Below are 101,419 nucleotides of genomic sequence, written 5' to 3'. Positions count from 1 at the left end.
AGATCTGAAGATCATGGTTCAAAACCAGCTGGACAGGAAACTCCCTGAGACTCTTTTGTCTCCAGCAAACCACCAGAAAACTGGAAGGGATGCTGTGGCTCAAAGTGGTAGAGCGCTTGCCTTGAGTGAAAAAGTGAAGGACATTGCCCTAATCACTCTGGTTAAAAAAAAGTCTCAGGCCGGGCGCTGGTGGCTCACGCCTGTAATCCTAGCTACTCAGGAAGCTGAGATCTGAGGATCGTGGTTCAAAGCCAGCCCGGGCAGGAGAGACCGTGAGACTCCTATCTCCAATAAACCACCAGAAAAACCAGAAGTGGCGCTGTGGCTCAAGTGGTAGAGCGCTCGCCTTGAGCTGAAGAGCTGAGGGACAGCGCCCAGGCCCAGAGTTCAAGCCCCACGACCGACAAAAAAAAAAAGTCTCAGGGACTTTCTTTGAACCGTATCTCAGGGCTCAGCTCCCGAGTAGCTAGTATTACAGGCACGGGCCACTGCTGTCTGGCTACCATTTAGCTTTCCAACCTGGGAAGAGGGATCACTTCACTTTCACTCCTTTTTTCCATACACAGAGATAACATCCACTCTAGAATCCAACTGGACTTTATTTGACACAGAACGCAGTATCATTGCAGGAACAGCAAAATGAAAAGACAAAGGAGAAAAGACACCGTTCTAGCTAACGTATAATTAAGTAAAGAGGGGCTAGTCACTAAATGAATAACAAAACAGTTAAGCTTGATGGAAGAATTCTTTTTCTAGTGGCCATACCTGAAAGACAAAGTAAATGACTTTATCAATTCCATGTAATTTCCTACTTCAGGCCATAAACACATGTTTAAACATACAGAGAACTTGAGTTAGAACTTTGGAAAGATGTAAATAATCATGTGTGCAAGTGTGCTTCAAGGGGGGTGACTGCTGATTCCTCCCTCTCCAACACCCCATACCTCATGGCTCTCCCTGTGCCCAACCAAACTCCACCTGACCACCTGACACCCTGGCAGAGTCAGGTTGAGATTAGCAGGTGAGAGGGAAAGTAGTTATTAGGGGTTGGGGAAAGGAGCTTCGCCTGTTGGTTCCAATTAGCAGCCCAGATGCCATGAGTAGCCTTTGACCTACGATGGCTTCTTTCACCTCCCCTCAGTTATCAGGAGGGTTTAGGTTTAAGGTTTAGGAAAATCCTGAGGACAACAAACAGCTCTCAGTTTCAAAATCTAGCAAGCTGTCCTCAGATCCAAGTGTAGCTCCGATTCCATTCCATATTCCAGAGAGAACTGGCAAAACGAGGCTTGCAGTTCAGGGGGCTCTGATTGTCTCAGAGCTAAAAGTTGGTCCTAACAAGATGATAAAAGTTGCTAGGAGCCAAGCTCCAGTGGCTTATGCCTGTAATCCTAGTGACTCAGGAGGCTGAGATCTGAGGCTCTGCTCTGAGAATTATGGTTGGAAGCAAGTCCCAGTAGGAAAGTCCACGAGACTCATCTCCAACTAATCAGCAAAAAAAGCACAAAGTGGAGGTATGGCTCCAGAGGTGGAGCACTAGCCTTGAGCAAAATAGCCCAGGAACAACCACCAGATTGAATCCAAGAAAAAAAACAAAAAAACCAAGAAAATAAAAAAACAAGGAGCAGCTGGGCGCCGGTGGCTCACGCCTGTCATCCTAGCTACTCAGCAGGCTGAGATCTGAGGATCACAGTTCAAAATCAGTGTGGGCAGTAAAGTCCATGAGAATCTCATCTCCAATAAACTACTCAGAAAAAGTTGAAGCCGGGAGCTGGTGGATCACGCTTGTAATCCTAGTTATTAAAGAGGCTGAGATCTGAGGATTGTGGTTCAAAGCCAGCCTGGGCAGAAAAAGTCCATGAGACTCTTATCTGCAATTAACCACCAGAAAACCAGAAGTGGTGGGTGTTATGGCTCGTGGTAGAGCGCTAGCCTTGAGCTGAAGAGCTGAGGGATAGTGCCCAGGCCCAGAGTTCAAGCCCTGAGACCAACAGGAAAAAAAAAAAAGAAAAAGCCAAAAAGTGGCTTGTTAGAGCGCTAGCCTGAAGTACAAAAAGGCTCAAGGACAGCGCCCAGCTGTGAGTTCAAACTGTAGAACTGGCAAAAAAAAAAAAAAAAATTAATCAGGTATCATAAAGCTCTGTCACAAGTAATCAACATGAGATAGACCAATAAAATGTTATAGGTGGTTATCAGTTTAGCCCAAAGCAAAGACTAACCTCAGGGAGCCCATGGGGCCTTATTAGCATTGTGATATTGGAAATATTTAATAGTTTGTTGATTCCTGGATTTGCTATTTTCATAAATCCTAGAAGGCTGGAAAACCTGTGTGTCAACTTTGAATTGCTGATCCTGTGTACATTAACCAGAACTCATCTTAAGAAGCAAGGCATGTTCCACAAGGGTACCTTCTTTTCAGCTAGAAGGGTCAGAGAAGGGTGCTGACCTCAAAGCCCAGACTTACAACACAGAGACAGGCAGACACGTACTTTTGGAATTCCCACTCTCTGTTGTCCAAAGGGCACACCTGCCGTGTTTTGAGCCAGCGAGAGATGCAATGGAAGTGAAAGGCATGCTGAAAGAAAAGACACATTTGTGAAGAGTAAGTTTGTGGGGGACCTGTCACTAGACACCACCTCACAGCCAGTGTAGTAGACACGAGGTGCTGGAGCATGGCACTAGATGAGGGGCAGAACCCCCAATAAGGTTTACTTGAGACCCACCCTCTCTGGAGACAAGAATATTGCCAATGAAAGTGTGATAAAAATGTTTTTCTACTAAGGAAAAGGATGGTTTGGGGAGCAAAGAACTTCTAGTATGAGCTTTTCCTCTCCTTAAGGGAATAAGTGGCTTCCACTCTCATTTACCTACTAAGAGGATGCTTCTATTTATCCAGAGAAAGGAGGCCATAATCACATTCAGATTCCAAGCTTTCACATTTTTTTGTATTTATTATTGTAAAAATACTATACAGAGGGCTTACAGTTACATGAATGAGATAATGAGAACTATCACTCCCATTCTTAATTAGAAGCTTTCTTCCCACCTTCTCTGTCCTTGTCCTTTTTTTTTTGTCATGGGGCTTGAACTCTGAGCTAGAGCACTGTCCCTCAGCTTAAGGCTAGCACTCTACCACTTGAGCCACAGTACTACTTCCGGTTTTCTGGAGATAAAAGAGTTTCATGGCTTTTCCTGCCTAGGCTGAGATCTTCAGATCTGTCTCCTGAGTAGCTAGGATTGCCTGGCCTCCTCCTGTCCTTGAAGAATGAGGACCACTCAGAATAGGGCCTCTCACCCACCAAAGGATGAAACAGGCATCCCCAAATTCTTTCTGCTCAGCTCAACTCTGATCAAAGGGATTTACTTTCCACTTTATAGATTTATAAGAGCCCAGTACTTAATAACCCTTTAATGGTTGATTTTTGTAAAAAGTAGTTTTTTTTTGTTTTTGTTTTGTTTTGTTTTGGGTCCTCATGCATGCAAGGCAAGCGCTCTACCACTGAGCCACCTTCCCAGCCCCAAGTAGTTTTTTTTTAAAAGAAATAAAAGAAAGTATCCTGAGAGGTATCAAAATTTATTTTATGATCAATAAGGAATTAAAAAGAACAGGGGGCCGGGTGCTGGTGGCTCATGCCTGTAATCCTAGCTACTCAGGAGGCTGAGATCTGAGGATCACGGTTCAAAGCCAGCCTGGGCAGGAGACTCTTATCTCCAATAAACCACTAGAAAACTGGAAGTGGCGCTGTGGCTCAAGTGGTAGAGTGCTTGCCTTGAGCTGAAGAGCGCAGGGACAGCGCCCAGGCCCAGAGTTCAAGGCCCACGACCGACCAAAAAAAAAAAATCCTATTCCTGCTTCTACTGACTCACACTGCCCTCCAGGTCTGGAGACATGCTCCCCCACAGGTATGCAAGACACTAACCTCCACCTCCTATTGCTCCTGTGTCCCCCAGACTTACCTTTAGGACAGGCTATGAAAGAAGTTTCAGGGCAGCTGACAGCACTTCTTTTAACTTGTTTTTTTTTTTTTTTTGCCTGTAATGGGGCTCAAACTCAGAGCCTTGGCACTGTCTCTGAGCTTCTCTGGCTCAACGCTAGTGCTCTATCACTTGAGCCACAGTGCCACTTCAGGTTTTTTCTTTTAATGTGGTACTGAGGAATTGAACCTGGAGCTTCATGCATGCTAGGCAAGCACTCTATCACTGAGCCACATTCCCAGTCTGCTGACAGCTTTTTTTTTTTTTGTCGGTCTCAGGGCTTGAACTCTGGGCCTGAGTGCTGTCCTTCAGCTATAGCACCACTTCTGGTTTTCTGGTGGTTTATTGGAGATAAGAGTTTCATGGACTTTCCTGCCCGGGCTGGCTTTGAACCGTGATCCTCAGATCTCAGCCTCCTGATTAGCTAGGATTATACAGGAGTGAGCTACCGGCGCCCTGCTGCTGACAGCATATTTTTTTTTTTTGGGTCCGGTCGTGGGGCCTGAACTCTGGGCCTGGGCGCTGTCCCTCAGCTCTTCAACTCAAGGCTAGCGCTCTACCACTTGAGCCACAGCGCCACTTCTGGCTTTTTTCTTTTTGCTTATGTGGTGCTGAGGAATCGAACCCAGGGCCTCAGGCATGCAAGGCAAGCGCTCTACTACTGAGCCACCTTCCCAGCCCCCTGACAGCATTTTTGATCCAGCTCTTCCAATTTGTGTCGAACGGACAATGTTCTGTGTTAGAGAGGATACATTTATAGCAGCTCGTGGTTTTCAGACCAGGTTCACATGTTCAACCTCATCTAAGCTCATGGAGCAGGCTAGATAGATTTTTTTTTTTTGGTTGGTCGTGGCGCTATCCCTCAGCTCTTCAGCTCAAGGTGAGTGCTCTACCGCTTGAGCCACAGCACCATTTCCGGTTTTCTAGTGGTTTATTGGAGATACGAGTCTCAAAGACTTTCCTAGATAGATACTATTATCTGCACTTTACAGACAGGAAATTGCAACCCAGACAAGTGACTTGCCTAGCTCACAGAGAGGCAGAATTAGCACTCAAGTCTAGACCAGGGCTGCTGACACATTCTGCCTTCTTTCCTTCATGATAGGCTAGTCTGAGTGAGGTGCTCCTTAACCACACTTAGTGGAGCTCACCCTCTTTTCCTTCTCACAAAGGAACACGGTTCTTAGCTTATGCCTCACTGTCAAGGACAGCAAAATATCCAGTCTGACTTTCTTATCCTCATGTATAAGGCCACACAGAGTCCTGTGACCCTGAAGGAGACGCTCTGCACTGGGCAACAGTGGTTCATGCTTGTAATCCTAGCTACTCAGGAGGCTGAGATCTGAGGATCGTGGTTCAAAGCCAGCCAGGGCAATAGAGTAAATTGGGAAATGGCACTGTAGCTCAAGTGGTAGACAACCAGCTTTGAGCACAAACAGGCTCAGGGACAGCACCCAGGCCCTGAGTTCAAGCCCTGGGACTGGCAAGAAAAAAAAAGAAAGCACTGTGCAGGAATGGAAGGGAGAGAGCTCTAGAACATGGGGACATGGGAAGAAGTACAAAGAGGCCTCCACACAAATCTGCATTAATTCAGATATTTACACAAACATGTTTATTATGTACTGGGAGCAGGTCTAAGCCCTCTTTAACATTAAATCATTTGATCCTAACTAAAATGGTCTAGTATTAGCCACATTTTACATGAGGGAATCCAGGATTAGAAATGTAAAAACCTAGGCCCAAAGTAACTTAGCAACTAAGAGAGAGGGAAAGGGTGGTCCTATCCCAGAACCTATGACTCCCTGTGTCAGGCCAGGAGCTGTAGGTCCTCTGTCCCCTACGAGGACACAGGAGGCTTGGGCAGGGCAATTTTAGTTCTTATGACTGGGACTCTATGGATGTACAGACACATTGTTAACGTGGGCTACAATGTTTATCCTCCATAGCTGTCAGGCTCTGCCAGCCCGAACACTGAATCCAAGGCTGCACCGCATCTTGGGCACAAACCATATTAAAAAGAAAAATTATAATTTACCTAAATGTCGTGTTTAAAACACATACACAGGGGCAGCTTAGCGGCAGAGTGCTTGCCTAGCATGCATGAAGCCTTGAGTTGGATTCCTCAGCACCACATAAGCAGAAAAAGCCGGAAGTGGTACTGTGGCTCAAGTGGTAGAGCGCTAGCTTTGAGCAAAAGTAGCTCAAGCCCCAAGACTGGCGAAAACAACAATAACAAACAAAAAACAAACCCAAACAACAAAACAAACAAAAAAACACATATATTCGATGCTTATTCTTCAAAATTAGTTTCACAGACACATGCCCTTAAAACCTGCTCAGATGATACATAAGCTGGATATTGGTGGCTCATACCAGTAATCCTGGCTTCTCTGGAGGCTGAGGTCTGAGGACTGCTTTCTAAGCCAGCCTGGGAAGGAAAGTCTGTGAGACTTTTTTCTTAATTTTTTTTTTATTTTTGGGTCAAGTCAAGGGGCCTGAACTCTGGGCCTGGGCGCTGTCCCTCAGTTCTTCAGCTCAAGGCTAGTGCTCTACCACTTGAGCCACAGCACCACTTCTGGCTTTTTTCTTATGTGGTGCTGAGGAATCGAACCCAGGGCCTCAGGCATGTAAGGCAAGCACTCTACCACTGAACCACCTTCCCAGCCCAAGACTTTTTTCTTTTCCAGTCATGGGGCTTGAAGGACCTGGGTGCTGACCCTTAGCTCTTCAGCTCAACGCTAGTTCTCTACCACTTGAGCCACTTCTGGCTTTTCCTGTTTACATGTAGGTGCTGAGGAATTGAACTGAGGGCCTCATGCATGAGAGGCAAGCACTCTACCATGGAGCCACCTTCCCAGCCTCTCTCTCTTTTTTGGTTGGTCATGGGGCTTGAACTCTGAGCCTGGGTGCTGTCCCTCAGCTCTTCAGCTCAAAGTGAATGCTCTACCACTTAAGCCACAGACCACTTCCTTCTCCTATGCTGGGGATTGGACCTAGTGTCTTGCCTGTGCTAGGCAAGTGCTTTACCACTAAGCTATAGTCCTAGTGGCCTACGGTATAGTTAAGATGAAATAGTCCCTTTTCCTCATTAACTAATAGTTACTGTAAGGTCCACTCATGGATGGTGAGCAGACTCCACCCTCCTCGCAGCAAAGTCTCCGCCCAGTACCAGCGTTACCTAGGCAACTGGCATACCTGGAAAAGGTCACATATGTATCTGCTGAGATCACATCTGAATTTGATGTGGCCATACCTTTCTCCGCCAATAGCCTAGATAAGGCCTAGCCCAGGCCCAGACGCTCTCTTTTTGTAGCTCTTTCCCAGCTCTCTCTCCCAGGCCTTTCCCAGCCGCATGGAGGGCCAACATGGCCTGGTGCCAGCCAGAACGATGAATAAACCTACCCCTTACCTCAATACCACGTGCGTGGTGCTGTTCTTACTCAACTACCTCTTTTTAAAAACCTAACAGTTACCCTGTTAAAAATGAATAGTACGAGTATTTGGAATTATTTTTTTGTCTACCTCATGGGAGAGATAGTGGGCTTTTTTTTTTTTTTTTTTTTTTAAGAAAGTTTAACAATTGACAAAGAAGTGGATAACGTGTTTATAAGCAATGTTGATAGGTGAAAACATTTGCTTACATTACAGACTCCCCACGCAACCGTACACTCTTCGGAAGTCGCAGATGCCTGGTTAGCCTGACATTCTATGCCTGTGGGAACAAGAGCAATGGCATCACTGACAGCAGCAAAACTTCACATCCTGCAGCAGCATCGCCATCCTCAATTACCCATTATTATTATTTTTTTTTTGGGTCCGGTCGTTGGGCCTGAACTCTGGGCCTGGGCGCTGTCCCTCAGCTCTTCAGCTCAAGGCTAGTGCTCTACCACTTGAGCCACAGCACCTCTTCCGGCTTTTTTCTTTTTGCTTATATGGTGCTGAGGAATCGAACCCAGGGCCTCAGGCATGCAAGGCAAGCGCTCTACCACTGAGCCACCTTCCCAGCCCTACCCATTATTTTTTGGTTTGTTTTTAGCCAGCCTGGGCAGAAAACTTGAGACTCATATCTCCAACTGATCAGCAAAAAGCCAGAACTGGATGCATGGATGCATGTTGTGGAGTACTAGTCATGAATGAAAAGTCAAGCCAAAGAGGCCAGAATTCAAGTCCCAGTGTGGTATATTTCACACACACCCCTCCCCTGCCATGGCATTAGGGTTTGAACCGAAGCAGAAGCTGTAACACTAAATAGGGTTAAGTGTTTGTACCCAGGTTGGCTGAACTACAATTATCCTATTTTGGTTTTCTGTGTATCTGAGAGGCACAAGCTGCCATGCCTAGCTGTTGGGGGAGATAAGTTCTTGATAAATTTTTGTTTTGCGTGGGCTGTCTCAAAATGTGCTCCTCTTGATCTGCTTCCTTTGTAGCTGAAGTGTGAGCCACTACATACAGTAAAAGGGTGTGCTGCTGCTGCTGCTGCTTTTTTTCTTTTTTTTTGGTCGGTCCTGGGACTTGAACTCTGGGCTTGGGCACTGTCCCTGCACTCTTCAGCTCAAGGCGAGTGCTCTACCACTTGAGCCACAGCACTACTTCTGGTTTTCTAGTGGTTTATTGGAGATAAGAGTCTCATGGACTTTCCTGCCTGGGCTGGCTTTGAACCTCGATCCTCAGATCTCAGCCTCCTGAGTAGCTAGGATTTCAGGCGTGAGCCACCAGCACCCAGCTTTCTTTCTTTTTTTTTTTCTTGTCATGGGGCTTGAACTCTGGGCCTGGGCACTATCCCTCAGCTCTTCAGCTCAAGGTGAGTACTCTACTACTGAGCCACAGAGCCACTTCCAGTCTTGCGGAAGTTCCTGCCAGGGCTAACTCCAACTGCAATCCTCAGTTCTCAGCCTCCTGAGTAGCTAGGATTACAGGTGTGAGCCCCTGGTGCCCCGCTAAGGGCAATGCTTTTTCTTCTTCTTTTTTTTTGCGGGTTGTGGAGGCTGAACTTCGCCTGGGTGCTGTCTCTCAGTTTCTTCAGCTCAAGGCACACTACCATTAGAGCCACAGTGCCACTTCCGGCTTTTTTCTGCTTATGTGGTGCTGAGGAAAGGAACCCAGGGCCTCAGGCATGTGAGGGAAGCACTCTACCTCTGAGCCAACTTCCCAGCCCAAGGGCATGCTTCTTAAGGGTAAAATTTCTTCCTCCTGTTACAATGCTATAAATGAAGAGAATAGCCAGGTGGTGGTGGCTCACACTTGTAATCCTAGCTACTCAGGAGGCTGAGATCTGTGGATCACGGTTCAAAGCCAGCCGGGGCAGAAAAGCCCATGAGACTTTTATCTCCAATTAACCACCAGAAAACCAGAAGTGGTGCTATGGTTCAAGCGGTAGAGTGCTGGCCTTGAGCTGAAGAGCCCAGGGAAAGCCGCCAGGCCCAGAGTTCAAGCCCCACGACTGACAAAAAAAAAAAAGAGAGAGAGAATAACTTAAACTGGGTGGTAGTGACTGATATCTCTAACTCTAGCCACTTGAGAGGCTCCACGACTGGACCCTCCCAAAAAATAAATAAATAAAATAAAAAGACAAACTAAAAAGAAAATACGAAGCCAACACCAGTAGCTCATGCCTGTAATCATAACTACTCAGGAGGTTGAGATTTGAGAATTGCTGTTCAAAGCCAGCCAGGGCACCAAGTCTGTGAGACCCCTATCTATACTAAACTACCCCAAAAGACTGAAGTAGAGTTGTGGTTTAAATGGTAGAGGCACTACCCTTGAGCAAAAACAAGCTCAGGGACAGTGTCCAGGTCCTGAGTTCAAACCTCAGGATCAGCACACACACAGAAAAGCACAACAAGGGCTGGGAAGGTGGCTCAATGGTAGAGCGGCATGCATGAGGCCCTGGGTTCGATTCCTCAGCACCACATAAGCAAAAAGAAAAAAGCTGGAAGTAGTGCTGTGGCTCAAGTAGTAGAACACTAGCCTTGAGCTGAAGAGCTGAGGGACAATGCCCAGGCCCAGAGTTCAGGCCCGATGACCGGACCCAGAAAAAAAAAAAGAAAGAAAGAAAAGAAAAACACAACAAAAGAAAAGAAAAAAAATTAAAAAGGAGAAAATATTAAGAATTTTAAAATATTTTAACATAGGAGTTCAATATTAAACTTTAGTTAATCTTCAAGGCATACTATGAGACCAAATAGCTGTAACTTGTAAGAGTTCAAGGCATGGATAGAAATGGACAAGCTCATAATCAAAGACTCCATCCAAATACTTTTGAAACTTTGCTTGTATTTTTCTTTGATAGGTTTCTTCCAGCCCTCTTAAACACCATGGTGGCTGCTAATCTTTGGACTATGAAAAGGAAAACAGAGTTAAAGCTTAAAGGCATAGAGAGATCAAGTGCCATGATTGCCTTCTTACACAACATTTGATTTGTACTTTCTAAGTTGCAATGATCACACTTTATTCCTCTAATTGGGTTTGATACTCATCAGGCAAATAATTAATGAGAAATTATGTACTGAATACCATGCTAGACATATAGTAATAAATAGAATTAAACGACCAATACAAAAGGAAATGACAGAGTATGTTGATAATATTTAAGAGAACCGCTATCGCCTATGTGTGTGTCAGTATGATCTCTGAGCAAGTTTAAGTGGAGAGCTGAGGATTTTCCAAGGGTTAGTCTTACATGGAACAATAAAGCAGCCATTAGCCACATGTGGTGCTTGAACATTTACAATGTTGCTAGTCTGAATTTAGACCCTAGATTTAAAGACCTAAAAAAAAAAGGGGGGGGGGGAAGGATATAAACAGTATTTCTTTTGCTTTTGGCAATGGAGATCAAACCCAGAGCTTGTACAAACAAGGCAAGTGCTCCATCACTAGACTATACTCTTAGCCATGTTTATATTGATTTACAATGATTTTATGTTTAGAATATTTTTTAGCTAAAAAGCTAAAGCAAGAGAATGAGGCCCTGACTTCAGGCCCCAGTATCAGAATAAACAAAATGTTTTTTTTTTTCCTCTTGGATACTGTAGGCTAAATATTAAAACCAACTTCACTTGTTTCTTTTTATTTTATTAATGTGACATTAGAAAATTTTAAATTTTGTATATGCTCCCATTTGTGGCACCTACCTACCTAATGATGTGCTGGTCCTGGGGCTAGAACTTAGGGCCTGGGTGCTATCCCTGAACTTTTGAACTTATGCTCAAGGCTAGTGTTTATTGGAGATTATAACAGTCTCAGGAGATAAAATCTCACAGGCTTTCTTGCTGGAGCTGGCAAATCCTCAGATTTGAGCCTCCTGAATAGCTAGGATTACAGATACAGATGTGAGCTACCAGTTTAAACCCACCTATGGACTACATGCAGAATACCCCAAGTGCTTTTGAAGAAATTTTACCATATCAGGATAGCTATAGTCTCTGTTACCTTCTCACTTTCCTCCCATCCTCCTACAATTACTTACAAAGATCCATAATATGGTTCCTGCAGATGGCACAGTTATCAACCACAATATCCCAGGCCCACAGGGCTACTGCATTCCACTGCAAAGAGAAAAAAGAGGAACAATGCACTATTCTTTTAATATACTCACACACAATATCTCCTACTGCAGATATAGTTAACATTTCTTTGGTCACAGGGACTACCAAAAGTACTTATTGAATATTATTCATATTTCAGAGGACAATAGGAGGCTTCATCTATGCTCTCTCATTTACCAATCAAAGGTTGCAGATACAAACACAGAAATTAATGTCATACTTGAACTTTTTGTCTATAGTAAGCAAACTAGAATTTTGAAGCACCTGTTTTTTATTTAATACATACAAAGTACTCTGCTAGCTTCCCAGTTTTAGAATAGATAAAAATCTGAATAATATCTGTTCTTCAAGGCAGTCCTGGAAGCTTGAGTTTGGAAAGGTGAAAGCTTGGAACAGAATGGATTAAGATGAAGGTTGGATCATAAGGTGGGTAATCCTGGGCTAAGCTGGATAACTAGTTACCCAGGTCAGTAAACAGAACAAGGTCATCTCTTAAATCATAGAAGAGTGAGGATGTAGGGGCTGGGAAGGTAGCTCAGCGGTAGAGTGCATGCCTTGCAAGCATGAGGCCCTGGGTTCGATTCCTCAGCACCACATAAACAGAAAAAGCCGGAAGTGGCGCTGTGGCTATATATATATATATATATATATATATATATATATATATATATATATATATATATATACATATATTTTTTTTTTTGTGGGGCCTGAACTCTGGGTCTGAGCACTGTCCCTCAGCTCTTCAGCTCAAGGCTAGCGCTCTACCACTTGAGCCACAGCGCCACTTCTGGCTTTTTTTTTTTTTTTTTTGCTTATGTGGTGCTGAGGAATCAAACCCAGGGCCTCAGGCATGCAAGGCAAGTGCTCTACCACTAAGCCACCTTCCCAGCCCTATATATATTTTTTACTTTATTTTTTTGGTCCGGTTGTGGGGCCTGAACTCTGGGCCTGGGTGCTGTCCTTCAGCTCTTCAGCTCAAGGCTAGCGCTCTACCACTTGAGCCACAGTGCCACTTTCGGCTTTTTTGTTTTTGCTTATGTGGTGCTGAGGAATTGAACCCAGGGCCTCATGCATTCAAGGCAAGTGCTCTACCACTGAGCCACCTTCCCAGCCCCACAAGTGTATATATATATATTTTTTGGTCGGTCGTGGGGCTTGAACTCTGGGCCTGGGCGCTGTCCCTCAGCTCTTCAGCTCAAAGCGAGCGCTCTACCACTTGAGCTACAGCGCCACTTCCGGTTTTCTGGTGGTTTATTGGAGACAGGAGTCTCACGGTCTCTCCTGCCTGGGCTGGCTTTGAACCACGATTCTCAGATCTCAGCCTCCTGAGTAGCTAGGATTACAGGCGTGAGCCACCAGCGCCCAGTATATTTTTTAAAAGCCCCTTTCGTACACTAATGTGGTGCGACTTCCCAAACTTCCATCTTTTTTTTTTCAAGCACAATTCTTAGCGTCTAGGTAACTTCTTCAGCACGTCTCATACTTCAGCCTGCACTTGGAAGAAAACCCTCACTTCCATTATTCTTCAATATGGCTACTTGGTTCTGAGCAGCAGTGGCCACAAAACAAACAAACAAAAAACCAAAACAAGTAAATAAAAGTCAAAAGACATGTACAGCCAGATGTTCCAGGAACACCAACTTTGCCCATTTCAGGGTCTTCATTTTGAGTAACGGGTTGATTTCACCTGAGGTGGCAACCAACACTTTGGGAAATCACGAAGAGCCATTTCATGCGAAAAGACATTCTTGCTTTCCCATTCTTTACCAGGTCAACTCGTCCTCAACCCTCCCTAAAAGCCAGCGGACTCGAGTCTCGAATATTCTTTTAATGAAGTCCACCAAGCATTAAAAAAAAAAAAAAATGTAGTAGCATAGGGGCATCCGGACGTGACAGAGAGCCATGGGACGAGGGAGGCCGTGGGGCAATCCAAGACCCAAGTGACGCCCTCCAAACTAACTGGGAGAGCCGAGAGGGACCTAAAGGAGGCCTCCGCTCCGCGAGGCCCAAGTCGGGGTCTCTCAGTCAGGAGGCCCCAAGCTCCAGAAAGGGGCGGGTGAGGGAGATGGCCGGCCGCGCTCCTGCAGGGCCCCCGCGACGGCACGACCTGGGGTCCCCGGCCTTCTCCGCACGGCCCCATCCTCCCCGCTCCGCATCCCGGCGACCCCCACGCCCACCCTGCCGAGTCCTCCCCCCCACCCCGCAGTCACTCCACTGACAGATCAGCCGCTAGGCTCCGGCAGCCAAATCGCAACCGGGCTTCTCAATAAACCCCTCCGTGATTGGTTACTCAGCTTCCGAGCGAAACCAGCATGGCCCTACGCAGTGGGCTGTTGTCCCGTCGATCAACCCTAAGGCCCACCCCCCCGACTTCCTTCCGTGGTGGCAGGTCCCAGGAACGCCCTGAAATGAAGCCCTTTCCACAGCGCCACGGGTCGCCCTCGGGCCTGCCAGCCAGATATGCTCCTCTCTAGCTTTCCCCAGAAAGGTGCTGACGAGACCCAACCTTTTTCACTTCAAAGCGCTTCTTGCCCGCGCCGCTGTTGGTGCCGCTCGGGGTGTCTACATCCATCGCCGCCGCCATTTTGGAAACACACGGTCTGTCGTTCGGTCACCGCGCCTGCGCAGCAGCGCACGCCTCGCTTTTCTTTCCCCGCCCCACGCCTGGGCTCCTCCTCCCGGTATTGGTATTAGGGGGCGGATCCTGTAGCCACGCCCCTTAAAGGCGCTGGAGCAGGCTTCCGCCCCCTTGGGGTAGGATGGGGAGGAGGCGGCGGCCGGAGGGGCTTGGGCGGGGCCGGGCGGGGCCGGGCGGGGCCGGGCGACGTGCACGAGCCTGGTGGAAACGTTCGACGAGGCTCGTGCTCGTCGTCCTCCCTGGGAAGCCCCCGGGGCCGCACTTTTTCCTGGGGCGGTGGCTGCTTCCTCCTTGGTCAGACCTCACCCAGACCGGGTCCCCAATTTGTCCCCCAGTAGGGGTGGGCCCGCCTCCAGCTGCCGGGAGCCGAGACCCGGCTTGGGCCTTGCGCAGACCCGGCCTGGCTCAGGAGCCTGGCCGGGAACGGTCACCTCGGGAGGCCTGCGTCCGCGCCAGCCCGGCCCCAGCCCCCATGTGGTTTCCGGGTTTCAGTTCGGGAGATGACTCCCGGGAAGAGACCCGGAATGTCCTCCCCGTGGCCAAAGTCGGTCTCCAGTCCTGCCTCCTCCCACCAGAAACGGACGGAGGCTCAGCCGGGAGAGCTGTCTCCTTGCCCACATCGCCATTCGGTCTTCGTCTTTCTTCCACTGGCCCCCCATAGTGTCCATTCTCCCTAATTTCTCCCGCATTTTCGCTCATGGCCCTAATCAAACTGTCCTAAATTTTGATCCTTTGTTACTTCTTTTTCCCTGGGGATCGAACCCAGGGTCTTGCTAGCTTAGTTGTACTGAGTTATGCAGGTACTGGCCCTTGAACTCAAGGACTGGGGGCTGTTCCCCCCCCCCCTTTTTTTTTTCTTCCTGTTTGATGCTCTACCACTTGAGCAGTAGCTCCACTTCTAGCATTTTTGCTAGTTAATTGGAAATAAGTCTTAAGGAATTTCCTGTCCTGGCTGGCTTCTAACTTCCATTCTCAGAGCTCATCTTTCTGTGTAGCTAGGATTCCAGATGGGATCCAACGGCTCCTGTCAGGGCATCTTATATTTAAATATTTGGTATGATGTCCTTTCATTATCGTCAGTAGTAGCAGATAGATAACAGCCAATCATAAGTCCAATGAATTTTAGGAAAGGGGAAGTACAGGGTTTTTTGAAGCAGAGGGAGCCTTGTCTATCAGTGGAAAAAAAGTCCTTTTAGAGGAAATGGTTTTAGGATGGAAGGATAAGCCAGTGAGAAGTGGGTATAGTGGTATGCAGATAAATATTTCAAAACCAAAAAGTCCTGATTTGTAGCCCTACAAATGTAAAATTACTGAAAATTTAACTATTGTTTTAAATTTTATTAGCATGCATTACTTATAGAGACTTATATTACATTCTCATATACACCATTTATTCCAATCAATCTCCTTAAATTTTTTCCCCACTTTTTTTTTTTTTTGCTAGTCCTGGGCCTTGAACTCAGGGCCTGGGCACTGTCACTGAACTCCTTATGCTCAAGGCTAGTGCTCTACCACTTGAGCCACAGTGCCACTTTGAGCTTTTTCTGCTTAGGTGGTACTGAGGAATTGAATCCAGGACTTCATGCATGCTAGGCAAGCCACATTCCTAGTCCTGACTTTTGTTTTTAATGCCAGTCCTAGGGCTTGAACCTAGGGCATGAGCCATTGGTGTTCAGCTTGGAACAAGGTTTGTGGACCATAACTTTATTATGTGTACACTCACAAAAATTGCGAAATCTGAGAAGCAGTCCTCTTAGATTGCCTCTTCCCCAGCAGCCTCCCTGTGGTGCAGCAGGACCTTTGTTGGCCTGTTGTGCAGCTGATGTAGGTTCCTGGACTTCCTTCTTTTGTATTCAGCCTGGGGCTGGCAGAGGCTTTGCTGCTGGTCACCTTTAGGATACCTCACCATCCCATCTGACTGCTCTTTCAGCAACTGTGAAATGAATTCCTTAACACTTGTTTTAAATATTTAGAATGGCTTCTGTTTTCCTGACTGGACTCCTACTACAAGACTTCAGAGGTTAAGTATTCTGAGAATAAATGTTTTTTGCTACTCTGGTTGGATTTTGATACTCTTGGTTAGGATTGCAGTAATTCCCTTAAGAGGACTGGGAATGTGGCTTAGTGATAGACTGCTTGCCTAGCATGCATGAAGCCCTGGGTTTGATTCCTCAGTACCTCAGCTAGAAGTGGTGCTGTGGCTCAAGTGGTAGAGTGCTAGCCTTGAGCAAAAAGGTGGTCAGGGACAGTGCCCAGACCCTGAATACAAGCCCTAGTACTGGCAAAAAAAAAACCAAAAAACAAAGAGAAATGTGACTACAAAAGCCAGGTGTGGTAGTACAAAACAGCTATCCCAGTACTTGGGAGGCAGAGGGCAGGAGGAAAGTGAGTTCAAGGTTTATCTGGGCTATATAGTGAGACCCTATCAAAAAACAAACAAGGAGTTAACTAAATAGGACTAGGTTTATTGGGAGAGGTGTGGATCTTTAAAGGCTAAAGAAATGATCTTGGAGGAAAGGAGGAAAAGCATTATGGAGGAGGAAAGATGTGGGGAAAGGAAAATTGGAGAGTAGCGAGGGCATAGACAAGAGAATCAAGAGCTGAAACAAAATGAACCAGCACATTATCCTCTGAGAATAGGGGAAGCTTGCTCCGAGTTAGTTTTCACTAAAAACAGAGAAGATAGAGGTGTTTGAAGTCTTGAAGAGAGTAGTTTGGAAGAGGCTGGGGATCCATATATTGCTATGAAAAGCCCTCTGGTTAGCTGGGTGCTGGTGGCTCAGTCCTATAATCCTAGTTACTCTGGAGGCTGAGATCTCAGACTTTGAAGCTGGCATATGCAGAAAAGCTCATGAGACTTCTATCTCCAACTAATCAGCAAAAAGCTAGAAATGAAGACTTGATTTAAGTGGCACCAGCCTTGATTGAAAATGATAGGCAAGAGCTTGAGGCTGAGTTCAAACTGCAGGGCCAACCCCCCAAACACCACCACCTGGCCTTGGAGCAAGGAAATGTGTGAGCAGACCTCACTAACCAGCTGTAGGATCAAGTGTGGTGCTAGTGATCAACCCAGAACCAACAGCTTTGTGCGCTGGGAAAGCTACCATACCTCAGCCCCATTTTATCTTTCCAGCTTCAAGGTGCAAAGTCATTAATGTCCCCTTTGTCTCTGAAAACCTGATGCCATGAGAGTTGCACCCACAAGTTCTGGTTCTGCCCAACAGAGCAGCATAGAATGAATGTTTCATGAAGAGCCTTTTGGCCACTATGCTTCCCTTCTTCCACCTCACCTGAAACAGTCTCTAGGGCTTGAACCCAGAGACTGGGTGCTGTCTCAGCTTTTTTGCTCAAAGCTAGTGCTTTACCACTTTCAGCCATACCCCTACTTCAGAGACAAGTCTCAAGAACATAATGCCAGGGCTGGCTTTGAACCCCAATCCTCAGATCTCAGCCTTTGAAGTGGATATGATTACAGGCTTGAGTCACTAGTGCCTGGCTTTTTCTTGTTGTTGGTAGTGGGTACTGTCCCTGAGCTTTTTTGCTTAAAGCTAGTGCTTTAAGCTAGTGCCACAGCGCCATTTCTGGTTTTCTGGTGGTTAACTGGAGAAGAGTCTCATAGATTTTTCCTGCACCAGCTGGCTTTGAAATGAGATCCTCTAATCTCAGCCTTATGAGCAGCTAGGGTTACAGGAGTGAGATTTTTGTTGCTAGTCCTAGGGCTTGAACTCAGGACCTGGGTACTGTCTCTGAGCTTCTTTTGTTCAAGGCTAGCACTCTACCACTTGAGCTACAGCATCACTTCTGGCTTTTTCTGTTTATGTGGTAGTGAGGAATTGTTTTTTTTGTTGTTCTTGGTTGTGGGGCTTGAACTCTGGGCCTAGGCACTGTCCCTGCGCTCTTCAGCTCAAGGTGAGCACTCTACCTCTTGAGCCACAGCGCCACTTCTGGTGCTGAGGAATTGAACCCAGGGCTTCATGTATGCAAGGCAAGCACTCTACCACTAAGCCACAATCCCAGCCCCAGGTTTTTGTTTTTTAAATTGTATTTTTTTGTTGGTTGTAGGGCTGGAGCTCAGGGCCTGGGCGCTGTCCCTGCGCTCTTTTGCTCAAGGCTAGCGCTCCATCACTTGAGCCACAGCTCTTATTTCTGGTTTGCTAGTGATTAATTAATCTCTCAGACGTTCCTTCTCAGGCTGGCTTTGAACCACAATGCTCAGAGCCTCCTCAGTAGCTAGGATTACAGGCTTGAGCCACCAATGCCTGGCAGTTTATTTTTTATTTTTTGGTTGGTTATGAGTCTTGATCTCTGGGCCTGGGCTGCCACTGAGCTCTTTTGCTCAAGGCTAATGCTGTAGCAGTTTGAGCCACAGCTCTACTTCTGGTTTTTGAGTGGTTAATTGGAGATAAAGACTCTTTTTTTTTTTCTTTTGGTCGGCCGTGGGGCTTGAACTCTGGGCCTGGGCGCTGTCCCTCAGCTCTTCAGCTCAAGGCTAGCACTCTACCACTTGAGCCACAATGCCACTTCCAGCTTTTTTTCTTTTTGCTTATGTGGTGCTGAGGAATCGAACCCAGGGCCTCATGCATGCAAGACAAGCGCTCTACCACTGAGCCACCTTCCCAGCCCGAACTATAGATTCTAAAAGAACACACACAAGCAGTAACACCAATTTATCATATATTTAAAAAATAACAGTAACAATTTTTTTCCCTTGTTGGGGATTGGTATTATCTATTTTCAGTGAAGAGCCCTAAAAAGTAACAGCATTTTGCCCAAATTGAATTTACATAATTGCACAGAAAGTATACAAGGTATCAAGAAACTCCAATAAAGACTGCAGCTTCCTTAGAATTTTGGGGAGCATGTACACAAGGGCTTTGTGTTCAGTGGAGACCCTGACCCAAGCAATACTGATGTTCATGTAACGTTCCTCATGAAAGACAAGAACAAACAGAAACCACATGGTTTGTGTCTGTGGAGTTCTGTTATAATGTTATAGATGTATTCCAATTCTCATCACTCCAGGAACATTAAAGACCAGCTTGCAGCACATTTGCCCAGACTTAAAACTTATCTGCTTAAGTTGTGGCTGTGGATCTCATTTTGGGAAACAGAAAAAAAAGGTGTGGCTCAGGTGGTAGAGCTTGGATGCTAAGTCCCAGTCCTGGTCTGGGTTGGGCAACCACACTGTAAACACTTCTTTCACACAGTCCTTTCTAGTGCCCCCACCTTGGTTCTTACTTAATTTCTCACACAAAGTTACACTATCACCTATCATATGACCCTGACATGGAATAGTGTTCTGAGCTTCATTTGATATCTGACATAGCACAGGAGAGGGGAAAGCAGCACCCATCCCCTCTCCTGGAAAAAAAAAAAAAAAAGGAGGCAGGAGAAAGCAGAAAGGGGAGAGGAAGGAGGGAGGAAAGGGAAAGAATAGTAGGGAGGAAGGTTATACCTATGAATAATCTGAAAAGATTCTTTTTGTTTTGTTTTGCTGAGACAGTCTTGCTGTGTAAGCGCAGGCTGGCCTACATGATCCTCTTGCCTCTCTGAGTGCTGGGATTATAGAGGTACACCACCCATCAGGCCCAACTATACACTGAGTATTTTATAGCACCTTCCTAATTGGAAGGCTAAAACTATGGGAAGGGGTAAATTCTTATTCAGTATTTCCACTGTTGTGTTGCCAACTAAAAATACATTCTCAATTTCCTGAATGGGAGGAAAAGAGCAACTTATGAAATTATGTACACACACATTGGCTATCTTTCATTTAATCCCAGCTCTTGGGAGGCTGAGGCCAACCTAGTGAGACCCTGTTTAATAAACAAAATAAACAAATCCTGGATTTATCAGGCAGCTGTACAATATGTAATCTGGATGGTTCTACTAGTTTGGCTCAATTGCTTAGCTGCTATGGTTAATCAGGACAACAAACCCTGAACTAAAATGACCAGAAGAATTCTATCACAGCCATTCTAACTAACAGTATGATCTGTAGAACTTGACTGGAAGTTAACCAGAAATCTGTTTCATGACCTTGGTATGCTCCTATACATAACAGCCACCTAGGTTTTTAGCTACAAAGGTGAGACCACAGAAGATGACTTCTAGGAAGAAATGGAGAGTCCTTATTCCAGGAGTAAAAGAGAACAAAGGAAACCCAATTCTGTGGGATCGCTGAGACACAAAGGCTGGGAAATAAGAAAGCAGGGTTGTGGATTTTTTTTTTTTTGTCAGTCATGGGCTTGAACTCTGGGCCTGGGCGCTGTCCCTCAGCTCTTCAGCTCAAGGAGAGCACTCTACCACTTGAGCCACAGCACTACTTCCAGTTTTCTGGTGGTTTATTGGAGGTAAGAGTCTCACGGATTTTTTCTGCCCAGGCTGGCTTTGAACAATGATCTGCAGATCTCAGCCTCCTGAGTAGCTAGGATTACAGGCTTGAGCCACCGGTGCTCAGCTTTTTTTGTTTTTGTTTTTTAATTGGTTCTGGGGATTCAACCTGGAGTATTGGCACCTGTTAGGCAAGTACTTTGCCACTGATCTATACCCCAGTCCTGGATTTATCTTCTTTTATTTTTTATTTTATTTTTTTCGGTTGTGGGCCTTGAACTCTGTGAGTGTTGTCCCTCAGCTCTTCAGCTCAAGGTGAGCGCTCTACTACTTGAGCTACAGCGCCACTTCCGGTTTTCTGGTGGTTTACTGGAGATAAGAGTTTCACGGACTTTCCTGCCTGGGCTGGCTTTGAACCGCGATTCTCAGATCTCAGCCTCCTGAGTAGCTAGGATTACAAGGTGTGAGCCACCGGTCCGGCTATCTTCTTTTAGAAAGTAGCACAGAACTGAGAATTGCAGGGACATTTTGATGGTGGACAGAAGAGACAGAACACAGCCAGAAAGCATCCACTCCTGCAAGCCCTTAAATAAGGTTAATAAATCCAATCCTTAGGATGAGCAGACAGGCTGTTACATCCCTGTTCTAACATCACCTATTTCCTGCCTGCTTTTAGACCTGTACTGTAGGTTTCCCTAAGAGGGGAACACTTCCAGCACTGTAGAGATCACTCATCTTCTAGCTTGTGCTTCCCTAACACAAATAGGGGGGAAACTCTAGCAAATCCTTCTAACATTTATTGTTGAACAATCAGCATTCTTGTGTATCTTCATCCCATATTCAATTTTTTTTTTTTGTTGTTGGCCGTGGGGCTTGAACTCTGGGCCTGGGCGCTGTTCCTCAGCTCTTCAGCTCAAGGGAGCGCTCTACCACTTGAGCTACAGCGCCACTTCCGGTTTTCTGGTGGTTTATTGGAGATAGGAGTCTCACGGTCTCTCCTGCCCGGGCTGGCTTTGAACCGTAATCCTCAGATCTCAGCCTCCTGAGTAGCTAGGATTACAGGCATGAGTCACCAGCGCCCGGCTCCCATATTCAATTTTAAGGGAGGTAAATACAGTGGTTCTTAGGGATTCCCCTTACATAAAAGCTTCTGAACAAACTACTGTAATAATCTAGCTCTGTTTGCCATGCAAATTGAGTTTTACATAATCCCATCTGATGCAGTGCTTACAGAAACATGACTGCCACTGCCCTTCCAGAGCTAACCTAAGAGAAAGGGTAAGATGTTTATAGGTACTTGGGGACTTCTATATTTTGTTTTTATTAGGAAGTCCCAGAGCTGGGGGATGGTGGCTCATGCCTATAATCCTAACTACTGAGGAGGCTGAGAGCTGAGGACTGTGGTTTGAATCTAGCCTGAACAGAAAATTTCAAAAGAAATGGAGGGTGGCTTAAGTGGTAAAGCACCAGTGTATGTGTGAGGCTCTGAGTTCAAGTGCCTTAGTGCTAGCACAAAAAAAAGAAAAAAAAATCACAGAACTGGGGTTTTTCTATGAAAATTGAGTGTTACTACTCTGACTATAACAAGGTAAACAGATGTGCTCTGGGCCAAAGAAGTAGCGTTAAGGATGACCTGGAAGCGTCAGTGCATTAAAGAACTGGTGAAGGAATCGGGTACAGAGGTAAACACTGTAGTCCCAGTTGCTCAGAGGCTGAGGTGGGTGGGAGGATCACTTTAGCCCATGAGTTCAAGACTAGCCTGGGAAACATAGCAAGACCCTGTCTCAAACAAAAGAAAAAAAGTGGGAAAAGAAAGTAAAGTAAAAAGGAAAGAAGGGAACTCATCAACATAGTAACCTCAACACTTGAGAAGTGGAGGTAGGAAGATTGAGTTTGAGGCTAGCCTGGGATACAGAGAGTTCAAAGCCAGCCTAAGCAACATACCAAGACTCTCAAAAAAAAAAAAAAAAAAATCAAGGGTTGAGGTCTAGTTCAGTGGGGGAACAGTGGTAGAACACAGGGAAGGCCCTGAATCTGATCCCTAACACTGCAAAAACTAAAATCAAATGAAAATCAATGCACCCCTCCCCCATAACAAACAAAAAAATGAAGGAAGCATGGATGTGTGGGAAAGGCACCATCTTTATACCAGAGAGAACAGATGGCTGGAGGTCTAGACTTAGAGTAGTAGATACATATATATTTTAAAAAATCTTTTATTTCTTCCTTTTGAACAATCAACACTATCCAAGTCCCAGGTAACCAAGGGCAAGAAAGGCTCAAATCTGCTTTGCTGGAAAGCTAGGCTGCTGCAATTTGGACTGTGGCTGAATGGTAGGACTGAGTGATGTCAGTTATCCAGATGACTACGTGGTCCTGGTAGATATGCAGAATCTTGTGGAGGCAGGAAGAAGTAAAGGAAGGTATGTAAGTGAAAATCCACTGACATAGTTTTTAGCATGGCATAGCAAAGACGCTGGTGATTAGTTCCAAAATATAGGCATCAAACAAACATCTAAGTGGATTTCAGAAAAGTGATATTAAGTACAAAAAGAAAGACTCAAAAGAGAATTTTCCATGTTTAAAGTGTCAGTTGGAATGCATGGACAAATGTAATTGAGACCTTATTTTCTGTTTAAAAATTAAACTCACTTAGATCATTAATTCTACAGAATTAATGTTGGTAGCTGCAGTAACAAATCGTTCCAAAGTTTGCTTTCCCAGATTTCTAGCTACTGAAAATGAAAAAGCCAGGTGTGCTGCTACCCTCCCACAGGGAGCATGTATAGACAAATACAGCAACTCAATGCACATGCAGCGGCGCCAGGACACCCCTCTTGAACCTGAGATGCTTTCGGGCTGCTGTGGGAGTCAAGAGGTCTTGCTGAAGATCTGTTCAATGTCACTTATCTCTTTGGGACAATCTGCAGAAAGGATGAGAGGTGAGTCCTGAGTCACCACTACATCATCTTCAATTCGGACACCAAGTCCCCGGAACTTCTCTGGTGCATCTCTGTCATCCTCTGGAATATAAATACCTGAGAACCAGAGAAGAGAGGGTGGTTCAGCAATGATGGTATCAGCAGCGGGGTCAATCTTGATGGGTGACAATTCCTTTACCTGCAGATTGGGTCCTCAATATGGCTACCTGAGGGCTGGGAATGTGGCTCACTGGTAGAGTGCTTGCCAGCATGTATGAAGTCCTGGGTTCAATTCCTTAGTACCACATAAACACAAACGAAGTAGCACTGTGGCTCAACTGGTAGAGTGCTAGCCTTGAGCAAAAGAAGCTCAGGGACAGTGCCTAGGATCTGAGTTCAGGGCCCAGGACTGGGGGAAAAAAAAAAAAAAAAAGGCGGGGCTGGGAAGGTGGCTCAGTGGTAGAGTGCTTGCCTTGTATGCATGAGGCCCTGGGTTCGATTCCTCAGCACCACATAAGCAAAAAGAAAAAAGCCCAAAGTGGTGCTGTGGCTCAAGTGGTAGAGCGCTAGCCTTGAGCTGAAGAGTTGAGGGACAGCGCCCAGGCCCAGAGTTTAGGCCCCACAACCGGACTCAAAAACAACAAAACAAAACAAAACAAAACAAAACAAAAAAGGCTACCTGACAGAGTTGTTAGGTTTAAACACTTGTTCCCCTCTCCTTCCCCGCCCTGCTGGTCCTGGGGCTTCAATTCAAGGCCTGGGCACTGTCCTTGAGTTTTTATGCTCAAGACTAGTGCTCTAATATTTTGAGCCACAGCTCCATTTCCAACTTTTTGGTAGTTAATTGGAGATGAGTCTCATGGACTTTCTTGCCTGGAGCTGGCTTTGAATTACAATCCTCAGATCTCATTTTCCTGAGTAACTAGGGCCGCAGGTGTGAACCACTGGTGCCCGGCCTAAATGACATGCTTCTAACAAAGCCTGGTACATAATGATCAACAAAGTTGGCTATGGTTACTAGAATTAATAATTTTTTTTTTTTTGTCAGTCGTGGGGGCTTGAACTTGGCCTGGGCACTGTCCCTCAGCTCTTCAGTTCAAGGCAAGTGCTCTACCCCTTGAGCCACAGTACCACTTCCTGTTTTCTAGTGGTTTATTGGAGATGAGAGTCTCACGGACTTTTCTGCCCAGGCTGGCTTTGAACTGTGATCCTCAGATCTCAGCCTCCTGAATAGCTAGGATTACAGATGTGAGCCACCAGCGCTTGACTTAGAATTAATACTATTATGGTCATTTTATACACTAAACCACAGGCTCCATACAACAACAGATAACGTTAATCATGACTGTCATATTCTAGTGTTCAAGCAGGCTACTAAAGTTACTTGATTTATGGCTATGTCTATTCAGGGAAGCAAGTCACAGTAAGCCCGCTTTATTTGTGGATTTATTACAGTGTTGAAATCAATAATCAAAAGATAAAAAAAGGACAAGGTTTAGAGGTCTGTAGAGTTGATACAATACCAGCCAATGAGTGAAAGCAAGTCCTGCTCTCAAATGGAAAAAAACAAAACAAAACAAAACAAAACAAAACAAGATGGTTATAAACCAATCTCTGGGCTGGGAAAGTGGCTGAGTGGTAGAGCGCTTGCCTTGCATGCCTGAGGCCCTGGGTTCGATTCTTCAGCACCACATAAGCAAAAAGAAAAAAGCCGGAAGTGGTGCTGTGGTTCAAGTGGTAGAGTGCTAGCCTTGAGCTGAACAGCTGGACAACGCCCAAGCCCAGAGTTCAGGCCCCATGACCGGACCCCCCCCAAAAAAAAAAATCTGATAAAACATAGATGTAAAAAATCCCTAATAAAATACCTGATAAGTAAATTCAACAGCTAAGTGCCAGTAGCTCATATCTGTAATTCTAGTTACTCAGAAGGTTGAGATCTGAGGATCATGGTTTGAAGCCAGCCCAGGCTTTAAAAAGTCTGTGAGACTCATCTCAAATTAACTACTCAAAAAAATCCAGAAGTGGAGCTGTGGCTCAAATGATAGAGAACTAGACTTAAACAAAAAAGCTCAGGTACCGGGGCTGGGAAGTTGGCTTAGTGGTAGAGCACTTGCCTTGCATGCCTGAGGCCCTGGGTTCGATTCCTCAGCACCACATAAGCAAAAAGAAAAAAGCCGGAAGTGGCGCTGTGGCTCAAGTGGTAGAGTGCTAGCCTTGAGCTAAGAGCTGAGGGACAGCGCCCAGCCCAGAGTTCAGGCCCCATGACCAGACGCCCCCCCCAAAAAAAAAAGAACGTCCAAGAGACTCTCATCTCCAATAAACCACTCGAAAATGGGAGGGGTGCTGTAGCTCAGCCTTGAGCTGAAGAGCGCAGGGACAACGCCCAAGCCCAGAGTTCAAGCCCCATGATCAAAAAAAAAAAAAAAACAACTTAGTGGGGCTGGGAAGTTGGGACAGTGGTAGAGTGCTTGCCTCACATGCATGAAGCCCTGGGTTCAATTCCTCAGCACCTCATAAATAGAAAAAGCTGGAAGTGGCTATGGCTCAAGTGGCAAAGCACTAGCCTCGAGCTGAAGAGTTGAGGGTCAGTGCCCAGGCCCAGAGTTCAAGCCCCATGACCACCACCACCACCACCACCACCAACAACAAAAAAGAACTTTTCTAGGTGTCAGTAGCTAGGAGCTACTGAGATTTGAGGATTGAGGTTTGAAACCAGCCTGGGTAGACTCTTATTCCAATTAAACCACCACCACAACAAAAAACCATACCCGGAGCTCAAGCAGTAGACTGTTGGCCTTGAGCAAAAAAGCTCAGGGACAGCACCTAGGCCCCAGGATTGGAGCACACATACAAAAAAAAAAATCAGGGGCTGGGAAGGTGGCTCAGTGGTAGAGCACATGCCTTGCATGCCAGAGGCCCTGGGTTCGATTCCTCAGCACCACATAAGCAAAAAAAAAGAAAAAAAAAAGCTGAAAGTGGTGCTATGGCTCAAATGGTAGAGCGCTAGCCTTGAGCTGAAGAGCTGAGGGACAGCGCCCAGGCCCAGAGTTCAGGCCCCATGACCGGACCCCCCCAAAAAAAAAAAAAAAAAATCAACTCTCATGGCATCTATCTTTGTAGCTCACTGTTGCCACCAAGTTGGCTTTGGCATTCTTCCCCAAAGCTAGCCTTACTCCAGTGAGATGACCTATTCAATTACCAGGTTTTTTGATGCTTATGAGAGAGGACTTGGTAGAGCTGGGTATGATAGTGTATAGCTATAATCCTAGTATGCAGAGGAGGCTGAGCAGGAGGATGGAGAGTTCATGGGCAGCCTGGCTACACAAGGAAGACCCTATTTCAGAAAAAAAGGATAGGACAATGCTGAAGTTGGCAGGGATGTTGCACTGGACACACAGTGAGTTTTTGTTGCCTCTTGTCTACACACACTTGCCTCTGGAAGTTCAAGAAACCTCTACTACTAACTGGGAGATTAATACAAATGGACCTTGGCAAAGGCAGGATTATAAACTTACTTTTTAATATCTACTTATAGAAAATATTCACCATCTGGGATTTATTGGAATCAATGAAAACAAACTGTCTGATGTTAAGTCCAAAACAAAGTTCTCTTCTAACATTGAAGAGACTTTTCTTGGTGTTTCTTTCTTTTTTTTTTTGTCAGTCATGGGGCCTGACTCTGGGCTGGAGCACTGTCCCTCAGCTCTTCAGCTCAAGGCAAGCACTCTACCACTTTAGCCACAACGCCACTTCTAGCTTTTTCTGCTTATGTGTTGCTGAGGAATCAAACCCAGGGCCTCATGCATATAAGGCAAGCACTCTACCACTGAACCACCTTCCTAGCCCTTGGTGTTTTTTTTGGTCAGTCATGGGGCTTGAACTCTGGGCCTGGGTGCTGTCCCTCAGCTCTTCAGCTCAAGGCACGTGCTCTACTGCTAGAGCCATAGTGCCACTTCCGGTTTTCTAGAACCTTTATTGAAGATAAGAGTCTCACGGACTTTCTTGCCCGGGCTGGCTTTGAACCATGATCCTCAGATCTTGCCTCCTGAGTAGCTAGGAATACGGGCGTGAGCCTCTGGTGCCTGGCTGGTGTTTCTTTTAATTATGTTAGTTCTAGTTAAAACCACTTGATAGTATTCCCTGTGCCCAGGTCAGATCTGCTAAGACCCCTCCTTACCTGGCTCAACTGTGATCACCATACCAGGTTTCAGTGGGAGGGAACGGGGCATATCTGGAGTGTCATGCACATCCATCCCAAGGTAATGGCCAACATGGTGAGGGCAGTATTTTCGAGCAACCTGGAAGAATTATACAGCATTTTTAGAACAATGATGTCTTATGGGAAAGTAAGGCATGAATAAGTCAGTGAGAAATGTGTTAATCTCTCCCCCATAGTCTTGCCACTTTTTTTTTTTGGTCAGTCGTGGGGCTTGAACTAGGGGCTTGGGCGCTGTCCCTGTGCTCTTCAGCTTAAGGCGAGCGCTCTACTGCTCAAGACACAGCGCCACTTCTGGTTTTCTAGTGGTTTATTGGAGATAAGAGTCTCATGGACTTTCTTGCCTGGACTGGCTTTGAACTGTGACCCTCTGATTCTGAGTAGCTAGGATTATAGGCATGAGCCACTGCAGCAGAAAATAGTTCTTGAGACTGGTGCAGGTGGCTTACGCCTATAATACTAGCTACTAGCTACTCAGAAGGCTGAGATCATGGTTTGAAGCCAGACTAGGGAGAAAAGTCCCTGTGGGACTCTGATTTCCAAATAATCACTCAAAATACTGGAACTGGGGCTGGGAAGGTGGCTCAGTGGTAGAGCGCTTGCCTTGCATTCATGAGACCCTGGGTTCGATTCCTCAGCACCATATAAGCAAAAAGAAAAAAGCCGGAAGTGGCACTGCGGCTCAAGTGGTAGAGCACTAGCCTTGAGCTGAAGAGCTGAGGGACAGCGCTCAGGCCCAGAGTTAAGGCCCCACGACCGGACCCCCCCCCCCCCCAAAATAAATAAATAAAAAAAAAATAAAACAAGACAAAACAAAAAAGCTTCTATCAGTTAATGAAGGATTTCTTGGATTGAATAACAGGGAATTTTCAGCTTTTTTTTTTTTTGGTCAGTCACAGCTGAACTTGGCCTGGGCACTGTCCCTCAGCTCTTCATCTCAAGGCTAGTGCTCTCCCACTTGAGTCACAGCACCACTTCTGGCTTTTTCTCCTTATGTGGTACTAAGGAAATGAACCCAGGACCTCATGCATGCAAGGCAAGTGCTCTATCACTGAGACACCTTCTCATCCTTTCAGCTTCTTTTCCATTGCTAATAGGAGTCTGAGAGACTGAGCTTGAAGGCAGAAGATGCTAAATGGTCTGTTTGGCTAGCACTTGGCATCTTAACTTTATTATTATTATTTTGTGCCAGTTCTGGGGCTTTAATTCAGTGCCTAGGTGCTGTCCCTGAGCTTTTGTGTTCAAGATTAGTGCTCTACCACTTGAGCCAGAGATCCACATCTGGCTTTTTGTTGTTTAATTGGAGATAAGAGTCTCATGGTGCCAGGCGATGGTGGCTCACTCTAGTAGTCTTAGCTACTCAGGAGGCTAAGATCTGAGGATCACGGTTCAAAGCCAGCCCAAGCAGAAAAGTCTATGAGACTCTTATCTCCAGTTAACCACAAAATGCCAGAAGTGGAGTTGTAGCTCACACGGTAGAGCACTAGCCTTAAAGCACAAAAACTCAGTGACAGCACCTAGACCCAGAGTTCAAGCCCTTGGACTGGGGGGAAAAAAATCTCATGGGCTTTGCTTCCCTGGGTTGGCTTCAAACCTAGATCCTCAGATCTTAGCCTGGAGAAGTTAGTGTTATAGGTGTGAGCCACCAACCTTTGGCCATTACATATAGAATGCAAATAAAATGGTCTTTGATCATACTAAGCACTGTTACTAAAACAATAATCGTCTTCCTGTGGCCTCTAGAATCACATGAGATTGTTAACCTTTTTTGTGTCCTTAGCATCCTACCTTGTCTGTACTAGACTTCATTTCATGTTTTCTGAATATTGAGCTGGCTGGCTATGCTATAGGCAAGAATCACAATGTGCTGCCATCTTCTGGGAGAAATAAGTAACTACTTCCTTTGTTTTAATCCATGTTAAACCAAGTCCCTCATAAAGAATTGCAGACTATTTTAAATCTACTTAGCTTTGTGATACAGGGTAATAACTTGGCAGTGTACTAGGTGTTCTTGAGAACTGGAATCAAGAATAGTGAAGCACCTTGAATGCATTTTCCATACTGCTCTTCACAATGCCCAGCTCTCTTAGCTTCTGACTCATCAGTGTCAGCATCAAGCTGTTGATGTTCTCCAAGCTTGTCCCAGGCATGCAGAGGCTCAGACAGCCTCGCTGGATCTCTAGAACAGCTTCATAGAGTTCTGCCTGAGGTGAGGTGAATCTGAGGACAAGAAAAAAAAAAATGAGTTCAGAATAGTCTTATATTATATAAATTTGTTTCTGTTTGATTAGAACAATTTCAGGCTCATGACAATAGAGCACTGTTGTCATTTTAACTAAAAAAAAAAAATTTAATGTACAAAAATGTTCAAGCAGGGGCTGGGAAGGTGGCTTAGTGGTGGAGCGCTTGCTTTGCATGCATGAGGCCCTGGGTTTGATTCCTCAGCACCACATAAGCAAAAAAAAAAAAAAAAAAAAAAAAAAAAGAAAAAAGAAAAAAAAAAGCTGGAAGTGGCTGTGGCTCAAGTGGTAGAGCACTAGCCTTGAGCTTAAGAGCTGAGGGACAGCGCCCAGGCCCAGAGTTCAGGCCCCACAACTAAACCCCCTCCCCCCAAAAAATGTTCAAGTGGCTCATGCCTATAATCTCAGGTACTCAGGAGGCTGAGATATGAGGATCTTGGTTCAAAGCCAGCCCAGGCAGGAAACTCAGACTTTTTTTTTTGGGTCCGGTCACGGGGCCTGAACTCTGGGCCTGGGCGCTGTCCCTCAGCTCTTCAGCTCAAGGCTAGCACTCTACCACTTGAGCCACAGCACCACTTCCGGCTTTTTCCTTTTTGCTTATGTGGTGCTAAGGAATCGAACCCAGGGCCTCAGGCATGCAAGGCAAGCACTCTACCACTGAGCCACCTTCCCAGCCCAGGAAACTCAGACTCTTATCCGTAATAAACTACCAGAAAACCAGAAGTGGTGCTGTGACTCATGTAGTAGAGCATTGACTTTGAGCTGAAGAGCTAAGGGACAGTGCCCAGGCCCAGGCTTCAAGTCCCACCAAAAAAAAAAAAATCACCAAAAAAAAAAAATCACCATGATGGCTTCTTTTTTTTGGGTGCTGATTCTGGGGCTTGAACTCGGGGCCTGGGCAAAGCTCCTGAGCTTTACCAGGTGAGCCACAGCTCCATTTCTGGGTTCGTTTTCTTTTTTTTGCACTTAATTGGAGATAAGTCTTATAGTTTGTTGCTCAGGCTAGCTGCAAACCACAATTCTCATATCTCAGTCTCTTTGAGTAGTAGGTTTATAGGTAAGAGTCACCAGTGCCTGGCCATGATTTTTTTTTTTGGCTGGTCCTGGGGTTTGAACTCAGGACCTAGAATCTGTCCCTGAGCATCTCTGTGCTCAAAGTTAGCCTCTACCACTCTGCTTCACTTCTGGCTGTTTATGTAGTACTGAGGAATCGAACCCAGGGCTTCATGGATGCTAGGCAAACCCTCTACCACTAAGCTACATTCCCAGCCCTGCTGTTCTTTTTATAATTTGAAAAAAAATTTTTTTTTCTACTAGTCCTGGGGCTTGAACTCAGAGCCGAGGTGCTATGCCTGAGCCTCTTTGTGCTATAGGCTGATGCTCTACTACTTGAGCCACAGCGCCACTTCTGGCATTTTCTGATTATGTGGTGCTGAGGAATCGAACCGAGGACCTCATGCATGCAAGGCAAGCATTCCACCACTGAGCTACCTTCCCAGCCCTCCAGCTTTTTCTGAGTAGTTTATTAGAGATGAGTCTCACAGACTTTCTTACCTAGGCTGGCTTTGAACTGTGATTCTCAGATCTCAGCTTCCTGAGTAGTTATGATTATAGGTGTGAGCTGCTGGTACTTAGCTTATAATTTGAAAATTTTAGACAGGTGGTTAAGTGTCCTCCAAAAATATAACCATTAAATATTATAACAATATAAACAAAAGCTGGGCATGGTAGTATGTATCTATAATCTATACCTGGATATGTACACATAGATAGATTATATTTATATAGGAAGATGTTTGAGATAGGGTTGGACTTGCTTCAGGAATCTCTATTGCAATCTTATTGTTTGCTTCCCAGAGTAGCTGGGATGACAAGTGTTGAACATCACACTCAGCTTCTTTCCATGGAGATGGAGCCCGGCATATTTTTCTACCTGAAAAGTCAGTTCTGATTTCAGCCTTCTATATAGTTAGGATGACAGCTGAGTGAAAATTGTTCTTTTTTTTTTTTTTTTTGGTACTGGTACTGGAGCTTGAATTTAGGGCTTCAATACTGTCTCTAGGCTTTTTTTTTTTTTTTGCCAGTATTACAAATGTGAGCTATCAGTACCTCCCTGCCTGGATTCAAACTATGTACTCTGCTCTCAATGGAAGCAATAAAAATCTCTGTTCAGGTTTATTCAGCTTCCAGATGCTGGTATTGTTTTCAGTCTCCTGAGGACTCTCCAACCAATTAGAAATCACTAAAGGATTTCTGGCTGTACTATATAGTTTTTGGGACTCAGATTCTTTAGTGGTTCCTTATCTTCCAAGGATTTCTCTCCCATCTTTCTGATTCTTCCAGTATTTAAATCTATCAGGCTTAATTCAACCAAAGAGTTTTTTTTTGGTACTGGTACCGGGGTTTGAACTCAGGCCCTGGGGCGCTGTCCTTGAGTTTTTTGGGTTTCTTATTGGTCAGTAATGGGGCTTGAACTCTGGGCCTGAGTGCTGTCCTTCAGCTCTTCAGCTCAAGGCTAGTGCTCTACCACTTGAGCTACAGTGTCCACTTCCAGTTTTCTGGTGGTTTTTATTGGAGATAAGAGTTTCATGGACTTTCCTGCCCGGGCTGTCTTTGAACCATGATCCTCAGATCTTAGCCTCCTGAGTAGCTAGGATTATAGGCATCAGCCACTGGCACCCGGCTCCTTGAACTTCTTTTGCTCAAGGCTAGCACTTTACCACCTGAGCCACAGATCCATTTGTTTTTTTTTTTTTTTTGGTAGTTTAGTGGAAATGAGAGTCTCACAAATTTTCCTGCCCAGTTTGGCTTGGAACTTTGATCCTCAGATCTCAGCCTCCTGAGAAACCAGGATTACAGGTGTAATCCTCCAGCGCCTGCCCTAACCAAAAAATTCTACCATTCTGTAAATATTACCTTTGTAATCATAAGAGAAAAAAGTACTTCATAGTTAACTTAAAAAATGTGTGAGGGCTGGGAAGGTGGCTCAGTAGTAGAGCGCTTGCCTTGCATGCATGAGGCCCTGGGTTTGATTCCTCAGCACCACATAAGCAAAAAGAAAAAAAGCTGGAAGTGGTGCTATGGCTCAAGTGGTTACAGCGCTAGCCTTGAGCTGAAGAGCTGAGGGACAGCGCCCAGGCCCCGAGTTCAGACCCTACAACCGGACCCCCACCTCCCCCCCCCCCAAAATGTGTGAGTGTTTAGTGTTTCTAGGTACCTAACAGTTTTATGATAAGCAGTTTGGAATGTAATCTGGATCTTTGCAGAGAGGGTTAATCTGACCTATAAATAGCCTAGTTGGTTTTTTTAGTAATTTATTCTGTATATATCCATATTCTAACACCAACCCAGAAAGAGCAGTACAAGTGTTACTCTGTAGTAGAAGTCCTACCTGCCATTGACAGGCCAGGTGCGTGTGATGTCACTTACATAGCAGGAAGACTCACAACCTCCATCCAGAAGCACCATTTCACCATCCTAGAGAAAATTATGAAAGGTGGAAGTGGGTGATCTCACCATTCTACATTATTTCTTCTAGTCTAAAATATGATTTTGTTTGCAAAAGTTCTAATTTTTTTTAAAAAACACTATTAGAGTTTGAACTCAGAGCCTTGCATTTGCTACCACTTGACCCACACCCCCAAACTTTTTTTTTTTGTCGGTCGTGGGGTTTGAACTCTGGGTGCTGTCCCTCAGCTCTTCAGCTCAAGGCTAGCGCTTTCCTACTTGAGCTACAACGCCACTTCCAGTTTTCTGGTGGTTAAAACTGTTAGATTCGGGGCTGGGAAGGTGGCTCAGTGGTAGAGCACTTGCCTTGCATGCATGAGGCCCTGGGTTAGATTCCTCAGCACCACATAAGCAGAAAAAAAAAAAAAAAAGCTGCAAGTGGCGCTGTGGCTCAAGTGGTAAAGTGCTAGTCTTAAGCTGAAGAGCTGAGGGACAGCGCCCAAGCCCAGAGTTCAGACCCCACAACTGACCAAAAAAAAAAAAAAAAGTTGGATTACAGGCATGAGCCACCAGTGCCTGGCTTTTTTTTGGCGCGCGTGCATGTGCGTGTGTGTGTGCGTGCGTGTGTGTGCGCTGTTCCCGGGACTTGAACTCAGCAACTAGATACTGTCCCTGAGCTTTTTTGCCCAAGGCTAGTACTCTACTACATGAGCTACAATTCCACTTCTGGCTTTTTGGTGGTTAATTGGAGATAAAGAGTCTCATGGACTTTACTGCCTGACTGGGCTGACTGAACTGGGATCCTTACGTCTCATCCTCCTGTGTAGCTAGGATTACAGGCATGATCAGCTGGCGGAAGTGTTTTTTAAATGGTGGTTCATTTGTAGAAGCTAGTTTCTCTTAGGGCATTTGGACCTTTTGGAAGCAGCAAAGCAGGGCATTTTTTATACCTTGATGAGTTGATTATTTTTCACGTAATGCAAAGTGTTTGAGCGGTTACCACCAGCAACCACAGGTGGGTAGGCCAGGATGTCTGCGCCTCGAGTCCGGCATTCAAATTCAAACTGAAAAACAAAAAGGTCTGAGACAATTTTGGATTTCTGTGGGGCTGCTCAGCCCAGGCTGTCTTGCCTGGCCTGTCCCTGACACTAGAGCTTACTGTTAGTCATCACTGCAGTCAGTCATCACATTTCCCAAACTCGTCATTCTGCAACTTCATCCCATTTTCTACAACTCTAACCTATGTACTACAATCTATTCTATGCATACTATTCTATTACCAGTTAGCCTTATCATTAAATCCTTTTTCTTTTGAGTTCTCTGTATTTCCTGCTTAAGCTAAATATGGCTTATATTTACTTTTGGAAAGGGGGTAGAAGTGGGTTTGGACTCAGGGCCTCATGCTTGTTCAGTAGGCACTCTACCACTTGACCCATTCTAGTATATATATTTTTTTTAATTAAAAAATTTTTTATTTTTTTGGGTTCGGTGGTGGGGCCTGAACTCTGTGCCTGGGTGCTGTCCCTCAGCTCTTCAGCTCAAAGCTACCACTCTACCACTTGAGCCACAGTTCTACTTCCAGCTTTTTCTGCTTATGTGGTGCTGAGGAATTGAACCCAGGACCTCATGCATGCAAGGCAAGCGCTCTACCACTGAGCCACCTTCCCAGCCCTGTCTATTATACTTTTTTTTGTTATATTATTTTCTGTTGGTTGTGGGACTTGAACTCAGAGCCTGGATCCTGTCTATGAGCTTTTTCACTTAAGGCTAGCATTCTGGGCCATGGAGCCACTTCCAGTTTTCTAGTGGTTTACTGGAGGTAAGAGTCTCATGGACTTTCCTGCCTGGCTTTGAACCTTGATATTCAGATCTTAGCCTCTTGAGTAGCTAGGATTATAGGTATGAGCTACTGGCTCACAATATGCTTTTAATAACAGTACAAACCTGAGGAAATCAAGCAAGGCTGCATAGGGGATTATCATATAAAATAACATACTAATTACTCCAGAATCATTGGTTATTTTTCTTTCTTTTTTTTTTTTGGTTGGTCATGGGGCTTGAACGCTGGGCTTGGGTGCTGTTCCTGTGCTCTTCAGCTCAAGGCGAGCACTCTACCGCTTGAGCCATAGCACCACTTCTGGTTTTCTAGTGGTTTATTGGAGATAAGAGTCTCACGGACTTTCCTGCCTGGGCTGGCTTTGAACCGTGATCCTCAGATCTCAGCCTCCTGCGTAGCTAGGATGACAGGCGTGAGCCATCGGTGTCCGGCTCATTGGTTATTTTTGAGGTGAGATTTCGCTTCATGCACAGGCCAGCCAGCATTGTGGTCCTGTTGTGCTTCCCTTTGTCACTGGAGTTACAGGTATGATTCACCCGGCCCAGCCCCTTATCTTGGGATGACAACTATTGGCTGAAATGTAATATTGTGAACGTTGTGTCTGGGCCTGATCTCAAATCAAGATCTGTTGATGTCTACTTCCTAAATTAGCTTTTCAAATAGCTAAATTCACTGTGCTCCAGTAACAGTTCCACTGCTAGTACCCATGCACGACCTTTATATTAAATGAAAGTTTCAGTTTTATTATTTCACACATTGAATCTTTCCTTCTTCATCAGCTGCCCTTCATGGTTTTCTTCCTCTAACTCTAATTCTGCATGTTTTAGATTCATCTAATAAGTGCCAGTAACCTCTGAGACCTGAATCCTCTAATAGAATGAAAACCTGATTGTTCAAAATATGCTGTAAACCAATGAAATCACATTCTTCCCCAGCAAGACCCTCTCCATGATCTGAGGCTCACCTTAGCATAAAGAAAGGCTTCCTCCACAGGGGCTTTGCTGGCAAACATGGTCTCTATGAAAGCCTGAAGAGAAAGGGAGGACCAAATATTCATTTTAACTATGTTGCATACTCCAACATTCAACTAATACTGGAATTCAAATAATAAACACTTCCACCCAGCTTTGTTAACCTGAAGTTGTAACTAAATGAGCATAATACAAATTATTTTGTCTGGAAGGAGGGACAGAATATTGTTCTCCAGAATATTTGACTGACGATAGAATTCACATCTCATTTTTCCACTCAAAATACACGTCATACTAGAATAAAGCACCTGGGAAGTGCTATGCTATGGCTGAAACTGTTTCATGTTCCATGCAAACCTCCTGTTCAAACTTTATCTCCACTGTAGTCTAGGCCTGTTGGGAACAAATTCAGGAGTGAGGTCTATGCCCTCATGGATGGGATAAGCAACTTTTAAAAAGTACTGGAGATAGCTAGGTGTTGGTGGCTCACGCCTGTACTTCTAGTTATTCAGAAGGCTGAGACCTGAGGACTGTGGTTTGAAGGAAAGTCCCTGAGACTCTGATCTCTAATTATCCACCAAAAAGCCAGAAGTGGTGTTATGGCTCAAAGTGGCAGAGCACTAGTCTTGAGCAAAAAAAGCTGATTTCAAGCCCCAGGGCTAGTGAGCACGATGTGTGTGAACCTCCCCACCCCCCCCCAAGGGCTGGAGAAAGTGAGGTCAGCCCTTTCCAGCCAACAGGGAACAGCATTCCTTCTTACCATCCCTCCTGCCATTTAAGACCCTAGATGACACCATCCACCTGCCACCTTTATCATATATTTTCTATCCTCCAGGAGAACTGTTTGGAAATAAGTCACTTTCTGACTAAGACACAAACTTTCCATTTATTTAATGAGATGCTTTTATAGCTTGAGTATATGAAATTACTGACTGAGTGGTCTGGTCTGTGTAGCAGGGGCTCCTAAACTCAGTAATTCTGACATTTAGGGACAGATAATTCTTTCTTGTGGGCTATAGTCCTGTTTAATTCAGAATGTCAGTGGCATCCTGCAATTGTGACCACCACACATTGCCAAAATGTCCCCGAGGGAAGAAAGTATTTCTCTAACTGAGAACCACTGGTCTCTAATAATATGTTTACTAATTCTGCATGATAATCACACCAATGTATTTTTCTGTTGGTCCTGGAACTTGAATCAGATCCTCACTTTTGCTGCGCAAGAAACGAGAGGCACACTGCTGGCCCTTTTTTGATTTATTGGATTATCTTTTTTAAAATTCATTCTCCTACCTATACTACCCCTGCAGTTGAGATTGTGGAATAGGTAGGAGGATCTATATCCTCATATTAGTAACTGATTTTTTTTTCTTTTGGTGCTCATCCTCTAACTTTAACTCGCTGTCTGGGTACTATCCCTGAACTCCTTTGTGCTCCACTAACTTTGAGCCACAGCTCTACTTCTGGCTTTGGTAATGTAGTGGAGATAAGAGTCTCTCGGCAGCTGGGAAGGTGGTTCAGTGGTAGAGTGCTTGCCCTGCATGCATGAGACCCTGGGTTCAACTCCTCAGCACCACATAAGCAGAAAATGCCGGAGGTGGCACTATGGCTCAAGTAGTAGAATGCTAGCCTTGGGATGAAGAGCTGAGGGACAGTGCCTAGGCCAATTTCAAGCCCCCAACCACAACAACAACCACAACAACCACCACAACAACAGAGTCTTTCAGCTGGGTTCTGGTGATTCATGCTTATAATCCTAGCTACTCAGGAGCCTGAGATAGGAGGATCTTGATTCAAAGCCAGCCCAGGCAGGAAAGTCTGTGAGACTCTTTTTTTTTTTGGGTCCGGTTGTGGGGCCTGAACTCTGGGCCTGGGCACTGTCTGCACCACTTCTGGCTTTTTTCTTTTGCTTATGTGATGCTGAAGAATGGAACCCAGGGCCCCATGCATGCAAGGCAAGCGCTTTACCACTGAGCTACCTTCCCAGCCTCTGTGAGACTCTTATCTCCAATTAATCAGAGTAAAAGCTGTGGCTCAAATGGTAGAGCACTAGCTTGAGCAAAAGGAGCAGGGACAGTGTCCAGGCCCAGGTTCAAGCCCCAGGATCAGGGGGAAAAAAAAAAGTCTCACAGACTGTCCTGTCCGGGCTGGCTTTAAACCGCAATCCTCAGACCTCAGCCTCTTGAGTAGCTAGTATTATGAGGGTGAGCTACCAATGCCTGGATGATAATTATAATTTTCTTTTAATTTTTGGGGTTTGGAGACAAGGTCTTGGTACTCAACAATCCTTCTACCTCAGCTTCCTGAATACTGGATTAGAGGCATGCACAACTAAACTTCTGAATGCTGTTTAGCTGCCACTTTAGTGTATCTGGCTTTAGAACCCAGAATACTAGAAGGCATCTAACTCCATATCTTTTATTTATTTATTTTTGGCCAATTGTGGGGCCTGAACTCTGTCCTTCAGCTCTTCAACTCAAGGTTAGTGCTCTACCACTTGAGCCACAGTGCCACTTGGGGCTTTTATCTACTTGTGTGGTGCTGAGGAATCGAACCCAGGGCCTCAGGGATGCAAGACAAGTACTGTACCACTGTGCCACTTTCCCAGCTCTAACTCCATATCTTAATTTCCATTTTCCTGCATCTTTACCCCCTGGTGTTTATCTTCCTGGTCTCTATGGATTTGTGTGATCTGGCCATTACATATGCAATCATACAAGATGTAGATTAATTCAGGATGTAGAATTTTATATCTGAAATCTCTCACTCAGCCCACTGACTTCAAGGCTTACCCAACCCATATTAGTGTTTCATTCTTTCCTAGAACTGAATAGTATGCCAATGTAGATGACAACCCCTTTCTATGCATTTGATGATTGATGATGATTTGAGATGAGGGCTCACTACGAGCTTCTAATCCTGCAGGTTATACCACCTTACCTGGCCTTTTTTTTTTTGTGGTTGGTCGTGGGGCTTGAACTCTGGGCCTGGGCGCTGTCCCTCAGCTCTTCAGCTCAAAGCGAGTGCTCTACCACTTGAGCTACAGCGCCACTTCCGGTTTTCTGGTGGTTTATTGGAGATAGAAGTCTCACGGTCTCTCCTGCCCGGGCTGGCTTTGAACCGCGATCCTTAGATCTCAGCCTCCTGATTACAGGCATGAGCCACCAGCGCCTAGCTACCTGGCCTTTTCTACCTTATGGCTGAATCACTGAATCATTTCACATTCCCATAGAAAGTACAAAGGTTTCAATTTCTCTCTCTCTCTTTTTTTTTGGTCGGTCGTGGTGCTTGAACTCTGGGCCTGGATGCTGTCCCTCAACTCTTCAGCTCAAGCCTGGTGTTCAACCACTTGAGCCACAGCACCACTTCTGGTTTTCTAAGTGGTTTATTGGAGATAAGAGTGAGTCTCACAGACTTTTCCTGCCCTGGCTGGCTTTGAACCACAATCCTCATATCTTGGCCACATTCACAGCCCTATTATTATTTGAAATAGCCTCTTCAGTGGGTGAAATGTGGTATCTCATTGTGGTTTTGAGGTGTTTTTTTGGTTGTTGTATATGAAATTTATAGTCTTTCATGTAGGCAGTTTTTTAAATAATTAATTTATCGTTATTATAGGGGTGGTATTCAGAGGGATTACATTTACACAAGTCAGGTAATGGTACGTTTCCTTTCGTGGTATCTTCTATTCTCTCACTCCCAGCCCCTCCCTTGCGTCTCCACCCGCGAGTGGTACAGTTCACTTTCATCAGTGTCCAGCGAGCTCCACTGCTGCACTTCGCACCTTTCTCCCTTGAGTTCTGTACCCTCTTCCAACCCTTCCAAAGATTCTTTTTTGCTTTTTGTTTTCATAAAGACTCTTTGGAGAAATACTCATTTAATAAATTTAGTTGTCTTTTTGTGGTTGAATTAGATGCGGCCGTTTGATATTCTGATATTAGACCTTTATCATATATATGATACATAACTTTCTCCCATTCTGTACTTTTTTCAACTTTCTTGACAGTATCTTTCATGTACAATTTTCAAATTTGTATGAAGGTGTTCTTTTGTTGCCTATGAATTTGGTATGACAACTAAAGATTCACTGGAAACTTTTTTTTCCCTGGTCCTAGGGCTTGAACTCAAGGTCTGGGTTCTGTCCTAGAGACTCTTTATGCTCAAGGATAGTGCTCTTCCACTTGAACCACAATGCTGTTTCTGTTTTTTTTTTTTTTTCTGAGTAGTTTATTGGAGATAAAAGTTTCATGGATTTTCTTGCCCAAGCTGGCTTCAAATGGAGATACTCAGATCTCAGCCTCCTAAGTAGCCAGGATTCCAAGTATGAGCCACTGTCACTCAGCTTTTTAGCTCTTAAGTTAGGTCATTAATTCAATTTGAGTTACTTTTCATATATGATATGAGATAGGGATACAATTTCATTTTTCTGCATGTGGGCATTTGGTTGTCCTAGCACATGTAACTTATTTTTTCCTTTTTTTTTGTCGGTCGTGGGGTTTGAACTCTAAGCTTGGGTGCTGTCCTTGTGCTTTTCAGCTCAAGGCAAGTGCTCTACCACTTGAGCCACAGTGCCACTTCCAGTTTTCTATGATTTATTGGAGATAAGAATCTTATGGACTTTCCTGCTTGGGCTGGCTTTGAACTACGATCCTCAGATCTCAGCCTCCTGAGAAGCTAGGATAATAGGCATGAGCCATCAGAGCCTGGCTTAAATTTCTCTTCTTATCTTTCTCACACTTGACCCATTCTAAACTAAAACATAGCTAAAGCATTATTTTGACAGAAAAAAATGCTTCTGATAGCAAAATAAACCAATGAACCAAGCCATATTTTGCTTGAAGTGGCATTTATTTTGAAATTAGTGGATTCCAAAAAATTTAGGAATTAGAATAATGGAACTAGAAAGGAAATATAAATTCTTGGGGCAGGGGCTGGGAAGGTGGCTCAGGGGCTGGGAAGGTGGCTCAGTGGTAGAGTGCTTGCCTTGCATGCATGAGGCCCTGGGTTCGATTCCTCAGTACCACATAAGCAAAAAGAAAAAAAGCCAGAAGTGGCACTATGGCTCAAGTGGTAGAGCACTAGCCTTGAGCTAAAGAGCTGAGGAACAGTGCCCAGACCCAGAGTTCAGGACCCCGATCGGACAAAAAAAATTGTTGGGGCAGGTTGACTAAATACCACCTGTAGTGACAGTTTCAAAGTAAGCTCTGAGCCTGAGGGCAAGCCCTAGTATCAACACAAAACAAAAATATGAAACTCAGTATCACTTCAGATGGAGCTCCTCTCTATGGTCAACAGATGGAGCTCTAATCAAAAGAATCTAGCTGCTATAATTTGTTTTGTTTTTGTGCCAGAACTTAAACTTGAATTCAGGGCCTCATATTTTTGGGTCAAGGCTGGAGCATCACTACTTGAGGCTCACCTCTACTTTTGTCTTTTTCATGGCTAACTGAAGATAAGGATAAGCATTTCTTGAATTTGTCTGTCCAGTATAGCTTCAAACTAGAATCCTTAGATCTTAGATTCCCGAGTAGGTAAGGTTACAGGTGTGAGCTACTCATGCCCGCAACTGGTTGTTATCATTTCTGATGAATTAGCTAATCCTGTAAGACTAACTACAACAGTAATTAATATTTATGTGTCAAGTCCATATTAGAAGGTAAGAAATTATGGAAGTAAGGAGTTGTTATTTAGTTAAGAAAAGAAGGGCTGGGAATGTGACTTAGTGGTAGAGTGCTTGCCTAGCATGTATGAAGCCCTGCGTTCGATTCCTCAGTACCACATAAACAGAAAAAGCCAGAAGTGGCACTGTGGCTCAAGTGGTAGACTGCTAATCTTGAGCCAAAGAAGCTCAGAGACAGTGCCCAGGCCCTGAGCACAAGCCCCAGGATTGGCCAAAAAGAAAAAAGAGCCATTTTCTAGATTATTCTATACAGTATCTATATGAGCTCTTAGTTTACTGTTTTCTGAGAATTCTGGATCAAGGAGGAACAGCTCTGGCTTTGAATAGTACTGGGGTGAGTGTGGTATGTACTTACCAGTTCACAGAGAAGCTGTTTACTAAAACTGATTCGGAGTAGGTTCTACCATACATACTCAGAGATAGGCTGGGTATAGTGGCACATACTTGTAATCCCACCCAGCACTCAGGACACTGAGTTTGAGACCAGATGGAGGATTTGTATTAAGGTTCTGCTCAAACCAACCTTTAGAAATGGGCAATTAAGCCAAGTGCTAGTGGCTCATACCTGTAATCCTCAGGGCCTGGACATTGTTCCTAAGCTCTTTTGCCCAAGACTAGTGTTCTATCCCCTTTTTTTTTTTTGGGGGGGTCCAGTCGTGGGGCCTGAACTCTGGGCCTGGGTGCTGTCCCTCAGCTCTTCAGCTCAAGGCTAGCACTCTACCACTTGAGCCATAGCCCCACTTCCGGCTTTTTTCTTTTTGCTTATGTGGTGCTGGGGAATCGAACCCAGGGCCTCAGGCATGCAAGGCAAGCACTCTACCACTGAGCTACCTTCCCAGCCTGTTCTACCCCTTTGAGCTATAGTACCACTTCTGATTTTCTGGTGCTTAAATGGAGATAAGAGTCTTACAGACTTTCCTGCCCCAGCTGGCTTTGACCCATGATTCTCAGATCTTTTTTTTTTTTTTGGTCTGGTCGTGGGGTCTGAATTCTGGGCCTGGACTCTGTCCCTCAGCTCAAGGCTAGTGCTCTATCACTTGAGCCACAGGGCCACTTCTGGCTTTTATCTTTTTGCTTATGTGGTGCTGAGGAATTGAACCCAGGCCCTCAGGCATGCAAGGCAAAAGCGCTCTACCACTGAGCCACCTTCCCAGCCCCTGATTCTCAGATCTTAATGTCCTGAGTCTCTAGGATTACAGGGGTGAGCCATTGGTACCCCGCTTATGACCCTCCTCCCTGCCCTTGCCCAGTTGTGGGGCTTGAATTCTGGGTCTGGGCGGTCCCTGAGCTCTTAGCTTAAGGCTAACATTCTACCACTTTGAGCCACAATGCCACTTCCAGATTTCAAGTAGTTAATTGGAAATAAGAGATTTTCTTGCCTGGGCTGGCTTTGAACCACAATCCTCAGGTCTCAGTCTCCTGAGTTGCTAGGATTATAATGAATGGATTGGCACCCAGCTTAAATGCATTTGTGATAAACAACATTTTCAATTTATGATGGGTTTATTGGGATATAATTCCACTGTCCTTCAGGAGCATGTGTAACATGTGTAATAGATTCGATTAAGCACTGTTATTTTGGGTCCTTTGAGTCTTTAGCAATTAAACTCTTATTTAACTGTCACTATTAGTGCAGTTACCTAAAAGAATGGGAATAAAATGGCTCAATTTATGTTGTTTCAAGGACAAACTAAGAATGCTGAATAAAAGATCCATTTTAAAAGAATACAAGATTTGGGCTGAGAAGGTGGCTCAGTGGTAGAGTGCTTTGCCTTGCATGCATGAGGTCCTGGGTTCGATTCCTCAGCACCACATAAACAGAAAAAGCCAGAAGTAGTGCCGTGTCTCAAGTGGTAGCGTGCCAGCCTTAAGCTGAAGAGCTGAGGGACAGTGCCCAGGCCCAGAGTTCAGGCCCCATGACCCACAAAACAAAAACAAAACAAAAATACACATACAAAAACCAAGAAGAGGGCTGGGAAGGTGGCTCAGCTGTAGAGTCTTGCCTTGCATGCATGAGGCCCTAGGTTCGAATCCTCAGCACCACATAAGCTAAAAGAAAAAAGCCGGAAGTGGTGCTGTGGCTCAAGTGGTACAGTGTTAGCCTTGAGCTGAGTGACAGGGCCCAGGCCCAGAGTTCAGGCCCCACAACTGGACCCAAACACAAAAACAAAAACAAAAACCAAGAAGACAGATTTACTTTGCCTTGTAAAGTACTGAATCTCTACATATGTTACTAATCATATGGAAGTAGAAGCTAGATGCTCATTAGCTTGTGACGTTACTACAATACCTCAAGGGGCCTACTGAACCTTACTTTATGACTTTTTTAATTTGGAAAAACTTTTTCAACTAGAGTCATACCTGTGAAGTCAACTTCCCAGCAATCTGCATTCTCTTAATTTCTGCAGGAGATTTGATGAGCCGGAGGCGCTGTATTAGCTGCTGGACACCCCGAACCTTATTCTTACTCCTGGATTTGGCCTCAGTTAGATGCTGCATGTAGTCAGCATGGAGCTGTGCATGAGAAGGCTTCATCCAATCATACCAAACAGTGTTGTTCTCAGCTAGAATAAGAAGTCAAAATATAATTTTAAGGCTGGAAGCATGGCTCAAGTGACAGAGCACCTACATACCAAGTGTGAGAACCTGAGTTCAAATCTCAGAATCACCACACACACACAAAAGAAACTAAAAGAGGCTGGAGGTATAGCTCAGTGGTAGAATACATGCTTAGCACTCCTGAGGTCCTGGGTTCCACCAGCACCAAAGAATGCAAGAAAGCCGGGCGCTGGTGGCTCACGCCTGTAATCCTAGCTACTCAGGAGGCTGAGATCTGAGGATGGCGGTTCAAAGCCAGCCCGGGCAGGAGACACCGTGAGACTCCTATCTCTAATAAACCACCAGAAAACAGAAAGTGGCGCTGTAGCTCAAGTGGTAGAGCACTTGCCTTGAGCTGAAGAGCTGAAGGACAGCGCCCAAGCCCAGAGTTCAAGCCCCACAGCCGACCAAAAAAAAAACAAAACAAAAAGAATGCAATAAAGGGAAAACAACAATCTAAGAGCGCAATGGCAGAACATTTGCTTTTATGAGGTCCTAGGTTTCATCCCCAGAGAGGGTGGGGGCAGGAGGAGAGCCAAATCCAAACCCCAAACTGAAAACAAACACAAAAAAACCCTAAAAGCAGTAAGAAATATCAACTCTAAGTGTAACTTGACCAAGTTAACACTGTTAAACCTGCGGAACACTAAAGGGCTGAGGAAAACTTTCTCAAGTCTGCAACAACTGGTAAGTTTGACCATAAATCACTAGCAAGACTAATCAAAATGGCTAGATATTCTGGCACTGAATATAAAAATTTTCTGCCTAAAATTTTCAAAGTTCTTATAATAAAATGATAGCTAAAATTCAATTACTGCTTTCTTTCATCATTATTGACTTTTAGAAGTATTACTTAAGTATTACACACAAATGCCTGTGATTCTAGATACTCACAAGGATCAAGGTTCAAGGCTAGCTATAGTAAAAATTATACAAAACCCCCAATTGAACCAAAAAAACAACAACTGGGTGTGGCTTGGCACATGCCTATGATCCTATTTCTCAAGAGACTTAAGGATCATGGTTTGAAGCCAGTCTGGGCAGAAAAGCCCATGAGACTCTTTATCTACCAAAAAAGCGAGAAGTGGCACTGTAGCTCAAGTGGTAGAATACTAGCCTTGAGCAAAAAAGCTCAGGTACAGTGACCAGGCCCTGAGTTCAAGCCCCGGGGCTGGGACAAGAAAACAAAAATCAAAAACAAAAAAGCCCTACAGAAACAAACTTGGTGTGGTGCTGTGTGCCTGTCTTCCCAGCTATGTGAGGAGTACACATAGAAGGGCTTCCATTCAGGACATCATAGGCAAAGATGCAAGATAGTAATTCCAAAACATTGAGTGATTAAAATTTCACCAGAATATTGAGAAACTATTTGAAAGTTAACATCTTACTGTGTAAATGAGTCACTTGAAAAATCTTTATTTTTACATTTCCCAACATGTATTAAATATTTCTAGCGCCAATATACATCACCAAATAATTCTGATGCAGATGACATAGTGCCTCCATTTAAAATGTTGGAAAATTATGGTGCTTGTATGGCAGTTGATTTGTTTTCATGTCTCAGTCCACCTTTTTTACAGGAAAAACTTTTTTTTCTTCCTTTTTTTTGGGTCAGTCGTGGGGCCTGAACTCTGGGCCTGGGCGCTGTCCCTCAGCTCTTCAGCTCAAGGCTAGTGCTCTACCACTTGAGCCACCTTCCCAGCCTGGAAAAACTACTTTTGCAGGGCATAAAAGTTTATTCTAGGGCTGGGAAGGTGGCTCAGTGGTAGAGTGCTTGCCTTGCATGCATGAGGGCCTATGTTCGATTCCTCAGCACCACATAAGCAGAAAAAGCCGGAAGTGGCACTGTGGCTCAAGTGGTAGAGTGCTAGCCTTGAGCTGAAGAGCTCAGGGACAGCACCAGGCTCAGAGTTCAGGCCCCACGACCAGCGAAAAAAAGTTTATTCTATTTTCTGTGTTAATAGAGCTGGCACCAGTTTTAACAAGTATGTAAATAAAAGAAAGGCAATATGGCATAATAATTAAGGTAAGAAATAGTGGTCAAAGTCAATAGCTTGATCAATATTCTTGAAAAATGGCTCATGCCATTTTTACATTAGAAGGAAATTATCAGGTCAGGTACAAGTGTGGTGGTTATATATACATACATAATCTCAGCATTTGGGAAGTTGGGACAGGAGGATCTCAAGTTTGAGGCTATCCTGGGCTGCAAAGCAAGAACATTTTTTTTTGTGTGTTTGTTTTGAATATAATTTCATTGTTATTAAGGTGTTGTACAGAGAGGTCACCATTTCATAACTCAGATAATAAGTACAATTCTTTTTTTTTTTTTTTTTTTGGTGCTAATCCTGGGGCTTGAACTCAGGGCCTGGGTGCTGTCCTTGAGCTTCTTTTGCTTAGGCTAGTGCTCTACCACTAGAGCCACAGCTCTACTTCTGTCTTTTTTTTGAGACTCTTTTTTTTTGGGTCCGGTCGTGGGGCCTGAATTCTGGGCCTGGACGCTGTCCCTCAGCTCTTCAGCTCAAGGCTAGCGCTCTACCACTTGAGCCACAGTGCCACTTCCTGCTTTTTTCTTTTTGCTTATGTGGTGCTGAGGAATCGAATCCAGGCCCTCAGGCATGCAAGGCAAGCGCTCTACCACTGAGCCACCTTCCCAGCCCATACTTGTCTTTTTTTTGAAGTTTAGTAGAGATAATTTTCTCAGACGTTCCTGCTGGGACTTGCTTCCAACATGGATCCTCAGATTGCCTCCTGAGTAGCTAAGATTACAGGTGTGATCACTAGCACCTGGCATGAGTAAAATTTGGACAATGTCATCCCTTCCTTCAATATCCCCCAGTTTCAAGCTAGAATGGTTAACCTGTCTCTGTGAATGAAAAATTTAGTGAAGATTTAGCAATTGTATAGGTAAAATGTTTGAAGTAGCTCAGTTTTCTAGGAAAGACAGATCTCTGTCACAGCTTAATATGGGCATACAAGATCATCAGTTTATGCTAAATCTCACTACACATGGGAAATAAGATGTCCTAGGTTTTTATTTCACCACAAATAATAAACTGCTATGATTATTTTAGGAAATCAAAAGCTATCCAGGCAATTAAGGTCTAAATCCCAAGTTCGTCTAAGCTTTGACTTGTTCCCATGTGTTACCTTTCAGTTTTGGCAGTAGGTGTTGAAATTCCTCTCGTGTGTAGGCTTCATCCACTCCAGTTAGGGCTATTGTTCCATCTGTGCCAGATCGTGGACCATCCCAAAGTTCTCGACTGGGGTCTCTCCCAGGCACAAAAAGCATGGCCTTATGGCATGGTAACTGCTTGCCAGGGAGGCTCTGAAGGACCAGAATGCTATCAGGCTCTTGGAATCCGCACAAGTACAGGAAGTTGTTGTCTTGGTGGAAAGTGTAGGGGATATCATTGCTCATGTAGTATGTAGGGCTGGAAAGCACAACCACTGTGTGGTCTGTTCCACTCTGTCCTTGGGTTTCCTTATGGATCAGAGACATTAGTTTGTGTCTTCGAAGTGCATATTCCACTTGAGTTACTCCTGGTGTTACTTCCCCTAGAAATGACAAAAAATAATGCTCTGTATATGTAGAAGGCCCAAGTGTTTAAGGTAGCTTAATACTAGATGGAGATACCCAAGATCATTTCAACAATATAGTATATATCCTCATTGCACATGGGCAATTAAGAAGCTGACCCAGGGCTGGGAAGTTGGCTCAGTGGTAGAGTGCTTGTCTTGCATGCATGAGGCCCTGGGTTCGATTCCTCAGCACCACATAAGCAAAAAAGAAAAAAGGTGGAAATGGCGCTGTGGCTCAAGTGGTAGAGTGCTAGCCTTGAGCTGAAGAGCTGAGGGACAGTGCCCAGGCCCAGAGTTCAGGCCCCACAACCAGACCCCCCACCCCCAAAAAAAACAAAAAACAAAAAAAAAAAAACCCAAGCATTTGCTAAGTATTGCTAAGCATTGTGCTTGTGTGCATGCACTCTCTCTCTCTCTCTGTATATGTATATTTCTACTTTTTTTTTTTGGTGCCAGTCCTGAGGCTTGAACTCAAGGCCTGGATGCTGTCCCTGACCTTTTTAGCTCAAGGCTAATGCTCTATCTGCCACCTGAGCCACAGCTCTACTTTTGGCTTTTTGGTGGTTAATTGAAAATAAAGAGTCTCATAAACTTTCCTGCTTAGGCTGGCTTTGAACTCATCCTTAGATCTCAGCTTCCTGAGTATCTAGGATTACAGGTGTGAGCCACCAGCGACCAGCTAAGTATGTGGTTCTTTTTTTTTTGGTTGGTCGTGGGGCTTAAACTCTGGGCTTGGGTGCAGCCCCTCAGCTCTTCAGCTCAAGGCGAATGCTCTACCACTTAAGCCACAGCCCCACTTCCAGTTTTCAAGTGGTTTATCGGAGATACGAGTCTCATGGACTTTCCTGCTTGGGCTGGCTTTGAACCGGGATCCTCAGATCTCAGCCTCCTGAGTAGCTAGGATTACAGGCGTGAGCCACAGGCGCCCAGCAAGTATGTGGTTCTTATGGAGTTACCACCCCATAGGGAATCTTCTGAAAGCCATGGGTTCATTCCGCAATGATTTTTTGCATTCCTCAATAAACATATTAATATCTATTTAACTTATACTTTTACTGATGAAGTTGGCAAGAAATCAATGTGTAAATGAGAACCTTATGGGCCAGTCTAAACTAGGCAAAGAAGCAGGGCTGAGAGACAGTTCTTGTCACATCTTTCTTTTGAGAAAGAGATGGCTATGAGTTTCCTAGAATTCTTGGGTAGAATATTAGACTTTATACCAGAGCCAAACAGCTTGATTCTGAAAACCATTCATGTTTAAAACTGCCACTGTTACCTAATATCGGAAATTTACCTAAGCAGTAAATACTTCTGAAAGGCAAAGAAGACCCTTCTTTCTTTCCTTTTTTTTTTTTTTAGTTGGTCATGGGGCTTGAACTCTGGGCTTGGGTGCTGTCCCTGCGCTCTTCAGCTCAAGGCTAGCGCTCTACCGCTGGAGCCATAGCGCCACTTCCAGTTTTCTAGTGGTTTATTGGAGATAAGAGTCTTACAGACTTTCCTGCCCGGGCTGGCTTTGAACCGCGTGATCCTCAGATCTCAGCCTCCTGCCACTGGTGCCGGCCTGACCTTTCTTTTTTATCTTTTTATTTTCTCCTAAGATTTGTTTAGTTAGCTACATTTATGAAATAAACATTTAAAAAACCATAACAAGGGGCTGGGAAGGTGGATCAATGGTAACATGCTTGCTTTGCATGTATGAGGCCCTGGGTTTAATTCCTCAGTACCATATAAGCAGAAAAAATAGCTGGAAGTGGCACTGTGGCTCAAGTAGTAGAGCGCTAGCCTTGAGCTGAAGAGCTGAGGGACAGCGTCCAGGCCCAGAGTTCAGCCCCCACTACCAACAAAGAAACAAAAAACCAACAAACAAAACTGGGAGCTGGTGGCTCATGCATATAATCCTAGCTATTCAGGAGGCTGAGATCTGAGGATCACAGTTCGAAGACAGCCTGGGCAGAAAAGTCTCCATGAGACTCTTGTCTCCAATTAATGTATCCTGAAGCTCACTTGATAGTACACTAGCCTTGAGTACAGAGAGGACCAGGGACAGCACCTAGGCCCTGAGTTCAAGTCCCACAACTGAAAAAAAAAACCCAAAAAAAACCCCAACTTAGTGGTAGAGTGCGTGCTTAGCAGTGTGAGGCACTAGGTTAAATATTCAGCATCAGAAAAAAAAATTAGAACAAGATTCTGTTTTCATTAGCTTTGAAGTAATTTCTGAAAAAAGCTGAAATTACTTGGAAATCAAATCAAGGATAGAAAACAATCTTTTATATTCTTTATATAATCAAATCTCATATGAATGATTAGGAAATATAAAGTTTCATAATTATCAACATGGAGTTATCATTAACTAAATGCTTCCAAGCTTTCAAATTCTTAGAGTAATAAACTAACTCTCTGGAATAATAACAAATTATCCAGGAAAAAGGTATTCTTTTCATTTGAAGGAGGGGGAGGGGAGAAAAGTGTAATAAAGCAATGAACTTTCAACTTCAGAAGTGAAGTTGGCAGTTATAGTGGCCTTTGATCATAGAAATTTTAACTTAAGAGTCAATCTGGCTCAGGTTTATTCTGCTAAAACTTATCGCAATAGACATTCTGGCACTCTGTCAACTTGTAAAGTATGAAGAAATAAAGACAGTATTTCATTATGTGGAACCAATTAAGGATGGAAGGGCTATTCTAATAAGTGTATTTAACCAAAGTCTAGCTGGCATAAGCTGGACTCTGGGAACAGAAAAGTCTCAGTCATTTTTCAGACTGTTTAGGCAATAAGGACAGCTCTTTCAGGTCATTTGGAATTGGACTTCTCAACAGAGCAAAAAGAATGTTCTTCATAATTTGTCAGCCAAGCAGGAAATCCAGAGAGGAAAATGGAGTAAGACTAACAATGAATGGAAACATGTAGGTTTTTGCTACAACCTAGGTATGTATTTTATTTTCTGAAATTAAATTAGGATTTCAATGTGATCTGATTCTGAAAATTCTGCTTAATATATAGTACTTTTTACCTTCCACATGCCAGGCATGGCGACACATAATTGCAATCCCAGCACTACGGAGAGCTGAGGCAGGAGGTTCACAAGCTCATAGCCAGCCAGAGCTGAGTAGCTCATGAACTGATCTATTATTATTCAAGTGGCAAATGAGGAGAAAATAAACTCTATTGTTTCTTTTTCCTTTATAATGTGAAACTTGACCCTTCTGAAAAACCTGAAATGACTAAATAATTTTAAAAATATCTAAAACTAGACTTTTATTGTATATATAGAAAACAAGACAGATAGAAAAGGAAGTATGGTTGTAAATGCCTGTAAAATCTTAGCATTCTGGAAGCTAAAGAAGGATCTTGAGTTTGAGGCAAGCCCTACATAGCAAAAATCCCATCTTAGGAAGGGAAGAAGGAAGGAGGGAAGGAGAGAGAAAGGAAGGAAGGAAGGAAAGAAAGGAGAGGGAGGAAGGAAAGAAGAAAGGAAGGAAGGAGAAGTGGGTGAATACTGTATGATTCACATATAGTAATATGACAGGCAAAATGATGTAGAAACTTAAAGAATTGCTGCCTATGGAGGTGGGGACTAACTTAGAAAGAATGTGAGGGAAATTTCTGGTAAGTATTCTGTTTTGATTGAGGTTTAGGTCATGCTGGTGTATATCTTTATCATAACACATACAATTATAGATCTGTGCATGTAAATCACTGCGTGTAAATTTTACTTTAAAAAAACTATATTTTTTAAAAAAGTATACTACTAGGCCTGGGAATTTGGCTTAGTAGTAGAGTGCTTGCCTAGCATGCATGAAGTCCTGGGTTCAATTCCTCAGTAACATATAAACAGAAGAAGCCTAAGTGGCACTGTGGCTCAAGTGGTAGAGCGCTAGCCTTGAGCAAAAGAAGCTCAAGGACACTCCCTAGCCCTGATTTCAAGACCTGAGATTGGCTAAATAAAAGCCAAATATGAAATCTTATTTTTTTTCTTGGTTGGTCATGGGCTTGAACTCAGAGTGTGGGCACTGTCCCTAGGCTCTTTTGTTCACGGCTAGCCCTCTACCACTTTGAGCCACAGCTCTACTTCCGGTTTTTGAGCAGTTTTGTTTTTGTCAGTTGTGGGACTTGAACTCAGGGCCTAGGCGCTGTCCCTGAGCCTCTCTGTGTTCAAGGCTAGCACTCTACCAAGTGAGCCACAGTACACAATAATTGGAGATATGAGTCTCATGGGGCCTTCTCTGCCCAGGCTGGCTTTGAACCATGATTCTCAGATTTTAGTCTCTAAGTAGCTAGGAGTACAATCATGAGCCACTAGCACCCAGCTCAAATACAAAATCTTTTGGAACAAACAAATAATAGATGACATAATTTTATGCTCCAAACAAACTGACTTCAGCTGTATAAAAGAGCTCCTTTTTCTTTTCTTTTTTCTTTTTGCCAGTCCTGGGGCTTGAACTCAGGGCCTAGGTGTTGTCTCTGAGCTTCTCTGTGCTCAAGGCTAGCACTCTACCACTTGAGCCACAGTGCTACTTCTAGCTTTTCCTGTTTATGTGGTACTAAGGAATCGAGCCCAGGGCTTCATACATTGTAGGCAAGCACTCTACCACTAAGCCACATTCCCAGCCCCAAAGAGCTTCTTTAAAAAAAAAATGTATGTATATATATTTCATTTAAAAACTTATTCTTCATCCCACAATCATTTCAATACTATACGATTTAACTTTTTTTCTTTCTAATTTAGTGCCTGTGCTTTCTTGTTCAAGGCTATCACTCTGACACTTGAGCCACAGTTCTACTTCTGGGTTTTTTGGTCATTAATTGAGATAAGAATTGAGATAAGAGTCTCATGGACTTTCCTGCCTGGGCTGGCTTCAAACCTTGATCCTCAAATCACAGCCTCCTGAATAGCCAAGAGCCATGGGTGCCAGGTTAAGATTTAACTCTTTAGATAGTGAAAGGCATGGTTAATACTTCGGATATTTTTTTCTTGCAACATTCATGTACTGATTACAAATTATTGTACAACTACTTGATGGCAGTAAATTTTTTTTTTCCCCCAGTCGAGGGGCTTGAACTCTGAGCTTGGGCGCTGTCCCTGTTACTGCTTAAGCCACAGCGCCACTTCCAGTTTTCTAGTGGCTTATTGGAGAGAAGAGTCTTACAGACTTTCCTGCCTGGGCTGGCTTTGAACCGAGATCCTCAGATTACAGGCGTGAGCCACCGGTGCCTGGCTAAGTAAAAATTTTTTTTTCAGTTTTCAGGACTAGAAAGTAGGAGTTGGAGGTGTGGCTCAGTTAGTAGAGTACTAGCCAATAAACAAAAGCATCAGGTACTAAGTTTGAATACCATTTGAGTCTTGGTCGCAGACCAAAAAAGAAAAACAATGAAAAGTACATATTGGTAATTGTATAAAAATCTACAATGACATATATAAATAAAATTCTAGACCTGGGATGGTGGCTTAGTGGTAGAGTATTACCTTGCATGTATGAGGCCTGGGGTTTGATTCCTCAGCACATCAGCAGAAAAAGCTGAAAGTGGAGCTGTGGCTTAAGTGGTAGAGTGCTAGCATTGAGCTGAAGAGCTGAGGGACAGCGCCCAGGCCCAGAGTTCAGGCTCCAAGATTGACAGAAAAAAGAAAAAGAAAAAGAAGAATAGATAGGATTTTCTTCCCAGTTCTTCCTAATTCTTTTCACCTTTCCCAATGCCTAAAATTCCACATCTAGATGAGCATAATCAGGACGGGCACTCTCTTTTACCCATACTCAATCTCTCTCTCTCTCACACACACACACATTTATATTCTTTAAGAAATATAGCTAACAGGAACATAATGAATAAACAAAAGTAAAAATATAGCAGTCATTATGTTAATATTACTGAGTTCAAGGCCTAGAAAATGCAGCTCACCACATAAAAGTATTTTCACAACAAGAAATCAATAATTCTCAAGGCTGGTAAAGTATCTTTTTTTTTTTTTTTTTCCAATAGTGGGGCTTGAACTCTGGGCCTGGCGCTGTTCTTCAGCTCTTCAGCTCAAGGTGAGCACTCTACCACTTGAGCCTCAGCACCACTTCCAGTTTTCCGGTAGTTTACTGGAGATAAGAGTCTCATGGACTTTTCCTGCTCAGACTGTCTTTGAATTGTGATTGTCAGATCTCAGCCTCCTGAGTAGCTAGGATTACAGGCGTGAACCACTGGCGCCTGGCTTTTTTTTAAAAAATAAATAGAGGCTATAGGTAAGTTGATAGGGAAATTCTGCTATTAAGCTTACCTTACAGCTTTGATAAACTGATTTCTTGTGTGTTTCAGTGGTGAGCTGCACTTCTGAGTCTCAGCCGCTTCCCAGCAGGAATTCCAGTCTGATGAAGAATCAGCAAAAGGAAGTCCTCACTGAGAGACACACTGGTATCACTCACTGCCTGGAGACAGTGAAAGAGTAACATATTTCTAAAGGTAATTTACATGAATATACACGTTTACAAAGTAAATGCAGATTTAACTTCCCATGGTAGAAGTTAAGATACAACTTTGCTAGGAAACATTTTTTTTTCTACCAGAGTTAGTTTTATGCTGCCTACTTCTTTGAGATGACAGTTTATCCTGAAATTCCTTTACTAAAAAAAAAATGAAACAATAAAAAAAAAGCTGGGAATGTGGCTTAGTGGTAGAACGCTTGCTTAGCATGCATGAAGCCCTCAGTACCATATAAAAAGAAAAAGCCTAAAGTGGTGCTGTGGCTCAAGTTATAGAGTACTAGCTTTGAGCTTCTTAAGAAGTTCAGGAACGGTGGCCAGGCCCGGAGTTTAAGCCCTAGGATTGGCAAAAAACAAAAACAAAAACAAACCAACCAAAAAAATACTGTTAAACCTTATGAAAACAATAGTGACAACACATCTCTTAGCAGCCACTCTGGGATCTTATAGGAAAAAATTAATGAAATAAAACTTGATTGATTTTTTTGCATTACTTTTATCAACTGGGATTGTTATCTTTCACTGTGCTGACAGATTTGGATACCATACTTAATCTAAATTTTGAAATGAGTATTTAATACTTAAAGTGTTCTCTAAAATTTCTTTTTTTTTTGGTTGGTCGTGGAGCTTGAACTCTGGGCCTGGGCACTGTCCCTCAGCTCTTCAGCTCAAAGCAAGTGCTCTACTGCTTGAGCCACAGCACCACTTCTAGTTTGTTAATTGGAGACAAGAGTCTCATGGACTTTCCTGCCCGGGCTGGCTTTGAACCGCAATCCTCAGCTCTCAGCCTCCTAGGTAGCTAGGATTATAGGCGTGAGCCACCGGCACCAGGCCTAAAATATCTTTAATATAGTAACTCACAAAGATTAGTTATAACACAGTTCCAGAAACTACCAGTTCGAACCAGAAATTTTTTTAAATCACACCTTGACACACATACTTTCATTATTTTGAACTGTAAGATTTTTTTTTTTTGTCAGTCATAGGGCTTGAACTCTGGGCCTGGGAGCTGTCCCTCAGCTCTTCAGCTCAAGGCTAGTGCTCTACCACTTGAGCAACAGCGCCATTACTGGTTTTCTGGTGGTTAATTGGAGATAAGAATCTCGCAGACTTTTCTGTCCTGGCTGGCTTTGAACTGTGATCCTCAGATCTCAGACTCCTGAGTAGCTAGGATTACAGGCGTGAGCTACCGGTGCCCGGTTGAGATATATTTATCGTTCTAGATAAAAAACCAATAGCCACATGTAGATATTTAAACTTAAATTTAAGTTAATTAAAATATGATATAAATGAGTTCCTCAGTCACACTACCAATATTTTTAGTGTACAAAAAACCACAGATGGTTAGTGGATGCTTTTATGAAGATGTAACATACTTTCATTACTACAAAAAAATGTTAACAGCATTTTTCTAGACAAGGTACGTGGGTGGAGAGCTATAATAGTTAAAATGCCTTACCTGGTCCCAGGAGGTGTGGGTGTGTAACTGGACTGGGCTGGCCTAAGTATCGGTTAGGAATTTTCCTCTCTGGCATGGGCTGGAGGGAGTATCCTCGCTGTATACATAACATGCATCCTGAAGGAAGAATAAAGATGATGAGATGGAACAATGGCTTTCACAATATTTATACAATCATCTATTTAAAAAAATTTGGTTGCTTAGAAAATAAAATTAAGCTGGGTACTGGTGGCTCATTCCTGTAATCCTAGCTACTCGGGAGGCTGAGATCTGAGGATCATGGTTCAAAGCCACTGGGGGCAGGAAAGTCCATAAGATACTTGTTTTTTTGTTGTGGGGCCTAAACTCTGGGCCTGGGCGCTGTCCCTCAGCTCTTCAGCTCAAGGCTAGTGCGCTACCACTTGAGCCACAGTATCACTTCCGGCTTTCTGCTGAGGAATGGAAGCCAGGGCCTTGTGCATGGAAGGCAAGCACTCTACCACTGAGCCACCTTCCCAGCCCCATAAGATTCTTATCTCTAATTAACCACCAGAAAACTGGAAGTAGAGCTGTGGCTCAAAGTGGTAGAGCACAAAAGCTCATGGACAGCACCCAGACCCTGAGTTCAAGCCCAATAAACAACCAAAAAAACCCCAAAACAGCCCAACAAATTAGTATTTCTTATCTTCTCTTCTAACATTTAGATGGACCTTTCTTCCTCTACACCAGTGTTTGTGCTTGGGAACTAGGAAAATAGAAATGAGATCATCTTTACCCTCAGAGACACTAGTTTGCTAGTTTCATGGAATCTCTCTCTCTGCTAAAGGTATGAATAAAATTACAAGAATAGAAGGAAGAAGGATTCAATTGTTTTTTCTTTCTTGCAATTGTTTCTAACATATTTATAAGATGATTTTTTTGTTGCTTTATATGTCCCTCCCCCACAGTAAGACCCCTGTTTTCACTGTATTTGATGTTGGTATACTTCGTGGAGAAGGGAAAAAACAAATTGTTTAAATAGGGATACAGGTGGACCTATTGCAACAATGAGATGTATAAGACATTATGTTGAAAATGAACTTTACAACTTTGGCGGGGGGGGGGGGGGGGGGGTGTTGGTGGTGATGGTGGAGGAGATGGAAGGGATGGGAAGGGGAAACAAAGGAGGAGGCAACAATGCTTGATAAGAAATGTACTCATTGCCTTGCTCATGTAATTGTAACCTCTCTATATTTTCACAAAAAAAAAATAGAAGGAAGGAAACAAACAAAAGCAGAGTTAAGGAGATAAGAGATAGCTTGAGTCTGTGACTTCAAATTTTGGAAAAAGGATATTTTTTATTGAAAGTATGTTAAACATGAAAACAATACATAATGCTCTTACTCTTAGAATGTTCTAGTAAGATGAAATAATAGATGAAAAAATGCTTAATCATAATTATGACAAAATAAATGTTACTATTATAAGCATTTAATTCAATAATATTGAGCACGTGGTTGGAACACATGGTAACGTAAGAATTTTTCTTACTAGGAACTAGTGGCTTACATCTATAATACTACTCAAGAGGCTGAGATCTGAGGATTGCGGTTCAAAGCCAGCCTAGGCAGGAAAGTCTGTAAGAATCTTACCTTCAATGAATTACTAAGAGAGCCTGAAAGTAGAGCTGGGGCTCAAATGGTAGAGCACTAACCTTGAGCAAAAAAAAGCTCAGGATAGCAACCTAGACCCTGAGTTCAAGCTCCCAAACTGGCACGCACGCATATGTACGTACTTACAGACACACAGACATAAAGACACACAGACACACAGGAAATTTTCTTTTTTTTTTTTTTTCCTTTTTGTCGGTTGTGGGACTTGAACTCTGGGCCTGGGCGCTATCTCTCAGCTCTTCAGCTCAAGGCTAGCACTCTACTACTTGAGTCACAGTGCCACTTCTGGTTTTCTGGTGGTTCACTGGAGATAGGAATCTCACGGTCTTTCCTGCCTGGGCTGGCTTTGAACTGCAATCCTCAGATCTCAGCCTCCTGAGTAGCTAGGATTACAGGCGTGAGCCACCAGCGCATGGCTACACGAATTTTTTTTTTATTGCTTTCATCTTCAAAAAAAAAAAAAAAGCAGTGTAGTGGAGTAATACATAGTGAATGCAGTGCTGGGTTCATGGACAAACTGATTCTTACAATCTTTTTTTTTTTTTGGGTCCGGTCGTGGCGCCTGAACTCTGGGCCTGGGCGCTGTCCCTCAGCTCTTCAGCTCAAGGCTAGCACTCTACCACTTGAGCCACAGCGCCACTTCTGGCTTTTTTCTTTTTGCTTATGTGGTGCTGAGGAATCGAACCCAGGGCCTCAGGCATGCAAGGCAAGTGCTCTACCACTGAGCCACCTTCCCAGCCCATGATTATTACCATCTTAAAATGACACAGAATGCTTGCTCTGGGGCACTGAGGAGCTTTCAAAAGGTGTGTGTATGCTACTGCCAAGGTAGGCAATGCCTGCTCTGAGCGTGAAATGGTCAACTAAAGGAGTGAGAGTGTGAAGTATGGATGAGGTTGCAGAATGCGCTGTGTATGCATTTGTGCTTGAAGGTAGAGAAGAGGCAGAAAGGGGCAGAATACACAAGAACACACCAAAGCAACAGGATTCCCCTTCCCCTGACCCCTGCAGGCAGGTGTCCCAGAGGGAGATTAGGAAGGAGGGAGATTAGGAAGGCGAGGAGCAGAACTTTGAAGGCTTTGAATGGCAAATTACTACTAGGTTTTGCTGCATGAAATAGACATTACCATCATTTCATAAAATGAGAAAGCAGGTTAAAAGAAGTAATTTCTACAAGGTTACATACTACTTGGGAAGCTAAGAGTCAACCCAGGACTATAATTTTTTTTAGTGTGGATCCTGGGGCTTGAACTGAGAGCCTAAGCACTGGCCCAGAGCTTTTTGTGCTCAAGGCTAGCATTCTACCACTTGAGCCACATCTTCTCTTCTGGATTTTTGGTGGTTAGTTGAGATAAGTCTTACCTACTTTGGATGGCTTTCAATCAGATCTTTAGAACTCATCCATCTCAGTAGCTAAGATTATAGGCATGAGCACCTGCACGGTCAGTTATTTAACTTCACAAGTTTTGCACTTATTCCTGTACTCTAGAGACTATTTCTCTAGAGACTATTCAGGATTGTGTGTGTGTGTGTGTGTATGTGTATATATATATTTATTATTATTATTATTATTTTTTTGGGTGCGGTCATGGGGCCTGAACTCTGGGCCTGGGCGCTGTCCCTCAGCTCTTCAGCTCAAGGCTAGTACTCTACCACTTGAGCCACAGCGCCATTTCCGGTTTTTAGGTCGTTTATTGGAGATAAGAGTCTCACGGACTTTCCTGCCCAGGCTGGCTTTGAACTGTGATCCTCAGATCTCAGCCTTCCGAGAAGCTAGGATTATAGGCATGAGCCATTGGCACCTGTCTTAAAATATAATAAGGGGTTACCATTTCATAACTCAGGTAACGAGTGGACAATGTCATCCCTTCCTTCACTTTCACCATTTTCCCCTCCTGTCTTCTGCCTAGAAGTTGCACAGTTCATTTTCCACATAATGTATACTGAATACAATGACTGCATTTGTTCACCTTTCCTTCCTCCATTTCTGTGCCCCCCCCTTTTGTCTTCTCTAAAAACACCCAACAAAACCCAAAAGCAAAAACAAACACCACCATCACATTTTTTAAAGAACATTATCACATATCTCAAATTATCTTTACATGTTTATTACATGGTCTCTTATAAAAACAAGCTTTTGTTTAATACTCATCAGTAATGGCTAAAACTGTGCCTGGCATGAAGTAGGCATTCAATAATTACATACATACATATATGTATATATGTGTATATGTGTATACATATGTGTGTACACATACACACATATGGGAGTGAGAGAAAACACATAAATATCCAACTTCTAAAATCTTTAGCTACATTTTTTTTCTTTTTCTTTTTCTTTTTTGGTCTGGTCGTGGGGCCTGAACTCTGGGCCTGGACACTGTCCCTCAATTCTTCAGCTCAAGGTTTAGCTATATTTTTTTATGATGGTAAACTTTTTTTGTTAGTCCTGGAGTTTGAACTCAGGACCTTCTGTTCTTTTTTTATGTGACAGTATTGGGGCTTGAACTCAGGGCCTGGGTACTGTCACTTAGACTGGCCCTCTACCACTTGAGCCATACTTCCACTCCCAAGGAATAAACTCTAGATGGACACAGGAACCAACACTTTAAATGACTCACCACGGTCACTCAGAAAGACTATATTTAGGCTATGTGCGCCAGAAAGTCTTCCCTGACACTCAGTCTAGGGATACCTCTCATAAACACTGCTTAGCACCCAGTGCTCCTTCCCCCATTGTCCTTATTATACTGTACTGAATTACTTGTTTGTAACTTCTGCTGAGCTTTAAGTCTCTTGCCTTGAGTAAATGTTACCTGCTTGAGTAGTTTACTATTTCCTAAGTCTTCGTTTCTCTAAAGAAAAACATGGGAGAACTGAGTAGCAGTAGTTAAGGCTCAGTAATCTGGAGGCCGAATTGCGCAATGTTGTGACCATTAGCAACAGATCCAATTGGTTTATGAGGCATTGTGTGAGGCTTCCAGAGTAATATAGGAGAACAGTACAGAAGGTTCTAGATGGTATGACTGGACCAGCTCTATTTGGAAGGTCCAGTCCCTGTCACTACCCCAGAATGACACCATAATACAGCCCTCTCTGACATAAGCTCTACCTCTGCCTGACACATAATCAAAGTCCTAACAGTGGCTCATGGTGGCATTACCATCAATGTAAAAATGTGCCTATCTACATGCAGTCACTGCCTCTACCACCAAACCATCCCAGCAGAGCCTGAGCTGCAAGGAAACTACAGTGCTCACTATCCAGTGCACTCGTTTCCAATCATCTGTTAAAATATGGTGGATTACTATGAAGTTCTAGGAGTGCAGAGATACGCCTCATCCGAGGACATTAAAAAAGCTTACCATAAAGTAGCACTTAAATGGCACCCTGATAAAAATCCAGAAAATAAAGAAGAAGCAGAGAAAAAATTCAAAGAAGTAGCTGAGGCATATGAGGTACTGTCAAATAATGAAAAACGGGTCATTTATGATAAATATGGCAAAAAAGGATTAGATGGCGGAGGCAGAAGTCATTTTGATAATGAATGTGAGGAAAGCTTCACATTCTATAAGACAGATGATGTCTTTAAAGAATTTTTTGGTGAAAGGGATCCATTTTCATTTCACTTCTTTGAAGACTCACTTCAGGACCTTTTAAATAGTCCAAGACACACCTGTGGAAGAAGAGGTACAGGATCCTTTTTCCCTACTTCCAGTAACCAACCAGTTTATCAGAGATTTTCTTCCTATGACACAAGATACACATCCTATGGTTCACTGGGGCATGAAGGCTTTACTTCATCCTCTTCCCGGACATTTGATGGCAGTGAGATGGGCAAGTACATACCTGTTACAACTTCAGGCAAAATTACAAGCGGCAGAAGTCTTAGTACAAAGAAAATTGAGTATGGTCAGGAAACAGAAATTGAAGATGATGGTGAGTTGAAATCCTTCCTTATGAACAGAGTGGCAGATGAAGAAGGCTTTGCACAACGCAACTGGAGAAGGCAGTCATTCACCCATTATCCATCAAATTCCTACAGTCCCAAACACGTATCTCCATTTCCTTTTGTGGACAATCATCAACAAGGTATACCTTGGGTCACTAGCAACTGGGATCCTTCTATTATCTCAGCAGGATTCAAAGAAGGTAGTAAGAGGAAAAAAAAGAAGCACAAAGAGGGACAGAAGAAGAAGTCAACCAAAAGGAACCGCTAAACTGGTTTCAGATACATTTTGACCATGCAACATTTGAACGTGATTCTGTGTGTGTGTTGGTTGATCGATGTTTTCTAATAACATGTTTTATAATATATAAAAGAGCCAGGTGCCAGTGGCTCACGCCTGTAATCCTAGCTACTCAGGAGGCTGAGATCTGAGGATCCCAGTTCAAAGCCAGCCCGGGCAGGAAAGTCTGTGAGACCTTTATCTCCAATTAACCACCAGAAAACTGGAAGTGGAGCTGTGGCTGAAGTGGTAGAGCGCTTGCCTTGAGCTGAAGAGCTCAGGGACAGTGTGTAGGTCGAGTTCAACTGACAAAAAAAAAAGGAAAAAAATATATGTATACAATAATTCAGGCTAGGCATCGGTGGCTCATGTCTGTAATCCTAGCTACTCAGGAGGCTGAGATCTAAGGATCATGGTTCAAAGTTAACACAGTCCATGAAACTCTTGAATCTCCAGTTAGCCACAAAAAGCCAGAGGTAGAGCTGTAGCTCAAGTGGTAGGATACTCGCCTTGAGTAGAGAAGCTCACGGACAGTGCCTAAGCCCCAGTGTTCAAAGTCCAGGACTGAAAACAAATTTTTTTGGATGTTAATATCTACAGGTATTTTAACATTTAAATCAGGGCTGTGGATACATGTCAGTAGTTGTTTGGATAGGTATATCAGAATAAGAAGATAATAAGAATGATAAGATTTGGTGCCTTTGGAAAAACTATTTTTTTGCTACCTACATCCCCTCATCCCTATTTTTTTTTTAAAGTTGATTGTATATATATAAATTTTCTTTGGTAGAGTTTATGATTTAGTTCATTCATTCATCTAATAAAAGCCATTATGCACACATTTGAATTATGTGTTAAGAAATATAGGTTCAGTCAATACAATTATCCATGAGGTGGCTTTTTCTAATGGAGGCAGAGCATTTGATATATTACTTAGACATAAATTAAAAATCAATTTTTCCTTTAACTTCAAAATGTTTTTTTTTTGTTGTTTATTTTTGTGTCTGTCATGGGTCTTGGGGCGCTGTCTCTGAGCTTTATGCTCAAGGTTAGTGTTTTACCACTTGAGGCACGCTTCTGTTTTTGTAGTTAGTTAAGAGTCTCAACAGCTTTCCTGTCCAGGCTAACTTTGAACCATGATCCTTAGCTCTCAGCCTTCTGAATAACTAGGATTACAGGTGTGAGTCACCATGCCCAGCTAATTTTTTAAAATATATTTTTTATTGTAAAGATACTGTACACAGGGGTTACAGTTAAATGAATAAGGTAATGAGTACATTTCCTATCGAGCATCCCTGCCCAGCTAATTTTTAAATTTTTAACTTAAATAGACTTTGCACAAACAGGTTCAAAGCAGAACTATTCAGAATAGTGAAGAGGTGGAATCAACTCAATTGGAGAAGCAAAATATGGAATATTATTCAGCCTTAGAAAAGAAAACAGAGTCATATGCTACAATATGGTGAGTCTTCAGAACACTGTACTAAGCAAAATATGCCAGTTACTCAAAGACAAAGACTATATGATTCACATAAATAGGGTATCTAAATTCAAAGACAAAGTAGCCAAATTCAAAGACAAAGTAAAATAATTGTTACCAGGGATTAGGAGAAAGGGAAAAGTGGTTATATAGTATGTAAGGAGTTTTGGATTTACAAAAACAATCTGGAGATCTGCTTTACAAACACTGTGAATATACTAACACTACTGAACTGTGCACTTAAAAATAGGATTATAGCTGGGGGTCGGTGGTTTATGCCTATAATGCTAGCTACTCAAGAGGCTGAGATCTAAGGATTGTGGTTCAAAGCCAGCCCCGGCAGCAATGTCCATGAGACTGTTATCTCCAATCAACCACCAGAAAACTGGAAGTGGTGCTGTGGCTCAAGTGGTAGGGCACTCATCTTGAGCTGAAGAGACCAGGAACAGTGCTGTGCCCAGGCCCAGAGTCCAAGCCCTACCACACACAAACAAAAAGATTATACAACACAGGTGGCTCATACCTGTAATCCTAGCTATTCAGGACACTGAGATCTGAGGATCAAAGTATGAAGCCAGCCAGGGCAGGAAAAGTCCATGAGACTCATCTCCAAGAAACTACCAAAAAGCCTCAGGGACAGTGTCTTTGGTCCACAGTTCAGGCCCCAGTATTTTACGTACACAAAAACGTGGATTGTACATTTTACAGCAAATTTTTTTCTGTGTGGGCATAGGTCCATCTATTTCCCTGCAAGTGACTTACTATTATTCTTTCTAATGGATGAGTAATATTCCATTGTATTTATCACATTTTTTGACCATTTATTGTAGAGATAACATGCTAAATGGTGAAAACTAAAACCATTTTCTCTATAATCAGGAACAAGGCAAGAATGTCCACTCTTCCACTCCTTTTCAATATTATTTTGGAACTAGCACCAAAAAAAAAAAAAAAAAGCAAGCAAGCAGTCTTTGACTCAATAGAAGGTTCGAAAAAGGACTCTATAAAACCAGTGTAAAAGTCAGTAGTGGATATAAGGAAAAATCATATGCAACTAAACTTCCTACCTTGGTTCTTGCGATACTAGGTTCCAGTTCCTCATTACTAAAATGAGGTTATCTGCCCTCTTACTGGACAGTGTGAAGACTCAAGACCTCTCATTCATTGTGCTAAAAATTTTAGCCCAACTACATTAATGCCAGTGAGGTTAAGCTTGCTTTGCTCCATGGAAACAAGACAGTTTTTCTCTATCACTTGAGTCACAGCGCCACTTCCTGTTCTGAGTGGTTTACTGGAGATGAGTCTTATGGACTTTCCTGCCCTGGCTGGCTTTGAACTGTGATCCTTAGATCTCAGCCTTCTGAGTAGCTAGGATTCCAGGTGTGAGCCACCGGAGCGGGGCTGGAAAAATTTTCTTTTCTTTTTTTTTGGGTCCAGTCGTGGGGCCTGAACTGTGGGCCTGGGCGCTGTCCCTCAGCTCTTTAGCTCAAGGCTAGTGTTCTACCACTTGAGCCACAGCGCCACTTCCAGCTTTTTTCTTTTTGCTTATGTGGTGCTGAAGAATCAAACCCAGGGCCTCATGCATGCAAGGCAAGTACTCTACCACTGAGCCACCTTCCCAGCCCCTGGAAAAAATTTTCTATCTATAATCTAGTACCTGGTTTTAAATCTGGCCAACCAGGCTTTATAAAAATAAGTCACAGGAGGGCTGGGAAGGTGGCTCAGTGGTAGAGCGCTTGCCTTGCATGCTCGAGGCCCTGGATTCGATTCCTCAGTACCACATAAGCAAAAAAAAAAGCCGGAAGTGGCGCTGTGGCTTAAGTGGTAGAGCACTAGCCTTGAGCTGAAGAGCTGAGGGACAGCCCAGGCCCAGAGTTCAGGCCCCAAGACCGGACCCAAAAAAAAAAAAAAAAAAAAAATTAAAAATAAGTCACACGAGGGGCTGGGAAGGTGGCTCAGTGGTAGAGCGCTTGCCTTGCATGCATGAGGCCCTGGGTTCGATTCCTCAGCACCACATAAGCAAAAAAAAAAAAAAAGCCGGAAGTGGCGCTGTGGCTCAAGTGGTAGAGCGCTAGCCTTGAGCTGAAGAGCTGAGGGACAGCGCCCAGGCCCAGAGTTCAGGCCCCACGACTGGACCCTCCCCCCCCCAAAAAAAATAAGTCACACGAAAATCAAAAGTCACAAGTTTTCTGCATGTAGAAATGAACAGCAACTTCTGTGTGCTGGGTATTTTGATGGAAAGGCATTAAGTCAATATAATTAAAAATTGATCTATGAACCAAGTATATCATAAAAATTTGCCAAGATATGGCTTTGATGTCAAAGACCATGTACTCTGGGTCATACAATGGAAAGATGTTAAGACAATATAATTAAAAATCAATTTTCTGTGAATCCAAGTATATAAAAAATTTGCCAAGATATGGCTTTGATGTCAAAGACCATGTACTCCGGGGTCAACAATGACTCCCTCAAACTGAAATATAGTCTGTTTTCAAGTAGATGGCTCAGCTTTCACTATAAACTTTATGCTCATAAAGATAAACTGCTGGCCATACAAGACAGCCTTGTTCCTGGGCTCTATCATCCTGTTCTCACAAACACGACTTCTAGACAAAAAAAGCCCAGCGAATACTTCTATACATTAGCTCTTCTGAGAGGAGCCGCGCAAAGGATGTGTTACTAAGCGTGCTTCTTACATATCCTAGACTCAGCTGTTGAACCAACTTTTTGTTTTGTTTCTGTGCCAGTCCTGGGGTCTGAACTCGGACTGGGCCTCTGTCCCTGAGCTGCTTTTGCTCAGGGCTAGCACCCTGCCACCTGAGCCATAGCGCTACTTCCAACTTTTTCTGTTTATGTGGTACTGAGGAATCGAACCCATGGCTTCATGCATGCTAGACAAGTAATCCGTTAAGCCACATTTCCCAGCCCTGAACCATAAAAACATGAAAATAAGATTTTACATTGTCCCAACAGACACGAGTCACCTAGGTAAGTGTGGTAACTGACACAGCTTCCGTTAAGTCTGAGTAACTTGGCTGAAGTCCCTCTGCGGGACAGCACCAACTTTTCCCTCTGCAGTGACGTCTGCTTCCCATTATAAAAAACAAAAAACGTCAACTGTAGAAAATACAGGGTCCACCCTTCTCCAGAAGAGGCGGGTAAAAGGGAAATCCGCGGAGCCCCCAGCGGAAGTGAGCAGAGAACCAGGGATGTAGAGCCATTTTGATCCCTTTTGAGACGCCTCAAGCTTCTCCAAGATCAAGCCCTTGGAGCGGACGCCGCACGAGGAGAGTCTAACCTGAAAGGCCGCGGGCTCTTGCTGCGGCGAGAACCTGCTTGGAAGCTGAGAGAAGCCAAGGCATGGCTGCCAGCTCACGCGTCGGGGAGAGGAGGAGATTAAACCGCACGAGAAAGAGCCGCTGGCACAGCCGCGTCGCCAGGAAACCAGGCCAACCGCCCCTCCCCTGCCTCCCCGCGCCGCTCGCGGGCCGCCCTCAAGTGCCGGCGCCCCGTGATGACGTCACGCAGGGCAGGCGCTCCGGAGGGTCCTTTTATTCGTTATGGCGCCGAGCGTCTACTTAATGCCCATATTCATAGACGATCCAATAATGCCTCCTTGAAGGGGGTGATGCCTCCCACATGTCTGAAAGCCCCAGTGACCCATCCCGGGAAGTGGTTCAGAGGAAAGACTACATAGAATGTTCGCGTGACGAGGCAGGCAATAGCACGAACAGCCGCACTTCTAGAAGGTTCTAGTCCGTGCGCAGGAGCAGTGGGAGAGGGAGTGGGAAGGCACCAGCGAAGGACCCAGGGTCACGAGGCCGTTGGGGGCGGAGCCAGCGGTCCGGGAGGTTCTAGTCTGTTCGGCCTTGCGGCAGCCGCCCCCTTCTCCGCGCTCGCTCACGCCGAGGCCGCGCCTGGGCCTGGGACCGGGCCGCCGCGTCCGCCGCCGCCGCCGCGTCCGCCGCCGCCGCCCTCCGCCTCCCGACCATGGATCCCCGCAAAGTCAGCGAGCTTCGCGCTTTCGTGAAGATGTGTAAGCAGGACCCGAGCGTCCTGCACACCGAGGAGATGCGTTTCCTGCGGGAGTGGGTGGAGAGGTGAGGCCCCCCCCCTCCCCGACCCTGGGACCGTTGGGGGAGAGCGGAAGGGAGCCGGGCCGGAGCTGGGGAGGGGCCGAGGGCCGCGGGCTCGCTTCCTGGCCCGGGGAGGGACACGACTTGGCGGGGTTGGCTAATGGAGGATCTGGAGCCCCGGAGCGTGGAGGGGCGGGGAAGCGGGTGCAGAGCTGGGTTCCCCGCACACGTTCCACAGGAGCGTGTCTTGGGCAAAATGAATACAAACCATCAGCGGGACTTGGGCATTGATGAGATCGGAGGAGGGCAGGGATGTAATGCGAGACGTGACTTCTCTCAAGTCCTCGGTGACCTGCTTAGGTCGCATTTATCTAGAAGCGTCTTTAACGCACTCCTTTTAAATAGTGTAATGGTAATTTATCTGACAAATTGTAACAGGAGTAACTTGGATTGCCCTTAGTTACAGCGATTCTGACTGCATGCAGTAGATTATCTTGGGAGTTACTATCTCCGTTAGGAACCCCGCTATAGGACACACAGACTCTGAGGAAAACGAGTATTCAAGCACTAGCTTGTTTTCAGGCTGTATTCTGATTTTCGTTAACATAGAGTATTTCGCTTTGACGAGCCATTAGTGGAGCAGGCATCGTGCCAGCTTCTGGTCGATAGAAGTGCTGCTTATTTGGGAATAAAAATAAGCAGAAGGATAACGAAAATTTTTCTTTTGCTGTTGATTGGTAACAGGTTAGCGAATTGCATATTTGAGGAGCACGGGGGTGGGGAGGGAAATCTTCCCCGGGAGATTTTTTTTTTTTTTTAATGACGTACGCGAGGCCTACTCCTAGCCTTAGCCCTAGTCCCATCGCCTCTCCCACATAACCCCTCCCACTAGTAGGGAATTTAAAGGTGATAACAGCCGGGCCCTGTGAGTCCAGGAGATTGAGTGGCGTGAGTTCTAGACTGCTACCCCGGCCAACACCGAGAGACCTTGTTTCAGAACAAACAGACATGTAAGTTGCACGTGGATAACATGTTGCTCTGCAAAGTGCTGTGACTCTTATGAGGTTAATATATACTATAAGCTCTTTGATTTAGTAGTGATCTGACCAGGAAAAATGAACCTGTGTCTGCCCAAAACTTGAAAGCATATTTCTTTCAACAACCTAAGGGAGAAAACTTGAGTTCAAATCTTGTCGGTGTTCTGTCTGGTAGTATTTTTTCCTCGGAAAAGTTTTTCAGTCTTTTTCTGTCTACACACACAATAGAATTCTGAGTACATTTTGTATAGTTACTGTAGTAACTGTGACTATTGTTAGCAGTAAACAATTCTAGTTTGCAGACACAACCCACAAGTTGCTGTTAGATAAATGTCAGGACTTTAGAAGACTAATTTTAGTGTTTTTGTCTGTTGAACTTTTTGGTCCACTGTGTGTGTGTGTTTGGTGGGGGGGAGAGGTTAAAGGAGGGAGAAGAGAAAGAGGAGGGGAAGAGGAGAGAGGAAGGTAGAACTGGGGCATGGGGAAGCTTGAAATCAGGTCCTGGGTGCTGTCCCTGAACTCAGTACTCTGCACTTCACTGGAAGCTCCATAGACCTTCCATTGTGTCCTCCATCTCACAAACCCCATCATTCCCTCATGTTACATTGTTCCATTTAACATATCTACATTCACCCACCATTTCTCTCCAGTCTTTTAAGTTAGTACAGAAACAAGAGGAAAATATCTACCAGTAGTCAGTGAGGATCTAAGAAAACTTCTCCACAAATGTGTCCTTTCATTACCCCCACTGTGGTGTGAATTTACTGCTTCAAAGTGTCCTCTACTGCTGGGCAATGTCTTAAACCCTTTTCTGCACCTTTTTTTTTTTTTTTTCCGGTCCATCAAGAGTCTTGAACTCAGGGCTTGGTCTCTGTCTCTGAGCTTTTCTGCTCAAGACTAGTACTCTACTACTTTGAGCCACAGGGCTTACTTGAGTTTTTCTGGGGTTAATTAGAAATGAGAGTCTGATGGCCTTCCCTGCCTGGGCTGACTTGGAACTGGGATCTCAGCCTCCTGAGTAGCTAGGATTACAGGTATGAGCCACCATCACCTGGCAAGCACCAATTTTTTTTTTTTTTAAATAAGATGCTGTGTTTTGCTTGGGCCACCATCTGGACTGTGATCTTCCTCTATTATGTCTTAGCTGGCATGGATAGTCACATGCAACATTATCTTCCATTGAGACAAGTCTTGAGGACTCTCTGGTTGGGCTGGCCTGGTTCTATGATCCTCCTGATCTCAGCTTCCCATGTAGTTGAGATGACAGGTACACACAACTGCCCAGCTATTGGTAGAAAAGAGATCTCCATGTATTCCTGGGCTGGCTTTCAACCATAGTTCTCCTGAGCTCTGACTAACACAAGATTGGAGTATGGATGTAGTAAACCATTGGCTGCCAGCTTTAAAAAGTATGTTTCAAAGCATTTTTTGCTTTTGTTGAGTGAGAAACATTGTTTGAGACTATTTTATACCATTTAACTACTTTGTATCTGGGGCTGGGAGGGTGGCTCAGTGCTAGAGTGCTTGCCTTGTGTGCCTGAGGCCCTGGGTTCAATTCCTCAGCACCACATAAGCAAAAAGAAAAAAGCCGGAAGTGGCGCTGTGGCTCAAGTGGTTAGAGCGCTAGCCTTGAGCTGAAGAGCTGAGGGACAGCACCCAGGCCCAGAGTTCAGGCTCCACGACCGGACTCAAAAAAAAAAAAAAAAAACTACTTTGTATCTTGTATGGCTGCTCATTTTATTTGATGATGAAGTTAAAATCAAGGGAATGTCTTTATGTTCTCCCCTATAAGTGTGTCGTACATGTCTTTTACTAAAAATTTAAAGAGTGAACAGAATGAATTTTGTTCTTAATACAGAATTAAGAAGATAATTCCCAGTTTTCTTTTAATTCTCAAAGAATGAAATCTTTTATAAACTTGTGAAGAAGGTCTCTGTACTTGCTTTACTTAATTGGGTAACATAAAAGCTTATGTTGGAGTCAGGCGCTGGTGGCTCACACCTATAATCCTAGCTATTCAGGAGGCTGAGATCTGAGGATTGGGGTTGAAGCTAACCTGAGCAGGAAAGTCTTGAGACTGTGAAATAGGAAACAGGAAAATCTGAGACTGTGAAATAGGAAACAGGAAAGTCTGTGAAATTACTCAGAAAAAAGTGGAAATGGTGCTATGGCTCAAGTGGTAGAGTGCTAGCCTTGAGCACAAAGAGGCTCAGGAACAACACACAGGCCCTGAGTTTCAAGCCCCAGGACTCATAAATAAAAAAAGCTCACAAAAACAAAACAAAAAACCAAAAAAGCTTGTGTTGGTAAAGGCAATTTTTAACAGGAAACTTAACTTGTTCTAAATCTTTGAAGCATTAATTCAAGTATATATATATATTATAAAGTTTATGTTAATTTAGCAATTTAGTGAACTAGTTTAGAATGTGAGGAACTCCAAACCTCCTCATGTTTAATTTTTATATTTTTAGAATAATTTCTAGCTCAAAGAATAATTACTAAAACAATATATATATATATTCTCTTTGATAGTAAATAGCCATTACCATGCTTAACATTAGTTAATTTATATTTCTTTTTTATTTTGCATGTCCTGGGCTTGAACTTGGGCATGGGCACTGTCCTTGAGCTTCTTTTGTTCAAGGCTAGCACTCTACCACTTGAGCCACAGTGCCACTTCCGACTTTTTCTGTTTATGTGGTACTGAGGAATAGAACCCATGGCTTCATGCATGCTAGGCAAGCATTCTACCACTAAGCCACATTCCCAGCCCCTGTATGTTTCTTATAATCTAGGGTAGTTAGCACAAATATGAAACTCAGAAACTAATGGTTTCATTGATACTACTTAATCCACAGAACTGCTGGTTGCATTTAGTTATCATGTCTATTAACCTGCATTCTGAAATGATTTTTTAGACTTTCCTCTACTTTCATGTTCCTCACAGTTTGAATATTACGAAGTACAAGCCAGTTATCTTGCTGAATTTCCTTCAATTTGGGTTTATATGGTTTTTTATTTAGATTAATACATTTCTTGGCAGAAATAGCACTTCCTGAGGTTAGACTGTTTGGAAGGCACACTAAACACATTGCTGACACAACATTATGGAACTTAGGAAAAACACAGCTTAAGTTCTATGTCTTCATTAAAGTTTAACTACAGAGAGCTAGTGTTGGATTACTGTGTTCTTTTGAAAAGAGTAGTTCCCCCCCCCCACAAGAATTTTGGGTTTATATGCCTGTTAACTATTGCTTTTGCAGAAATTACAAATTCAAGATGCTTTGGATCATGTAATTTTCTTCGTTTTTGGCATATAGGAGCCATTCTTTTTTTTTTTTTAACTCGGCTTGGGCGCTGTCCCTGCACTCTTCAGTTCAAGGCGAGCAACCTACCGCTTAAGCCACAGCGTCACTTCCAGTTTTCTAGTGGCCTATTGGAGATAAGAGTCTCATGGACTTTTCTGCCCCAGCTGGCTTTGAACTGTGATCCTCAGATCTCAGTCTTCTCAGTAGCGAGGATTACAGGCGTGAGCCACCATCGCTCAGCTAGGAGCTATTCTTTATTAAGATTACTGAATAACTGAATTTTTTTGTTGTTGTGGTTGGCCAGCACATTCAATAATAGTTTCAGTTTAGGATCTTTATAAGAAATGTCAGATTTTGTTTCTTTTCATTCCATTTGCTGCATTGCACTTAATTACTCTTTTTTTTTTTTTTTTTGGGTCCGGTCGTGGGGCCTGAACTCTGGGCCTGGGTGCTGTCCCTCAGCTCTTCAGCTCAAGGCTAGTGCTCTATCACTTGAGCCACAGCGCCACTTCCGGCTTTTTTCATTTTGCTTATGTGGTGCTGAGGAATCGAACCCAGGGCCTTAGGAATGCAAGGCAAGCGCTCTACCACTGAGCCACCTTCGCAGCCCCTGCATTGCACTTAAACATGTACTTTATTTTCGCTCATCAAAACATATTAAGAGAAAAAAAGGAAACCAGTTGTTGAATACAAAAACTAACAAAGGTGGGGCTGGGAAGGTGGCTCAGTGGTAGAGCGCTTGCCTTGCATGCATGAGACCCTGGGTTTGATTCCTCAGCACCACATAAGCAAAAAGAAAAAAGCTGGAAGTGGCACTGTGGCTCAATGGTAGAACGCGAGCCTTGAGCTGAAGAGCTGAGGGACAGCGCCCAGGCCCAGAGTTCAGGCCCCACAACCGGATCCCCCCCCCAAAAAAAACCACAACAACAACAACAACAAAAAAGAAAAACTAACAAAGGGGACAAAGGGGTTGGGCGCCAGGGGCTCACGTCTGTGATCCTAGCTACTCAGGAGGCTGAGATCTGAGGATCATGGTTCAAAGCCAGCCCAGGCAGAAAAGTCCGTGAGACTCTTATCTCCAATAAACCACTAGAAAACCGGAAGTGGCGCTGTGGCTCAAGAGGTAGAGCGCTCGCCTTGAGCTGAAGAGCTGAGGGACAGCACCCAGGCCCAGAGTTCAAGCCCCACGACCGACCAAAAACAAAAAAACCAGCAAAGGGCTTGAATGTAGAATATAAAAAATACAAGTAAAAACTTAATGAAAAAAGTAGGCTAGGAGTTGAACTTTATAAGATATACTGTTTGAATGGCCAAAAGATATGTGAAAATGAACTCAGGACAATGAATTACCATTATATACCTATCAGAAATGAGCTATACTAATAGCTGTACACCTGTCTGAAGGCTAAAAATTGTAAGAGCTGGGGCTGGGAAGTAGCTCGGTGTCAGTGCTTGCCTAGCAAGTGCAGGGTCCTGAGTTATATCCCCAGTACCAAAAAGGGAAGGAAGGAAGGAAGGGAGGGAGGGAGGGAGGAAAGAAGGAAGGAAGGTAAGAAGGAAGGAAGGAAGGAAAAAAAATACAGTTAAAAAAAATTGTAGAGGGCTGGGAAGGTGGTTCAGTGGTTGAGTGCTTACCTTGCATGCATGAGGCCCTGGGTTTGATTCCTCAGCCCCACATAAGCCGGAAAAGCCGGAAGTAGAGCTGTGGCTGAAGTGGTAGAGTGCTAGCGTTGAGCTGAAGAGCTGAGGGACAGACCCCAGACCCATAGTGCAGGCCCCATGACCAGCAAAAACAAACAAACAAAAAATTGTAGAAACCGGGCGCCAGTGGCTTACGCCTGAAATCCTAGCTACTCAGGAGGCTGAGATCAGAGGATCGCAGTTCAAAGCCAGCCCAGGCAGGAAAGTCCTTGAGACTCATCTCCAATTAACCTCCAGAAAACCAGAAGTGGTAACTGTGGCTCAAGTGGTAGAGTGCACCTTGAGCTGAAGAGCTCAGGGACAGCACCAAGGCCCAGAGTTCAAGCCTATGGCCAACAAAAAAATTGTATGAGTGGACAGTAGCTAAATGTTGGCCAAGGTGTTAAACAACTATGATTCTGAAAACTGTTGATACTGAAATTGGTAAAAAAGAACTTTGGAAAATAGATATCCATTCCATTTTAACTCAGATATAAACTTTGTTTACAAATTTTACTTAATTTGAGCATAACAATTGTCTAGTTAGAAAAGAATCAGCATTTTAAGGATGTTTGGAATAGGTTTCTTTCTGTTTTTTAAATTAATATCCTTGGTATTTCGTGAAAACTTTTAAAACATTTAGCTGGGTGCTGGTGGTTCACACCTGTAATCCTAGCTACTCAGGAGGTTGAGATCTGAAAATTAAAATTCCAAGGCAGCCTGGGAGGAAAAGTCCCTGTGAAACTCTTACCTCTAATTAACCACTCAAAAACCGGAAGTGGAGCTGTTACTTATTTTTTTTTTTGCCAGTCCTACGGCTGGAACTCAGGGCTTAGGCACTGTCCCTGAGCTCTTTTGCTCTCTAGCACTCTACTACTTGAGCCATAGCACTACTTCCAGCTTTTCTGTTTATGTGGTACTGAGGAATTGAACCCAGGGCCTCTTGCATGCGAGGCAAGCACTCTACCACTGAGCCACCTTCCCAGCCCATATTTACTATTTTTTGTCATTAAATCCTCGAAACATCTCAGTCACTGAACTGTGACATACAAACTACATGCTCCAGGGACTACACCAAATGGAACATACTAATGTGTCGTCTTTTTTGTTGATGTTATACTTTTCACTTAAATATAATTTATGTTATATTGGACTGTTTGGAAAAGAAGGGTTTTCAAGGTCCTCATAGTCTGTATATGCCAATTTCTGTGCCACTAAGGTAAGTGTTACCCTGGAGACTCCTACTTCAAGGAATCTTGCTAAATGTCAAATCTCTTAAATATATCTACTCAAATCTAAATTTTAGTAAGTTGTGAATATTTTTGTTAATACATATTTCTGGCATTTTCTTTCTGTAGGAATGGGGACAGAGAAGCCGTGGAATCATGAATGTTACTTGACTGAATATTTTCTAAACAAATCTTTTTTTCTTATTTTCCTCAAGCATGGGGGGTAAAGTACCACCAGCTACTCATAAAGCTAAATCAGAAGACAATATCAGGGTAAGTTTCTAAATTTCTTCTACTTAGTGATAAAATAATAAAACATTTCTTTTTTTAAGATGGAAGGGCAGAAGGGCTATGATTCTTTATTGTTACCTGTTTAGCTTTGGAGTTTTTGGTCCTGGGGATTGAACTCGGTCTGTGTATGCTATGCCAGTACTCAACCACTGAGCTATATCCCAAACCCAAATAATACATTTCTTTCTTTCTTTTTTTCTGTACTCTTTGTGGGGCTTGAACCCTGGGCCTAGGTGCTGTCCCTGACCTTCTTTGTCTTAAGGCTAGTCTTCTACCACCTGAGCCACAGTGCTACTTCTGGCTTTTTCTGAGTAGTAGTCTCATAGACTTTCCTGCCCAGGCTGGCTTCGAACCATGATCCTCAGATCTCAGCCTCCTGGGTAGCTAGGATTACAGGCCAGCCTCCAGTATTTTTTGTTTTTCCTACTTTTTGTCTATATTCCAATTAGCTTTGGTTTTTTTTTTGTTTTTTGGTCAATTGTGAGACTTGAACTCTAGGCCTGGGCGCTGTCCCTTAGCTCCTCAGCTCTTCAACTCAAGGCCAGCACTCTACACTTGAGCTACAGTGCCTTATTGGAGATAAGAGTTTCACGGAGTTTCCTGTCCGGATTGGCTTTGAACCATAATCCTCAGATCTCAGCCTCCTGAGTAGCTAGGATTACAGGCATGAGCCACTGGGCCTGGCACCAATTAGCTTTTTTTTTTTTTTTTGTGGGATGGGGGGGGGGGGGGATGGGGGATGGGGGGGGTGGGGGGGGCAAGTCCGGTCTTGGTGCCTGAACTCTGGGCCTGGGCACTGTCCCTCAGCTCAAGGCTAGTGCTCTACCACTTGAACCACAGCGCCACTTCCGGCTTTTTTTCTTTTTGCTTATGTGGTGCTGAGGAATTGAACCCAGGGCCTCATGCATGCAAGGCAAGCACTCTACCACTGAGCCACCTTCCCAGCCCGTAGCTATTTATTTTGATTAGAACCTTTCATGTGATTTATTGTTATTTGGGTAAGAAAGTAGAAGTTTTATAAGTGTGTTAAGCAAAGCCCCAAAAGCTGTGACCCTATTTGTTTATTTATATAGTTTACTTTAGTGGGTTCCCTGTTTTAGCATGGTCGCAGGGATTAATCCAAGGCTCTGCACATATTAGGCAAGCGCTTTACCACTAAACTATATACACAATCCCCACATAGCATTGTTAAATGGAAATGGCAACTTGTAGAGCTATTGCATGCACATCCGAATACATTAATTTTATATGTCATATTCATTTAAAAATTCTTATTCAAGTACTTGTACAAAGAAATTTCCATTTACACATGCACTTTTAAATTCTTTGAATTTTGTCGTCTATTATAGTTCTACATGTAATTCCAAAACTGAAAAGCCCTTGAAAAGTAAAATAAATGCTTAATAATTTTTTTTTTCCCCTATCAGTCATGGGGCTTGAACTTGAGGCCTGGGTGCTGTCCCCTCAGCTCTTCAGCTCAAGGCGAGTGCTCTACCACTGAGCCACAGAGCCACTTCTGGTTTCTACTAGTGGTTTATTGGAGAAAGAATCTCACTGACTTTCCTGCCCGGGGTGACTGAACTGGGATCCTCAGATCTCAGCCTCCTGAGTAGCTAGGATTACAGGCATGAGCCACCGGCGCCTAGCTTACTTAGTAAATTTTGCAGTAAAGCATGATCTGACTAGACATGAGGCTGTTTGTATTTTCTTTTTAAACCATCCTTTGGGACACTGTTGCCTAGGCTTGCCTCAGACTCTGGGCTCAAGCAGCTCTTTTGTCTCAGCTTACTGGATGCTTGGAGTATAGATTGTTACCACTTTGCTAGGCTCTTAATAGCTTTTTTGCCACTAATCATGAGTATTTTGTTGTTGTTGTTGTGAGGTGTGGGAGCTTGAACGCAGGGTCTTGGCTCTGTCTCTGAACATCTTTGTACTCAAGGCTAGCCCTCTACCACTGTGATATAGACATTGAGCTTACTTTATAAAGTCTAAAAAAAAAATTAAGTTCTAAAATATATTATTCTAAGGGTTTAGATAAGGGACTAGATCTGTAAATTAAAAGGGGAAAATGAAAACAAAATAACAAATTAGCTTTCTAGAATGAAACAATGGAACATTAACAACTGAAATCTAATGTATGGGAGTAGTTAATTTGTAAAAGTTATGTTCCATATGTTATTAAATACTGATTGCACTGTTTGCCTTCCTCTTGCTAGGAAGAAAAAGCAGATAGTAAGAAGACAGAGGAAAACATACCAACAGAGGAGCCACCCAGTGAGGAAAGCGACCTAGGTGAGCAGACAGACAGTAGTTTGTATTGGATAATCTGGTTAAAACATCCCATGTTGATTCTTCAATACAGTTTCACAATGTCATTCATGTAATCACTGTAAAAAAAAATTAGATATTTTTCTCCTCTTTTTTTTTTTCTGTTGGTTGTGTAGCTTTAACTCAGGGCCTGGGCACTGTCCTTGAACTCTGGCTCAAGTCTAGCACTTTACCACTTTGAGCCCACAGAGCCACTTATGGTTTTTGAGGGGTTAATTGAAGATAAGAGTCTCATGGAGACTTTTCTGCCCAGACTGGCTTCCAACTATGATCCTCAACCTAAGCCTCCTGAGTAGCTAGGATTACAGGTGTGAGCCACTGGCACCCGGCTACCTCCTTTTTTTGTTGTTGTTGATCGTGGGGCTTGAACTCTGGGCTTGGGCGCTGTCCCTGTGCTCTTCAGCTCAAGGCGAGTGCTCTACCGCTTGAGCCACAGCACCACGTCTGGTTTTCTAGCGGTTTATTGGAGATAAGAGTCTCATGAACTTTCCTGCCCTGGCTGGCTTTGAACCATGATCCTCAGATCTCAGCCTCCTGAGTTGCTAGGATTACAGGCCTGAGCCACCGGCGCCTGGCTTACCTCTTTTTTTAAAATAAAAAAACCATATTGAGTCTGAGCATTGCTAGATGTTGGTAGCTCATGCCTATAATCCTAGGTACTCAGGAGGCTGAGATGAGGATCAAGATTCAAAACCATGAGACTCTTCTCTAATTAGCCATCAGAAAACTGGAAGTAGAGCATTGACTCAAAGCAGTTGAGCATTAGTCTTGAGCAAAAGAGCTAAGGGACAGTGCCCAGGCCCTGAGTTCAAGCCCCATGACCGACAAAGGCAAAAAAAAAACAGCAACAAAAAAACCCAAAAGAGAGCATATTTTACATATATAGTATCTTCTTTAATTCAGATAGGACATTTGCATACATCAACAATGTTACTGCTATTATCTCAGTGTGATGGTTTAAGTAGTAATTTGTTTTTTGTTTTTTGTGTTTTTTTTTTTTGCACCCAGCTTTTAGTGGTAGTTTTACCCAAACAAAGAATTGTGTTTAAAGGGGAAGCTTTTTACAATATAAAGCATTCAACTCATAGGTATACTGACCAAAAATCACATGAGTTCTTGTTGAGGTGCTGTTTGTCAGACCCTGGACTGCGTAGCAAATTAGGCAGGTATTCTACCACTGATGTAAATCCTCTGACAGTTATAATCATATCCAAGTCCTCTGGTTAGTGGCTACTGTATTGTACAATGATGACTTACTGTTTTCAACTTTGATAGAAATTGATAATGAAGGTGTAATTGAACCAGACACTGATGCCCCCCAAGAAATGGGAGATGAAAATGTAGAGGTAAGTTTCATGACTTATTTTCTGTTTGTTCTAAATGCTTCTTGTTGTTGGTATCATTTTGTGACATTTCTAGAAAAAGAATATACTAAATCTTTCTCTGGGGGTCTGGGAATGGGGCTTAGTGGTAAGAGTGCTTCCCTAGCATGTATGATGTTCTTGGTTCAATTCCTTAGTACCACATAAACAGAAAAAGCTAGAGGCGGTTTTGTAGCTTAAGTGGCAAAGTGTAGACCCTGAGTTCAAACTTCAAGACTGGCACAAAAAGTAAAATAATAATAATGTAAGATTTTCACAGGTACTTTAGATAGTATAATAAAATGCTGGTCTATTGAATCAGAGAAAGATTTTTTTTTTTTTTCTTTGCCAGTCCTGGGGCTTGCGCTCAGGGCCTACACACTGTCCCTGAGCTTCTTTTGCTCAAGGCTAATGCTCTAACACTTAGGCCATAGCTTCACTTACGGCTTTTTCTGAGTAATTTGCTGGAGATGAGTTAGAGAAGCCTCGTGCTGGTGGCTCACACCTATAATCCTAGCTACTCAGGAGGCTGCTATCTGAAGATCGAAGTTCAAAGCCAGCCGACACAGCGAAGTCCCTGAGACTCATTTCTCTAGTTAACCACTGGAAAACTGAAAATGGCGCTGTGACTCAAGTGGTACAGTGCTAGCCTTGAACAAAAGAAGCCCAAGGACAGTCCCTAGGTGCTGAGTTTAGACCCCAGGGCTGGGAGAAAAAAAAAAAGTAGGAGACCATACTCATACTCTGGTTATTTTTAAAATATGTGTCTTACTTTTTGCACAGGCCACCCCGAATCATGATCCTCCTCTTTATGCTCTCACTGTAGCTGGGGTAACTAGCACAGGCTACCACCCCCCATGTTTTGCTGTTGAGTTGGAGTCTTGCAAATTTAACTTTGCTGTTTGGCCTGAAACCACAATCCTCCAAATCTCAACTTCCCTCACAGCTGGGAAGTCAGACATGAACCACCTCAACCACCTATTGGTTGAGATGGAGTATTGTGAACTTCTTGCCGTGATCCTCTAGATCTTAGCTTCCTGAATAGTTAGGATTATAGGTATCAGACACCACCTCATAGCTATTAGAGCTTGTTTCCTTATGGCTACCAATAAGTTTTTTCATACTTTTTTTGGCTCTAATTTCCAACATTGTTTTTTGCCAGTTCTTGGGCTTGAACTCAGGGCTTGGGCACTGTCCCTGAGCTTGTTTTACTCAAGGCTAGTGCTCTACCACTTGAGCCACAGTGCTACTTTCGGCTTTTTCTGTTTATGTGGTACTGAGGAATGGAACCCATTACTTTGTGCATGGTAGGTATGCACTCTACCACTGAGCCACATTCCCAGTCCTGTGTTTCTTTTTTTTTTTTTTTCCATTTCATTTTATTTTCAGAAAAGCAAATTACTACATTGTCATCTAAGAGATTACATATGCATTTGGTTTGTACAGCAGATTATATCAGAGATCTTCTGGATATTTGTTTAGCTGGGTGCAGTGGTATATGCCTGTAATCCCAAGACTCGGGGCTTGAGGCAGGATGGTAACTTATAGTAAAGCCTGGGCTACATAGTCAGATCCTGTCTCAAAAAACAAATTCCTCCCTCATATGCAAAAACCGTTATCATTATACTGTTAAATATTGATACGATCATAAGACTACAAATGTTTAAGTCTTGAGGATTATTTACCAGGAGTCACAGGGAAAAGGAAAAACTTCCTTTTTGAGGAAACAGAGCTGTCAAAAACTTCAACATTTGTGACTGATAGTAATCCTTGTAAGTCTATTTTATATAATGTATGCTGAGTCAGCCAGAAGTCAGTAAACTAAATACCATCAGGCAAAATATGTTTGCATATCAGTTGCTAATAATGATAACATTTGGAAATCTTGAATAGCAGCCCATATGCTTTTGTTGTGTTTTATGCTGGTACCAGGAGGCTTGAACTCAGGGCTTCTTGCTCTTGATTTTTTTTTTTGCTCGTGGCTGGCACTCTACCATTTGAGCCATGCTTTCAGTCCAGCATTTTGTTCATTAATTGAAGACTTCTGCCAAGCTGGCTTCAAACTGTGATCCTCCTGAGTAGCTGGGATTATAAGCATGAGCCATCAGTGCCTGGCTTCTATAAACACTTACTCTAGAACCACACAAGGGAATTCCTCCTAATACATTTGAAGTAAGTGCACTTAATACTCCCTGTCCCTTTGCATAGAATGTTTATTCTTTATGTGTGGTAATCTCTCTTTTTCAAGAAAATCAAAAGGAGGGGGGGTATAACTTCAATACACCATTAGTTTAGGCAATTAATTTTTTTTTGAAAGACAGCAAAGCCCATACAAAATTTGGAGACATGGGAACATTGAAATTTCAGCTACTGGTAACTCTCTAGAGACAGATCTTGTATTTCTATGCGCTGCCATTTAGATAGGAAATCCTCCTTGCCTACCACATACTCTCTGGCTGAGACAAAGCAAGGGATTCCAGTTGCTCTGTATTAAACATCTTATTGCGTGAGTCCTATGTTTCTTAATGTAATTTTACTTTGCCCTTTTGATGGAAGTCTTACTGCTTCAACTCCTTCTCTGATTCATAAAGTTTTGTGCTATTTTGGATAAGATATTGTTCCTTGTTTTGGAGGGGGAGGGGGAAGTTGTGGGGCTTGAACTCTGGGCTTGGGCACTATCCCTGAGCTCTTCCGCTCAAGGTGAGCACTCTACCACTTGAGCCACAGCAGCACTTCCAGTTTTCTGAGTGGTTTATTGGAGATAAGAGTCTCTCAGCCTTTCCTGCCAGGGCTGGCTTTGCACTGCAATCCTGAGATCTCAGCCTCCTGTATAGTTAGGATTACAGGCGTGAGCTACCAATGCCTGGCTATTCCATTTTATAATTGACTTTTGCTCATGTGTTGGAACATTGCAAACAGGTTTGTTTTTTGTTTTTTTTTGGTACTGGTCTTGCAATTTGAACTCAGGGCCTGAGCTCTTTTGCTCTACTGTTAGAATCAAAACTCCAGTTCTTGCTTTTTGGTGGTTAATTGATGATAGGAATCTCTTGAACTTGCCTGCCTGGGTGGGCTTCGAATTGTGATCCTCAGGTCTTAGATTCTGAATAACTAGGACTACAGGAGTGAGCCACCTCAGCTTGGCCTGTTTGTATATACATGTAAAGAGAGTTCGTTACTTTTGCTGTATAGTATAGGTGCTATTTTTGTATTAGTAAAAGAATGAGACATTTATCTCTGAAGATTCAAGTGTAAGAAGCACTACTTGGTGGTGAGAATGTGCCTAATGTTTATGAGTAGTTATCAAGGAGATGGAAAGATCAGTAGAAGATAGGCAGATTGGGAAGTGAGACTTGGTATTAAAGGTTAAAACTTAATTTGGGCTGGGAAGGTGGTTTACTGATAATAGACTGCTTGCCTAGCATGCATGAACCCGGGTTCACTTCCTCAGTGCCACATAAACAGAAAAAGCTGGAATTGGTGCTGTGGCTCCAGTGGTAGAATGCTAGTTTTGAGCACAGAGAGGCTCAGGGACAGAGCCTAAGCCCTGAGTTCAAGCCCCAGGCCCTGCAAAAAAGGCCTAACAAAACAAAAAAACCTTAATCTGTATTTTTAAACAAATCAGTTACTGTGATTGTTGTCTTTCTGAAGACTAGAGAAGCATAAAGAAGTATTGGGGTTTGACTACTTTATTCCTAAGGAAATTCAGATTGCTGCTTTCTTTTCTAAGATAACCTAGATAAAATTTTTTTTGGGGGGGGGAGGGGGTCCGGTCATGGGGCCTGAACTCTGGGCCTGGGCGCTGTCCCTCAGCTCTTCAGCTGAACAATATCTTATCCAAAATAGCACAAAACTTAATGAATCAGAGAAGGAGTTGAAGCACGTAAGACTTCCATCAAAAGGGCAAAGTAAAATTACATTAAGAAACACAGGACTCATGCAATAAGATGTTTAATACAGAGCAATTGGAATCCCTTGCTTTGTCTCAGCCAGAGAGTATGTGGTAGGCAAGGAGGATATCCTATCTAAATGGCAGTGCATAGAAATACAAGATCTGTCTCTAGAGAGTTACCATTTGAATGTTCCCATGTCTCCAAATTTTGTATGGGCTTTGCTATCTTTCAAAAAAAATTAATTGCCTAAACTAATGGTGTATTGAAGTTATATTCCCCCTCCTTTTGATTTTCTTGAAAAAGAGAGATTACCACACATAAAGAATAAGCAGTGCCACTTCTGGCTTTCTTCTTTTTGCTTATGTGGTGCTGAGGAATCGAACCCAGGGCCTCAGGCATGCAAGGCAAGCACTCTACCACTGAGCCACCTTCCCAGCCCCCTAGATAAATTTTATAGATACATTTTATAGACAAATAATCTTCTAGGTAAGTCTTACAGGTAAATTTCTATATCCTGTTAGGTAACTGAGGAGATGATGGATCAAGCAAATGAAAAGAAAGGTGCTGCCATTGAAGCACTAAATGATGGTGAGTGTTTTCATATTTTACTCCTTGCAACATTTCTATAGTAATATGAATATTTTCTTCCTATTGCAGTGACTAGAGAAGTTGAAGAGACCTTAGACTTATTACTGTGTTGGTGAATATAGTGTCTCACTATCCAGACAGTACTTCCTGATTGATAAAGAGGGTGAAATTGTGGTTGGTTGTTGTTATTTTTGGTTGGTTGTGGGCTTGAACTTAGGGCCTGGGCTCTGTCTCTGAGCTCTTTTGCTCAAGGCTTGCACTATCACTTTGAGCCACAACTCCACTCCTGGTTTTTGAGTGGTTAATTGGAGATGAGTCCCACAAGAACTGGCTTTCCAACCTTTTTCCATAGATCTTTAGCCTCCTGAGTAGGTAGGATCATAGGTATGAGATCAGTACCCTTAGAGCACGAACATATCTGATCTACTCAAAACTGCTTTTCAGAGTGTCTTGGTCTTTATCTGGTGAGAAACTTTAAACAGGTGAAAGACTTTCCAAAACAATAATTGTGGACTTCTTTAACTTTTTACATTTTTCACAGATGGTGTTCATAAGCATAACATCATACTTTAGTCTTTTCAAGTTGAGAAAGTCTTGTCAGAAATGAGATTAGTATTAAGTATAATAATTCATAATTTGTATGAACAATTTACTATAAACTTGGGTGCTATGACTATGTAGAATTTCATGCATGCCTCTTCTTTATAACTGGTGGTATGGATGTCATATTAAATAGTGTTGTCACATGCTGTTGTGCATTCAGACAACTCATGCATTGATTTAGAAGATGACGAAGTTTTTCTTTTAGAATGAGTTCAGTATTTACTGTCCCTGGTTGGCTGTTGGACTTCTATTTCTTGTAATCCTATCACCTCTTTCTTCCTTCTTCCTTTTTCCTTCTTCCTCTTCCTTCTTCCTGCCTTGTTCTTTTCTTCCTCGGCAGGGTCTCACTATGGAGCTCAGTGATCCTTCTTCAGCCTCAGGAGTGCTGAAATTGAAGGGTGTGCAATATGCTTAGTTTATCCAACCACCTTTATAGTTTAGGTCCTTTTCTTGTGTTTATTTATAGTGTTTACAGTGCATGGTTTGAAATACTGACTTTCCTTTTCTAGACTCTTGTTTCTTCTCTGTGGATTATTTTTCTAAGAACTGTCCCCCCCCCCCCCCCTTCTCTTCCTACCCCTGCCACCTCTCCCCGCTTCTTGGAGCATGAACTCCAGGTCTAGGTGCTGTCTCTTAGCTTTTTTTGCTGAAGGATAGTGCTGTAGTCACAGCTCCTATTCTTACATTTCGGTGGTTAATTAGAGATGATTCTCATGAACTTTCATGCCCAGACTGGCTTGGAACTGCCCTCCTTAGATCCTAGTCGCCTGAGTAGCCAGGATTACAGGTATGAGTGAGCCACTGATAGCTGGCAAGAACTGCATTTTTTGTTGTTGTTGTTGCCAGTCCTGGGGCATGACCTTAGGGCCTGGGTACCACTTGGGCCAAGGCACCACTTCTGGCTTTTTCTGTTTATGTGGTACTGAGGAATAACAGGGCTTCATGCTTGTTAGGCAGGTACTCTACCACTAAGCCACATTCCCAGCCCCATTTTTTTTTGGTCAGTTGTGAGGCCTGAACTCTGGGCCTGGGCGCTGTCCCTCAGCTCTTCAGCTCAAGGCTAGCGCTCTACCACTTGAGCCACAGCACCACGTCCGGCTGTTTTCTTTTTGCTTATGTGGTGCTGAGGAATCGAACCCAGGGCCTCATGCATGCAAGGCAAGCACTCTACCACTGAGCCACCTTCCCGGCCCCCCCCTTTTTTTTTTTTGTCAGAAGTGGGGCTTGAACTCAGGGCCTGTGTGCTGTCCCTGAGCTCTTTTGCTCAAAGCTGGTGCTCTACCACTTTGCACCACAGCACCACTTATAGTTTTCTGGTGGTTAACTGGGGATAAGATTCTCATGGATTTTCCTTCCAGGACTGGCTTTGAACCTTGATCCTCAGATCTCAGGCTCTTGAGTAGTTAGGATTGTAGACGTGGAGAGAACTGTTTTGTTACACTTCTGCTAGGCAGGTATTTTATCACTTGAGCTGCTCTTCCATTCTTTTTTTGTTTTTGTTTTTGTTGTTGGTCGTGGGGCTTGAACTCAGCTTGGGCACAGTCCCTCAGCTCTTCAGCTCAAGGCAAGCGCTCTACCACTTGGAGCCATAGCACCACTTCCAGTTTTCGAGTAGTTTATTGGAGATAAGAGTCTCTCAGACTTTCCTTGCTCGGGCTGGCTTTGAACCGTGATCCTCAGATCTCAGCCTTCTCAGTAGCTAGGATTATAGGTGTGAGCCACCGGTGCCTGGCCACTCTTCCATTCTTATACATTCAAAAATATATGTGTGTGTTTTTGTGTTATTTTTAGTGAAAAACTGATGGTTTTTATATGTATGTTGGTTTTTTTGTTAGGGTTTGGTGGATAAGAGCCACACCTTCAGCCCTTTTTGCTTTATTTTTTTCACATTAAGGGTCTCTTTCCCAGTCAAAGATCTGTTCGCCTATCTATTTTGTATTATTGGGATTATAGGCATGTGTCTTCTCACGTGGCTTGTTCTTTGAAATATAGGGTCTTTTGTTGGCTGAACTATCTTCTCACCAGGAGTCTCCTATTTCTGCCTCCCAAGTAAAGTTTACAGGTAGGAGTCACCAGACCTAGCACCATTTAATTTTTTTTTTAATGGTGCTAGAAACTAAACTTGTTAATAAGCAAGTGCTCTACTACTGAGTTGTGTATATTCCACCCAATACCAGTACTAGCTGGACTTAAAGAAGAATAAATAAAAGACTTTTTTTGGATGGGTAAGAGATCAAAATATTAATATTTTTGTCCTGTCCTCTGAGTATTTCTCAGTAGCTCTTATTTCACTTTAGGTCAGCTACAGAGAGCTATCGACTTGTTCACAGATGCCATCAAGCTAAACCCTCGCTTGGCCATTCTGTATGCCAAGAGGGCCAGGTAAGCACTTTTACTTGTTTATTTTTGAACTCAGGGCCTGATGTTGTCCCTGAGCTTTTTTCTTTTTTTTTTTGTCGCTTGTGGGGCCTGAACTCGGCCTGGGCACTGTCCCCCAGCTCTTCAGCTGTAGACCAGCGCGCTACCACTTGAGCCTCAGCCCCACTTCTGGCCTTTCTGCTTATGTGGTGCTGAGGAATTGAACTGAGGGCCCCATGCATGCAGGGGAAGCACTTTACCACTGAGCCACCTTCCCAGTGCCTGTCCCTGAGTTTCTTTAACACTCTCCCACTTAAGCCTCAGCTCCACTTACAGATTTTTGATGATTAATAGGAGCTAAAAGTCTCATGGACTTCCATGCCTGGACTCTTGTGAGCTATTGGTGCCCAGCTAGGCAAATACTCTTAAACTGAAAAGTTTAAATTTATTCCTTTGGAGTAATTTGTACTTATTTGTTTAAAAACATCTTTCACTGGGTGTCAGTGGTTGATGCCTAAAATCCTAGCTATTCAGGTGGCTGAGATCTAAGGGTTGCAGTTCAAACCTAGCCCAGGCAGGGCTGGGGTTTTTTTTGGGTCGGTCATGGGGCTTGAACTCTGGGCTTGGGCGCTATCCCTCAGCTCTTTAGCTCAAGGTGAGCACTCTTATCTCCAATTAATCACCAAAAGATATAAGTGGTGGCTCAAATGGTAGAGCTCTAGCTGTAAGCAAAAAAAGTTTGTCTTTTTTTTTTTTGGTCGGTCATGGGGCCTGAACTCTGGGCCTAGGCGCTGTCCCTCAGCTCTTCAGCTCATGGCTAGCACTCTACCACTTGAGCCACAGCACCACTTCCGGCTATTTCTGCTTATGTGGTGCTGAGGAATTGAACCCAGGGCCTCTTGCATGCAAGGGCAAGCACTCTACCACTGAGCTACCTTCCCAGCTCCTAAGCAAAAAAAGTTTAGGAACAACACCAAGCCACTAGGATTCCCCCCAATGCTTGCTTTGGGCTGGGCACCAATGTCTCAAGCCTGTGATCCTAACTATTCAGGAGGCTGAGATCTGAGGATTGCAGTTCAAAGCCAGTCTGTGCAGGAAAAACCCATGAGACTCTTTTCTCTAATGAATCACAGAAAGAGCCAGAAGTGGTGCTGTGGGTCAAGTGGTAGAACGCTTGCCTTGAGCAAAATGGGCTCAGGGACTGTACCTAGGCTCATACTTCAAGCCCCAGGACTGGCAAAAAATAAAATAAAAATTGCTTCCTTAGTGTTCTCAAAGGTTTTATTATTTGGAGTAAATTTTCTTTTTTTTTTTTTCAATAATTTTTTTATTGTGTTTAAGTAATTGCATAAATTTCATAAATTTCACAGTATTGAGATAGTGATATTTAGTTAAAGTCACAAACACATTGTAACCTTCATGAAGCAAATTGACATTGTCATGGTCTATAAGTTTTGTAAATTCTATGAGTTTTGACAGTAAAACTATTCCATATCAGGTGATATGTTCATTTCTTTACTTTTGTTTAGTATAAGTTGTTCCTCTTTCCCTCTCATTCCCTCCCTCCTTCCCTCCCATCGAAGTAAGTTTTCTTTTTTTTTGTCGGTCATGGGGCTTGAACTCCGGACCTGGGCGCTGTCCCTCAGCTCTTCAGCTCAAGGCGAGCGTTCTACCCCTTGAGCTACAGCGCCACTTCTGGTTTTCTAGTGGTTTTTTGGAGATAGGAGTCTCACGGTCTTTCCTGCCTGGGCTGGCTTTGAACCGTGATCCTCAGATCTCAGCCTCCTGAGTAGCTAGGATTACAGGGGTGAGCCACCGGCGCCCGGTGAAGTAAATTTTCTTAAATCTATTTTTTAGTGTCTTCATCAAATTACAGAAGCCAAATGCTGCCATTCGAGACTGTGACAGAGCCATTGAGATAAATCCTGACTCTGCTCAGCCATATAAGTGGCGAGGAAAAGCACACAGGTAAATATTGAAATTTAATCATTATAATGTGCTTTGTATACAAAATGAAAAGTGGCAAAAGAAATTAAGGAAATAGAATTTGTTTTTATCTCTTTCATTCAAAGAGCACGTAATTCAAGGAGAGAATAGTTTATTCCAATGTCGTTCAGAAATTTTCTTTCAGACTCCTAATACTGAGCAACTCGTATATGATATAAGGAGTATAGCCTCAAAAGTACATTAGTTGCTACTATAACCACTCAAAAATCTGCAAAATACAGAGGCAAGTTTTACCCAGACCACTAATTATTCCTGGTGGCAAAATTTTGTTACACAAATGAATGTGTCTTGGGGATTAAGTCAGTGACATTTATGGATTACAGAGCTGTTGTGATTGAGATGAAGATGGATATCCTTGAGACACCTGTATTATGTGACTGAAAGTGTCTCTAGTGGTTTTTACAAGCATGCAGCAAAGAGCATAATGAAAAGTTGAAATAACATTCATTGAGGCTGCATGGTATAAGGAAGTTCACACATTGCTGTTGGTCCTTTTGAAATCCTGCTAATCTTTAAGCCTTGCTTTGCTTTCTGACATAGACTTTTTTGTTATAGATTTAGAGTGAGTCAGTTCTACAAAAAGCCATGGTTCATTTTAGTAGAAACTAGGTTTTGGACAGTAGGACTTTTAAAAAAATTTTTTTTGAGATTAAGTGACATAAATTGAACAATCTTGTGGAATAGTGATACTTAGCTAAAGTCACAAACACATTTTAACCTTTATGAGCCGAATTGTTATTATCATGGTCTATAAATCTTGTGAACTCTACAAACTTTGACAATACAACTATTTCTTCCAAATCAGGTGATAATGTACATTTCTTTCCTTTTGCTCAGTGTAAGCTGTTCCCTCTTTCTCTCATTCCCTCCCTCCCATCACTGCCCTTGAGTTGCTTAGTTCACTTTCATCAATGTCCAGTGCAGACAGCAGAGTATTTTTAATTGCTTATGGTTATATCATTATTGTCAGTTGAACAGAACTGAGAGAAAATACTGTGGTTAATTGATGTTTCGATTTTAATGATAATAAATGGGGTTTATGCTGATATTTTCAGTTAAAATTTAATGTTTTCTTTGTCATTCTTATTTTTGATACTTCTCTTCTACACTCAAAGTCTTTGACCCTATTTATTTGTGTAAACCTAGAAGATAAATTATTTCATAGTTGCACCTTAACAGTGTCTAAAGTTTGGAGGTTTTCTTAGAAGTCCTTATTCAGGATATTATCTTAAAATGTATTTTCAAATTAATATTTGAATTATTTTTTCTGTATAATTGTATTATTGATGATGATATACTGTTAGCCTTTTAGTTAGTATTCAGATTTAAGACAGCTGTATTTCCATTTCTGATTTATTTTTTTGACTGTAAGATTTAAAATTTGAAATGTCAAAACTGACTTAAAAATATGACCAGAGAATTCCCATTGTTTTTCCCTCAAACCCTCTTTCCTGCACCTCTTAGTATTTTAGTCATTTTTTCACTCATGGTGGCCATCTACAATCTGAGCTATACCTCCAGTTCCCTCACTTAATCTCTTTTCAATAAAGCAGTTACACATGGTAGCTCTCTTTAGTCTTTCTTAGAAAATAGTTTAAAAGTATGTGGCATTTTAGTCCTCCTTTGACGAGTTGAAAACACTCTTTAAAAAATATCTTGATACTCTTAAGATAATAGGAGAACATATTTACAATTACCATAGACAATTTTCAACATCATGTTTTGATAGACTTAACCAAAACTGTGCTAAGATAGGAATGTATTCATGAATATTTAAGCCGAGCATGGTAATTGTTGTGTGCACCTGTGGTCTCAGATACTTGAGAGGTGGAGATCATCACAGAGAATCTCTGTTTGGACAGCCTGGCCAAAAAGTTAGCAACACTGCATCTTAACTATCAAATTGGTCATGTTAGTGCATACCTGTTATCCCAGGAAAGAGAGAATTATGGTCTGAGGCCAGTCACAGGTGAAAATGTAAGATACTATTTGAAAAATAAAAAGGGCTAGGAGTGAGGCTCAGATGTTAGAATGCTTGTGTAGGGACAAGGCCCTGACTTTAGCTCTAGTACCTTCCCTATCAAATTATACTCATAATTAACTCAAGCCTTTTCTGTCATAATGCCTTTTTACATATGGAAAGAAAGACACCATGCTACACAGAGTGAATGTATAAAAGACTCTTACAATGAGTTTGAATCTATTTCAGACTTCTGGGCCATTGGGAAGAAGCAGCCCATGATCTTGCCCTTGCCTGTAAACTGGATTATGATGATGATGCTAGTGCAATGCTGAAAGAAGTTCAACCGAGGGTATGTGAACTAGAGAAGGAAGGGGATTACCAAGACTCCATGGCTCTGGCACGGAGGGCTGCCAGCTTTAATTAGCATGGAAAGAAACATTTGGAATTTCAATTTTAATGATTGAAGAAATCATACTCATGCTGTAGTAGAGCAAGCTCTGATACTGTTTGCAAGACTGCAGTGGAATTATAACCAGAAAATCAGAAATGGAAAAATGACAGGTTTACAACAAGGAAAGAAATAGAAAACCTACAAAATGTGGCCCAGGAACACATCTAGTCAGTTCTTATATAACACTTCAGTAAATCATGAGGATCTCTTAACGGGAAATTCAAGTATAAAATTTTTTGTTTCCATTATTGCCTTCTAAAAATTGAGACTATTGAATCAAAAAACAAGAGCATTGTTTTAAGATTCTATTTAAAATGGAAATTAAACTTCTAAGAATTTCCTTCCAAAGAAATTAATGTAGTTGTATTGAATTTAACTTAATCTGCTATAAGGTTTCTTTTTTATTATATATTTTTTTGTTGTAAAGATACTGTACAGAGGGGTACAGTTGATATGAACTATGTAATGAGTCCATTTCCTATCAAGCATTGTTACCCCCCTCCTTTGTTTTTTCCCTGTCTTTTTTTTTTTTTTTTTTTTTTTAAATCAGTTGTGGGGCTTGAACTCTGGGCCTGGGCACTGCCCCTCAGCTCTTCAGCTCAAGGCTAGCGCTCTACCACTTGAGCCACAGTGCCACTTCCGGGTTTTTTTCTTTTTCTTTTTGCTTATGTGTTGCTGAGGAATCGAACCCAGGGCCTCAGGCATGCAAGGCAAGCGCTCTACCACTGAGCCACCTTCCCAGCCCCATACCCCCTCCTTTTTCCCCTATCAAAATACTGAGTGCTGGTCATCTCCCCCATTTTATAAGTGAAGAAACTTATATAGAGGATGGCAAATACTTCATGTGTGGTCTGAAGTTTTGTTTTCTCATGGCACACTTGTTAATAAAACAGTAAGTTTGTTGTTAAACTTCAGCTATGACAGAACCCTAAAAGTTATAGCTGTAGAAACTATCAGGTAAGAAATCTGCTTCAAAACCTCTTAGTGTTCTTGAGCTTAGTCAGTTTGAAATAATAGTTGTATATCCCTTACTGTTCCCTCTTTCATAGTGCCTTAGGCAGCAATGTAAATCTGTCATTTTTCAGAATTATATTGAACCATTCTTTGCAAGGAAAAGTAACTTGTAACAATACTTTTTATTTTGACTGTCATCAAACGTTTGGAGCAGACTTACTTTTCTTTGGCTCTTTTTTCTAGGCCCAGAAAATTGCTGAGCACCGGAGAAAGTATGAGCGAAAACGTGAAGAGCGAGAGATTAAAGAAAGAATAGAGAGGGTTAAGAAGGCTCGAGAAGAACATGAGCGAGCCCAGAGGGTAAAGTTTCTCTCTTTTAATTCATGAGAGGAAAATACAATAGAGTTAGCATACTACTGTAATTCATAACTCCTACTAGTTTCTCTATTTAATGACAGTTATAGTTCTGTAGAATGACACACTCTAGTACTTAAAAAATTTGGGGCTGGGCCGGGCACTTGTGGCTCATGCCTGTAATTCTAGCTGCTAAGGAGGCTGAGATCTGAGGATCACGGTTCAAAGCCAGCCTGGGCAGGAAAGTAGGTAAAACTCTTATCTCCAGTAAACCACCAGAAAATGGAAGGCTATGGCTCAAGTGGTAGAGCGCTGGCCTTGAGCTGAAGAGCTGAGTGACAGCGCTCAGGCCCAGAGTTCAGGCCACATGACCAACAACAACCAAAAAAACTGTCTGGGAAGTTGGCTCAGTGGTACAGTGCTTGCCTTGAATGCATAAGGCCCTGGGTTTGATTCCCCAGTACCACATAAGCAGAAAAATGCTGGAAGTGGTGTTGTGGCTCAAGCGTTAGAATGCTGGCCTTGAGCTGAAGAGCTCAGGGACAGTGCCCAGGCCCAGAGTTCAGGCCCCACAACTAACAAAAACAAAAAACAATACAAAGAGAGTTAGAACTGCTTGTGGGTCTTGAACTCAGGGCCTGGGCGCGGTCCTTCAGCTCTTCAGCTCAAAGTTAGCACTCTACCACTAGAGCCATAGCGCCACTTCAGCTTTTTCTGTTTTATGTGGTACTGAGGAATGGAACCCGGGGCTTCATGCATGTTGGGCAAGCACTCTACCACTAAGCCACATTCCCAGCCCAGGATTTCTAGTTTTGATAAACATATACCTATAGTACTATAAATTGCTTTTCTAGGTTCATTCGTTTTCCAGAGAAGCAGAACATTTGAATTTAATTAGAAAAAATAATTCTTCATGAGACTGAAGTTGAAAAAATGTTTTAATTCTGGGGTAGATGGATGGTTTAGGGACATATGAAACTTGTTCTTTTAAGTGCTCTACTTTCCTATGTTATTTTTTCATGAATTTACATGATTGAATAGGGGCAAATAGGAGACTGTCTTTTTCCTATTATATAATTTTCTTTTTGTACTTACAGGAAGAAGAGGCCAGACGACAAGCAGGGTCTCAGTATGGCTCTTTTCCAGGTATATATTAAAAAACTTGATGTATTCTAGTTTGAGGCGTTGTGTGTTATGTATGTGCTTGTCTCTGTTTCTTTCCCTTTTTTTTTTTTTGTGTGTGTCGGTTGTAGGGCTTGAACTCTGGGCTTGGGCGCCGTCCCTCAGCTCTTCAGCTCATGGTGAGTGCTCTACCGCTTGAGCTACAGTGCCACTTCCAGTTTTCTAGTTGTTTATTGGAGATAAGAGTCTCACGGACTTTCCTGCTCTGGCTGGTTTTGAACCGTGATTCTCAGATCTCAGCCTCGTGAGTAGCTAGGATTACAGGCGTGAGCCACCAGTGCCCGCTTGTCTCTGTTTCTATACATGAATACACACAGACATTGACTATAAAAGCTAAATATATTTGAACACCAAAGAACTTTAGCCCCTATTAGAAGTTTCATAACTCCAGTTGGGGCTATAGCTTAGTGGGAATACTTTCCTAGGATGTGCTCACAAAAGTAACAGGTTTGTTGTAGAAGGTTTATTCTATGTTGGTTTTAGTTTTGCTAATTTTAATTGGTGTCTGACCATTGTGCCTTACATTTCTTTTTTTTTAATTTTTTTTATTTTTTTATTTTTTTTTAATTTAAATTTTTTGTACAGAGGGGTTACAATTACATTTCTTATCAAGCATTGCATCCTCCTCCTTTGTTTACCCTTCACATCCCTTCCCAGCCTCCCCCTGCCCCCCCACCCAACCCCCCCCTCCACCCTCCCCTGTGCCTTATATTTCTAATGCCATAGATGGATTATGGTTTATTGCATATAGTGGTATTCTTAAGGATACTCCATAAAAACACTTTGTGTAATTACTAAGTATGAATGTTTTCAGTATGCAAATAACATACATGCTAGGTGATGGTGGCTCATGCCTGTAATCCTAGGTACTCAGGATGCTGAGATCTGAGAATCATGGTTCAAAGCCAGCAGGGGCAGAAAAGTCGGTGAGACTCTTATTTCCAATTAACCATCAAAAAGCCAGAAGTGGAGCTGTGGCTCAACGTGGTAGAATGCTAGCCTTGAGCAAAGGAGCACAGGCCCTGAGTTCAAGCCCTATCACTGACCAAAAAGGAAATAAATTAATTAAATAGTGTTATTCCTTTTCTTGTACTTTGAGTGATATCACAGTACTAACATTCAGATAGAAGAGAGTAATTATCTAAAACTTCCATTAACTAAAACTTAAGGTGGCTCCTCCAGCTGTTTTATGGTAACTTTCTTTTAAGGTAGATTCAAGGAGCCCATTTATGCCTGTGTGCCACTGAGTAGACATAAGTTATTTTGGTCTAAAGAATAAATTTTCAGGGCTGGGAAGGTGGCTCAGTGGTAGAGCGCATGCCTTGCATGCCAAAGGCCCTGGGTTCAATTACTCAGCACCACATAAGCAAAAAGAAAAAAAGCCTGAAGTGACGCTCAAGTGGTAGAGCGCTAGCCTTGAGCTGAAGAGCTGAGGGACAGCGCCCAGGCCCAGAGTTCAGGCGCCATGACCAGACCAAAAAAAAAAAAAAAGAATTTTCATTTACTTCTTCCTGAAAATATAATCTTTATTTTCAGGCACCTTTGCTTTATTTTTGTCAGTTGTGGGGCTTGAACTCAGGGCCTGCGCACTGTCCTTGAGCCTCTTTGTGCTCTGTGCTCAAGGCAACTGCTTCATAACTTGAGCCACAGCTCCACTTAGGTTTTTGAGTGGTTAATTGTAGGTAAGTGTTTCACGAAGGCTTTTCTCCTGGACCTGGCTTCTAACTGCAATTCTCAGATCTCAGCCTCCTGAGTAGCTAGGATTACAGGAGTGAGACACTGGCACTGTACTGGCTGGATCTTTGTTTTAGAAAATGACCACTAATGTGAATTACTAGTACTAGAGATTCTCTCTTATGTACATTTTATTATCTAGATTTGCCAAGTCTTGGACCAATAACCTTTTTTTTATGGTTAGGAACTGAGTTTTCAAAGCCCATCAAAGTGGCTATAAGCTGGGCGCAGGTGGCTCATGCCTGTAATCCCAGCTACTCAAGAGTCTGAGATCTGAGGATCGAGGTTCAGCCAGTGGGGGACAGGAAAGTCCATGAGACTCCTATCTCTAATTAACCACTAGAAAAACTGAAGTGATGCTATGGCTCAAATGGTAGAGTGCTACCCTTGAGCTGAAGAGCTAAGGGACAGTGCCCAGGCCCAGAGTTCAAGCCCTAAGACCGACCAAGAAAAAAGTGACTACAAGAAAAATTAGATATTGAACTAGTTTCCAGTGGTGCATGCCTGTAATCCTAGCTACTTGTGAGGCTGAGAATAAAGGATAGCATTGTAAGGCCTGGGGGCAGACAAAGTTTGCAAGACCTTTGACCTAAGCTAAATGAGAGGCTAAGATTGGGAGATTCTTGGTTCCAGGCCAGCCTGGGCAGTGACTCCTGTAGGTAGTAGAGTGCCAGCAAGCTGAATAATTTTAAGAACCTGAATTTAAGCCCCAGTATCACCACCACCAAAAAATAAAAATAAAGATGAACAAAGGCACTAATAAGATGGCCTGCCTATCAAGAAGAGGCTCTGATTTCAAACTGTCCTACCAGGAAATGGGGGAGAAGAGAAAAGAGATTTACATAGACAGGAGGGTCAGGAAAGGAAGGTGGGAGAAGAGAGAAGAAGAGTCAGAAACTTTCTGGTGGCTCACACCTGTAATCCTTCTCTGGAGGCTGAAATCTGAGGATTGTGATTCAAAGCCAGCCTGGGGAAAAAGTCTATGAGACTTGGGGGGGGTGCTTGAACTCTGAGCTTGGGTGCTGTCCCTCTGCTCTTCAGCTCAAGGCTAGCACTCTACCACTTGAGCCACAGTGCCACTTCCAATTTTCTGAGTGGTTTATTGGAGAAAAGAGTCTCCTGGAGTTCCTGGGCTGGCTTTGAGCTGAGATCTCAGATCTCAGCCTCCTGAGTAGCTAGGATTACAGGCAGAAGCCTCCAATGTCTGGCTTGAGAGACTCTTATCTCCAGTAAACTACTCAGAAGAAGCTGGAAGAGGTACTGTGGCTCAAAGGGTAGAGAACTGTATAGCCTTGAGCAAACAAAAGCTCAGGGACAGAGCTTAGGCAAAGAGTTACACACACACACACACACTCTCTCTCTTTCTCTCTCTCTCTCTCACACACACACAGACACACACACACACACAAAGAGAGAAGTTGTTTTTTTGTTCCTTTAAATAGTTGAGCATAGATGGACTTTGGTAGCTCATGCCTGTAATCCTAGCTACTAAAGAGACTGAGATAGGAGGATTGGGGTTTGAAGCCAGCATGGGCTTGAAAGGCTGAGAGACGATTTTTTTTTTTTGGCTGGTCTGGGGTTTGAACTCCGGACCTGGGCGCTGTCCCTCAGCTCTTCAGCTCAAGGTGAGCACTCTACCACTTGAGCTACAGTGCCACTTCCGGTTTTCTAGTGGTTTATTGGAGATAGGAGTCTCACCGTCTTTCCTGCCCGGCTGGCTTTGAACCTTGATCCTCAGATCTCAGCCTCATTAGTAGCTAGGATTATAGGGTGAGCCACTGGCGCCTAGCAACTGAGAAACTCTTAAATCCAATAAACTACTTAGAAAAAGTTTGACTTAGAAAAAGTTCCACGTGGCACTGTGACTCTTAAGTGGTAGAGCACTAACCCTTGAGCAAAAGCTCAGTTCCTGAAAGTTCAAGTCCCAGGATGGGCCAAAAGAAGAAAAATAGTTGAGCCTGAGGCTTTACTTATAGTGACCTTTAGTCTATGAAATGCTTTGTTACTGACTTTCCCTTAGAGATGCTCCTATATAAGCATAATTGTAGTTTCAAAGCACAATAGGAAATAATGTGGGTTTTGTAAGTGAACAATATATCTGGTGGATGAAATCCTTTTTGCTAGGGCTGGGAAGGTGGCTCAGTGGTAGAGAGCTTGCCTTGCATGCATGAGGCCCTGGTTTCGATTCCTCAGCACCACATAAGAAAAAAGAAAAAAGCCGGAAGTGGCACTGTGGCTCAAGTGGTAGAGCACTAGCCTTGAGCTGAAGAGCTGAGGGACAGTGCCCAGGCCCAGAGTTCAGGCCCCACGACTGGACCCAAAAAAAAAAGAAGAAGAAATACTTTTTGCTAGAGAATTCTTTCATGTTGAGAGCCACCAGGAAGGCAGGGGTCTTCTGGTCCTAGCTACTTAATCCTTTGTAGGAAAATCCATGAGATTCTTACCTTCCTTTAACCAGTAAAATGCTGGAAGTAGGGTTGTGCCCCAAGTGGTAGAAGAGCCTTCCTTGAGAGAAAAAGCTAAGGGACCAGCCCTTGAGTTCAAGCCCTGGTCCTGACACATGAGTCTACATGTGTGAGTGGGCACATGGGCATACAAACACACACAATCACTAGGAGTGCTATTGTAAGTTCAGATTTCATATTTTCCTCTGTCTAGAGTGGAAATCAGAAATCCATATAATTTTGTAATACCTGTCTTAGATATTCTTAAATGGCTGCTTTAAGTAAATACAGACAAAACTGAAGAAAAAAAAATCAGAGTATCTGTTGCAATTTTTGTCCAAGGCTGATAACAGCTTTGCCTTGTACAGTATGATTTTTTTTGGGGGGGGGGTCCCTCAGCTCTTCAGCTCAAGGCTGGCGCTCTACCACTTGAGCCACAGCGCCACTTCTGGCTTTTTTTTCTGCTTATGTGATGCTGAGGAATCAAACCCAGGACCTCATACATGCAAGGCAAGCGCTCTACCACTGAGCTACCTTCCCAGTCCATGAATTTTCTTACATTAATTTCTCATGAAAGTGCCAGAAATTTCTTAAATCACCATGTAACATTTAATAAAAGAAAGGACTGTTACTAGAAAAGAGTTAACTTTAAATCTAAACAAAAATGATATTCAAGAATGTGTAATTAGATGATTGAGGTGTACCTGGCTTTATCTGAGGTATTAGTTGACTATTTTTAAGGTAATATTAGTTGTCTTGTTTAAACTTCTGTGATAATGGAAAATGAATCTAGAAGATAGTAAAGTGGTTTACTAACTAGCTGTATTTTTAGAGAGAATTAGAAGTTCTGATTAGACTAGAGACTACTTGGGCTTAGTATTGCGCTTATTCTTCATGTATGAATGAGTATGAGTATGTAAGAAGTGGAGGGAAGAGAGGGAAGAAGAGAGAATTTTTTACTTGGAATCTGATAGCTTTGGAGTTTGGTTGGTGTCTACATTTCTTTCTTATTTTTAAATTTTGGTGTTTTTGATGTTGGGATTTGAACTCAGTACTTCAAACTTGCTTAGATGCTTGAGCTATTCTTCCAGTCTTCCATTTATTCTTACAGGTGGCTTTCCAGGGGGAATGCCTGGTAATTTTCCTGGAGGAATGCCTGGAATGGGAGGTGGCATGCCTGGAATGGCAGGAATGCCTGGGCTCAATGAGATTCTTAGTGATCCAGAGGTTCTCGCAGCCATGCAGGTAAGGGCAAAATCTAGACATCAATCACTGAGGCATTTCATTTAGAATTCTGTGACAAGGATCACTCATTTTTATTTATTGTAGCTATCAAAGGGCTATTTTTGCAAATTATACTTTCTTCTTAGATTAAATAGATTCAAGTGGGTTTTTTTTTTTGTCAGTTGTGGGGCTTGAACTCTGGGCCTGGGAACTGTTCCTGAGCTTCTTTTGTTCAAGGCTAGCAGTCTACCACTTGAGCCACAGTGCCACTTGCAGTCTTTTATGTTTATGTGATACTGAGGAATTGAACCCAGGACCTCCTGCATGTGAGGCAAGCACTCTACCACTGAGCCACCTTCCCAGCCCCTAGATCCAAGTTTTTAAAAATTGTTTTCAGTACCAGGCATTCCTGGTTCATGCCTTTAATCCTAGCTACTCAGAAGGCTGAGATCTGAGGATCTCCTCTCAAAGTCCGGGCAGGAGAAAGTCCATGAGACTCTTATTTCCATTAACCAGCCAAAAGCTAGGAGTGAAGCTGTGGCTTAGGTGGAAGAGCACCAGCCTTGAGCAATAAAGCTCAGGAACAGTGCCCAGACCATCAGTTAAAGTAAAAAAAAAAAAAAATGGTTTCAGGAAATAATAGCCATTTCATTTAGTTGTCCCATTTTTTCATATCAAAATTAAGTGCCTTTTTTCATTATATAGTTCAAATGATCCAAATGAGCTTAGCTTAGAAGTGCATAAAATTTTTACATTTCAGGGACTTACCTAAAACTCCAGTTAATTTGACCGTGATGAAGTTATGGGTCTAACATAAAGAGTTGGGGCAAAGGTTGGGACTTAGGATGCTGAACTATAGATCCAGGGGGATACCTTTACATACTGAAAACAAACCAAACTTTCTTTTCAGGATCCAGAGGTGATGGTGGCCTTCCAGGATGTGGCCCAGAACCCTGCAAATATGTCAAAGTATCAGAGTAATCCAAAGGTTATGAACCTCATCAGTAAATTGTCTGCCAAATTTGGAGGTCAAGCATAATGCTTCTCTGAGATAGCCCTTGGTGAAGGAAAAGCAACCTAGACCGCTATGTGGATGTCGCAATAATACAAACCAGTGTACCTCTGTCCTCGTCTGGAGACTGGGGTGCTTTGAAGATTATCCCTACCCCTCTGCACCCAGTGCAGCTGAAGCATTGTACAGTGGTTTGCCATTAGGGTATTCATTCAGATAATGTTCTCCTAGGAATTAGAAACTTTAACACTTTTAAACCTTCAATATATTTGAAACAAATTAAAAGGGTGTTAATTCCTCCATTTTTCTTTACTAATCATTTTGGGTTTTCTTTGAATTTTTGGGCAAGGAAAATATGGAAAAAAAATTATTGCTCCAATGTAAGTGAAATAAAGGTTTATTAGTAGGAATGAAATAAAACTCATTTAAGTAGGTTAAGTTTGAGTTGGATATGTTATTACTAAGGCATATTTTTGTCCTTCCAGATAACTTTTTTAATGATTTATTTCAGTAAACTTGGGACCACCAGTATTTCAGTATGACCTGGGTAGGCACTGTGGAAGTACTTGCCAGGGCAGCAGCAGCAGTCTTAAATGTGTTTTATAACATGAGCCCACTGTAAGTTACATTTAAATCTTACACTGTTGTTACATTGCAGTGGAATTGGATTACTTAGCTCTGTTCTTAACAAATATTTTATCATTACCACATAAGGGAGTACTTTTTTTATATTTCTGTGTTAAAAATTGTTTTTCCTTAATAGGAAAGATCTGTTTTTTGCTTGTCATATTTTTCTCTCAGTCTTCTTGAGCTTAAGATAGTTCTGTTTTTTTAAAAAAACAAAACACTGGCATCACTGTTATCATTCGTAGCATTATTGTCCAAACATACTTATGTCAGCATCTAATTTAATATGAAGTACTGTATGTTCACTGTAGAGTAATACTCTTACAGCTGTAGTTTCTTATTTGGCCCTGAGATTACTTTTTAAATAATAAACTTCACTGGTAAAGTCTTGGCACACCAAAAGAGATTGCAAAGACAGACTCCTTTTGGTGTTAAGTCTCCTGCTTAGGACATACCTACTGCAAGTTGTCTTGGAGTATTCATCTTTATAATTTGAAAAGTATGCTGTTTAATTGATACTCATACAGGGAATTAACTGCTTGGTATAACATGGTTTGGGTTATAAGAGCCATGGTTATTGGTTTTAGAACTGGTACTGTGACAGATTCATTGTCATCCTATTCAGCTCTTCCCTAAATGCTGTGACCATACACCAAGACTAGGACATTTTTGAAATAATGTTTATTCCGATTCTGGTATACGTAGCAGACAAAAATATATGTTACATGAATAAGAAAAAGCTATATGCTATTGGAGCATGCTTTTAAAATCCTTTGAGAACACTCACCTTATATGCTTGTATTTGAACTTGTCATTGCCCGTCTTCTTTTTACTCATGTGTGTTCTTTGTCACAGTTTCCAATGTATGCTTTGCCTATTAACTCAAGAAGACCACTTTCTTTCGGACTTTGTTGAACTTAATTACCCACAACCTAACTATATTCTAATACTGCACATATCACCATAAATGGATAAAATTGCTCCTGTGAAAATGTGTCCTGTGCTTTTAGACTTTAACACAAATAGAAAAGTCTTCATTTCATACTCAATATGAGATTGTTTTCTGCTTATAAAATGATTATTGGATGTTTATGTTTATATATGTATGTGTATATATATATATATGTATATATATTTATAAACTGGACAGTGACTGCCCCACTGAATAGGCTAGATAGTGACTCCCCTGTTGATACTTATATTTTATGTCTTGTGCTTTTAGCTGGCCATTGCAGGCTGGAAGGTATTCAGTTGTTAGACCCCTAGTCTAAGCTAGCAAGGTAGCTGACCCCAGAGTCAGTATTTGCCATATTCAGGAAATAGCTTGTTTATGGGTACTTTGTTTATGTTGCTTTGTTGCTCATCTACCCAAGAAAACAGGGAGATACTGAAGTTATTAATATACAGAATTAACATTCATATTCCATAGGTCTGCTTTTTGGAAGAAAACTTGTGGAGCCTGAACTCTGGGC

General features: G+C 43.0%; 4 protein-coding genes across 7 annotated transcripts; 2 read left to right on the top strand and 2 right to left on the bottom strand.

Moving 5' to 3' along the window:
* Positions 1-581: 581 nt before the first annotated feature.
* Positions 582-14,149, bottom strand: Rbx1 (ring-box 1). The gene is made up of 5 exons (XM_042698009.1): positions 14,026-14,149; positions 11,438-11,516; positions 7,614-7,684; positions 2,487-2,572; positions 582-765 (listed from the first exon to the last, which is right to left on the bottom strand). Exons 1-5 carry the CDS (start codon positions 14,101-14,103, stop codon positions 753-755), a joined length of 327 nt encoding a protein of 108 aa, XP_042553943.1. The 5' UTR covers positions 14,104-14,149; the 3' UTR covers positions 582-752.
* An 8,301-nt stretch (positions 14,150-22,450) lies between these two features.
* Positions 22,451-66,724, bottom strand: Xpnpep3 (X-prolyl aminopeptidase 3). 3 transcript variants are annotated; one of them, XM_042697897.1, is made up of 10 exons: positions 66,545-66,724; positions 55,904-56,020; positions 47,551-47,958; positions 44,164-44,366; positions 36,116-36,178; positions 34,265-34,378; positions 33,259-33,344; positions 29,670-29,847; positions 27,589-27,709; positions 22,451-23,528 (listed from the first exon to the last, which is right to left on the bottom strand). In XM_042697897.1, the coding sequence occupies exons 1-10, from the start codon at positions 66,606-66,608 to the stop codon at positions 23,362-23,364; spliced, it is 1,521 nt and encodes a 506-aa protein (XP_042553831.1). In that variant the 5' UTR covers positions 66,609-66,724; the 3' UTR covers positions 22,451-23,361. The 3 variants fall into 3 exon arrangements, with proteins under 3 accessions (XP_042553831.1, XP_042553832.1, XP_042553833.1); XM_042697898.1 differs by lacking the exon at positions 66,545-66,724 and adding an exon at positions 54,243-54,390 and having other exon boundaries at positions 55,904-55,990; XM_042697899.1 differs by lacking the exon at positions 66,545-66,724 and adding an exon at positions 54,243-54,330 and having other exon boundaries at positions 55,904-55,943.
* Dnajb7 (DnaJ heat shock protein family (Hsp40) member B7) lies at positions 60,831-61,784 on the top strand. 2 transcript variants are annotated; one of them, XM_042697903.1, is made up of 2 exons: positions 60,831-61,170; positions 61,501-61,784. In XM_042697903.1, exons 1-2 carry the CDS (start codon positions 60,831-60,833, stop codon positions 61,752-61,754), a joined length of 594 nt encoding a protein of 197 aa, XP_042553837.1. In that variant the 3' UTR covers positions 61,755-61,784. The 2 variants fall into 2 exon arrangements, with proteins under 2 accessions (XP_042553837.1, XP_042553836.1); XM_042697902.1 differs by having other exon boundaries at positions 60,831-61,499; positions 61,674-61,784.
* A 366-nt stretch (positions 66,725-67,090) lies between the features above and the next one.
* Positions 67,091-99,646, top strand: St13 (ST13 Hsp70 interacting protein). The gene is made up of 13 exons (XM_042697901.1): positions 67,091-67,179; positions 67,210-67,346; positions 74,792-74,849; positions 77,084-77,159; positions 78,471-78,541; positions 82,968-83,034; positions 85,935-86,019; positions 87,853-87,963; positions 90,212-90,314; positions 91,614-91,730; positions 92,822-92,870; positions 98,196-98,329; positions 99,219-99,646. The coding sequence occupies exons 2-13, from the start codon at positions 67,237-67,239 to the stop codon at positions 99,345-99,347; spliced, it is 1,110 nt and encodes a 369-aa protein (XP_042553835.1). The 5' UTR covers positions 67,091-67,179; positions 67,210-67,236; the 3' UTR covers positions 99,348-99,646.
* The last annotated feature ends 1,773 nt before the right edge of the window (positions 99,647-101,419 follow it).

This window comes from Dipodomys spectabilis, unplaced genomic scaffold, assembly GCF_019054845.1.
Source record: "Dipodomys spectabilis isolate Male_0828 unplaced genomic scaffold, ASM1905484v1 ptg000230l, whole genome shotgun sequence".
Taxonomy (NCBI): Eukaryota; Metazoa; Chordata; class Mammalia; order Rodentia; family Heteromyidae; genus Dipodomys; species Dipodomys spectabilis.
The sequence above is the reverse complement of the archived record's forward strand: the minus strand, read 5'-3'. Positions and strand labels throughout refer to the sequence as shown.

Excerpts from the sequence above, each read along its gene's own strand:
- Dnajb7 (XM_042697902.1), top strand. The coding sequence starts at position 60,831 with ATGGTGGATTACTATGAAGTTCTAGGAGTGCAGAGATACGCCTCATCC. Across the intron at positions 61,500-61,673 it reads TGAAATCCTTCCTTATGAAC|GGATTCAAAGAAGGTAGTAA; the intron begins AGAGTGGCAGAT and ends ATTATCTCAGCA.
- Xpnpep3 (XM_042697897.1), bottom strand. The coding sequence starts at position 66,608 with ATGCCTTGGCTTCTCTCAGCTTCCAAGCAGGTTCTCGCCGCAGCAAGA. Across the intron at positions 44,367-47,550 it reads CCTACTGCCAAAACTGAAAG|CTGAGAACAACACTGTTTGG; the intron begins GTAACACATGGG and ends TTCTTATTCTAG. Across the intron at positions 29,848-33,258 it reads ACCTGGCCTGTCAATGGCAG|ATTCACCTCACCTCAGGCAG; the intron begins GTAGGACTTCTA and ends TCTTGTCCTCAG.
- Rbx1 (XM_042698009.1), bottom strand. The coding sequence starts at position 14,103 with ATGGCGGCGGCGATGGATGTAGACACCCCGAGCGGCACCAACAGCGGC. Across the intron at positions 11,517-14,025 it reads AGCGCTTTGAAGTGAAAAAG|TGGAATGCAGTAGCCCTGTG; the intron begins GTTGGGTCTCGT and ends TTCTCTTTGCAG. Across the intron at positions 2,573-7,613 it reads TTGCGTGGGGAGTCTGTAAT|CATGCCTTTCACTTCCATTG; the intron begins GTAAGCAAATGT and ends CTTTTCTTTCAG.
- St13 (XM_042697901.1), top strand. The coding sequence starts at position 67,237 with ATGGATCCCCGCAAAGTCAGCGAGCTTCGCGCTTTCGTGAAGATGTGT. Across the intron at positions 91,731-92,821 it reads AACATGAGCGAGCCCAGAGG|GAAGAAGAGGCCAGACGACA; the intron begins GTAAAGTTTCTC and ends TTGTACTTACAG. Across the intron at positions 98,330-99,218 it reads AGGTTCTCGCAGCCATGCAG|GATCCAGAGGTGATGGTGGC; the intron begins GTAAGGGCAAAA and ends CTTTCTTTTCAG.